At 44.6% G+C, this 129,758-nt stretch overlaps 2 protein-coding genes across 4 annotated transcripts; one reads left to right on the plus strand and one right to left on the minus strand.

The window, feature by feature from the left end:
- Positions 1–5,700: 5,700 nt before the first annotated feature.
- On the minus strand, positions 5,701–92,850 carry SCPEP1 (serine carboxypeptidase 1). Of its 3 annotated transcripts, none has more exons than XM_033960035.1 (13): positions 92,302–92,406; positions 80,204–80,364; positions 78,191–78,280; positions 76,436–76,591; positions 72,323–72,397; positions 55,793–55,865; positions 50,421–50,458; positions 40,797–40,925; positions 39,508–39,592; positions 35,080–35,193; positions 16,701–16,838; positions 7,566–7,729; positions 5,701–6,339 (listed from the first exon to the last, which is right to left on the minus strand). In XM_033960035.1, exons 1-13 carry the CDS (start codon positions 92,360–92,362, stop codon positions 6,274–6,276), a joined length of 1,350 nt encoding a protein of 449 aa, XP_033815926.1. In that variant the 5' UTR covers positions 92,363–92,406; the 3' UTR covers positions 5,701–6,273. The 3 variants fall into 3 exon arrangements, with proteins under 3 accessions (XP_033815926.1, XP_033815928.1, XP_033815927.1); XM_033960037.1 differs by lacking the exon at positions 92,302–92,406 and adding an exon at positions 92,718–92,850 and having other exon boundaries at positions 5,702–6,339; XM_033960036.1 differs by lacking the exon at positions 92,302–92,406 and adding an exon at positions 92,651–92,795 and having other exon boundaries at positions 5,702–6,339.
- COIL (coilin) lies at positions 92,597–112,770 on the plus strand. Its single transcript, XM_033960034.1, has 7 exons — positions 92,597–92,903; positions 98,667–99,792; positions 101,044–101,130; positions 101,855–101,902; positions 102,980–103,049; positions 104,527–104,615; positions 112,532–112,770. The coding sequence occupies exons 1-7, from the start codon at positions 92,653–92,655 to the stop codon at positions 112,622–112,624; spliced, it is 1,764 nt and encodes a 587-aa protein (XP_033815925.1). The 5' UTR covers positions 92,597–92,652; the 3' UTR covers positions 112,625–112,770.
- Positions 112,771–129,758: the final 16,988 nt, after the last annotated feature.

Below are 129,758 nucleotides of genomic sequence, written 5' to 3' on the forward strand. Positions count from 1 at the left end.
TCTGAGCTTTCTGGGGAGGATGGAATATAAAACAAATGAAATAAATTTAGGCCATTTGCGCCAGCTGAAACCTGGTGTAAATTTTCACACCTAAATTTGGCACAGATCCCCCTTAATAACTGTTTGCCCTCTCATGGCCCTGATGACCCTCCCATGGCCATGCTCTCTTTTGGGAACTGCATGTAAAATTTACATGCCGCTCCCATGCCTAAATCTAGATGCTTAAATTTTAATTAATTCCAATTAGCACCATGAATTGCTTAAGATCCCAGTTATCAGTGTTAATTAGCTCATTATTCTATTAAATTGCACACACACAAATTTGTATGTGCAATTTTTAGTGTCTTTTATAGACTTAGGCTGTGTTTATGCCCTGGCACAGATGGTAAGTGAGCCAAATACATACTGCTTTCTACAACCAAGAGTCTTGCCCTGTCTAGAACTTTGTCGTCTTTAAAGATTTTACCTCCATAAAATTTCAGTTGTCACATTAAGGGCTAGAATCACTAACTTGCCTCTCCGTGTCCAATCCATGGCAGGCTGACCAATTCACCAATGCTCAGCATGCAACTGGAGGCGATTGGAGGAACGCCCCCCACCGACCACACGGATCGCCAGTGAGTGATCCTGAAGCATACACAGATCTTCTGTAGTTGGTCCAAGCATGCTTACGGAGCTGCAAGCTGCTTTTTTTGTTTTTTTATTAGTACTACTTTTCGAGCCTGTTTTAAACCTGCAGATTAAAACCACGGGTTCGCAGTGCAGGGGAAGGGCAGGAGAGTTGGGGCGGCGAGCTGGGGCGCAGGGCGGCAAGAGGAGAGTCGGGGCTGAAGTCTGGCTGAAAAGGGCAGGAGAGTCGGGGCTGAAAAGGGCAGGCGAAGTCGGCAGAGAACAGGAAAGGTCGTGAGCGACTGGTCCCACCAGTCGGTGTTCCCTGAAAAGTTTAGTGAATCACGTCCATACCTACCTTACATGCAGTTTCCCCTCATTTGCATGCACGGATCGGAATCGGATTGGAGGAGAGGTTGGTGAATTGGGTCAGAGGGAAATCGGGTGGCAAAGGGCTCACAAACCGATCGATTTGCTTAGTGAATCTAGCCCTAAGACTACTACTTGCCATTGGTTTTCTTGTACCTTATAAAACATTAACAGAGCCATGAGTCTGATTAATAGTGTGGAAGTAATTTACCACCCTGTGGCGGATTGTATTTCTGTTTAAATCTTATTATTTTTCAAAGTTAACAAAAATGCAGTACAGTATCTACACAAACAGCATTATTCATATATGCATTTATAATCAATCAAAATCCCCATATCGTGATAAAGCCCGACACCCAACCAATACCTTGCAAGAGGATAAAACCACGACACAAATCTCTCTCCCACCCTCCCTCCCCCTGGGTGTGTGTGTGCAATATACCAACAGGATCAAAGGGAAAAAAACCCCAACCCAATTACAACGCATCCATAAAAGATATCAAAGGGCCCAGATTAACTTAAATCTCTTAGTATGACCCATTATATCTGCATTCATTTTTTCAAATCTATAAGTTAAGCATAAACTTGCCCACCAAAAATTAAAGTTAAGGCGATCCCAGTTCTTCCAGTTACGCGTAATCATTTGTATGGCTACCCCGGTCACGATAAGGAAAAGCCGTCCTCTATATATGTCCAATGAGGGCTTCAGATGTAACATCGTCCCACATGTGACTGCCTCATATGTCAAAGGAATCCATGCCTCAAGTACAGCATTAATCTGTCCCCATATCGACTTCCAGAACTTGAGTATTAAAAGACAATAGAACAATAGATGATCCAGTATTGTATTTCTGTTCTAAATGTTTTAATACGAACACACATAGTGTCTCTGCCTACACTACCTGCTTATGGGAAAAGGAATATAAATATAATACATGGTCCATTGCTCTAACCATACTTATAGGGTCCTTTTACTAAGGTGCGTTAGCCGTTTTAGCGCCCGCTAAACGCTAGTCCATAGACTATAATGGACATTAGTGTTTAGCGCACACTAAAACGGCTTGGCCCCTATAGTATGGTTAGAGCAATGGACCATGAAAGCCTGAGCAGCTTGAATTCTTAGATGGCCACTTCCCTGTCTCTATTTCAAAGCATCCACATTCATTGTTAAACAAGACTTCAGAGAATTATTAAAACCACCAGACTTGAACAGCAGCTCACGTGTTAAATTTATATTCCTTTTCCCATAGGCAGGTAGTTTAGACAGAGACTGTATGAGTGTTCGTATTAAAACATTTAGAGCAGAAATACAATCCACTACAGGGTGGTAAATTACTTCCACACTATTTGTTTGTCATCACTTTGGTTACATACACTTTATTATGTATATAAACTTGTAATCCATTCTGAGCTCTTTATAGTTACTCTCGGCGTGACACATTAGCTGTTTGGCTTTATTATATATTTTTCAACATTTGTTGTGACACATGTTATTTCCTTTTTCTATCATGGACCCCTGATGAAGGTTGTCCGAAACACGGACCGTGTTGGGTCCCCTGTTTGGTAAAAAGGTTTTAATATATAGTTTAGTTGTCACAATAAATTTTGCCTACATCGTTGTACATATCTGCAGTTTTGGCTTGTTTGTTCCTGGTTGTTTTTTTCACTGCAGACAAGGTTGGACTCCCCTCTTTTTGGTTCTGAGGACAGGATATAACCATATAAATAATATTATTCACACAAATTTGGATAAGGAACACATGAAGAACAAGCACTGAGATCATCAAACACGGAGCCCAACATTCTATCTCTGCTAGTGGCCAGTTTAAGTTACTTGGAAAGTTCCTGGTGAATTCTAGTAGGAAAATCCTTCCATTGTTCATTTCCAGCAGTGAGAAAGATACAGACATCAAAGTCTCTCTTCCTAATAAATAATTATGGATCCTCCATCAAAAACTTGTCCGCACTTTAAGCCAGGGCTTCTCAACCAAGTCCTCAGGGCACACTAAGTCCCATCAGGTTTTTGAGGTATCCACTATGAATATGCATGAGATAACTTGGCATGCAAATATATCGCATTATGGATATTCAGAAAAACCAATGGGACTTGGTGTGCACCGAGGTCTGGGTTGACGCAGCCTACAATACTCTCCTTGATCCAGCGCGCAATAGAAGCCTTAGAAGTGCCATCCCCCTGCTAGAAGGACAAAGAGATGATCTGATTTCCTGATCTCATGGGTCCTCTGCACATAAGAGCGAAGAACCCAACCGACATCTAACTTGCGCAACTGCTTCTGCTCAGAAGAGCCCTCCAACTACCCAACACCGGGAGGATCACTGCCTTATTAACACGAAAAGGAGAAACTACCTTTGGCAGAAAGGAAGGAACAGGCCGCAAGACAACCTGCTCCCTAGAACACTCCAAGAAGGGAGCCCTAAAAGAGAAAGCCTCAGCTCAGAAAACACGTCTAGCAGAAGAAATGGCCACCAAGAAGACTGCTATAAGAGTTAGGTCCTTCAAAGAGCAGGCACCCAACGGTTCACAGGGAGGGCGCACTAGCACTGAAAGAACCAGTTTCAGATCCCAAGATGGAACAGAGGGTTGATCGGGAGGCTGGAGTAATTTGGCCACCTGCAAGAAGCGAATCATAGCAGGAATGGCAGTCAAATGCTGACCTTACAACAACTCACGAAAGGCTGACAAGACCGCAAGCTGAACCCGGAGAGAAGACCAAGCCAGTCCCCTGTCCAGGCCATCCTGCAAGAACTCTAGGATGGAAGGCAGGGAAGCGTGAAAAGAGACCACTCCACGCGCATGACACCACTCCTCAAATAGACGCCAAACCATCACATAAGCCCAAGAGATAGACAGCCTCGGGTACCCCAAGAGAGTAGAGACTACTTTATCGGAATACCACTTCTTACCTAAGCGACCTCATTCATGAGCCAAGCCACAAAACAGAAGGGACCTGGATCGAAAATTGGAATGGGATCTTGCGTCAGAAGGTCATCCAAGAGAGGTACAGGAAGAGGATCCTCCACCAGATCAGTGTACCACAGTCATCGAGGCCAATCCAGAGCCACCAGAACAACTTGACCCGGATGGCGAATGATGCAGAGAAGAACTCTGCCAACTAATGGCCACAGAGGGAACACAGACAACCCCTCCGTTGGCCATGGTTGAATCAGAGCATCCAGACCCTCAGCTTGACTGTCTGTGCGACGACTGAAGAAGTAGGGCATTTTGGCGTTGTCACTTGTGGCCATCAGGTCAATTAGGGGCAGGCCCCAAGACTGCATTATCAACTTAAAGGCCATGGGGCTGAGACACCACTCTCCGGGATCTAATGTGCGACGACTGAGGAAGTCCGCTTGAACATTCTCCACTTCAGTTATATGGGAGGCCTCCCTAGATGTCCTGAAGATGGACTCCACCCAGAGCATGAGCAGAGCCGCCTCCTGCGCTACCCGAGTGCTCTTGGTGCCTCCCTGACGATTGACGTAAGCCACCATCGTGGCATTGTCTGACAGCACTCTAACTTGCCCGACAAGGAGTGGAAGGTTAACATTGATCCATCAGGACTGATTTTTGAATATTTAAAATTGGGATGGGATGAGTGTGAAGATATCATTATTCAGAATAGATAGGATATTTATGATAATATATGTTTGTGTTATATGTAATGATAATTGTTTGGTGGTGGTGGTGGGGGGAAGGATGATTATGAACATGAGAAAGATGAATGTGCTTTTATTGTATTACTATGAGTTGCACTGGTTGTATTGCACTGTTGTAGTTTTGAAAATTAATAAAGAATTAAACCCCCCCCCCCACAAAAAACCAAAACTGACTCTGGAGTCGTCAAATAAATTTCTAAAAATGGGACCCATGATGTGTTTGCGTGTTTAAGAACTATTCCAAGACTGACAAGATGCAACTGAGGAGGGGGGGGGGGGGAAATGTCTGTATCCATGAGCACTTAGGTGCGAATTCTCTAAACGGTGCCGGTATTTTAGATGCCAGTAGGCATCCTATCTTAGTGAAAAATAACATTCAAACAATGTTTTGAACTGATTTTCAAGGTGCCTACTGACGCCTAAAAAACTGGTGCTGGAATCATATCTCAGTAGGTGCTATACGGTGCCCAATGCCACTGTAGGCGTGGCTAATGCTGGAAGTGGTGTTAGCGCCTACGGAGGCACGTTTCACAACAAAGGTAGGTGGCGGAAATGTAGGCCTGGAAAACCTGAGGTGGAACTAACCCCCCCTCCCCCGCAGGACACCTGCTCAGTCCAAGAAAATGGGGGCAGATAAAAAAAAAGGCCACGTCCTAATCTTTTCAACAGACCCTGCCATGGCCTAAAAGAAGACTGCACAAGCTTACCACCTCCACCTGCTGGAGACTGAGAACAGACTGATTCTATGAGGGTCTGAACAGCCCACTTGTATTGTTAGAATTCTGCATGTTCTCAGTCTCCACCTGCTGGCAGAGGAGAGTAAACTCATCGTCTGTGCCGATCTGGAGGGATGATAAAGAATAATCAAATTTCTCTTACATTACTGTACATTGTAGGAGTCAATCGAAGGTTTGGTGTACCGACTGCATGGACCTGCACAGAGGCAGCTACTTGTATGCACAACTTGATTTATAGTGACTATAGAAACTGAATTAGCACAATCAGAATACTTTCATAAATTCTAGCAAGTTTTTAAAGGTTTTATTGAACCCCTGAATATGAAAGAAAAAAAAAAAAGGCAGGCAGAAGTATGCATGTTTTGTTCTTTGTACAAAGTACAAATTCAAGAAGTCCAGACAATTAAGTGGAAGAGTGACTGTGCTTCAGTTATAGTAACAGTTCTTCCAAACTATATGAAAATTAAAATTCAAAAGCTTCAGTGCAAATGTACCGGCAGCATGGAAAGGACAGAGGAAAGCCATGGAAAAACAGTGGTACAGTTATGTTAAAGGCCACGCCAAGTCCTTCTAGCTTAATCATTCCCAAACGCAGTCCTCGGGACACATCTTGTCCCATTGGTTTTTCAGGATACCCACAATGAAAATTCAGGGGTTAGAACTGCATGCAAATCTAACTCCTGAATATTCATTGTGGATATCCTGAAAACCTGATGGGATTAGATGTGCCCCAAAGATTGGGTGGGAATGGCTTTCTAGCTTATCTTTATGCAGCTGCAGGGGATCGAATCAGACCCTTCCCTTCTTAAATAGGATTAATGCCGTCAGCCAAATGAAAGCCAGGATCTGTCTTCCAGTCATGTCTGCTCATTTTGAGGCACTAGGTTTCTTGATTGGTCACCATCCTCAGGAGCTTCAGTGCCATTTCTCCTTGATCAAGTGGCACCTGGGTATAACAGAGCAAGCATTAAACAGAGACAAACATGGCACAGGTCAGGGATGCAGTTCAGGCCTCAAATACTACAGACAAGCCAGGTTTCCTGGATAGCCTTAAATACAAGATACAGTGGAACCTTGATTTACGAGCATAATTCGTTCCAGAAACATGCTCGTAAACCAAAATACTCATATATCAAAGCGAGTTTCCCCATAGGAAATAATGGAAACTCGGTTTGATACCATTTCCTCCCCCCCCCCCCCGAGGCCAGCGGCGCTGCTCCCCCTGTTCGCACCAGCACATCCCTCCAGGCACGCCGCCAAAACAACTTGAACTTGTTCCCCCCCCCCCCCCGTCTGGCATCAGCACGCAGCCACAGGACGTACCGGTGCTGCTTTAAGATCTTCCTGCCTCTGTCGGGCCTTGAGCATGCATCTGTGCATGCTCAAGGCCTTCTAATTCTCCCTCTCACTGAGATTCTCGGAGATCTCCGAGAATCTCGGCGAGAGGGAGAATTAGAATTAGAAGCCTTGAGCATGCGCAGATGCATGCTCAAGGCCCGGCAGAGGCAGGAAGATCTTCAAGCGGCACTGGCACGTCCTGTGGGCTGTGTACCGGTGCCAGAACGCGGGAGGGGGGTAGTTCAAGTTCGGGTGGGGGTGCTCGCAAATCGAGTCAACACTAGGTTTGCGAGACAAGTTTTGTGAGAATGTTTTGCTTGTCTTGCAAAACACTCGCAAACCGGGTTACTCGCAAATCGAGGTTTGACTGTATCTGAAAGAGACTACCTCTCGTGCACATTCATTAAGGCTATCCGGGAAACCTAGCCTGTCTGCAGTATTTGAGGCCTGAACATCTGCATCCCTGTCATAAGCAGTAAAATCAAAATCGTTACAAGAACAGTTCCGACAGCGGCCCATCGGTTTTTACCGCAAAGCTTTGAGAAACTTGCCCTAAATGATCTGCATGAGCTATTTCTAGATTAGTGCTCCGCACACATGGAACTCTTATCCATGTAAATGCTAGGATTCCATAACAAATACACAAATGGGGCTTAAATGTAGGTATTACGTTCAAGGCGGCTGATGTTCTGATGGCAGCAACTACCCACCCACCCCAAGCTCTTTCCAAAGTTTTGTAAATTGTGCAGAAAGCTGTTCAAGGCAAGTCATATACTGTGTGTTAAAATTACTTATACCTGCACATTTGTTAAGTATAAAAGACAGTTAACGCACCATGTGCCCAGCCTTCAGAATCCAGTAGAAAGCAAAGTTTTCGTGGGCCTTATAGAAAGCTGCTGTCTCGATGGATGTTGGAGAGATGTGCAATGCTTTCCATTTCTGTTTGAGAAACTGATCCAGCTGAGACCATTTCAGCTTCTTCACCCAGTTCTCCTGGCCTGTGCACAGAGAGAAGAGATGTCATCCGAGGTCTCTGCCCCTTCTAGCAGGAACAAAAATGAAAACAGCATCTGGCAAGCACCACGCCGCACATACAGTATGTTAAACTGATGGGTTTGGGGAGCTGCATTGATTACCTGACTGGGACGCAGGAGGAGATCCTTAACGCTGCCCCGTGTTCCCGCAGCAGCGGCAGGGCCCGGAGGTGGAATCGGGCAGGCACTGAGGAAGACGGACCCCTTGACTGTCACTGGGTCCGTCTTTCCTGGCTGTGAATTTCTTTAAATTTGAAACTGCTGCCGCGGTGTTTTGGGAGCTGCATTGATTACCTGACTGGGACACAGGAGGAGATCCTTAACGCTGCCCCGTGTTCCTGCAGCAGCGGCAGGGCCCGGAGGTGGAATTGGGCAGGCACCGAGGAAGACAGACCCTTGACGTCACCGGGTCCGTCTTTCCTGGCTGTGAATTTCTTTAAATTTGAAACCGCTCCCGCGGTTGCGGCTGCAGCCGTGCAGCCACAGGGCATGCCCTAAGGGGAAAGTCTTGCCCCTTGGAGCAACGAGAAGCCGGGGAGCAGGAGCTCAGGTTGTACAACTTTCATCTATTATTATGGGCAAAAGGAAAATTAAGCCTAAGAGCTCAACACCTGCTGTTTCTGGTCCTATGGACAGACATTTGACATTTTCTACAGAAATTTCATCACGACCTTTACCTGATATGAACTCTCCCATATCAGGAGCATCGTTGAGCCCCATTGAAAGGACACCCCCCCTTCATCCAGTACCTTGTGGTAGCGGGAATATTACTCCCGCTATATCTACTGAATTAGTGGTATCATTTACTCAGGTAAGTAAACTAGACTTTCTGAAATACCTAAACCACTTGAATTTTCAGGTATAGTAATGGATCAACCACTAGCAGTGGAAAAACAAGATATTACCCTTAAAGATTTATGGTTAGGTATTTCTAGAGTTGAAGGGTTTCTCAGAGAATCAGTGAAACAAACAGTAAACTATTCACATTCTGTGTCTCAAAAGTTTGAGAATGTGGATTCTAACTTAAATTCTTTGGATAAAAGATTAAGTGTGGTTGAAAGTCAAAGTAATATATTGCAAGCTGTCTCAGTATCTGCTGTAAAGGATTCTATGGTGTTACATTCTAAAATAGAAATGTTGGAAAATATGCATAGAGCGAGGAATCTACGCTTGGTTAATTTCCCAGTGGCTCACTTATTATCTCCTGAAATTTTGTTAAGGAAGTTTTTTAAAGAAATACTGGGATTACCCAATCCGGAGAATTTCCCAATAAACAATTGTTATTATATTCCACAAAAGAAAATACAATCCGACCAGGAGGTGGACCACCTGGTAACAAGTGAAATAAATCTGACAGAGTTTTTGGAAGATACTCAGGATGTGATTCAGAGTAGGTCCACCATGGTAATAACATGCATGAGTGAGATAGATAAAATGTTAATTATGAAACTTTACTTTAAAAATAGGTTGACAAAATTTTGTGGAGATTTGGTTAGAATTTTTCCTGATGTCTCAAGAGCTACGTAGCTAAGAAGGAAAGAATTTTTGAAATTAAGAACAAGAGTCTTAGCTCTTGAGGCATCATTTTACCTAAAATTTCCATGTAAATGTCTTGTTAAATTACAATATAACTGGGTGAAATTCAAACAGAAAAAGTTCCCAAAAGACTATGAACAAACAAAACAAAAAAGGGAACAAAAAACAAAATGAAAATGCCTTTAAACTACGAAGGTGCTCAGAACCATTGCATGGTAAGAAAGTGACCAAACCAGGGCAGCAACCCTTGTAAGGACTTTCAAAGAATCTATCATAGCACCATCCTCAAGCGGTAGAAAGGTATTTAAATTTTGGTGAGTGTCTTTTTATACTATTTTTCTTTTTTCTATTAAATGTTCATTTGAAGTGTCCAATACTTAAGTGAAAACTATAATCCTCAAAATAGGCAAAACTTAGCTGTGAGAGTTTAGGAAGCCAACTTGCTACAGCAGGTACAGGTGGGTTCTAATGCGTTTCGCCGACAGGCTTCTTCAGAGAACCCCCATGCTGGATGGAACATCAAGTACAACAACTTCCTAACCTTTCAACAATTCACGAAAGGCTGACAAGGCCGTAAGCTGAACCCGGAGAGAAGACCAAGCCAGTCCCCTGTCCAGGCCATCCTGCAAGAACTCTATGATGGTAGGCATGGAAGCACGAAAAGAGACTACTCCCTGTGCATGGCACCACCCCTCAAAGAGGCACAAAACCCTCACATAAGCCCGAAACGTAGAAAGCCTCCAGGACCCCAAGAGAGTAGAGATCACCTTATCAGAATACTCCTTCTTACCTAGGTGGCTGCTTTCAAGAGCCAAGCCGTAAGACAGAAGGGAGTCGGATCGAACAGAAGATCGTCCAAGAAAGGCATAAGAAGAGGATCTGCTACCAGATGTCTCATTAGATCTGCGTAGCACAGATGTCGAGGCCAATCCAGAGCCACCAGAACTGGATGGCGAACGATGTGGAGAACTCTGTCCAATAACGACCACGGAGGGAACACAGACAACAACCTCTCCATTGGCCATGGTTGAACCAGAGCATCCAGACCCTCGGCCTGACTGTCCCTGCGATGATTGAAGAAGGGCAGTTTAGTGTTGCCACCTGTGGCCATCAGGTCCATCAGGGGATGACCCCAAGCCTGTACTATCAACTGAAAGGCCACGGGGCTGAGACACCACTCTCCGGGATCTAATGTGTGATGACTGAGGAAGTCCGTCTGAACATTCTCCACCCCGGCTATGTAAGAGCCCGATATGTCCTGAAGATGCGACTCCGCCCAGAGCATGAGCCGAACCGCCTCCTGCGCCACCTGAGTGCTTCTGGTGCCTTCCTGACGATTGATGTAAGCTACTGCCGTGTCCGACAGAACTCTGACCAACTTGCCCATCAAAAGGGAGCTGAAGGCTAACAGCGCCAGATGGACGGCTCTGGTCTCCAACACATTGATCGACCAGGTGCCCTGAGCCGAGTGATTTAGACACTGAGCTCCCCAACCGAGGAGACTGGCATCCTTGAGAAGCACCGTAACACTGTAGTAGATCCAGACTCACCCCCTGAACAAGATGAGAGGTCTGGAGCTACCAACGAAGACTGCAGCACGCCATGCCCCGCAGAGGAACATGGAAATCCAAACTGTGCTTCTGGGGCGACCACCTCCGGAGCAGAGCATACTGAAGAGGATGCATGTGGGCCCCACGCCCACCTCACTACGTCAAGGGACACCACCATCAACCCCAAGACTTGGAGGAAATCCTGCGCCCGAGGACACTGGGACGCCAAAATCAGGCGAATCTAAGATTGCAATGTGTTTACCCGGGCCTCTGGAAGGAAGACCTTCTCCAAGGAAGTGTCGAACAGAACCCCAAGGTACTCCATATGCTGAGATGGGACCAACTGACTCTTGGCAAGGTTGACCACCCATCTCAGTGACTGGAGAAACTCCACCACTCGAGCCGTAACCCGGGTGCTCTCTTGCAATGACTCGAGCCATAAACCCGGGTGCTCTCCTGCAACGACCTCGCCCTAATCAACCAGTCGTCCAGGTAGGGGACAACCAGAATGCCCTCCGACTGCAAAGCCGCCGCGACGACCATCATCACTTTGGTGAATGTCTGGGGAGCCAAGGCCAAGTCCAAAGGAAGCGCACAGAACTGATAGTTCTGACTCAAGATCGCAAAGTGAAGGAAGCGCTGATGAGAGGCTCAAATGGGAACATGCAAGCAGGCCTCCGTCAGATTGAGAGAAGTCAGGAACTCCCCCGGCTGAACCGCCAGAATGACAGACCGCAATGTTTCCATGCGAAAAGAGGGAATTCTGAGAGCCCTGTTGACCCCTTTCAAATCCAGGATGGGCCGAAAGGCCCCCTCCATCTTGGGCACCACAAAGTAAATGGAGCACTTGCTGGTGCCACATTCCTGAGGGGGCACTGGAACAACTGCTTTGAGATCTAGCAAGCGCTGAAGGGTCTGGCGAAAGGCCTGGGTCTTCCATGCCGCCCGACCTGGAGAGGCTAGATATGATCTGGCAGAGAGCGGGCAAACTCTAGAGCATAACCATCCCGCACCACCTCCAGGACCCACTGATCGGACGAGATCTCAGCCCACTTGGGAAAAAAGGTCGCACAGCCGGGCACCCACCAGAACCAAAGGGGGCGCCGGCAACGAGTCATTCTGCAGGACGGGCAGCGGGGGAACTTTGGCCCCCGAAAGGACTGCATGCGCTAATAAAACCAAACCCGGGAAAACCCGGAAGCCTGGAAAGTAGCAGCCCCACGCCCAGGGAAATATTTGCAGAACTCCTGCAGATGCCCACGGGCACTGCCATTCCAAGATGCTGGGCGAGCATGGTCGTCAGGCAGGCGAGGTACCTTAGAGTCCGTTTAGAGTCTGAACCAACTTATCTAAGTCCTCTCCAAACAAAAACCCCCAAAATGGAAATATGGTAAGCTGAATTTTGGATGCGGCATCCACCGACTAAGTGTGAAGCCACAAGGCACGTTGCCTGGCCACTCCAAAAGCCAGAGTCGTAGCCGACATCCGCACCAAGTCATAAAGAACATCCGAGAGGAACGAGGCAGCCATCTCAATCTTTGCCACCTCCTGATCCACCAAGGACCAGTTATCAGACTCACGATCCAGGACATGCTCAGCCCACTGAAACAAGGCACGAGCCACCAGCCCCCCGAAGGCAGACATATCAAAATTCTGCTTAAGAATGGTCTACAACTTAGTCCCATAAGGCAAAACCGTCCTCAACAGGCATGGTATGCTACTTAGAAATCGCTGCGACCACCGCGTCCACCACTGGCGACTTTAAAGTAGCCCTATCCTCCTCCGGGATGGGATACCAACAAGCCATGGTGCGCGCTAACCAAAACGGTGCATTCCACTGCCCCAGTACACTATCCCGAACATCCTGATGCATTGGAAAAGAGCAGGAAACAGATCCCCCTTAGAAGAGCAGGAAACAGATCCCCCTTAGAAGAGGGTCCCCCACAAGCGGGGTCTCTGGTGGCACTTCCTCAAAACGCAGCACTGAGAAGACCTGCTTAAACAGGTCTGGGAGCTCATCCCTCTGAAAAAGGCGCACCATGGACGCCTCGTCGCCGGAAGGTGGGAAACCCAACACTCCACCGCCAGCGGCCGTCCTCTCGGGAGGATCCTGGAATTCCTAAAAGGGTCCAGGGCCTCATCCAGGTCAACACGCTCCTCTGTCCACCAATCCACAACCCAAGGCACCCACGGGCGCTTGGACGAGGGAGGAGGTAGAGGGGATGCCAAAGGAGAAGAGGGAGACAAAGCCACAGGGGGTGTGTGGAGGGAACCCCCCCAGAAACCCCTTGGGCACTCGTGGGACCCCCAGCTGCCTGAAAATAGGCTCTGCACAAAGAAAAAAATCAAATCAGAGGAAACCCCCCCGGGGGTCCCAAGGGAATCCCTGCCACAGCAGGGGACCCAGTAGAAACCTGCCCCTACTTTTCCAATATAGGGGGAAGGTCACCTGAGGTTGCAGACAAAATGGAGGGGCCAGACTGAGAAAATGGCGAAGTTCCCACCAAAAACAACCCCTCCTGGGCCTGTAGCGGCTGGGAAGCCTGAACAGTCCCAGTCGTTAAAGCAGGCAAGCCAGCATCAGCTGTTAAAAAATCAGCTGAGAGGGAATGCTTTGTACCCTGACCGTTGGCGGTCAAGGGAATCCTCCGTGGGCAGTGAAAGAAGACCGGGCCTCCCCACTACTTCCTGCTGACTCGCAAGGCACTATCGGCAGGGAACTCTGGGCACCTGCAGCCGCTGCCGACGGAGCTCTTCCACCGCGTCGGCCTGAACACCACTTGCACAGGCCGGCCGCGAGTGCCTTGCGTCTGAAGCACAATGAGCACTTTTTCCCTTGAGAAGTGCTCACTGCCCCATACACGACCTAGCTATATTTAAAGTGCCGGTTAGTGCAAAAATACAGTAAATTTAAAGGGAAACAATCCTCCAGACCGGTACTACCTCAGGATTTTTTTTTTTTTTTAACAGAACAGACTCCACAGGCTCTCAAAGGAGTATACCTTGCTTAATTTAGGGGGCAAGGCTTACTGCTGAGGCTCCTCTAAAAAAATGTGGGAAATGGGGGGAGGGACCCCACTCAAAACCCACCAGGTTTGACAACCCTGAGGTCAGATGGACCCCCAAACAGGGCCCACCCAAGCTCAATCCGACCAAAAACAGGGACTAGAAACCCCTAAACAAATTCCAACAGCCCTACCAAGGGAGATGGGTACAGCTCACGCAACACCTGCTGAAGACTGAAAAAAGACTGATAGGAATAGGGGAAGGTATCTCTTATGTACTATTCCACAATTTTGTTTCAGTCTTCACCTGCTGGCCATGATCCGCTATAATAATTCCCTTAGCGCGCATGTGCACTTCAAACCTGGTGGCTCCGTACGTCCGTAGCTCCGTGGCCGGCAGAGAAATTATATTGTAAGAGGAAGAGAAGTTGGTAAAGCGTGCGGCGCGTGCGTTCGATTTGCTTCGAGTGGCAGTTTATTTTACTCAGCAGTTATTCTGTGCCAGTTGCCGTTTGATTAAAAAAAAAAAAAAAAAGGTAGGTGGGAGAAGGGGCACAATAATTGACATCCCTCCTATTATCACCAATATTTCCCCGACATCCCGGACCTCCCCCGACATCTCCACACACACACAGAGAAGGACAGGGGGGCCAAACAGACGGACATTGACAGACTGATAGAAAAGGTGGCAGTGAAAGACATACACACAGCGGGACAGGAGGTCAAAGAGAGAGATTGAAAAAAAAAAAAAAAAAGACATACAGTGGCCAAGGAGAGAGACAGCAAAATAAGACAGACATACAGCGGCCAAGGAGAGAGAGAAAGAAAGAAAGACAGACACATCTATTCTAGCATCCGTTAATGTAACGGGCTTAAAGACTAGTTGAGATATATATCCACTCGTAAAGATTAACCTCTACCGGTCTGGAGAGTGCTAAAGAAGATTAGATTAGATCATGGCCTTGCATTCTAAAGTAGAGGTTTAGAGCCTATGATAAATGGGCTACACAGAGAATCCCCAGCTACTAAGAACTAAACCAGTGGCCATGTTAACCATTTTTCTGTAAGTGGGGCAGACTACAGTTTATTTCTTGATTCTACCACAAATCTTAAAACAAGAAATCTAAGTGGTTTACAATATTTTAAAAAGAAAGAAAGATTTTGGAATTCAATTTGGACGCAGGTTAACCGTTTACTTGAAAATCATGTTGCTTTGTCTTATGATACTATTCTGTTTGGCATGGCTATGAGGAAAAAAAGTCAAATTTCATCTTATAATAACAAGCTTCTATTGATAATGACAGGGGTGGCAATTCAGCACATTACCAGTAATTGGAAAAATTATACTAATCTTAATTATTCATTTTGGTGGAATTCACTTTGTCATATTTTTAAAATGGAAAGAGCAATTGCTGTACAGAAAGGTAACTATAATAATTTCATAAAGATCTGGGGGCCATTAGAAAATTATTGTAATGAATGAACACTGTTTTCCTTTATGATTGTTACTTGTAATTTGTTGGGGGGAGGGGGAAATTTGGATGGTTAATATTTTCAACTAATGATTTGATTTGGGTTTATTATGGTTATATTCTTTAAAGGATTGGTGGGTGGGTGGGAAGGGTTATAATTTTTACATGAATGGATGATATGTATAAGAATGTCAAGTGTATATCTTATTAGTATTGTACTGTTATAATATTAATCACTTGTTTGGTGAGTTTTAAAATGAATAAAGAATTAAAAAAAACAACCAAAAAACCAGGGAAGAAAAAAAGTCTGATTTACAATAGGGGGGAAGGGGAAGTACAAGACGATGGGTCTGTATTTACTGATGCGCATCTTATTTAGAATTTTAAAAGTAGTTTCATCTGCGTCAGACAGAAGATGATGAGTAGGCCTTCATGAAGAGGCATGTTTTTATTACCTTCTTAGGATAAATTTTAAAAATGAAGATTTTGAGAATGAGAGGGAGGCTGTTCCAGATTAAAAAGGACCTTAAGGTGGATCCAAAAGAGCAATTTTATAAATATCTGCTATTTATATGGCTAAAAACTCATAAGATATAGTACACATTTTGATTAAATCTCATTGTTATGAGAAAAATCTTGATTACAAGTTTTGCTCAGATAAATTGCTATGTCTCAAAATTATTAAACACCCATACCAAACCTGTATACTAGAAGCTGCCAATTTTGGTTTCAGAGTTGGCAACAAAATCATCCCAAAATCTGGATTCAAGTTTAGGCTAAACACCCCCACTTCAACGATGACTCTTGCTGCTTCCCTTTTCATCTGACCATCTCTAGGCCCTCCCCGGGCTTATCTTAAGCAGCTTTTGTGTTCTAGAGGCCTCTTCAAGGGCAGGAATTAATCCCAATCTTTCCTGCCTGGTGATGCTGCTATCAAAATGGCTGCTAAGATTGCCACAGAGGGTCCTGGCAGCCATTTTGAGACTGGAACCAGCAGAGACAGAAATGAGTGCGGACACTCCTATGCCCACTACCCGTCAATGACAAGGTAGCAGTTTTGGTTTCTCCTGAAACTGAGAAGTCAATTTTGGTCACATTCAGTTTCAGCTGAAATCAAAGATCTGTGTACCTGCTCTGCTCATTAACCGCACTGAGCTGAACATCTGGACATAGGGTCTTTGTGCTTAAGTTTTCTGTCATCTTCTTTATAGGAAGGTAAGTCACTGCCTACACCACATGGCTAAGAGTAAGACAGCAGATGGCTTGGCTTCCCAAAATCTCTAGTCAGAAATGCTTTGTAATCCTCTGGGGATGGAAGGCAGGCCACACACGGTTGACAGAATAATAATAATAATAAGAGGCAAATCCTTACCAACAGTGTCCACAATGAGGTCCAGCTGGCCATTGTAGACTGTAACATTGATTCCAGTCATCAAGAGTTGGTCCACAGTGTCTATCACTGGCTTCATAAAGTCATCCTCCATGTTTGAAAAGACATCTGAAGCCTGGCCTGTTTATTTTAACCAAATTAAAAAAAAGAAAAGAAAATATCTATCCACCTAAGAATGTATTCGCCAGACAGAACACACATGAAACCCAGCTGTTTTAGACCCTATTGGTACACCAGGCTGAGGAACCTGCTGCTTGGGCTGATGAAACTCAGATGTGTCTGAAAGAGACATAAGCATCCAGTCTTTAAGGTGAAACACATACTAAGATCTCACACACACTGTACTTTTTAAGGTATAATTATATTTCAGACTGCTTGTGCAACAAATATGTACATAAGTTTCACCAGTCTGAAGAGGGGAAAAAGCAGCACTCTTCCCCTTTAAAAATTACCTCTAAGAAAGTACATGCACCCTTTACATCTCCTATTCAGCATTGTCTAGCTTATTTCACATTCATTCATTTAAGTACTCGCACCTCCTCAATTCACCCCCCCCCCCCCCTTTCCAGCCATACCTCCCCCAAGTTTGGTAATTGTACACATACGAGTCATACATTGCACTGACATGCATATACTGTATTTCAGACAATTTCAGAAGCTATTTCTGCATTAAAAAAACATTTTATGCATGTTTGGGAAATTTAAAAGCTTAAGCTGGTTACTAACATATATATTATTAGGCTTAAGAACGGCATCACGCTGCACTATGTTGTAGTTGCTGATTTTTAAAAGCCACAATGATTGTAAACAAGGCATTTAGACAGGATCAATTTTTATAAGATAGGCAGATATGTTGGGCCTATGGTACCTTTATGAACAGTACAAAAGCTTTCACCAGCTCCAAGAGACTCCTTTGGGAACCCTGCAATTGCAGTCCTTGAGCCCAACTACTACTGTACAATGGCTGGGCATCCCTCCCCCAGATGCTGTTGCCCCCTACAGCATTCCAGGTCCCAAGCAAAGCCCAGACCTGGATTGCAAATCCAGATACTAGATCCACTGAGCTAGGCCTATAACAACATCTCTCCAGCAGCCAGATACAAGGCATTTTGATAGAAGAATCCATTGCACCTCATTCTCAAACACTGCTTGTTAGCAGAAGGGAGGTATTACCACCATTGCCATGCTGATATTCATTTGCGACATAGGCTTTAACACATGTGGTGATTGACTGTCCACTTACTCAGTGCCTGGACTAGCTTGCTGCACCACTTTGAACTCAAGGCAAGTTATATAGTGTTAAGTTATGAGGACCTGGTCTAAGGTTCTGCCACCTATCTATTTATCCCTCTTACCTCGGCTCTTGTCCCTGCCTATACAGTGGTACCTCGGTTTACGAGTACACCAGTTTGCGAGTGTTTTGCAAGACAAGCAAAACATTCGCAAACTTGGTGCCTCGTAAACCGAGCTTGCCTCGCTGTACGAGTGCCCCCCCCCCCGCGATCCGGCATCACCCCCAGCGATCCGGCATCCCCCCGCTCGCGTTTCACCCCCTCCACCGCGATCCTACTTCCCCCCCCACCCCGAGCAGTCAATGACACCCTTTACTCGACTTGGCACCAGTGCCCGAAGATTCTCCCTCTTCTGGCACGGCCTGGGCTGGGCGGTGCGTTGGAGATCCTCCTTCTTCTGGTCTGGGCTGGGCTGGCTTTGAGCATTTGCGCATGCTCAAAGCCTTCTGGTCTCGCTCTCAATCTCAGAGAGAGCGAGACTAGAAGGCTTTGGGCATGCGCAAATGCTCAAAGCCAGCCCAGCCCAGACCAGAAGAAGGAGGATCTCTGACGCACCGCCCAGCCGCGCCAGAAGAGGGAGGATCTTCGGGCACCGGCACTTGTGCCAAGTCGGGTAAAGGGTGTCATTGACTGCTCGGGAGGGGGGAAGTAGGATCGCGGTGGAGGGGGGGCAACGCGAGCGGGAGGGGGATGCCGGTTCGCAGGGGGGGAAAGCTGGATCGCAGGGAGGGGTTTGGAACAGCGTCGGATTCCTCAAGGAGGGGGGGGGAGAATGGAGCAGCGCCGGTAGCCTCGTGGGGGGGGGGGGGGAGGAGGTGGAACCAATCAAAGCAGTTTCCCTTACTTCCTATGGGGAAACTTGCTTTGATATACGAGCAATTTGGTTTACAAGCATGCTTCTGGAACGAATTATGCTCGTAAACCAAGGTTCCACTGTATATCTGTATTCAGTCCCTTGGCTATGTAGTATGTTGTTTCATTAGTATTACATCTGTTATTTGAATGTTCTAATGCATGCTTATTAGGTGTTTGATTGGTATCATGCAGACACAGCAACGTTACTTATCGTAACAGTTGTTATCCAGGGACAGCAGGCAGCTATTCTCACTAGTGGGTGATGTCATCCGACAAAGCCCCGATACGGACATCTTGCAAGCATGTCTTGCTTGAAGAAACTCAGAAGTTTCGAGATGCCCACACCGCGCATGCGCCAGTGCCTTCCCGCCCGATGCTCCGGGCGTGTCTCCTCAGTTCAGGTAGCTAGCAGAGAAGCCAAACCCAGGGGAGGTGGGGTGGGACGTGAGAATAGCTGCCTGCTGTCCTGGATAACAACTGTTACGGTAAGTAACATTGCTTTATCCCAGGACAAGCAGGCAGGTATTCTCACTAGTGGGTGACCTCCAAGCTAACCTCAATGGGATGGAGGGAGAGTTGGCAACTTAGGAGAACAAATTTTGTAACACAGTTTGGCCAAACTGCCCTCCCGTCTGGAGAAAGTATCCAGACAATAATGAGAGGTGAACGTATGAACCGAGGACCAAGTGGCAGCCCTACCAAATCTCCTCAATCGGTGTCGATCTGAGGAAGGCTACAGAGGCTGCCATTGCTCTGACCCTTATGGGCTGTGACCTTACAGGGAAGGGGTAATCCAGCCTGGGCATAGCAGAAAGAGATACAAGCCGCCATCCAGTTGGAGATGGTGCGCTTCGATACAGGTCGTTCCCAACTTGTTTGGATCAAAGGAGACGAAAAGTTGAGGAGCAGTTCTGTGTGGTTTGGTGGCGATCCAAGTAGAAAGCCAAAGCACGTTTACAGTCCAGAGTGTGAAGAGCTGATTCTCCAGGATGAGAATGAGGCTTTGGAAAGAACACTGGAAGCACAATGGATTGGTTGAGGTGAAATTCAGAGACCACTTTAGGCAGGAATTTCGGTTAGTGCGGAGGACCACCTTGTCATGATGGAATACTGTGAAAGGTGGGTCCGCCACCAAGGCCTGAAGCTCACTGACCCTGCGAGCAGATGTGAGGGCCACCAGAAAAACCACTTTCCAAGTGAGAAACTTTAGTGGAGCCTTTGCTCAGAGGCTCAAAAGGAGGTTTCATAAGCTGAGAAGGACAACATTTAGATCCCAAACCACTGGAGGCGGTTTTGAGAGGAGGATTGACATGAAAAAGTCCTTTCATAAATCCTGGGAAACCACAGGATGAGAAGAGAGAGGTTTCCCTTGTAGAGGCTGATGGAAAGCCGCAATAGCACTCAGGATGGACTCGTATAGATGTTCGACTTGAGACCAGACTGAGACAGATGTAAAAGATAGTCCAAAACAGAGGATAGGGAGGCTCGCTGAGGCTCCTTAGAATTGAAAATACACCAATGAAGAAAATCTAGTCCATTTTTGGGAGTAGCATTGACGAGTAGCAGGCTTCCTGGAAGCCTCCAAGACATCCCTCACCGCCTGGGAAAAACTGGTGCGGAGTTACGTTGAGAGGAACCAAGCTGTCAGGTGGAGAGACTGCAGGTTGGGATGAAGCAGAGACCTCTGATGCTGAGTAAGCAGTGAAGGAAACACTGGAAGTAGGTACGGTTCCCTGCTGCTGAGTTGAAGTAGAAGGGGAGAACCAAGGTTGCCTGGGCCACCGAGGAGCTATCAGAATCATGGTGGCATGGTCGGACTTCAGCTTGACTAAGAGTCTTTTGAATGAGAGGGAATGGCGGGAAACGCATACAGAAAGCGATTCCCCCATCCAGCAGAAAAGCATCTGCCTCAGGCATGAGGAGCGTAATGATCTGGAGCAAAACTGAGGCAGCTTGAAATTGTGGGGAGCCGCAAAAGAGGTCTATCTGAGGCGTTCCCCACTGAGCAAAGATCTGATGAAGGGGCTTGGAGTGGAGTGTCCATTCGTGAGGCTGGAGAAGACGACTCAGTTTGTCCGCCAAGACATTGTCCCTCCCCTGAATGTAGACAGCTTTGAGGAAGGTGTTGTGGCGATACCGCCCAATCCCAGACTCTGAGAGCTTCCTGGCAGAGGGAGGGCCGAGCCCGTGCCCCCTCTGCTTGTTGACATAATACATGGCGACCTGATTGTCGGTGCGAATGAGGACCACCATGTCGTGAAGCAGATGTTGAAAAGCTTGAAGAGCAATGAAGATGGCTCTGAGCTCCAGAAGATTGATTTGATGAGTTGGTCCGCACAGGTCCAGAATCCCTGAGTGCAAAGCCCATCCAGATGAGCCCCCCAGGCATAGGTCGAGGAATCGGTTAGTGAGAACCTTCTGTTGAGGGAGGAGTGTGAAACAGCAAACCTCTGGATAGATTCGAAAAGGGTCATCCACCAAAGTAGAGACTGCCGAAGAGCAGGAGTGACTATGATGTGTCGAGGTCAACGGGTCTGACACCGAGTCCATTGAGAAGGCTCAGGGTCCACTGAGGAATTCTGAGATGGAGCCTGGCAAAGGGCGTCACATGAAATGTAGAGGCCATGTGGCCTCCAGGAGGACCATCATGTGTCTCGCTGAGATGGATCTGGCGAGAAGATACAGACTGGCAGAGACGAAGAAGAGCATCCATGCGCTGAGGAGGAAGGAATGCTCGAAGCTGGATGGTGTCCAGTACCACCCCGATGAAGGGAAGGGACTGGGTAGGCTGCAGATGAGATTTGGGAAAATTGATCTCGAAGCCTAGGCTCTGCAGGAAGCAGATCGTGGTCAAGGTCGCCGAAATGACCTTTGGAGCTGACGGGGCCTTGATGAGCCAGTCGTCGAGGTATGGAAATACCTGAAGACCCCTGTTCCGGAGTGCAGCGGCCACCACTACCAGACACTTCATGAAGACTCTGGGAGACGAGGACAGGCCGAATGGAAGCACTCGATACTGCAGATGTAGATGTCCCACCCGAAATCTGAGGAACTTGCGGGAGGCCGGATGAATGGGAATGTGAGTGTAGGCCTCCTTGAGATCCAGAGAGCATAACCAGTCGTTCTGCTCGAGGAGAGGGTAGAGAGAAGCAAGTGTCAGCATGCGAAACCTCTCCTTGACTAGGAATTTGTTGAGGGCCCTGAGGTCCAAAATGGGTCGCAGGTCGCCCGTCTTCTTCGGATACAAGGAAGTACCGGGAGTAAAACCCCTGGTTCAGTTGGTCCGATCGGGACCGGCTCCACGGCACGAAGCCGGAGCAAAGCCTGAGCTTCCTGGAGAGAAGGGCGGTCTGAGTCAAGTTGGAAGGATACTCTCTTGGAGGGTGGTCCAGGAGGGACCCGATGGAAATGAAGAGAGTATCCTTCCTTGATGATAGTAAGGACCAGAGGTCGGTTGTTATGGCCTCCCAGCGATTGATAAAAAATGATGGAGGCGCCCCCCTCCGATGGGAAAAACAGGGGGAGGCAGAACGAGGTTGGTTATGCCCTCGACGAGACAGTCAAAAAGGATGAGTGGTCTTAGGACAGCAGGCGACTTGAGACTTAGGCTGACCCTTCTGGGGAGGCTGACGCTTCGCCGGTTGCCTCGCAGGTAGGAGTTCTGCCTCGGCTGATAACGCCTCTGATAAATCAACGGCGGACGAGAAGGTCTGAGACTGCTGAGGCTTAGGCTTCGGCCGAGGATAGATTGGAAGGACTTTTCAGTGGTCAGACAACTTCTTCGTGACAGTCTCGATGGATTCGTCAAAAAGATCACCCCCAGCACACGGGACGTTTCGCCAGGCGGGTCCTGAAGATTCGGGTCCATATCAATGGTCCGCAACCAGGCCAACCGGCGCATCCCACACGAGCAGGCCGCCGCTCGGGCGGAGAGCTCGAACGCATCATAGGCAGATTGCATTAACTGAAGCCGAAGTTGGGACAGCGAAAGCAACCACTTCCTCAAACTCAAACCTAGCCTGGGACTTCGATGTATGGTGTGAACTTCCGAAGCACAGGTAGAAAAAATTCCAAGTAGGCTGCAAAGTGGAAATTGTAATTCAGGACTCGAGACTGCCATCATCGAATTCTGATAGATGCGTCGACAAACTTATCCATGGTTCTGCCCTCGCGGCCCGCCTAGAGGCACTGAAGCATAGACCTGGCCAGGATGAGGACGCTTGAAGCGAGGATTCGACCAGGGAGGGACTAGTGAGAAAGCTGAGGACCCTCAAAGCCTTTATGATGCACCATGCGGTACCGCGCATCCAATTTGCCAGGGACCGCAGGGATAGAGTAAGGAGACTCGAAGCATCGCATGAAGGTCTGGTCGAGGAGCTTGTGCAGGGGAAGCCGCAAGGACTCTGCCGGAGGATGAGGCAAGTGCATGGTATCGAGGTACTCTTTGGAATATCGAGACCCAGCATCGAGAGTAATGTCCATGTCATCCGCCATCTGCCTGAGGAACGATGAAAAGGACAGTTGGTCTGCCGTCGCCGGTCTGCGAGACGGACTAGAAGAAGAAGAGGCTTCCGGCTCCAGAGAGGCCTGCGAGCAACAAGACGAGTAGAAAAACCTCGGGGTCCATCGAACTCCGGGCCCCGGAGGAGGAGACCCCAGTCGAAGCAGCATACCCCAACCGAGGCAATTTCTTCTGAGGCGAGACGGTCGAGTGTCGAGAGGAATGCTTCGAAGAATGTCTGGATCGATGCCCCTCCCGATGCCTAGAAGGGGATCGAGCCTGTCTGTGAGAAACTGGCTCAGACGCCTCCAAGGAGCAGATTGGACTCGATGCCGTCGATCGCAGAGGCGGCAGAGTCGGAGGCTCCCCCGACGACGCCCCGGTTTGATAGGGGGTTCGGAAGAACTCGTCCTGCTTCCTGCTATGCCCAGGACTGGGTGGCCCCGAAGGAGGACGCCACACCGAGTCATGGGGCGGAGTAATCGGTTCCAAGGGAGGCAGGTCACTAAACGAGGCTTTCCTCGAGGGGATGGGCTCCAAGGGAGGCATATCACTAAGGGAGGCCCTCCTCGAGGAAATCGGTTCCAAAGGAGGTACAGCGCTAACGGAGGACCTCCTCGAGGACCCGGACACCGCTCGCCGCTCCTCCTCGCCGAGTAACGAGGTAGTGCGGCGAGGAGGAGGAGGAGGGGGCAGTCCGCCCCTCGAAGCCGAAGCTGGAAGGTCACCCTGGATGGTGGCAATCAGCCGAGGCCCCATGGTCTGCATGAGCTCCACGAACTGAGCCTCCAGGATGGACCGCAATGAAGCCGATATGGAGGTATCCGCACCAAAAGGGGGCCCTTCCGCACGGTCTCCGCGTTCCTTGGGTGCTACGTGCTTCTGCTTGCCAGTCTTCGGCACCTTGAGCACCACCGGAGGAACTGTCGGGGTCGATACCTGCTCCGAGGAGACGGATGAAGGCACCGGCGCCGACGCCGGTTTCAGGAGGCCCGAAGCAGCCGGGGAGGCAGAGGGCTTCGCAGAAGGAGTCGAAGCACCTGTCGATGTCGATGCTGCAGGATCCGATGAAGCTTCCATCTTGAACATGGACTCCCACGATTTCGGGAAGTGATCCGGTCCCAGACACTGTAAGCAGCATCGATGAGGGTCCGTGAGCGAAATCGCGCGTTGGCACTTGCTACACTTTTTAAAACCGGTGATCGGCCGGGACATAGGCCGGAAAAGCTCCGCCGCAAGGTCGAAGGCGCGGGGCCCCAGCCACGCGGCCGACCCGGTATCGGAAGGAAAATTTTTTTTTTTTTTTGAAAAAGAAATCAAAGAAAGAAATAAATGCACAGGAGAGCCAAAAGAACTCAACCCGCGGCAAAAAAAGAGATTCAATGGGCGCAAATTGAAGATAGACTTCTCAGCTCCGCGGAAGAAAAAGAACTGAGGAGACATGCCCGGAGCATCGGGCGGGAAGGCACTGGCGCATGCGCGGTGCGGGCATCTCGAAACTTCTGAGTTTCTTCAAGCAAGACATGCTTGCAAGATGTCCGTATCGGGGCTCTGTCGGATGACATCACCCACTAGTGAGAATACCTGCCTGCTTGTCCTGGGATAATGTATTATATCTTTGTTATTTGAACGTTCTTCCATGCTATCTCTATAGATATTGTTTGTACATAACATAAGAATTGTCATACTGGGACAGAATTAGGGAGGAGGAGGTTTTTGAGCCGATGAGGTAGTTTCCCTATCCAGTATTGCCTGCAAGATTTATGCTGGGGGCGTACGGGGATCTGAGGCTTTTCTTCATAAAGAGAAATATAAATTGACTTTTACATGAGGTAACAGTGACAGATAAGGAGGGGGGGGGGTGTTCTCCCTTCACAACATGAGAAGTGGTCATAAGAAAGGATATAATAAAATTATTTTTGGGGAGGTATTTGTTTAGATGTTTAAGATGTTCTCTCAACACCTATTTATATATTTCTACTTGGCTTGAACCCCACTATTTACCCTTTTCCATTGAGAATATTGACCATTTAAACCTACTCTCTCTGTTTTCTGTCTTCCAACCAGTTCTTAATCCATACTAGGCCATTACCTCCTATCCCGTGACTTGCTAATTTCCTCAGAAGTCTTTCTTGTGGTATCTTGTCAAACACCTTTTGAAAATCCAAATACATAATATCAACAAGCTCACTTTTATCTACATGTTCATTCACCCCTTCAAAGAAATGCAAGATTTCCTTTGACTAAATCCACGTTGGCTGTCTCCCATGAATCCATGCTTAGGTATATATTCTATCATTTTGTTCTTTATAATAGTCTCTACCATTTTACCCAGCACTGACATCAGACTCACTGGTGTATAAATTTCCCAGATCCATCTTTGGAACCCTTTTTTAAAAACTGGCTTCACGTTGGCCACTCTCCAGTACTATGCTGGATTTTCGAGAAAAATCACACATTATTAACAACTCTGCAAGTTCATTTTTCAATTGTATCAGCAATCTGGGATGTATACCATCTGGTTCAGGCGACTTGCTACTGTTCAGTTTGTCAAATTGACTCATTACATCTTCCAGTGTTAGAGATTTATTTGAGTTTCTGTGATTCATCAGAATTGAATACTATTTCTGGCACCAGTAACTCCCCCACACCTTCCTCAATGAAGACCAAAGCAAAGAATTCATTTAATCTCTCTGCTATGGCCTTGTCTTCCTTGAGAGCTCTTTTTATCCCTCGAGCTGTCTAGTGGTCCATCCAAATTCTTTTCCCGTCTTCTTGCTTTTAATATACCTAAAAAAAAAAAAATTTAAAAAAAAATGGGCGTGGCTTAGAACACGCAAGGAATGGAGGCTTAACCGCAGAGCTCCTCAAAGCCAGGCAACGAATTGAAAGATAACAGTGATTTTGCTTCGCTCACCAGACTTAAAAATAACAAAAAACAGCATCGGAAATGGCTGCTACAAGGCAGGGGAAATCGGAGAAGCCCTGCACATCCGGTGTATCAGCAAAAAGATCAAAAGTCACTCCGGTATCACCGTCGAGTGTGCCAATCCCACTGGAAACTGAGGAATTTTCTGACAAAGCGGATATTATGGCAGAACTGTTTAAAATTAAACTAATGCTGACTGACAATGCAAGTAAAATATCTGAAGTCAAAGAGGAAGTACTCAGTCTAAAGCAAGAGATCCAGACTGACAGGCAAAGGATGTCAGTGATTGAAGAGAGAGTTAAGCAGCTGGAAGCTATCACACAAAACTGTGAAGAGGAAAGGAAAGATGTAGTGAGTTTAAAAAATCAACTGGTGGACTTGGAAAATCGGGGAAAGAGAAAGAACATAAGAGTGCTTGGTTTAGCTGAAAATCTTGAAGGGGGAGACGCTATACAGTTTCTAGAGAACCTTTTACCTAAGCTGTTACAGTTAAATTCTAAGTGGCCGTTAGAAATAGAACGTGCACACAGAATCCCTTCAAAAAGACCAGTAAACCAGGCTGGCCCTAGACCCTTGATTTTTAAAGTTTTAAGGTATCAGCAAGCTTTGGAAATCTTAAAGGTGGCAAAAGCAAATAAAAACTTGAATTATAAGGGGTCTAAATTGATGTTGGTCCCAGACTTTGCTAAATACACTGCAAATATAAGGAAACAGTTTCTCATGTTCAGGCAGCAATTAAAAGAAAAAGGCTACATGTATGGCTTATACTATCCATCGACAATGAGAGTGTCTAATGGGAATAAGTCCATGTATTTTCAAGATCCTGCAAAACTTAAAGAATTTCTAGCACAAGTGGAACCAATGTCTACATGAAAAGAAACAGAGAAAATAGGAAAGATTCATCTGAAGAAAGAAGAAATAAAAATGGGATATAAAATGAACAAGAAGAAGATGGATAAGAAGAAAGAAGAGTACAATGACTAATGATTGAACAGAATATTTTTATTGCATTTGAAAGTTTTTGTTTATTATATTATTATAATATATTGAATGCTATGAAATAATTTTAATCTACTAAGAAATCAATTTATTTATGGCAGTTATTACATTCATATTTATTTATGCTAATATTAATTGAGAAGAATGATAAGAATTTAAAGGATATAAAGATAGGGGAATGGATATTTAAGTGGGGGATAATTAAAGAAGAAATTAATTTTAGACTATTTATTAATTGATATGGAAATTTCTACTCTATTCAAATGCTTAATCATATTGAATTTATTATGAATGATGATATGTGAGAATGTTTAAATTGATTGTATTAATACTATTATTAACTTAGATAAATTGTATGAATGGGTATATATAATTTAAACAATGAATATTTATATACATGGAATTATAGCTAAAATTGATTTGTTAAAAGTATATTGAAGGGGATAATATATTATTTTAAATTGAGGATATGTTTATAATTTTATGACTTAATTACATATTGATCTTATTATAATTATAAATTCACGTAGATATTAATTGAAATGAATTACAAAAATTATTAAATAAAGGGCTAAATATTTAGAATTGGTACCTTTAAAGATGGGATAATTAATTAATGAGCAGGTAAGGAAATATGGTAATCTAATTAAAATATATGACTATTATTACTATATTTAATAGATAATTATATTGAATTTCATATAGATACTTTTATATAAGAATATGGAAATGAATATTAAATGAATGAGTATATATAGATAAGTAATTAAAGATTTATATATAAGGGGGGAAAATATTGTTGAATTTTTGGGATATATTAAGTAATATGGAAAGATATTAGTTGCCTGGGGGAGGGGATTTAGGTTTTGCTTACCAATGTGTATTCCAGGTCAGACAATGATTATGGGAGGGAGGGGAGGGAAAATAGAGGGAGGGAGAGGGGATCAGAGGACTAATATATTTATGAGAAATGAAAATGGAAGTACAGTAAAATTTGAATTGTCTTTATATAATTTTATCTTTTGGGGGGAAGGGTTGGGGGAATTGGGAAAAGGAGATATATATAATAAATGTGCTGAGATCTGGTCATGTATATTATCATAGAATATTGGTTAAAATTTGATTATAAAATAGATGGATATAAAAATTTATTCTATTAATGTCAATGGTTTAAATCATCCTATCAAGAAGAAGAAAGTATTATCGTTCCTTAAGAATCAAAATGCGGACATTTATTTCATTCAAGAGACGCATCTCTCTGAAATTGAATCTAAAAAGTTCTCTGGGGGTTGGATTTCTAAATGTTTATTTGCACCGGCTATAGGGAAAAAAAGCTGGGGTGGCTGTTCTGATAAATAAGAAATGTAATGCGGATTTTAAATTAATAAATTATGACCCTTTAGGTAGATGGGTGCATATCAAAATGGTTCTGAGAAATACAACCCTGGATTTATTCAATTTATATGCTCCTAATTCGAATCAAATGGAGTTTTTCAAACAAGTTCAACAATTACTGTTACCACTGGCTGCTTCTAATTAAAATAGTAGCAGGGGATTTCAATGCTGTAATGGATCCGATTTTGGATAAGAGACCAAGAAGAATTATGAAATCGTTAGGTTTAGATAATTTGATTCAATCTTGTGATTTAGTTGATATATGGCGTATTCTTCATTTTAATGATCAGGAATTTTCTTTTTGTTCTCAGATCCACAAATCCTTTTCACAAATTGATTATATATTTTTTTCCAATAACATAGCGAAGCGTGTATTAAAAGCAGTTATTGATCCCATTATAATTTCAGATCATGCTGGTGTGTGGATTGACCTTCAGAATTATGATATTGAACACTTTAATTCAATTTGGAGATTTAATAATGCTTTACTAGCGGATTCGAACTTCCTGGAAGATCTTAAATTAAAAATGCAAGAATTTTTTCAAATTAATAATTCAGATAATATTAATGCTGAGATCTTGTGGGACGCTTTTAAAGCAACAATGAGAGGAAATATTATTTCATATTCAGCATTTATTAAAAAACAACTTAAAAAACAATTTGTTGATATGGAAAAACAAATTAAATTATTAGAAAATAAATTAATTGAGAAATGGGAAAATAATACACTACAAGAGTTATTAAAAGTAAAAGTTAAATATAATGAGATTTCTTCTCAATTGGTGAGGAAAGATATATTCTATAGACAAGTTCAATTCTATGGTAATTCAAATAAAGCTGGAAGATTATTAGCAAATTTTCTTAAAGCAAAGAAAAGAAAATCTAAGATTATTGCAATTAAAGATATACAAGGTAATACACAAACTAACACTAAAGACATTTTAACACATTTTCTTGATTTTTACAAAGATTTATATTCTTCTGAATCTTATGAAAATAAAGAACAAGATGGATTAAATTTCTTAAATTCATTTATTGGGCCAAATGTTCCGGATCATACAAAAAGAAGTTTAGAAGAGCCTATATCTTTAAAAGAAATAGAATCAGCATTGAAGTCTCTTAGAGTTGGATCCGCTCCGGGTGGTGATGGTTATACTGTTGAATTTTATAAATCATTTCAAAACATTATTTTACCATATCTATTAAATTTGTATCAGTATCAAATGAATAATGGAAATATATCGGGTACTATGGCTGATTCAGTAATTATTGTCTTACCAAAACCAAACAGGGATCCTACTTTGGTTTCAAATTACAGGCCTATCTCTTTATTAAATGTGGATGGTAAAGTGATTGCTAAAGTATTAGCAATAAGATTGGCAAAAGCTCTTCCTTTTATTATTGATGTACACCAAACAGGATTTATTGCTAAAAGACATTCATCAAATAATACTAGACTAGCATTTCACTCATTAAATTTAGCAAAAAATATTAATGATCCAGCTTTTCTAGTATCTTTAGATGCAGAAAAAGCTTTTGATAGAGTGGAATGGAGTTTTATGTATCAAGCTTTAGAATGGTTTGGTATAGGCCCCGGTTTTATTAAAATGATTCAGACATTGTATAACTCTCCTGGTGCAAGATTATATATTAATAATAATAATTTTTCAGATAGATTTAACTTGCGTAGGGGAGTTAGACAAGGATGTCCTTTGTCCCCCTTACTTTTTGATGTTGTTCTGGAACCCTTATTAATTGCAATTAATCAAACTAAGGAGATAAAAGGAATCCCAATCTCCAACTGGGAATTTAAACTTTCTGCTTATGCAGATGATATTTTATTATATTTAAGAGAACCGGGGAATACTATTCCATGTTTGCTTAATCTGTTAGAGAAATTTGGTAAATTTTCTGGATATAAAATTAATTGGAGTAAATCTGAAGTTCTTCCAATTAATGTTCATTGTACCAAAGGATTATTTGATTCATATTCATTTATCTGGAAAGATGATGGTTTAAAATACTTAGGAATTATTATCAAAAATACTATTGAAGATACAGTCAAAGAAAATGAAAAACTTTTATTAAGAAAAATAACAGAAATGTGTGAGCAATGGAATCCTTTACATCTTTCTTGGTGGGGAAGAGTTCAAACAATTAAAATGATGATATTGCCTGTGGTTTGCTACCAAATGAGTATGATACCAATATTTTTTCAGGGGTCATTTTATAAAAAATTAAACAATCTTCTTACAAAATTTGTTTGGTTTGGGAAAAGACCCAGAATTGCTTTAGTATCATTACAAAGACCAATTGTGGAGGGAGGGGTAAATTTTCCAAATTTTTATAGGTACCATCAAGCCTATATTCTAAGACAGGGTATGTATTGGATCCTCCCAGATCTCATGGAGAATGTACCAGATTGGTTATATTTAGAATGGCGGCTCCTGTTCCCATTACATTTAGAACATTTAATTAGTATAACAATGCCTAGAAGATACAAAGATAACAGAATTTTATTAGATACTTGGAAAACATTAAGATATATCAGTAATCTATCACCAGAACCAATAGCTAAATCACTAGATCAATCTATTTGGGTAAACTCCAGGATCAAGATTGGCGGATTTAAGATCATCTGGAAACAATGGATAATTGCAGGTATACGGACATTGAATGATGTCATTTCAGAAGGATCAATGCTTAGTTTTTCACAATTGCAAAATAAATTCGGTTTAAATAAAACACAATATTTTAAATGGATGCAATTGAAGCAGGCCATTCAGGCAGGGTTCCCTGATTGGAAAGATCTTAATACTCAATATAGTCTGCAGGTTTTATGTTTCCAGGCGGATTTTTGGGGTCACCAAGCCGCAAAATGGTATAAATTGTTATATGGATTTTTAAATAAAAAAAAGAAAACTGGACTTAGGGATATTTGGAGTATTGAGATTGGACAGACAATTTCTGCTTCTCAATGGCCACGATTTTGGTCGTGGAGATTAAGGTCTACAAGGTCAGCATCTATGAATCAAACATGGATGTTCTTGTTACATAGAGTGTTATGGACCCCTACGCGCCTGCAAAAGATAGATAGTACTAGATCCAATAGATGCTGGCATTGTAGAATAGAAGTAGGGACGTTAGATCATTTAATTTTTTTCTGTCCCTGTGTAAATGCCTTTTGGAATTTAATTTGGCCCCAAATTAATAAGTTATTAGAAAATCATGTAGGACTCTCATATGACACCATACTATTTGGCACTGCAATGAGAACTCAGAGTCCGATCTCAGCAAATAATAATAAGCTGCTATTAATATTGACAGGAGTCGCCATGCAACAAATAACTCAAAATTGGAATGACTATACCAAATTAAATTATACATTCTGGTGGAACTCTGTCTGTCATATATACAAAATGGAAAAAGTAATAGCGTTACAACAAGGGAATCTTCATAATTTTAAGAAAATATGGCAACCATTGACTAATTATTCTACTGATCAGATTTCTTAGCACATTGGTAGTAGATATATAGGATTGGGGAGGGATTTGTATAATTTTTGGAAATAAGAATTGAAAAAAGGGAAGGGATTTATTATTTATGATATGATGTATTGATTGTAATTACAAATGTTATGTAATAATTAATTATATTATATGTGAATTAATTGCTGTAAGAATGGAAAATTAATAAATAAAAAAAAAATAAAATATATACCTAAAAAATGTTTTCACCGTATGTTTTTGATTCCAGCGTAATCTTTTTTTTTCAATGTCTCTCTTTGCCTTCCTTATTAGCACCTTGCATTTGACATGCCATTCCTTGTGCTGTTTACAATTATTTTCAGTTGGATCCTTCTTCCACTTTCTGAATGATTTTCTTTTGGCTCCAATAGCTTCTTTCGCCTCACTTGTTAACCACGCCATACTAGCAATTAATCACTTGTTAAATGATGATTATTCTGTAATGCTGTTAAATGTGTGTATTTCTGATACAGTCTCATATTAGTCCTATTACTAAGGGCTAGATTCACTAAGGACACTAATTGTGTCCTGACCACTTTGCGACCCCGACCCGATTCACTAACCTTCTGGCCTATCCTGTCCACCCCGATCTGTGCATGCAAATCAGGGAAATGGCATGCAAATGTAGAAAGGCAGCGATTCACTAAACATTTTCAGGCACACCAACTGGGCTGGCCGATCCAAAAACAAGTGACTGCTGGGGACTAGTCGCTCACATCCTTTCCAAACGTCCTACTCTCTGCCTGAAATCCCAGCTCTGCAGCCCTGAAACCATCCAAAAGCGCCCTGCTCTATTCCGCCATGCTTCCCTGCTCGTCTCTTAAGATCACTTCAAACCCTGGCCCTAGTTATTTCCCTTTGCAGATCTAGGCTTCATTTGCCAGCTAGAACGTGAAAGCCCATTGAAGAGCATTAAGGATCCCAGGCCATGAATAGAAAATGCAAAGAATAACAAACTCTCCTGCTCTCTGCCACCCTTCCCTGCAGAGCGAGCCCGTGGTTTTAAAAAGGGACTGCACTGCGGGGAAGGGCAGCAGAGAGCAAGAGTGTAGGGGCGGCACGGACCTCAAGTGTAGGTTTTTGTTTTGACTTGTTTTCCCCTTCATTTGGCAGCAGATGGATATCTGTGCCAGCCACTGTTACCTAGCTGTGCCGCTTTCGGCCCCAATCCGTGACTGTTATGCCTCAGGGGTTACCACAAAGTGGAAGAAACTACACAAGGAAAACCGAAGTCATGGGGATTTTAAACGGCACCAGGGTTGGGAGGGTTGTATTTTGTTTGTTTTCAGAGGAGTAAGCTGGTGGTTGCTTGTTTAATTTCGCCACCACCGCCACATCCTTCATCTGGGCTCCCCTTATCCTTCATCTGGGCAACTGTGCCAGACACTATGAGGCAGGACCTACTTTTACTGGAACAATGGTCTAATACTTGGTAACTGAGTTTTAATGCCAAAAAGTGTAAGGTGATGCACCTTGGTAGCAATAACCTCTGCAGAACATACACCCTGAATGGTGAAAACTTAACAAGAACCATCGCAGAACGAGACCTGGTTGTAATCATTAGTGAAGATATGAAAACTGCCAATCAGGTGGAGAAAGCTTCAGCTAAGGCTAGACAAATGCTAGGATGCATCCGGAGTTTTATCAGCCGTAAGCCTGAAGTCATAATGCCGTTATGTACAGGTCGATGGTGAGACCTCATCTGGAGTACTGTGTTCAGTTTTGGAGGCCACATTATCAAAAGGATGTGAAGAGAATGGAGTCAGTTCAGCGTATAGCCACTAAGATGGTCTCAGGACTTAAGGATCTCCCATATGAAGAAGGTCTAAGCAGGCTGCAGTTATATTCTCTCGAAGAACACAGAGAAAGGGGTGACATGATAGAGACATTCAAGTATCTTACGGGCCGTATTGAGGTGGAGGAAGATATCTTATTCCTTACGGGTCCCACGGCAACCAGAGGGCATCCGCTCAAACTCAAGGGTGGGAGATTTTGTGGTGACATCAGGAAATACTTCTTCACCGAAAGAGTGGTTGATCGATGGAATGGTCTTCTACGTCAGGTAGTTGAGGCCAGTAACGCACTCGACTTCAAGGGACGATGGAATAGACATGTAGATTCGCTCCAGGAAAATGCTTAAAAAAGAGGGTTCTTGTTGAGGAAGGGTTCTTCGGATGGGCAGACTTGTTGGGTCGACGGCCCTTTTCTGCCGTCATACTCTATGTTTCTATGTTACTAATATATTTTGATGCCGAACACTGCAGACTTCACGGAGAGCAAGCGCATGAGCAGACCATCTACAGGCCAAGAAGATGGTCTGCGCATGTGTCAGGATTGCTCTCCAGCGATCCGTGCAGTCGGTTTGGGATGTGCCTCCGATTGCCCCCATTTGTATGAGAACGCTTCGTGAATCAGTCCCCTGGCCATAGATCGGATCAGGTCCATGGGCTTAGTGAATCTAGCCCTAAGTTTCCATTTGCTATGTCCAAGTTTACCTCACTGATTGAATTTTATTCGTATATTCAGTCATTTTATTAGTATTAAAAACTTAAAATCTTGTTAACAATATAAGTTAACTGTACCTGCTGCACACTGCCTTGGGTAAATCTCTTAATAAACGCAGTTAATAAATCCCAATAAATAAATGGAGAAACCTTTACTTCAGCCCTGGTATTGCCTAATGAGATACCTGGGACTTTAGCCATTTGTCTAAACATTTCCACTATACATATTAGTTTTGTGACTAGTCATACTATGAATGCCCATTAACACAAAGCACAGGGTTATCCAGTCTTATTAAAGGTTTGGTACAATTCTTAAGTGGAACTGGTCTCTCTCTCTCAGTACTAGGTAGAGCAATTACCTCCCCATACGACTTTGTCAGGAATTATGCTCAGATGCGCTCGGATGGGTCCATTCATCAGTTCATCCAGGTTGATGTTTTGCAAAGGATTCACATGATGCAGGTAAAGTATCGCTAAACATAAAAGTCAACCAGGAAATTTAAAACCGAGAGGTACAATCCATTGGTGAGATTTCAGAAATACAGCTACTACCCATCTGTACACTATGGGGGTAATAATAATTAAAAAAAATGTCTAAAAAGTGTCCTAAATGGCTATTTGGACGATCAAAAAGCCTGATCGTCCAAGTACCCATAACCAAAGCTGGTTTTTAGATGTATATAAAACCAACTTAGGCCTTTTCCCTGCCTCTAAATGCACAGAGAGAAAAGAGGTGTGTTTAGAGGAGGGGAAAGGGCGGGCAGTGGGTGGGAGGTGGGCCGACCTACACCTAGCCGTACAACAGGTATAATTAATAGTTTAGTCGGCACTTAGACCTTTTTCACTTAGACGAAATAAAAACAGATCTAAGTGCCGAAAAACGGGCCGCTGAACTGATGGCCGCTGGCGCCATCAGTTCAGCGGCCCGGCAACCTAACCATCGCGGCAGGAGAGATGCCTCATATCTCCTACCGCGATGCCATCACTCTTCTACCCGAACTGCCGTGACCAGTAGGCGGGGCTTTGGGACGGAAGGGCCAATCCGGCCTCATTCCGTCGTTGGCTGCCTGCCGGACAGGTGGGTTTGGCTCCCGTCTGTCCGGCCAACTAAACCAAAGGTACGGGGAAGGGGGGTGGGGGTGTCGTGGGGGTCAGCCAGGGGGGTCGCGGGTCGGCTGGGGGGGCGGTCGTTGGGGGGAGGGGGGTTTACAGTCGAGGGCAGAAGGGCCTGGGATCCCTCCTGCCCGTAATGTAGTGAGGGGTGGGGATCGCCGTGGCCAGGAGGGTTTGGGCTCCCTCCTGGCCCGATGTTGTCGGGGGGGGGGGGGGGGGGGCAGGATCGGCTGGGCCAGGAGGGTTTGGGCTCCCTTCTGGCCCAAACAACTAGCGGGGGGGGGGGGGGGGTCGCCAGGGCCAGGAGGGCTTGGGCTCCCTCCTGGCCCGATATTGTCGGGGAGTTGGTGGGGCAAGAGGGCTTGGGCTCCCTCTTGCCCCGATCGTGTCGGGGGTGCTGCGGTTGGTTGGGGCAAGAGGGTTTGAGCTCCCTCTTGCCTCGATCGTGTCGGGGAGGGTAAGAGGGCTTGAGCTCCCTCTTGCCCCGATGTTGTCGGGAGGGGGGGGGGTCGCGGTTTGACATGGCAGGAGGGCTTGGGCACCCTCCTGCCTAGATCGTTGGGGGGGGATTCTGTAACTGGTGTTGTTTTTGACAGGCACCGGTTACAGAATCCAGCTTTTAGGTGAAGGACTGGCTCCTCCTTCGCCTAAAAGCCCTTCTGTTGGACGTTTTGTGGTCTAGGCGTGTTTTTGTTTCATTATGGCTAAAAAGTGTAGACGTGCTGTGGGGGTACTTGTAGACGTAGTGGAGATTAGGCGTTTAGGCAGAGGAAGGCCATAATCAAAACATGGATGTTTGTTTTGGTTATGGACACTTTCCCTGCTTCTGTGTTGAACGTTTAGGGACTTAGGCCAAAAGGGGACTTAAGACGCTTTTTTTGATTATGCCCCTCCACTCATTTAGATTCATAATGTAATTATCTTTAAAAGTGAGAATCTGACAGAATAATGTGTCAGGTATGATATAGATCTCAACTTTTGTTTCAACAGTTTTAAGATCAAGCAGGGCCCAGTATCATTTCCAAGCCCTCTTGTGGGTAACTACAGAGTAAGCCAAGCCAGCAAGGTATCTTAGCAAAAAAATAAAGATTAATACTAGGCTACTCACTCCCATTATTTAGGGACCACTTTCAGCCCTATTCAATGGTTTCTCTAGCATATAATCCAGTCCTATGCAACTCTACTGCACGGAGGAAGGAACCATACCCTATTTGACCACTAACAATAACTCCTCCCCTTCAGCCTCCCTCCTAGCTGAACACTTCAAGAATAAAATTACAAACACCAGAGCTACTCTCATTAGTAACCTAACCCACCTACTCGAAGTCACAATACTCCCCACAGAAAATGAATCTTGTGCTGCAGACAGATCTTGGTCCCAATTCCCTAAGATACATTGGACCGAATTCAACAAACTCTACAATAAGTACAGCCACGCATCATGTGAACTCAACCACTGCCCGCCATATCTCCTATCATCAGCGAGCACTAAGTTCCGCACTTTACTCCTACACTGGATACAAACCATGCTCACAGATGGCATTTTCCCGAATGACCTCAGCGAAATCATCATCACCCCAATCTTAAAAGACCCAAAAGGACCAACAGACCTCTCATCCAACTACAGACCAATAGCCTCAATACCTCTATATATCAAACTAACAGAAGGATTAGTAGCCAAATTCCTCACCAACTATCTCGAGGACCATAACTTACTCCATCCCATGCAATCTGGCTTCAGAACTAACTTCAGCACAAAGACACTACTAGGCTCCCTTATCGACACAGCAAGACAACACCTCAGCATTGGAAAAAAAATGCTGCTCATACAGTTGGACCTGACGGCGGCATTTGACCTAGTAGACCATAACATCCTACAGCAAATCTTGGACTCAATAGGCATCTCAGATAAAGTATACTCATGGTTTGAAGGTTTCTTAAAATCCAGAACATACAAAGTAAAATCAGACAAAGAAAAATCCAAACCTTGGTCCAACCCCTGCGGCGTTCCACAAGGGTCCCCACTGTCCCCTACTCTCTTCAACCTATATATGGCCTCTCTTGGCGTTTACCTGAACAAACAAGGCCTATCCTCTTATAGCTATGCTGATGACATCCCCATCCTCATTCCTTTCAACCAACCAATGCTCTTAATGTCAGACACACTACACAGAACTCTAGCTACAGTTACGACTTGGATGGAAGACCACAAACTGAAACTCAACCCAGACAAAACTAAATTCATCCTCCTAGAAAATAACAAAATTCCAACCATAACCAACTTAGAAATCAACTCTATCAACTACCCTTTGCAAACCACCCTAAAACTTCTAGGTATGACTATTGACAGAGGCTGCACCATGCAACCACAAATTAACAAAACAATACAGAAATCTTTCGCAGTTATGAGAAACCTTAGACAAGTCCGAAAATTCTTCGAAAAAACACAATTTCAGCTCCTAGTACAATCTCTAATCCTAAGTATCCTAGACTATTGCAACATCCTCTACCTCCCCTGCCCTGCAATAATGATTAAACAACCACAGACAATTCAGAATACAGCTCTGAGACTCGTCTATTCATTGAAAAAACATGATCACATTACTGAGGCATTCATCAATTCTCATTGGCTTCCAATCCAGTAAAGAATACAATTTAAATTCTACTGTATACTATTTAAAACTATAAATGGAGACAGCCCAACCTACCTAAACGACCGCCTCATCCAAACCACCTCTACCAGGCATAGAAAAACACACACCCCATTCACTTACCCCCCAATCAAAGAAGTAAAACAGAAAAAACTATACAACAGACTACTGGCCACTCAGGCAGCTAAGATAGACAACCAAGTCTCCAACCTATTGACAACAACCCCAGGCTACAAGATGTTCAGAAAGGAAATAAAAACTATACTCTTCAAGAAATCCCTTAATAAAGCTTAATACCATGATAAAGCTTAACCCCCCTCTTACCATCCCCTCCCTAACCCCAGATTCTACTTTTCCCTCTCTTGGAAACCTTCTCTGATCTAATGTTGTAACCCTTCTTCCATAACTCTTTTTGTAATCCGCTTTGAACCGAAAGGTAATGGCGGAATAGAAATCTGTAATGTAATGTAATCTAACACAAAGGACAGCAGGACCAAAAATCCACACAAGCAGTGGTGGTGTGGTGAGAGGAGGTTTAAAATCCAGGACTGATCAGCCCATCCTGAAGAAAATGGAGCCAGCAGGTTTCCCCACTGAGTTTGGGCATTGCTGATAGCTCTTGAAGGCAAATTCCTCCATGGGAGAATTAGAACCATGAATCATTTCTACTTAAAACCCACAAGCAAGTTTCTCTTGATATAAAAAGTTCAAGGTCTGATATACTATGTTTTCACCTGACAACTGGAAAATAAATCTTTGCTTATCTGGCTTTCACTTATATTTTTGATTTTCACACATAAATCTAATTAAAGTCTTTGGGTTCCTTTTACAAAGCTGTGGTATTCGCTCCAACATCCAATAGCAATAGAGCAGTTGCCGCATGGCAGCTACCAGAGCTTTGTAAAAAAAAAAAAAAAAAAAAAGGAGGGGGGAGGGGTAATTCAGGATTAAATTGGTTCATTCCATTTCTCCATCTATATCCTGTCTACATACCCCCATGCTCCCTCTAACCACACATCTTACCCAGCATGAGATTGTCAAATTTTAATTCCTTAGTTTCTGGTGAATCCTTGGTTAGTATGTTATAAAAATTGACTCCATCTGTGTTCTGAAATTTGAAGAGAAGTTTTAATGTTAGCTTGATATTCACAAATTGATGCCAAGATTTCAGAGAGAATTTAGCATAGATTTCTAGTGACAATGGCAGGGCTTTTGATTTAAATTTGACAAGTGAAACCACATAAACCTTTTGGAAATGAAGTTTTGTACGATACGCTGGTATTTTGAGCTTAATGCCCGAAGGCTTCTAGCAGACACATTAGGAGTACTGAATGTTACTAACCAAAATCAGATAGCAGAGAATCAGCCTTCCAGAGTCACCAATTCTTTCTACAGTACTGCCTTTCCCAGCACCAACTAAAACAAACCACATGTTTCCAGGCCATATCCCCATTTCCCTTCAGAATACCTTCTTCTATAAAACAAGACAATGACTTATGCCTCCTGGAGTGAATTTCTTTTTCAAAAAGGTGGTATATAAATCCTAACAAATTAAAAAATACACACACATACGCCCCTCCTCCAATTGCCAGTAAGCATATGCCCCCCCAATTCTATATAGGTTGTGAAAATTTGGGTATGGAACCCAGATCCGTGTGCAAATTAGATAACAAGCTACTGACAATTATTGACATTAATTAGCACTAATTAGGACTTATGGTCTGCCTATATGCTATCCTATAACATGGTGGGTCTAAATTGCCTCATACACCACTTGAAAGGGGGCATGACCATGGGTGGGTCAGGGGCATTCCCAAATCTGGGCACAGTATTATAGAATTTATACCAGGTTTCAGAAGTCCTCATGCCCAAAGTTGGCGTGGAAATCCGCATTTAGCGCCATTCTACAAAGAACACTCAGTCCAGAGCACCCTTCAAAGAATAGCACTTAGGGCTCCTTTTACAAACGCGCGCTAAAATGCCGTGCGCGCTATCCGCTACCACCTCCTTTAGAGCAGGCGGTAATTTTTTGGCTAGCGCGTGCTAATCTTGTGCGTGCGCTAAAAACGCTAGCGCACCTTAGTAAAAGGAGCCCTTAGTGTAGTTTTTCCTGGTACCTAAATTTGAGCCCAATTTACTGAATCTGGTCCACTCTAAGGATTAAGATGGCAAGGTTGTTGTTGAAATTGTCACAGTGTCTTGCCGTCTCCTGCCAAGCATGCCAAGTGTCCACAGTGCCAGACATGTGCTGTTTTTGACCCCGTAAACTTTTTTCCCCATAGCATATTGGAATGAATGGAAACCCAGCTCACGTTCGTGATAATATCTTCCATTTGACTCCAGAGTGTCGTGGCTTCTTTGTACTTCCCGCTGCTCACAGCATCCAAGATCTGCTTCGCAGCATCAGTCACTTCCGTCAAACCCTTATCGTCCAGAAGAGACTTAAAATGCAGACAGAGAAACATTACAACTCAGTAAGTACAGAAAATGAGCATGCCCACCCATACAAAAGGTTCTAGGATTGCATATCCTGCTATTCAAAGGAAATCCGAGCCCAGAAACAGTACACTACCTTTGTATTAAAGTTCTTGGTCATCTGAGAAAGCAAAGTGGCTTATCTGTTAACAGGAGTTCTCTGTAGACAACAGGGATATGCAGGCACACCATCCTCTCAGCACTACATGTCTCCCTTCATTTAGCTTTGTAATGAACTGAGGGGGAGGAGGGAGAGACCAAGGCAGCAAGGGAATTCCTACGCATGTGCACAGATGTCAAACTTTTTATTTTATTTATTTGCTTTATCAATAAATTTACAAGCATCCATTTGTGCAGGAAATACAGAGAATAAGGTATTTAACCAAAAGAAAAGAATATTATAATATCCCAAAAAGAAGAAAACTGTAATCTCTTCCTCAGACCACAATTTACTCTGAGGAAAGAAAAGAAAGATAAGGAGATCTTCAACAAATATATACTAATTAGGTAATAAGCTTAGCGGGTTATAACATTATCTAAATTTAAACTACCCCTGCACTTTCTGGATCAACTTCTTAGAATCCAGAAAGGCTCGAAGCTGCTCAGGAGCAAAAAAAGTGTATTTTATATGACAAGACATTTACATGGATAGCTTAACAGGAATGTAGCCCCCAAAGTTTTAACTTCTTGTCTCATATTCAAAAATAGTTTCCTGCGTTCTTGGGTTGTCTTAGTCACATCAGGAAAGACCTAAATTCTTTGTCCAAGAAATAAAGCTTGAGAAAAATGAAAAAAAAAACCCCCCAAACATACGCATTACAGCATTTAAATCTTGTTCAAATAATAACAATTTATATACCGCAGGACCGTGAAGTTCTATGCGGTTTACAATGATTAAAAATGCTACAAATTGAGTAGAACTAACAAAGTTGAAAACTAGTGACTAACAGCTCTAGAGATCAGTTATTGTGGGAAAGATTGTGCAAATCAGCTACCTAAGTACTTCAGGAACAGATATGTTTTAGGTGTCTCCTAAATTCCCCATAAGTATGAGACAAAAAGAGTAGAACGAGATTCAATTTCTACTAAGGATCTTTCCAGAAATTCAGATAATTATTCATATCAATAGGTTGTAAATTCTCAACTTCAGGGGAGTTTTCTGGCTTCTTTTCTTCAGGAAGATAATACATTTGGTTTATAGGAGAAATTGTTTCTGTTGGAAATGTTAGAAAATTTCTGTCACATATTTTTTGAACATATTGCCAGGTGTTACCCCTGCTGCTTTAGGAAAATTGAATAACCTGAGATTTAACCTTCTGTTAAAATTTTTGATTTGTTCAATTTTCCTTTGAATATATAGTTTATCCTTGACTAAAACTTCCGTTAAATTTTGGAATGAAGATATTTCTTTATTCATCAGGTCAAGCCTGTTGGTAGTCTCCTTTCTAATAGACTCTACTGATAGCATTAAGTCATCAGTTTTATTCAAGACCGTTGAAAACTCTAGTTGATTTAGTTACAGCGGCTTCCAGCCTTTGCAGCATACTTCAGATTCTGTCCAGTGTCACCACCGCGGGGGAGCTGCTTTCTCGTGCTCCCTGATTGATCCAAGTGTCGGCGTCTGGTTCCAGCACAGCTCCCTCACTGCGCATCTGCAACAATCCTCTCTGGATTGGAGCCGCAGTACTGTTGCTGAATTCTGGGCATGGTGAGGGCAGGGTAAACGGAGGAGACAGAGATGTCTCTAGCTCAGAAACTCCTTCCTCCGAAGTAAAAGCAGGCAGCTCAGCTCCAAAGATCGATGGTGTACTGACCATGAAATGGTCATCTTCATTAGCCCAGATGCTGAGAGATTCAGCCGGACAAAGCCCTTTCACTTTATATGTGGCATTATGAGAAACAGTGGTAATGAACTCTGATCACAGTCAGGCAGTCCAAAGAAGAAATAGGTAATCAGGAAGATGGAGCGCTAATGCTGGCTGCTAATCTGCCGCCATCTTGCTTCCCCTTGTATCCAGAGATATCAAACTCAAGACATTGCTAAGCTGAAAAACTACTCCGGCACCTGATGCTCTGTCAGAAGACATCACCTATGAGTGTGGCTGCATTTCCCTGGTAGATCTATGGAGAACAGACTTTACAAGAACCTAAAGGTAAAAACAGGGGCCTTCAATGTTGGGGCATTAGAACAGGAAAGCAGATTAAAAGGCAGGAGCAGCATAATCTTTCTGGCTGGAGGAGCCAAATAAAACCAAATCTATAGTCTCACCCCCAAGAACTAACTGATGAAACTGTGTTGGACAAAACAGTGGGGCCACCGCAGCCTATCAGTAATAAGACTATGGGGCTCATTTTCAAAAAAGATAAGACGTCCAAAAGATGGCATAAATCGGCACTTGAACGACTTACTAGTGAAAACGTCCAAGTAGGCATTTTTGAAATGGACTTTAAGACGTCTTTCTGGTCATTTTGTCTCCAGTGCATCTAAATCTTAAGGAATCGTGTTTTCGGCAGGATTAGCACCTGGATGTTTTACAGCAATAATCAAACATTTTACAAAACGTCCAGGGCACAATTTGGATGTTTTAAGCTAGACCTGTTTTTAAAACGAATTAGGGCAAAAAAGGCACCCAATTGGTCAGATGACCACTGAAAGAATGAAATGATGGCCTCCACACACTCCCACATATCTGCAAGAAACAGTACCTGTCTGTCTCTATAACAGCTTCAGATGCTATGGCCAGTCCTAGTAGAGCTTCAAGCAGGTCTCTGGATTGGCCTGGTGGGCAGTGCAGTGGACTGCAGAGAAGGGGACTAGTTTGGCTAGCATACTTGTACACTTGTGATGGAAAGTGTGAGCCCACCAAAAACCTACTGTACTGCCATATAAGTGACTCTTGCAGGCATAAGGGCTATTGGAGTGGTAGACAGGTGGGTACAATAGGGTTTGGGGGAGTTTTGGAGGGCTCACCATATAACGTACTGGGATTGTAGTGAGATGTAAATCTGGCATCCTCAATGTGAATTTTACAGCAGTGTCCTCTAGAGTGCCCCACTGCTCTGCTGGCATGTCTATGTGCCAGGCTATTAAAAATGATGCCCTCCTCCCCATCCCCCCACACACATGCAAACGGCTTGTTTTGGACATTGTTTAATTTAGGTATCTTTTTTTCGATAATAGCAAAAAAAATAAATAAAAGATATTAGACATCCAGTAGACAAAACATCTAGCTGCGCCATTTTGAGGAAAAAAAAACACACATCTTGTGGTTAAAAAAAAAAAGTGCATTTTTTCCACCTTATTTTTGGACTTTTTCTCAAAATATCCAAAGTTTGACTTAGATGTCCTATTGAAATGCCTCTCTATGTGCCTAACATGTTAAGTGCAAATCACAGGTTAAAAACAAGCATAAGTCAAGTGTCTATTAGATGCTTAAATATTCATTAGCATGAGAACCCTCCCCCCCATACACACAACAAAGTGGTGGTACTAAATTTCATTGCATCATTTGTAAAATTATGTACAGAAACCTTGAAAATATTTGCTAGGAATATGCTACCTCAAACTTAATACTGAATTAGCCCAGTCAAAGTGAGTTTACAAACAGATTTGAAAGAGTCTAACCCAGAAAGCACAGTTACTTACCGTAACAGGTGTTATCCAGGGACAGCAGGCAGATATTCTTGACTGATGGGTGACGGCACCGACGGAGCCCCGGTACGGACAATTTTAGAGTGATTGCACTCTAAGAACTTGGAAAGTTCTGGTAGGCCGCACCGCGCACGTGCCTTCCCGCCCGACAGAGGCGAGCGGTCCCCAGTTAGGATAAACCAGCTAAGAAGCCAACCCGGGGAGGTGGGAGGGACGCAAGAATATCTGCCTGCTGTCCCTGGATAACACCTGTTACGGTAAGTAACTGTGCTTTATCCCAGGACAAGCAGGCAGCATATTCTTGACTGATGGGTGACCTCCAAGCTAACAAAAAGAGGGATGGAGGGAAGGTTGGCCATTAGGAAAACAAATTTTGCAAAACAGATTGGCCGAAGTGTCCATCCCGTCTGGAGAAAGCATCCAGACAATAATGAGAGGTAAAAGTATGAACTGAGGACCAAGTAGCAGCCTTGCAGATTTCCTCAATAGGAGTGGAACGGAGGAAAGCTACAGATGCTGCCATCGCTCGGACTCTATGGGCCGTGACAGAACCTTCCAGTGTCAGTCCGGTCTGAGCATAACAGAAGGAAATGCACGCTGCAAACCAATTAGACAACGTACGTTTAGAAACAGGACGTCCCAAGTTATTCGGATCAAAGGACAGAAAGAGTTGGGGAACTGATCTGTGGGGTTTAGTACGCTCTAGATAGTAAGCTAGAGCCCTCTTACAATCCAAAGTATGTAGAGCCTGTTCCCCAAAATGAGATTGAGGTTTCGGAAAGAAGACAGGCAGAACAATGGATTGGTTGAGATGGAATTCAGAGACAACCTTAGGGAGAAACTTTGGATGTGTACGCAGAACCACCTTGTCATGATGAAAGACCGTAAAAGGTGGATCTGCAACTAGTGCATGTAGCTCACTGACCCTCCTGGCAGAGGTAAGGGCAATAAGGAAAAGTACCTTCCAAGTGAGAAACTTGAAAGGAGAGGTAGCCAAAGGTTCAAAAGGAGGCTTCATTAAGGCGGAAAGAACCACATTGAGATCCCAGATAACAGGAGGGGCTTTAAGAGGTGGTTTCACATTGAAAAGACCCCGCATGAACCTGGATACCAGGGGATGAGCTGAGAGGAGTTTTCCATGGACTGGCTCATGAAAAGCCGCAATAGCACTGAGGTGGACTCTGATTGAAGTGGACTTGAGGCCAGAGTCGGACAAAGAAAGAAGATAATCCAACAAGGTCTCCACTGCAAGAGAAGTGGGATTATGATGATGGAGAAGACACCAGGAAGAAAAACGTGTCCACTTCTGACGGTAACATTGCAGAGTGGCCGGTTTCCTGGAGGCATCCAGAATTGAACGAACAGGCTGAGACAAAAACGTATCATGAGAAGTCAGCCCGAGAGATACCAAGCTGTCAGGTGCAGAGACTGGAGGTTGGGATGTAGAAGGGTCTCCTGATGCTGTGTAAGCAGAGAAGGATACAGTGGAAGAAGAAAAGGTTCCCTGGAACTGAGTTGAAGTAGAAGGGAGAACCAATGCTGCCTGGGCCACCTCGGAGCAATCAGAATCATGGTGGCTCGTTCCCTCTTGAGCTTGAACAAGGTTCTCAACATGAGAGGCAGAGGAGGGAAAGCATACAGGAACATATTTGACCAGTCGAGGAGAAACGCATCCGCTGCCAGACGGTGAGGAGAGTAGAGTCTGGAGCAGAATAGGGGCAGCTGGTGATTGTGAGGAGCTGCAAAGAGGTCTATCTGAGGAGTGCCCCATTGAGCGAAGATGGATTGTAGAGTGAAAGGATCGATTGTCCACTCGTGAGGCTGGAGAATTCTGCTGAGCTTGTCCGCTAAGGAATTCTTTTCTCCCTGAATGTAAATAGCTTTCAGGAATAGATGGTGATTTATGGCCCAAGTCCAGATCTTCTGGGCTTCCTGGCACAAGAGGCGAGAGCCCGTTCCACCCTGCTTGTTGATGTAGTACATCGCAACTTGATTGTCTGTGCACAGCAGAAGAACTTGAGGGAAGAGAAGATGTTGGAAAGCCTTGAGGGCATAAAACATTGCTCTGAGTTCCAGGAAATTGATGTGATGCTTCTTTTCCTGGGCTGTCCAAAGGCCTTGAGTTTGGAACTCGTTCAAATGAGCTCCCCATGCATAAGGGGAGGCATCGGTGGTGATGACTAGTTGATGAGGAGGTAGATGGAACAGAAGACCTCTGGATAGATTTGAGGATACCAACCAACCATTGTAGAGACTGACGAAGAGATGATGTCACAGATATGTGTCGTGAGCAAGGATCCGTCGCTTGGGACCACTGAGTAGCAAGGGTCCATTGAGGAGTGCGCAGGTGAAGACGTGCGAGGGGTGTGACATGGACTGTGGATGCCATGTGACCCAAGAGAATCATCATTTGCTTGGCAGAGATGGAACGTTGTGGAAGCACCTGCTGACATAGAGATTGAAGAGTCTGAAGACGGTTGGATGGCAGGAATGCTCTCATGAGGATTGTGTCCAGTATCGCTCCAATGAATTGAAGTCTCTGAGTGGGGATGAGATGAGATTTGGGTAGATTGATCTCGAACCCCAGTATTTGCAGAAACAGGATGGTTTGGTTGGTGGCCAGGAGTACTGCTTGAGCGGAAGTGGCCTTGATTAACCAGTCGTCCAGGTAAGGAAATACCTGAAGGTGGTGAGAGCGTAGAAATGCAGCCACCACAATGAGACATTTGGTGAACACCCTTGGAGAGGAAGCAAGACCGAAGGGTAGCACCTTGTATTGGTAATGACATTGATTGATCATGAAGCGGAGATACCGTCTGGAGGTCATATTGACCGGTATGTGAGTGTATGCCTCTTTGAGATCGAGGGAGCACAGCCAGTCGTCTTAATTGAGAAGAGGATAAAGAGTGGCTAGAGAAAGCATCTTGAATTTTTCCTTTACCAAACATTTGTTGAGATCGCGAAGATCCAGGATTGGTCTGAGATCTCCCGTTTTTTTGGGGACTAGAAAATAACGGGAGTAGAATCCCTGCCCCTGTTGATCTAGAGGAACTTCCTCTATAGCGTTCAGAAGGAGGAGGGATTGAACTTCTTGAATAAGGAGGGCAGATTGAGGACTGTGCAAAGCAGACTCTTTTGGCAGGTTTTGGGTCGGAAGGGTCTGAAAGTTGAGAGAGTAGCCGTGGCGGATGATGTTGAGGACCCACTGGTCCGAAGTAATAACTTCCCACCGGCTGAGGAACAGAGAAAGACGACCTCCTATAGGTTGAGGCAGGTGAGCAGATATGGGAATACTGGCTATACTTTGGAGAATTAAGTCAAAAGGGCTGTGTCTTCTGCTGTGGAGGTGGCTTCACAGGTTGTTGCTGTTGTTGTCTGGGAGGCTGACGTTGCTGTTGACGCCTGGGTTGCTGAGAAGCTGTTGGTAATGGGCGAGCTGTGAAGCGGCGTTGATAGGCCGATTGCTGCCTGAAAGGTCTTGTTGGAGGAGGCTTTTTCTTATTTTTAAGCAGGGTATCCCAGCGTGTCTCATGGGCAGAGAGCTTTTGAGTGGTCGAGTCCATGGATTCCCCAAAGAGCTCATCCCCTAGGCACGGGGCATTGACTAACCGATCTTGATGGTTAACATCAAGTTCGGATACCCGAAGCCAGGCCAGGCGACGCATTGCCACAGACATTGCTGTCGCTCTGGAGGTAAGTTCGAAAGTGTCGTAAATGGACCTTACCATGAACTTACGAAGTTGAAACAGAGAAGACAAGCAATGATGAAAAGATTGTTGTTTACGCTGAGGAAGGTACTTCTTAAATGAAGCCATGGTGGTAAGGAGATGTTTAAGATAGAATGAAAAATGAAAAGCATAATTACCAGCTCTGTTAGCCAACATTGCATTTTGGTAGAGCCTCTTACCAAATTTATCCATGGCTTTACCCTCTCTGCCAGGAGGTACAGAAGCATATACACTAGCTCCTGAAGATTTTTTAAGCGTAGATTCCACAAGTAGAGACTCGTGTGGAAGCTGAGGCTTGTCGAATCCAGGAATGGGAATTACTTTGTATAAAGAATCTAATTTACGTGGAGCACCTGGAATCGTTAAGGGAGTCTCTAGATTCTTGTAGAAAGTCTCCCTCAAGATGTCATGAAGAGGGAGCTTCAAAAATTCCTTTGGGGGCTGGTCAAAGTCAAGGGCTTCTAAAAAGGCTTTAGACCTTTTAGACTCAGCCTCCAAAGGAATAGACAGAGAGTCACACATGTCTTTCAAAAAAGAAGAGAAAGATGTAGTGTCATGCCTAGAGGATGGGTCAGGTACAGCAGAGTCATCCTCATCTGAGGAACACTCACCCTCAGAGAGAAAGGGTTCCTCTGAATCTCCCCACAGATCAGGGTCCCTGACATGGGAAGTACAGTCCCGAGACTCAGGGGTAGATGGTTCTAAGTGTCGGGATTTGCGCACCGACTTACCCGACCTCATCGATATGGAACCAGGGGATGTAATCGGTGGTACCGGTGCCGAAGTCTGTACCGACTGATGTTGAGCTCTCGGCTCCGGTGCGAGGACTGGCATCGATACCGATGAGGCCGAGTGAAGCGGTACCGAAACAGTGGATGTAGACAGTACAGGCTGTTCCACTGTCGGTACCGGCGGCTCAGTGCGGACCGGCACCGGAAGGTTCGGTGCCAAGATAGCTGGAAGGAGATGTTGTAATTGCTCCTTGAGCTGCACCTGGAGGATGGCCGCAATGCGATCATCCAGGGATGGCACCGGTACCACCTTTTTCTTTTGCGGTACCTGCGGTGCCGCTCGACGTCCCGGAGATGAGGAGCCCGATGTCGAGGGACTCACCTCAATAGGGGCGGAGCGCTTCCGCTGGCACCTCACAGTCGGCAGGATTGAGCTCGCTGCACTCGAGACCGGAGGACGCTCCAGCAGGGAAGGCTTCTTAGCCGGCTTACCTGAGTGCTGGGACGCCGGTGCGGTGTCGAAGAGGAAGGTGCCGACTGAGCAGGTGCCGAAGCCGGTGTCGATGGAATAGGGTCGGACATCTCGGCACCGAACAGTAATCGCTGTTGTATCTGGCGATTTTTTAGAGTACATTTTTTTAACGTGGCACAGCGGGTGCAGGTGGAAGCCTGATGCTCAGGACCCAAACACTGTAGGCACCAGTTGTGTGGGTCCGTGAGAGATATAGGCCGAGCACACCGCTGGCACTTTTTAAACCCTGGCTGAGGGGGCATGAAAGTAAAAACGGCTTCAGCCAATTCGAAGGCCGAGGCCTCGATGGTGGCAGAAGGCCCCGCCGGGGAAAAACCAAAAATGAAGAAAAAAATACAAGTTTTTTTTTTTTTACAAAAATGAAATAAAAGAAAAAAGGCAATAGAGCCAAAAAGGTTTACGCGAGCGGGAAGGCAAGTAGAAAAAATTTCAACAGCCGTTGAAAAACGCATCTTCTTAGCTCCGCGGAAACTAAGAAACTGGGGACCGCGCGCCTCTGTCGGGCGGGAAGGCACTCGCGCGTGCGTGGTGCGGCCTACCAGAACTTTCCAAGTTCTTAGAGTGCAATCACTCTAAAATTGTCCGTACCGGGGCTCCGTCGGTGCCGTCACCCATCAGTCAAGAATATGCTGCCTGCTTGTCCTGGGATAATTTATTTTATGGTTTGAATAACTTATAGCCTACCAGTTCTAGAAACTGGGCAGATTACAGGCAGTCAACATTAGCACTAATTAGCTAGACCATATACAACACACACATACACACCTCATGTCCCTAGACTACCACCACCATCATACACGTGGGCCTAACGTACTCACAGTGCTGTAGAGATAAGGCCCCCAGGTAAGAACAGAATCTGTAAGAGAAGTGGAATTTGCAGATAGATGAGTGGAGAAAATGGCTTTCAAGCACCTGTGAAACTGCCTTTCATTTCAGAAATACTGCTCTGCTAAGACAAATGTGCACAGGAACCCAGCAAATAGTGGCATTCTTATGGGGGGGAAGGAGTCAGGGAACACATCTGGACTCTGAAGAGAACCAATCTACTGTAGATATAGATGCAATTCTGTTTCCACACCGGAGCTCTGTGCATTATATGTCCAGTAGATATATTCTTACCCTAGAGGGCTAGCAAGTGCCTCTTTTAACATGGCACGCAGTAATCACATTAATGTTCATATGTGTTAATGCATGATAGTAACTAACTCCCACTGAGAATAACAGGGCTTGCATTTATCACTTAATGCAAATCAACATGAGTAACTGAGGACTTAAGTTTTGTACCCGAGGCTATGGGGTAAATGATGAATCCAATGTCAGAGGGCAGCAGGATTTGAACCCTGGTAAAAAGCCAACTACTCTAGCCATTAAGCTACTTCCCCACCCCATTCCTCTGTCAGAAGAACATCATAGCAGGCCTCGGTTTGAAACAGAAGTAGAACATGAGATAATCTACACATTCTGATAAGCTGTATGTAGAAATTGGCTGTTCCAGATGACATGTACACGTGATGGGCAGACTGTATTGTGGGGCATAGTGCATTCTAATCTTACAACAGTCCACAATTCTTTGACACAAAATAGTCCTATGACAGAAGTCCAAAATCCCAAGTTTGCAACGCTTAGTACTAGGACAAAGGTAAACCAGGTCATTTTTCCTTCAAGCCAGTTAAAACCACCTGTTCACAACCACTGGGGAAGTAAAGTACCTGTGATCACTAGGGGCTTTTTTGGATAGGCCCCTGCATTGTGCCCCAGAATGCAGTCTGCATTTCATGTGGGCCTGCCTTCTGGACCAGCCGACTCCTATATACAGCTTCATTGAATGTGCAGCAGTTCCTACTCCTTTTTCCATACCATATCATATTGTTTCTTATACCCCACAAAAGTCAACTGGGAATCACTGTGGTTTACATAAGATTAATAAGGTTAGCAACATAGACATTATGAATCATAACAACACTATAATGAAAACAGATGCATTTTTAGCACCTTCCTAAATTGAAAATAGGAGGTCCGATGTAAGCAGGTCAGGAGGTAGTTCCAAATTTTGGAGCCTTGAAACTGGAAGGTAGATTCAAAGTGATTTCCTCCAGTGCACTGGTCCTCAATTAAACAGTTTTGTGGACTGTTACTTATGGGTGAAGTTGGGCAAAGGTTTTAGCTTGGTCCTACTTGGTTCGCACGAAGAGGCACACAAAGGGCCCTTCGGCAGCCCGCCTGACACACAGCCCTTTGTATCCTAATTGTTTCCTTTGCCCTATCGCTTTACTCCATCTGATTTTTACCATATTCTCTCATTTCCACTCTGCTCTTGGCCTACTGGAATTGATGTCTGTCCAGTGCCCCACTCTCACTGATTGATTGCAGCAGGCTCCTGCTCTTTTTCCTGTATCCGCTTCATGTACTTTAATACCTTCTTTGTACCTTATCTTCGGTGATTGTCCAGCTCCTCTTATTGTGAACCGCCTCGAACTACTATGGCTTTGGCGGTATATAAGAATAAAATTATTATTTTTATTAATCAGGCCCAGTAGGTGGTAGTAGGTGGTGCCTCAGTTCAGCTGAGAATAATCAGGTGGAGAGAGGAGGGACAATCAGCTGACTCTCTTCCTCTTCTCTCTGCTGGAATCAGAATGACTAATGAGGTTTTTTTTCCAGAGTTTAAAGGGCTGCTTAATCGGCTCAGGAGGCAGTAGATAGGGCCTTTTGCAAACACATTGGAAGTTAGTATAGCTGGATTTAAAAAATAAAGCTTTAGATATGTTCTTGGAGGTAAAGCCAAAAAATTAAGGCAGATACGGGGGAAAACCATTGCGTTTCTCTGGGGTCCATACTACGAAATCTCACCACTTGTTGGGGATCCTATCAGATACTTGTGACCCACTGGTGCAGTCAGGTGGCTAATTTAGGGGTGGGCCTGAGCTCAAAGTGGGAGAACATGACTTTTCATCTCCGTTACCACCCTCCTCCCAAAACAAATACCTGAGCTAATGGAAATCCTATAGCACCACCAGCCAGTCTTCCTCCTGGTCAGAGCTGTTCCAACCTGGTTAGCCAGGGGGAGTGCCTGGGCCACTGCTGTTGCCTAGTGCAGGGGCAAGCACTACTAGCTGCAGCTCCTAGGTTTGAAGAGTTAAGGATGGAAGGAGGGCTTTGACTGGTGGGGCTTGGGGATCCCTGCCAGCTACATAAAGGGAAAGCCAATTTTGGGTGGACCTGAGCCCATGTCACTATTCTGACCTGGTTTAGCCACTGTTGAGAGCTAGATGGACCTTTGGTCTGTTTCAAAAGGGCAACTTTTCTTATGGTCAGTGTTTGGGCCAAGGCAATTTATATACTAAAACAAAATCACCAGAAAAAAAATGCCAGCAAAACTGATAGGAAAGACGGAGCATTCTTACAGTCAAAAGCAGGGGTGTCAAATCACATAAGGGGCTGAAATCTGAAAAAAAAGGCAAAGTTACGGGCTGAATTTTAAATTAAGATACTTAAGAGGTCTTTTTATTAAGGTATGCTAACCAATTTAGCACACGCTAAATGCACACTTTAATAAAAGGACCCTAAGTGACTAAGGCTTAGTCTTAGTAGAAGTAAAGGGTTACGTCGTCTGGTGTAAATAAAATAAATTAAAAAAAAAGACTTTCTCCCTCTGTTAGGTCCTAGTTCATGGTCGCTGTTTAACACCTGCTCTGGCAGGATACACATTTCAAATCTGACATATTGTAATCACAAAACAGAAAATAAAATTATTTCTACCTTTTGTTGGTCCCAGGATCTGGTTGTCTTCTGATAACTTGCTTGCCAAGGTCTTCTGCCCATTTGTCATTTTCTTCTTTCTCTGTGCTAACCATCCATCTTCCATCTCTGTCCTCCCCTTCCATTTCCCTTCCCTGGAGGTCTGGCATATTTCCTTTTTTCATCTTCATCCCCGCATCTGCAGCGATGGACCTCACCATCCCCAGATCCACCATCTCTCCCTTTCTCTTCCCAACTACCCTCCTACCCAGTATGTCTATCCCCCACTCCACACCATCCCTTGTGTCCAACTTCTCTCCCTTTCTGTTCCTTCCCTTCCTCCAGCCCATTGCCCACCAACTCTCTCCCTCTCCTCTGTTTTTATTTCTTCTCCATCCTCTCCTCAGTCCGGCATATGCACGTCTAGACCCCTCCTTGTCTCCCTCCGGGTACTTCTACACCAGAGCCCAACCCCCGTCCCGAAGGCCTGTATGTTTTCCCCCTTCTTCCCGGTCTCACCTTCAAATTTGGCCCGCCGTTCCTACCCTCCCTCCATCCCAGCTTCCTGGTCTCCTCTTCAAAGCAACCTGAGGATCGCCGGCGGGCTGTAGCGAACCTCACAGGCTGACGTTGACCTCGGTAGCACATTCCCTCTGCCACGGTCCTGCCCTCCTCTGACGTATGAGATTGCATCAGAAGAACGTGTTACTGAGGTCGACAGCAGCCTGCGAGGTTCACTACAGCTGGCCGATGATCCTCAGCAGGTTGCTTTGAAGAAGAGACTAGGAAGCCAGTTTGGAGGGAGGACCAGGCGAAGGCAGACGCTCATGAAGAGCAGTAGTGGTTCATGCCGGCAGGCCAGATTTAAGTATAAAATGGTAAATGTCTGGTGGGCCAACTTTTAATACACGGTGGGCCAGATTTTGACATGTCTGGTCAAAAGGTATACATGCTCCAGGAGGGTTTCAGAGCACACATTTTATCTGCAGCACTACGAGGGAGTGCTGAAAAGTTTTCAGCCCAACCAACTTCCTAAATTCTGAGTGTTATTTTGCAGCTGTAGCTGAAAAGTTATCTTATTTTGTTAAGTATCAATTTGCAAAATCATGTTTTGACATTATTTCAGATCACTGATTGAACCATGTCAACAAAAAGTGAGGAATTTTCAAGTGTGGAACTCTGAGCCATCATGAAGTTTCTAATCCTGCTGAAGAAAACTTCAAAGGAAATCCATGAATGTATGATGCAAACACCGAGTGACAAATGTCCATCATACAGTGAAGAAATGGTATGAAAACTTTCAGCGTGGAGATTTTGAGACTGAAATACATACGGCAAGATCTGGGAGGCCTCAAACAATGTCTGCTATTGAAATAGTTCACCATGTCCATGACCTGATTTTGGCAGATCAGCAAATATCAGCTAAAACAATTGCTTAGACATTACCAATATCCAAGAAATGTGTTGGGTATATAATCCTTGAGCAGCTGGGTATGCAGGAGCCGTCAGCCAAGTGGGTGCTCAAATGTCTGAATATTGATGAAAAACGATGTTGCGTGGACACTTTCCAAGTTGATTTTGCAGCATTTTCATCGAGCTGGTGCCAACTACTATGATCCTGAGACAAAACAACAGTCCATGCAATGGTGGCACTCAGGTTCGCCAAGGAAATTCAAGACCCAAATGTCAGCAGCAAAGGCCATGGCCACAGTGTTTTGGGATTAAGAAGGTGTAATGATATGACTATCTTCTAAGGGGCCAAACAGTTAATGCAGAATACTACTGTAACTTCCTATGCTGATTAAAGGAGGCATTGAAAGAAAAAAAAAGGAGCGAGAAGCTGCGGAAAGGAGTTCTTTTTTCGCAAGACAATAAACCTGCTCACAAGGCTGGCAATACGATGGATGTTTTGATGCAATTGGAGTTTTAGTGCATAGACCATCCACCCTACTCACCAGATCTTGCTCCATTTGATTATTTTCTGTTTCCAAACCTTAAAAAGAGTTTGAAAAGGTGACAATTTTGAGTGATTCGGAGGTGATTGCAGCAGTATTTCAATGACCAGACATCAGAGTATTTATGAAAGGGTTACAGAAACTTCAGAGATAATGTGCCAAGTGTGTTGAACTTAGGGGGTGAATATATTGGATAACTTGTAAGTTTCATGGCTTCATGTCATTCTCTTCTTGGTTGGGCTGTTAACTTTTCAGCATTCCCTTGTATATCACCAAAGGCCACTCTAAGAAAGTGGAGTTTTAGTGCAGATTTATATTTAGGGAAAGACTTCTTAGTTAATTGGGTGACAGTGCCCCCCCTATTACCTACTTAAAAGCTTGTTTAAGCTTCCACCACATCAGTCTAATCAATCCACTGTTTTATATGCATTAATGCTGGTTGCCTGCAAGCTTCTAACCACAAATCCGATGTACCAACAACCACAAATCTGACGTACCAATAGGTGAAATCCAGGCATCCCCTAGAGCAACTCCTTCAAATTTGCAATTGATGGTTTCTTCCTGGATAGCCTGAAACCAGAAACAGAATAATTAGAAGAGACAGACCTCAACTGGGCAGCCTAAGGGATTATCTCCAAAAACTTCATTAGGAGAAGAATTCCAGAGCCGAGCTCAGGGACACAAATTGCTTTCCTGCAATGCGATATGATAATCAAAGTTTTCATGTATGAAATCCAGTTGAAAACCAAATTCCATGTATAGTTCTTACATGTAACTTCAAACTGAAGAGAGTACTGTTTATCAATCCAGACAGTGGCTAAATTATTCTAAATTATAAATACATGAAAATAATATAATTAAAAATCATGGGGGAGGTTTCAATATTTTTTTTTTCAAATTATTTATTCATTTTTTCATCTTACAACAACTTTTACACATCACTTGAATTTCTTTCTATTGTCATCGTAAATACATAAATTTATTCCCTCCCCACCCACCCCTCAAATATTTCATTCAAAAATATCATGTAAATATTGTATTCTTATCTATTTATTAACCTTTTAATAGAACTTTATACCATTCCCCCTCCCCCTATATATAAATATACTGTCAGTGGAAAATGATATCTAATCATTACAATAATTTGCCAATGGCCCCCAGATCTTTTTAAAATGATTATAATTCCCTTTCTGTAAAGCAATTATTCTTTCCATTTTGTAAATGTGGCACAACGAATTCCATGTATAGCTAAGATTATTGTAATTTTTCCAATTACTGGTGATATGTTGCATGGCGACTCCTGTCATAATCAACTGAGTGCTGATCTCTGGCACTTAACCACATGATACCAACGAAAAGGAGAAATTAGGTTCTTACCTGCTAATTTTATTTTGTTAGCCTGTAGACCAGTATAGTTCCTTTACAGATGGTTATTATACCTCACTGCTACCAACAGGTGGAGACTGAGATCAAACTTGTATATCAGTATAGCTTCCCCTCTACTAATCCAGTCTGCGAATAGCCAAGCAGAACCTAGGAAAATTCTTAACTGAAAACAGTTAAAGATACAACAAAACATCTTAATTCTCCCTGGCCCAAGAAAAATACTAGAATCCGCAGAAAAATGCAAAATCTGCACGCAAGCAAAAACCCGCAATCACAGCACAAAGACAGATAGGGTGGGGAGCTACACCGGTCTACAGGCTATCAGAAAGAAAATTAGCAGGTAAGAAAATAATTTATCCTTCTGTATCACCTGGTAGACCAGTATAGCTCCTTTATGGATGGGACATACCAAAGCAGTACCCATCAAGGGTAGGAGCCCCGAAGAGCCAACACCAGAACATGCTTACCAAATACCGTGTCCCGACGCGCTTGAACATCCACACGTTAGTGTCTGACAAAGGGATGCAAAGAAGACCAATCTACAGCTTTGCAAATATCCACTGGAAGCACTAGAGAAGACTCAGCCCAAGAAGCTGCCTGACCCCTAGTGGAATGAGCCTTGAGAAATTCTGGAACAGGCTTCTTCTTCAGATGATAAGTGGAAGCAATAGTCTCCTTGATCCAGCACGCAATAGTAGCCTTAAAAGCACCATCCCCCTTACGAGGACCCACTAGAAGGAAAAAAGAGATGATCTGATTTCCTGATCTCTTGGGTCCTCTGCACATAACAGCGAAGGACCCGACTGACATCCAACTTGCGCAGCTGTCTTTGCTAAGAGCCCTCCCTACCCAACACCAGGAGGACTACAGATTCATTGACATGAAAAGGAGAAACTACTTTTGGCAGAAAGGAAGGAATAGGCCTCAAGACAACCTGCTCCCTAGAAAACTCCAAGAAGGGAGCCCTACAAAAGAAAACCTGCAACTCAGAAACATGTCTAGCAGAAGTAATGGCCACCAAGAAGACTGCTTTAAGAGTAAGGTCCTTCAAAGGGCAGTCACCCAATGGTTCAAAAGAAGGGCACACTAGAACTGACAGAAAAAAATTCAGATCCCAAGAAGAAACAGAGGACCGCATGGGAGGCCTGAGCAACTTGGCCACCCGCAAGAAGCAAATCACATCAGGAATGGCAGTCAGAAACTGACCTTTAACTAACCCCTGAAAGGCTGACAAGGCCGCAAGCTGAACCCAGAGAGAAGACCAAGCCAGTCCCCTATCCAGGCCATCCTGTAAGAACTCCAAGATGTTATGCAGAGAAGCGCAAAAAGAAACCACTCCACATGCTTCACGCCACTTCTCAAATAGATGCCAAACCCTCACATAAGATCAAGAGGTGGAAAGCCTCTCGGCCCCAAGAGAGTTGAGATCACTTTGAATACCCCTTCTTACCTAGGCGACCCCTTTCAAGAGCCAAGTCGTAAGACAAAAGGGACCCGGATCAAACATTGGAATGGGACCCTGAGACATAAGGTCGTCCAAGAGAGGCAGAGAAAGAGGATCCGCCACCAGATCTGTGTACCACAGTCATCGAGGCCAATCCGGAGCCACCAGAACCACAAGGCCCGGATGGCGAATTATGCGAAGAACTCTGCCCACTAATGGCCCCTCCGTTGGCCATGGATGAATCAGAGCATTCAGGCCCTCGGCCTGACCGTCTCTGCGACAACTGAAGACGCGGGGTATTTTGGCGTTGACACTTGTAGCCATCAGGTCCATGAGGGGCTGACCCCAAGACTGCACTATCAACTGAAAGGCCACCGGGCTTAGACACCACTCTCCGGGATCTAGCACATGACAACTTAGGAAGTCCACTTGAACATTCTCCACTACGGCGATGAGGGATGCTGATATTTCTTGAAAGTGCGACTCTGCTCAGACCATGAGCAGAGCCACTCCTGTGCCACCAAAGTGCACCTGGTGCGCCCCTGATGACTGACATAGGCCACTGCTGTGGCATTGTCCGACAGAACGCTGACTGATTTGCCCATCAGAAAGGACTGGAAGGCTAGAAATGCCAGACAGATGGCTCTGGTCTCCAAGACATCTATCAAGAAGCCTTCTCTGTGGACCAGGTGCCCCGAGCTGAGTGACCTAGACACTGAGCTCCCCAACTGAGAAGACTGGCATCTGTGAGCAGCACCATCCACTGTGGCTGGTCCAGACTCGCCCCTTGCACAAAATGGGAGGTCTGGAGCCACCAACGAAGACTGCCCCGAGCTAAGCCCAGAAGCGGAACAGGGTGATCCAGACTGTGCCTCCGAGGTGACCATCTCTGAAGAAGAGTGTAACAGGAACCAAGACTTCTCAATATATGAAAGTCAAATATGGATCTTAAATATAGGTATTAAGAAGTGAGGTAATACAATTTTAATATACACTCAGAATTGTGTAATCCAACCAAGAGCCTTGGTTCCTATAGTCGTCCCATCACTGTGTACGACTTTAATGCAAAATAATAGTAAATAAGGCAACGTGCTCTTTGAATGCTAGATTTGTTCTCAATGGCAATAAGAGGAAAAACCACTCCACTTAGCTTTAAGGTGTGTTAGCAGGTCCCGACATGGGCCATGTTTCGAGGGTCTGTTTCAAGGAATCCAAAGAAGATGTGCAAAACTTCAAATGCCAGAGAAATAGTTGCTGAGTAATTCGGACAAAACACTTCCATTAATGGAAAATCAGAAGAGATCTTTCATCCTATGAACACAAGTGTTTTGTCCGAATCACTCAGCAACTATTTCTCTGGCATTTGAAGTTTTGCACATCTCCTTTGGGTTCCTTGAAACAGACCCTCAAAACATGGCCCATGTCGGGACCTGCTAACACACCTTAAAGCTAAGTGGAGTGGTTTTTCCTCTTATTGCCATTGAGAACAAATCTAGCATTCCATAGCAAAGCAGCAGATGAATCCAGACTAGTGGGTATAGCTCACATCGACCAGCAGGTGGAGATAGAGAACTGATTAACAGTTGGCCTTAAAGCCTGGTGTTCCTTCTGTTGATTCAGTTTTACTCTATCTCCCAGCAGGGACTGAGCTAGCCCTCTAGCTCTTGGATTCTGGATGCTGCCGGAGATATTGGTGTTCGGTGGACTTCCTCTGTTGAGACTATGTCTCTTCAGTAGGATAGGGGTGCCTGGCTGAGTGGTGCCGGCTTTAGGAGTTACACCTGGGCCCCCCCAGGTCCCTACTCCACCCTCCCCTCCGGGTGATTGAGGGTTTGTTGGTCCTGCAGGAGTCTTCTTTCTTCATTCCAGTAAAAAAAAAAAAAAAAAAGAATCGACTTCCTGTTCGTGCTGAGCTTGGCAATTTGTGCTTTTGCTTGCAGTACACTTACCAGCTGTGTCCTGGCGTCTGGGATCGCGGGAGCAGAGGGGTGAGTGTTTTCCCTGCCTCGGGGCTTGGGTGTCGCGTTCCCGACTGTAGGGGCGGTTGGGGGCGGAGTCGGGAGTCGGCGGCGTTTGCCGCGTGTGTACAAAAAAAAAAAAAAAAGCAGCAGCCGTGCTGAAACGCGGCATGGCAACGGAGGCCGGTCAGAGGTGTTCGCGCTGTGGAGCGCGCAGAACACCGACGGGCCTTTGCTCGGCCGAGTGTGAGCTTGCCCTGGCTGAAGGTGCCTTGTTGCAGGCCTGTGAGCTGGCGATTGCCCGGGTAACAGAGGCACGGGACATGTCCTCGGCACGCAAGGGTGAGTCAGAGCTGCGAGGCTCTTCCTTAGCAGGGGGGAGTTCAGCGGCGGTGGGGGAGGCGGGAGCAATTGCGGAAGTCGCGGCCCCGCTCCCCGGCCCGGAGCAGGGCGGTTCAGCGGCCCTTCAGTGGGGTTCTTTTTCGCCGGAATTTGTGATGCTGCTGCACAGGGCATTTTTGTTACAGGGTGCGCAGCCCGCCCCGCCGGTGCCAGTGGTCGAGGTGTCCCTTCTGGTGCCCTCGACGTCGGCGGTGGTGCCTGGGGAGACAGGCAAACCGGCTGAGGGCACGGTGGGGTCGCCAGCGAGGGCGCTGGGTGCAAAGAGGCGCAGGCTCGCGACCGTCGAAGCAGAGGATATTCTGGCTAGATCCCCTTTTTCTCTTCCAGAATCGTTGGAGGAGGGGGAGGTCCTGGATTGGGATGCAGGGGATCCCCCGGGTCAGGAAGTGGATGACCCGTCCGCTCTACGGTTATTTCATAGGGAAGAACTGTCTTCCTTAATTTCAAAGGCTTTACAGGGGCTGAATATTTCTCAGGCTGATACTGCGGTATCAGGTAATCCCCTGATGGCTGGCACACGGAGACCACCTAAGTCTTTTCCGGTGCATGAAGCCATGCAGGAGCTGATCTCGGCGCAATGGGATACGCCGGAAGCCAGTTTAAGGGTGGCAAAAGCCATGCGGCTCTTGTATCCGGTGGACCTGGCTGAACTGGATAAGTTTAGATTACCTAGGGTGGATGCTTTGGTGGCCGCGGTAACCAAACGGACTACCTTACCGGTGGAGGGGGGAGTGACGTTGAAGGATGCGCAGGATAGGAAGATTGAATCTTCCTTAAAAATGTCCTTTGAGGTCGCGGCACTGACCTTGCAGGCCGCCATCTGCAGTTCTTATGCGGCACGCGCATGTCTGCAGTGGTCGCAAGTGATGTCAGATAATTTAATGGAGTCTGGAGGTTCTGTCCATTCGGAGCTGGCTGATTTGGAGTCCGGCTTGGCTTATTTGGCAGACTCCTTATATGATATTATTAGGGCGTCTGCGAAGCAGATGTCTCTTTCTGTGGTATCTCGCAGATCCCTATGGCTACGGCATTGGGCGGCCGATGCAGCTTCTAAGCTTCGGCTGGTAAGGCTCCCTTTTAAAGGGGGTTTCTTGTTTGGAGAAGATTTAGATAAACTGGTAAAGGATTTTGGGGATACCAAAACTCAGCGTTTACCGGAGGATAGGGCTAGGCCCCCGGGGAGGCCCTCATCGTCGAGACCGCGCTTCAGGGATGTTCGGAGATCCAGGGCTGGTAAGCCTTTCTTCAGATCGGCTGCTGGTTCGTCCTCTGCTTCGAGACCAAGGTTTCAGCAGAGGGGTTCCTTTCGTACGACGAGACCCTCGTCGGGGCAGTCCACACGTACCCCAGCCACTCGCACTCCACAATGACGGGGGCGTGGCTCCCTCCGCCTTCCCCTTAGGGGGCCGGCTTTCGGAGTTCCGGGCGGAGTGGGCCACGATCACGTCAGATCAGTGGGTGTTGGACATTGTTCAAGAAGGGTACAAGTTAGAGTTCGCCTCTCCCGTCGTAGATTCTTTCTTGGTGTCCCCGTGCAATGGGGCGGCCAAGGGAGACGCGGTCCGGATGACTCTTCAGGGGCTGCTCGAGTTAGGGGCAGTAGTGCCGGTGCCCCCGGAAGAGGTAGGCACCGGTATATATTCCCTTTACTTCATTGTGCCAAAGAAGGGGGGGTCCTTCAGGCCGGTGCTGGATCTCAAAAGAGTCAACAGATTTCTCAGTGTTCGCCATTTCTGGATGGAGACGGTGCGCTCGGTTATTGCGGCTGTACGACCGGGAGAGTTCCTCACGTCCCTCGATCTCAAGGAGGCATACCTCCATATTCCGATCTGGCCTCCGCATCAGAGGTATCTGCGGTTTGCGATTCTAGGCCAGCATTATCAGTTTCGGGCAATGCCCTTTGGCTTGGCAACGGCCCCCCGCACCTTTTCCAAGGTCATGGTGGTGGTAGCCGCCTTCCTCCGCAAGGAAGGGATTCGGGTACACCCTTACCTAGACGACTGGTTAATCCGCGCCTCGTCCAGACAGGAGAGTGTGGCGGTTACTCAGCGAGTGATTTCTCTCCTACAGTCGTTGGGTTGGATTGTCAACTTTCCCAAGAGTTTTCTGTCCCCGTCGCAGTCGTTGGTGCATCTGGGGGTGCGGTTCGACACGGCTCTGGGGAAGGTGTTTCTACCCCGAGACCGGGGGGAGAAATTACAGGCTCAAATTCGCCTACTTCTCGGGACGGCCAGACCGCGAGTTTGGGATTATGTACAGGTGCTGGGTTCCATGGTGGCGACTCTGGAGGTGGTCCCCTGGGCGCGGAGCCACATGAGGCCCTTACAACAGTCTCTGCTCTCTCGCTGGTCCCCAGCTTCTCTGAACTACAATGTGCGTCTCCCTTGGAGGCGTCGAGCGGCTCACAGCATGCAGTGGTGGCTCCACGAGGTGCATCTGTGGATGGGCATGCCGTTGGCCATGCCAGACTGGGTAGTGGTCACCACGGATGCCAGTCTGCGGGGTTGGGGGGCCCATTGCCTGCAGGCGTCTGTGCAAGGGAGGTGGTCCTTCCAGGAGGCCCAGTGGCCCATCAATTTGTTGGAATTAAAGGCGGTCAGGCTGGCGCTGATGGCTTTTCAGTCACTGGTTCAGGACAAGCCGACCAGAGTCTTTTCGGACAGTGTCACGGCGGTCGCCTATGTCAATTGGCAGGGGGGCACCCAGAGTCCGCAGTTAGCAGAAGAGGCAAGAAATTTGTTTCGATGGGCGGAGAGGCATGTGCCGCTTCTGTCGGCGGCATACATTGCAGGTCACGAAAACGTGCAAGCGGACTTTCTCAGCAGAAATCTTCTGGATCCGGGAGAGTGGGAGTTGTCTCCTCGAGCGTTCAGCCGGCTAGTCAGTCGGTGGGGCTTGCCGGAGATGGATCTCATGGCCTCATCCCGCAATGCGAAGGTGCCTCGGTTCTTCAGCAGACGCAAGGAAGAGGGGTCGGAGGGGGTGGACGCGTTAGCTCTCCCATGGCCTCCGAATACCCTTCTGTATGTGTTCCCGCCGTGGCCCATGATAGGGCGAGTGTTACAGCGCATCTCTCGCTTTCGCGGCAGGGTCATCCTGGTGGCTCCGGATTGGCCGCGTCGACCGTGGTACGCAGATCTGATTCAGCTGGCAGTAGGCGAGCGGGTGGCGTTCCAGGTAACGCCGGACTTACTGACTCAGGGTCTAATATGGATAGAAGATCCGGCCCGCTTTGGTCTTACGGCCTGGCTATTGAGCGGTCAAGGCTAAAAAAGAAGGGCTATTCAGAGAGGGTGATCGCCACTCTGCTGAAGGCCAAGAAACTTTCGACGTCAGCCTCCTATGCGAGAGTCTGGAAGATTTTTGAGGCATGGTGCGGTCGCCAGGGACTGGCGCCCTTCAAGGCTTCTCTACCGGCTATTCTGGCTTTCCTGCAGGAGGGCGTAGAGAAAGGGTTAGCCTATAGCTCTTTAAAGGTTCAGGTGGCGGCCATTGCATGTTACAGGGGCCGGGTGAATCGCTCGGCTCTCGCGTCGCAGCCGGACGTGGTCCGTTTCCTCAAGGGGGTGAACCATATCCGCCCGCCGGTGAAGTGTATTTGTCCAACGTGGGATCTTAAACTCGTCCTTGGAAAGTTGCAGGGGGCACATTTTGAGCCCTGTCAGCGGCCACGTTGAAAGATGTCACACTGAAAACTGTCTTTTTGGTGGCAATGGCTTCAGCGAGGCGAGTATCGGAGCTGCAGGCGCTTTCTTGCAGAGAACCCTTTTTGCGTTTTTCGGAGACTGGGGTATCGGTGCGTACAGTGCCGTCCTTCCTGCCGAAGGTTATTTCTTCCTTTCATGTAAACCAGAGTTTGTTCCTTCCATCCTTTCGGAGGGAGGATTGGGGGAAACGATTTTTGTCGTTACGGCTGCTTGATGCACGCCGTATGCTTCTCCATTATTTGGAAGTGACGAATGATTTTCGTCGGTCGGACCATCTCTTTGTCGCTTTCGCGGGGAAAAACAAAGGGATGGCGGCGTCTAAAGCGTCCATTGCGCGTTGGGTCAAGGACACTATTGCTTCGGCGTATGTGTTGTCAGGGAAGAAGGTACCGGAGCACCTTAAGGCTCATTCCACTCGGGCTTTGGCGACCTCTTGGGCGGAGTCCGGGGGGATGTCTTTAGAGGAGATTTGCCGAGCGGCCACTTGGTCGTCGACAAATACTTTTTCACAGCATTATCGTTTAGATGTGGCGGCCCGGTCAGAGGCGAGTTTTGGCGCGGCAGTGCTGGCAGAGGCGGCATTGGCGTCCCACCCAGTTTGAGTTTGCTTTGCTACATCCCACTAGTCTGGATTCATCTGCTGCTTTGCTATGGAAGGTAAAATTATGGTCTTACCTGTTAATTTTCTTTCCTTTAGAAGCAGCAGATGAATCCAGAGCCCTTCCCCAAAAGGCACTGGTTGTGTGTAGTGTGTTTAGTTGATTGGGTTAGTTGGGGCTATGGTTGGTAAGTGTATTATTTCATTGCTGAAAAAAAAAAAAAAAAAATGGTACAAAAGAGAAACATGTGATAATATTAAGAGGAGAAACACACATTTTCTACTGGAATGGAGTTTTGTTGCGGCTCATTCTCCTTTCGGGATGCTTGGGCAGAGTGCATAACTGAATCAACAGAAGGAACACCAGGCTTTAAGGCCAACTGTTAATCAGTTCTCTATCTCCACCTGCTGGTCGATGTGAGCTATACCCACTAGTCTGGATTCATCTGCTGCTTCTAAAGGAAAGAAAATTAACAGGTAAGACCATAATTTTACCTTCAAAGAGCATGTTGCCTTATTTACTATTATTTTGCATTAAAGTCTTACACAGTGATGGGACGGTGGGTTCGGCTATAGGAGTCAAGGCTCTTGGTCGGATTACACAATTCTGAGTGTATGTGAAAATTGTATTACCTCACTTCTTAATACCTATATTTAAGATCCATATTTGACTTTCATATATTGAGAAGTCTTGGTTCCTGTTACACTTTTGTTATCGATTTTGACCTCTCTATTTTGTATATTTTGAGAGCATTCACCTCACTACCAATTATCTCCGACTCCATCTCTGAAGAAGAGCATACTGAAGAGGACGCATGTGGGCTCACAACCACCTCATTACATCGAGGGAGGCCGCCATCGACCCCAAGACTTGGAGGAAATCCTGCGCCTGAGGACACCAGGACGCCATAAGCAGGTGAATCTGAGATTGTAATTTGTTTAGCCGGGCCTCCAGAAGGAAGACCTTCCCCAAGGAGATGTTGAACAGGACCCCTAGATATTCCAGGTGCTGAGATGGAGACAACCAGCTCTTGCAAGGTTGACTACCCATCCCAGCAACTGCAGAAACTACATCACCCGAGCCGTGACCCAAGTGCCCTCCTAGAACGACTTGGCTTGAAACAACCAGTCATCCAGGTAGGGATGAAAAAGAATGCCCTCTTTTCGCAACACCGCCACGATGACCATCATCACCTTGGTGAATGTCCGCGGAGCCGTGGCCAGACCAAAAGGAAGAGCACAGAACTGATAATGTTGCCCTAAGATCGCAAAGAGCAGGAAGCAATGATAGGAGGCCCAAATAAGAATGTGCAAGTAGGCCTCAGTCAGAGCTAGAGGTCAGAAACTCCCCCGGCTGAACCGCCATAATCACGAACTGCAAAGTTTCCATGCGGAAGGAAGGCACAAGAAGAGCTCTGTTGACCCCCCTCCAAATCCAGGATGGGTCGAAAGGTCCCTTCTTTCTTTGGCACCACAAAGTAAATTGAGCACCAACCTGTGCTTCACTCCTGTAGAGGAACTGGAACTACTGCAAGGAGATCCAACAGTCTTTAAAGGGTCTGATGAAAGGCCTGCTGCTTCCACGCCACCTGCAAAGGAGAAACGAGAAAACGGTCTGGCAAAGACCTAGCGAACTCCAGGGCATAGCCGTACCGGGTCACTTCCAGAACCCACTGATCAGACGTGATGTCTTCCCACTTTGGATAAAATACTCTCAGCTGTGCGCCCACTGGAACCAAGACGGGCGCCGACAAGAAGTCATTGGGCAGGACGGGTGGCAGGGGACCCGGCGGGGGCACTACCTGCACCCCGGCAGGCCCCATGAAAGGACTGCATGCGCTGGAAGAATCTGTGTCTAGAGAGCCCAGTAGATGGAAAAGAGGCAGCCTCTCTACCAGAGCGGAAGCAGCGGAAATCACACTCACACCCACAAGCAGCACCACCTCAAGCTAGCAGCCTAGGCCTATCCTCAGGCAAACGAGGCACTTTGGAATTAGTGAGAGTCTGAACCAACCTGTCCAGGTCCTCACCAAACAAGAAAGATCCTTTAAAAGGGAACTTCGTCAACTTAGCTTTGGATGCCGAATACGCCAACCAAGCGCGAAGCCACAAATACTGTGTGCTGCCACTCCAAAGGCCAAAGATTTGGCAGAAGCTCGCAAGAGGTCATACATGGCATCCGAGAGATAAGAAGCACCCAACTCAATTTTGGCAACTTCTTGCTTTAGCAAGTTTCCAATTCTCAGATTTATTGTCAAGTACATGATGGGCCCAACGAAAACACGTCCAACCCACTATCCCACCACACATCGCCACCTGGACCAACAGAGCTGTCACATCAAAACTCTGTTTAAGGAGGGACTCCAATTGGGGGAGGGGGGAGATGATCAAGGGTCCTCTGGGTCCTTCAAGGCTGCACTGCCCTCAACAGGCACGGTATGCCTCTTAGAAATGGCCAAAATCCATGCAAGACTTACACCCTTAATGGCGAGATCCTAACAAGAACTGAAGCAGAACGAGACTTAGGGGTGATTGTCAGTGAGAACATGAAGACTGCCAATCAAGTGGAGCAAGCTTCATCCAAGGCAAGCAAATCATAGATTGCATACGCAGGAGTTTCGTCAGCCGTAAGCCTGAAGTCATTATGCCATTGTATAGATCCATGATGAGGTCCCACCTGGAATACTGTGTGCAATTCTGGAGGCCGCATTACCATAAGGATGTGCTGAGACTGGAGTCGGTCCAGAGAATGGCCACCCAGATGGTCTCGGGACTCAAGGATCTCCCGTACGAGGAACGGCTGGATAGGTTGCAGCTGTACTCACTCGAGGAACGCAGAGAGAGGGGTGACATGATCGAGACATTCAAGTATCTCACGGGCCGCATCGAGGTGGAAGAAGATATCTTCTTTTTCAAGGGTCCCGCAGCAACAAGGGGCATCCGTGGAAAATCAGGGGCGGGAAACTGCACGGGGACACCAGGAAATTCTTTTTCACTGAAAGGGTGGTTGATCGCTGGAATAGTCTTCCACTTCAGGTTATTGAGGCCAGCAGCGTGCCTGATTTTAAGGCCAAATGGGATAGACACGTGGGATCTATTCACAGAGAAAGGTAGGGGAGGGTCATTGGGGTGGGAAGATTAGATGGGCCATGGCCCTTATCTGCCGTCTGTTTCTATGTTTAAAGTGTCCCTATCCCCTTCAGGAATGGGATATATATGGGCCATGAAGCGCGCAAAACAAAAAGGGGCTTCCGGCACTGCTACTGTGCGAACAAAATATCCCGAATATCCTGATGCATAGGAAAAGAGCGGGAAGCAGAGTGAATCCCCTTAAGCAAGGTGTCCATCGTATGCGGGGGCTCCGACACGATGTCCTCAAAGTGCAAAACCGAGGAGACCTGCAGAATTAACTCATGAAACTCTTCCCGCTGAAAAATGTGCACCACCGGTGCATCTTCGCCAGCTGGGGTGTGCTTGAACCCCTCGCAGGTGGAATCCAACCCTCCCAAGAGAATCCTGGAATTCTCCCCAAGGGTCCAGGTCCTCACCAATCACATCTTGCTCCTCTGGGTAAAAATCTTCATCCCAAGAGACCCTCGGGCATTTGGATGAGAGAGGCAAAACTGCCGCTGTGTTGGGCCACACCAGGGAATATGTCAAGGGTAACCCCCCCCCCCTGAGACCCCCGGAATGGACACGGGACCTCTTGCCACCATCACATAAGCTTTACAATGTGCTAACAAAGTCAGGGGGCAAGACCCCGGCAACCCCAAGGGACTCCCTGCCCCAGCAGGGGACTCTGCCATACCTTGCCCCTGTATTTCCAGAACAAGGGGAAGGTCACCTGAGGTAACTGAAATGAAGGAGGAGGTTCCTGCCGAAAATGGACCTGAAACATAGAAGATGACGGCAGAAAAGGGCCATAGCCCATCAAGTCTGCCCACTCTAACAACCCCACCCCCTTGAATTTACCCCCCTAGAGATACCACATGTGTATCCCATCTACATTTTTACCCCCCTAGAGATCCCACATGTGTATCCCATTTCCTTTTAAAATCCGGCACGCTGCTGGCCTGAATCACCTGAAGTGGGAGCGGACTGCTGGGCGGGATGGACCTGTGGTCTGACCCGGCAGAGGCACTGCTTATGTTCTTATGTTCATTCCAACGATCGACCACCCTTTCGGTGAAGAAGAACTCCCTGGTGTCGCCATGAAATTTCCCACCCCTGATTTTCAGCGGATGTCCTCTTGTGGCCGAAGGACCTTTAAAAAAGAAAATATCATCCTCCACCTCAATACGGCCGGTGATATATTTAAACGTCTCTATCATGTCTCCTCTCTCTCTACGTTCTGAGAGAGGAGACATGAAACCGCCAAAATCAGAGCTCTTGCGGCCTGCTGTGTCTGAAAAGCCTGGGACTTTCCTGACACTGAGGCTGAGGAACCGAACAATGTGAAAAGGGAATCCCCAGCCGTTCCGGCGGCAAGGGAATCCTTTTCTCCCCAGCTGGGAACCCTCTGCGTGGGCGTTGGGTGTAGCCCAAGCTTTCCCGCGATCCGAAGCTGACTCGCGAGGTACATGCAATGGGGTGCCCTGTCCGCTGCCGACGAGGCTTCCCCAACGCTCCAGCCTGCACAACGCTTGCACAGGCCAACCACGAGTATCTCGCGTCTGGTGCAAAATGAGCACTTTTTCCCTTTAAAGTGCTCATTGTGCTGAAAACCGCCCTAACTGGAAGAAAAAGTGCCGGTTAGTTGAGAAAATACAGTGAAAAAGCAGTTTTAAAGGGAATTTAGCCCTTTAGACCGGCACACCTCAGGATTTGTTTTTTTACAGCAGACTCCATGGCTCTCAAAGCTGAAGGGCTGACCAACCAGGGGGCTGAGGCACCTCTACAAAAATATGGGGAGATGGAGGAAGGTGGGGGGAGGGACCCAGCACGAGACCCGCCGGGTTTAACACCCCCGAGGTCAGACAGTTCCCCAAACAGAACCCATCCAAGCTCTATCCGGCACTAAAGGGGAACCAGGAGTCCAAAAACAAAGTTCCAATGGTGCTAAGAGGGGAGCCAAAATTAGCCTTACCACCTGCTACTGGAAACTGAGGAAGACTGGATTAGTAGAGGGGAAGCTATACTGATATACAAGTTTGATCTCAGTCTCCACCTGCTGGTAGCACTGAGGTATAATACCCATCCGTAAAGAAACCATACTGATCTAACAGGTGATACAGAAACACAGTCTTAATCTTTTGGGTTCATCTTATGTGATTAAGTGCTTAATAGCGACTTAACCACATACATGGTAGCTAGATGTATACAACTGGGATCATCAATGCCAGTGCCCAGTCATGGACTGCCACTAAATATCCAGTGTTAATGCCAGTGGCAGCCCCATTACCACCAAAAAAAAAAAAAAAAAAAGACACTGACCACTGCCAGAATATTTATCCTGTGGCTAATAGGATGGCAACAATCACATAACCACTTGTAGCCACATAGAGGCGCTACAGATTGTTCAAAATGCCACTAAATGCCTGCTTACATAACCCCGGTGCTTCGTCAACTCCACTGGCTACTGGTTTTCTACAGGATACAACATAAGTCTATAGTTCACCAAGCCCTATATGCACCTGCTCCTTTGTACTTTAAAGAGTCTTTGACAGAATTGTCCAGGTAGATCATTACACTCTGAGCATGCCATGCTGATACCAGAGCTTCTACTGTTGTTATTGTGGGAGTGAAGTTGTAGAATGGTCTTTCTGTGCTCAGAAAGCTAGGATTCACAGCACACCCCCTCCCCCCCAAACACCTGGATCCAAAGTACGAGTGGTTTGTCAGTGCCTTAACCTGGCCTTACTTGTGGCAAAAGATTAGTTGGCAATACAAATAGCAACTAAAACCTAGTTTCACATTTTACAGTAAAATAAAAAAAAGACAAAATGCAGCCCATCAAGTTTATTATTTACAATCCCTATGTATTGTATTTGTGAGAGGTTGGGCGGAAGGGGAGTAGAGAATTGGGGTGGGGAGGGGGAAGGGGGCAGTTTGAACAGAGGAATTCTTTACTATTTGTTAAGTTTCTGGCAAAGAAGTTGAAGCTGCTTCTCTCACATGAATACTGAGATTTTTTTTTTTTTGGGGGGGGGAGTATCTTATTTCTCTGCAACTCACACCAATCTTGCCAATTTTTGAACTCTATTTTCTCCCATGCCAAGTTCCTTTCCATTCTGTTACATTTTCAGTTACCGTATATACTTGAATATAGGATGAGATTTTGGGGCAAAAAAAATGGCCCTATATTCGGGCCATCCCCCAGTGACTAACCAAAACCCTCCTGGACTTCCTGCAGGCCTGCCTTAGTCTGGGACAGGAGGAATACCACCCGTCTCCTGCCCTGGCCAAAACTAATAATTACCACCCTCCTTCGCATACCTTTTCCCTCGTGGTCCAGCGGTGTATCCCTCCTGCCGATTGCGAACCTAGTAGCCAGTGGCACTTGGGCTGGCATGCAGGAGCGAGTTTTTCGTGCTCCCAGCTGGCCCTGTACCACTCTGATAGGCTGCTGCCAGTTCTCGTGGGATTCGCAGCAGCCTATCAAGGAGCGGTGAAGGGCCGGCCAGGAGCACGAAAAGCTCGCTCCTGCGTGAGGGCCCAGGTGCGCCGATGGCTACTAGCTTCGCAATCGGCAGGAGGGATACACCGCTGGACCACCAGGGAAAAGGTACGCAAAGGAGGGAAGGAGGGAGGGTGGTAATTATTAGTGTCGGCTGGGGAAGGAGACAGGAGGAATCCCTCCTGTCCCGGCCTACCATTAGGTGGTTTCAGTTAAGGGTAAGGGTTAATCTACTGGCTGGTTTGGAGGGCAGTACGGGACAATCAAGCCATTGTGACATCACTGATGAGGTTCGCTCTTTTTAGTGGGAAGAGGCTACAGGAAAGGAAGGTGGGACAGGATATAGAGCCTGGCAGGGAAGGGGACTGAGTGCAGAGCCTTGCAGGGCAGAGAGGGAAGGGGACTGGGTGCAGAACTTGGAAAGGGGGGGCATGTGCAGAACCTGGCAGGAGAGGGCGTGAGGGAGGGGACACTGGGTGCAGATCCTGAATATTAAGCCCCCGTCCTATATTTGAGTCAATCATATTTTTTTCCCTCCTTTTGGGGGAAAATGGGGGTCTCGACTTATATTCGAGTATATATGGTACTTTGCCTCAAAACAGAAACATTTTGTACAATTCTCCAACTTTAAATAAAGCAGATGTGGCTCTGGATCATAAATGGTTCTTTAACCAGAAACTAGTTTTATTAATTTGTGCTATTGTATATCTGAATGGCATCACATGATTGACATGTGACATGAGGCATCACGCAATTGAAAAAACCCAAACGAAATAAACAACACTGTCTAGGCTTCCAATTGCTCCCCAGTTAATATTTTAATACACATGCAGGGCATAATATGCTCCATAATAAGGACTTGGTAAATCCACAGAACTCTTCCTCAGATAGTCCAAGGGTAAGACTGGATTCTTACCTTAGAAAGCTCTAAAGCAATAGCAGCTGCCATTTTGCCTCCATAGGACTCCGAGAAGATGTAAAATGAAACGTTCTGGAAGAGCCAAAATGAAGTTACTGAACCAGTGGTCCTAAAGCAGCAACAGGAAAGCCTATTCCTCAAAATACCAACTTATCCATTTATTTTCCCCTTCTCTGGGTTGGACCTTCCTCTACTACACATCTCCAGCATCACAACCAAGACTACAGTGATCAAATCTGGATGAAGGGGAAGTGGAAATTCTGCTCTTCAGAGAATGGATCATTTATTACATGTTAAACATACAGCGCTGCGTACACCTTTCAGCGCTACAGAAATTATAAATAATAGTAGTAGTAGTAATTGAGTGGAACTGCTTCAGGAAGGCAGAAAGTCAAACAGCAGGGAAAACATCCATCAAGAACCTTAAGAGACCCCACTACTTAATGGAAAAATGAAAACTAATCACTTATAACACTGCACAACTGCAACAGATTAAGCAAAACCAAACTTAATAACAATCTGGAAAATTTAAAAATCTCAGAATATAGAGTAGTATATAGAAAAAGAACAAAAACATAAAGGTAATACAGTGGTGCCTCGCATAACGGACGCCTCGCACAGCGAACGCTGCGCACAACGAACTTTATGTCTTGATCCATACAACGAACTTCGTTTCACACAACGAAGTCGCCCGAGCTGCATCCTTCCGCGCAGGCACTGCGCTTAACTGCCCTCTCTCCGCCTGGTTCCCTCTTGCCCCCCCCGACTCCCCGACACGATCGGGGCAAGAGGGAGCTCAAGCCCTCTTGCCCCCCCCGACTCCCCGACACCCCCCCGACTCCCCGACACGATCGGGGCAAGAGGGAGCTCAAGCCCTCTTGCCCCCCCCGACTCCCCGACACGATCGGGGCAAGAGGGAGCTCAAGCCCTCTTGCCCCCCCGACTCCCCGACACGATCGGGGCAAGAGGGAGCTCAAGCCCTCTTGCCCCCCCGACTCCCCGACACGATCGGGGCAAGAGGGAGCTCAAGCCCTCTTGCCCCCCCCGACTCCCCGACACGATCGGGGCAAAAGGGAGCCCAAGCCCTCTTGCCCCGCCGATTCCCCAACTCCCCGACAATATCGGGCCAGGAGGGAGCCCAAGTCCTCCTGGCCACGGCGACCCCCTAACCCCACCCTGCACTACATTACGGGCAGGAGGGATCCCAGGCCCTCCTGCCCTCGACGCAAACCCCCCCTCCCCCCAACGACCGCCTCCCCCAAGAACCTCCGACCGCCCCCCCAGCCGACCCGCGACCCCCCTGGCCGACCCCCACAACACCCCCAACCCCCTTCCCCGTACCTTTCTGTAGTTGGCCGGACAGACGGGAGCCAAACCCGCCTGTCCGGCAGGCAGCCATCGACGGAATGAGGCCGGATTGGCCCATCCGTCCCAAAGCTCCGCCTACTGGTGGGGCCTAAGGCGCCTGGGCCAATCAGAATAGGCCCGGGAGCCTTAGGTCCCTCCTGGGGGCGGGGCCTGAGGCACATGGGCCCAACCCGACCATGTGCCTCAGGCCCTGCCCCCAGGAGGGACCTAAGGCTCCCGGGCCTATTCTGATTGGCCCAGGCGCCTTAGGCCCCACCAGTAGGCGGAGCTTTGGGACGGATGGGCCAATCCGGCCTCATTCCGTCGATGGCTGCCTGCCGGACAGGCGGGTTTGGCTCCCGTCTGTCCGGCCAACTACAGAAAGGTACGGGGAAGGGGGTTGGGGGTGTCGTGGGGGTCGGCCAGGGGGGTCGCGGGTCGGCTGGGGGGGCGGTCGGAGGTTCTTGGGGGGGGCGGTCGTTGGGGGGAGGGGGGGTTTGCGTCGAGGGCAGGAGGGCCTGGGATCCCTCCTGCCCGTAATGTAGTGCAGGGTGGGGTTAGGGGGTCGCCGTGGCCAGGAGGACTTGGGCTCCCTCCTGGCCCGATATTGTCGGGGAGTTGGGGAATCGGCGGGGCAAGAGGGCTTGGGCTCCCTTTTGCCCCGATCGTGTCGGGGAGGCGGGGGGGCAAGAGGGCTTGAGCTCCCTCTTGCCCCGATCGTGTCGGGGAGTCGGGGGGGGCAAGAGGGCTTGAGCTCCCTCTTGCCCCGATCGTGTCGGGGAGTCGGGGGGGGGGCAAGAGGGCTTGAGCTCCCTCTTGCCCCGATCGTGTCGTGGAGTCGGGGGGGGGGCAAGAGGGCTTGAGCTCCCTCTTGCCCCGATCGTGTCGGGGAGTCGGGGGGGGGGGGCAAGAGGGCTTGAGCTCCCTTTTGCCCCGATCGTGTCGGGGAGTCGGGGGGGCAAGAGGGCTTGAGCTCCCTTTTGCCCCGATCGTGTCGGGGGGTCGGGGGGGCAAGAGGGCTTGAGCTCCCTCTTGCCCCGATCGTGTCGGGGGTGCCAGGGACCACACGGAGTCACCCACCGTACCACCCGATTCGGGTAAGCGCAGGTATCGGTGGGTGGCTTATTTGCGGGGGGGTGCCTTATTTTACATTTTTTTCTAAAAAGGGGGGGCTGTCTTATTTGATGGCCCTGCCTTATCATCGGGGAAACACGGTAGAAAAAAAAAAAAAAATGAACAGTTAAGTCCCAGTTTTTGCCGCTGAGACTCTGCCCTCTCACTGTAAAATTAGACTCTACTTAGTCTGTCTTTAAATTTAAAAAATGTGTGTTGTTTTAAAAAACAATTATGTTTTTAGATGTATCTAAATAAAAATAATAACCAAAAATTTATCTTTTTTTATGTCATCTTAGCATATTTTATGCTACAGAACGAATTATTTTTTTTAACATGTATTGTTATGGGAAAACGCGTTTCACACAACGAACGTTTCACATAACAAACTTGCTCCTGGAACGGATTAAGTTCGTTGTGTGAGGCACCACTGTACCTTTATAGGACTAACTCAATTGGCCCAGATACATAAGGCCCCTCCCATAGGATGGCCTTTTGTATCTGGGACTTAGGCCTCCTTCCTAATGCATCCTGAGATGCACTGGCCCAGATACCAAAGGCATCCTATAGAAGGGGCCTTAGGTATCTGGGCCAATCAGGACCTTAGGCCTCATCCAAATGCATTCCAGGATGCACCAGGAAGGGGCAGACCTGCCATTTTGGAAGAACGGGCCTGCCAGCAGGAGGGACTCTGCATCCATCTTGCAGGTCTTCTTCTACAGGTATTGGGGGGGGAGATGATCAAGGGGACTCAACAGAAGGAGGGAGTAGGCGTGTGTGTGTGTGGTTTTTTTTGGGGGGGGATCTCTGCCGCATCAGCTGATCGCAGCAGGGGTATTTCTCCCCAATCAGCTAAGCTGATAGGACTCCTTGAAGCCATGGTTTTGAGAAGTCCTACTTGCTTAGTTGATCAGAGATTCTCATGCCAATCAGCTGATAGCAAGGGATCCCTTGGTAAAATTAGGCAGCCGAGACCCTCTCTCTGTGATCAGGCAGACGCCATTCTCTAACCATCACCATTTGACATGGACGCCAGTTAGAGAATCAAAGGAGGGGAGGAGCTAGTGTTGCTTAAGCTGTTGTAGTTTTGAAGTGATAAATTGTCTTGAAAAATGACAAACACAATCAACAGTATGTTCTGACTGAAAGCTGTACAAGGAAAAACAAAGAAGAACTGCAGATAAATGTACAAGATGCAGGATATGTTTATTATATCAATTAATGACTGCGGTTAATGTTACCACCTTTACACAAACTTAGGGACCCGACAAGGTCCGTGTTTCAGTTAACATGCCTTCATCAGGGATCCTAGGTTGGCACGGTATCTAATTAAACCGCAAACAGAAAAAAAAATAATAGACTGTATGGATTGAAAGTAAACACTGATCCCAAATCTCTATGTGAGCTACGAAGCTGTCTCATATCCTCACCTTCTAAATTCTAATACTGAATTTGACAATTTTAAAAATTAAATCTCCCTTTGTTACTTGCTAGTTAAAAGATATGTTTTACCACATGTCAAATTTGTATTAATTGTGAGATTCAGGACGCATCCAGAAGTCTCGTAAACTATATGGCAATCCATTGTTAAGCACAGCTAGGAAAAAGGTTCCGACTAGTAAAGACAAATACACAAGCAGCTCTACTCACCTGGAATTCTGTCTTGTTCTTAAAGAACGCTTTCAGAAAAACCAACATATCAGCACTCACAGTTGCAAGATCCTTGGCAAAAGCGTTGGTATCGTTGGTGTAGCTGAATCCACTGCCAACAGGGTTATCCACAAAGAGCAAATTAACTGCCTGAAGCTAGGAAATCAAGGAACAGAAGAGCTTTATATTAGCTTCACCTGCAATTAAGAATCAAATCCCATAACTCAAAGCACCAGTCAGTCAATCTGTTCCCATTCCCTTGCAACAGATCCTTTTCATGATTTAGTCACCCAACAGAGCAGGGGTGGGCAACCTCATTCCTCAAGAGCCGCAACCCAATGAGGGTTTCAGGATTTCCTCAATGAATATGCATCAAATCTATCTGTGTAGAAGCAGTGCATACTAATAGATCTCATAGAAACATAGAAAAAGCGGCAGAAAAGGGCTATAGCCCACCAAGTCTGCCCCCCCTGAATTTACTCCCTTAAAGATCCCACGTGAGTATCCCATTTTTTCTTAAAATCCGTTACGCTACTGGCCTTTATCACCTGGGGTGGGAGTCTGTTCCAATGATCCACCACTCTTTCGGTGAAGAAGTACTTCCTGGGATCGCCATGAAACTTCCCTCCCCTGATTTTCAGCGGATGCCCTCTGGTGGTTGAGGGTCCCATGAGCCAGAAGATATCATCTTCTGACTCGATGCATCCCGTGATGTATTTATACGTTTCAATCATATCTCCCCATTCTCTTCTTTCCTCAAGTGAGTACAGCCGCAACTTCTTTAGTCTTTCTTCATACGTGAGATCCTTGAGCCCCATGACCATCCTGGTGGCCGTTCGCTGAACCGACTCGATCCTCAGCACGTCCTTTCGGTAGTGTGGGCTCCAAAACTGAACACAGTACTCTAAGTGAGGCCTCACCATGGCTCTGTACAACGGCATCATAACCTCAGGTCTCCTGCTGACGAAACCTCTACGGATACACCCCATCATTTGTCTTGCCCTGGAGGAAGCCTTTTCCACTTGATTGGCAACCTTCATATCCTCGCTAATGATCACTCCTAGATCGCGTTCCGCCGTAGTTCTAACCAAGGTCTCACCATTTAGTACATAAGTTCTACGGGGGTTTCTCCTGCCCAAGTGCATTATCTTGCATTTTTTAGCATTGAAGCCTAGCTGCCAAGTTTTTGACCATTGTTCCAGCAGCAGTAGGTCGTGTGTCATATTATCAGGTAATAAGCATCTGCCTACTATGTTACAAAGTTTGGCATCGTCGGCGAACAGTGATACCCTTCCTCTAAGTCCTTTCGTCATATCTCTTATGAATAAATTGAATAGGATCGGACCCAGGACCGATCCCTGCGGCACTCCACTGATCACGTCCGATGCTTTGGATGGGGTACCGTTTACCACCACCTTCTGAAGTCTACCGCTCAGCCAATCCCCAACCCATGTAGTTAGAATGTCTCCTAATCCCATCGATTTCAGCTTGTTCATTAGGTAAATCCTGGTTGCAGCCCTCGAAGACAAAAATTGCCCAACCCTGCAGCAGAGAGTACATGTACATATGTAAAGTCCTATATCTATGACTGAAATACATAACCCTTCTTGGTCTTTTTGGCTGGTATCTAAACAAAGCGAGATGTGAACTGAGATGTGGCTTTATGGTAGACACCAAGACATTATAGTAAGATTAAAGAACAGGGGAGAATTGAAAGCTCTACCAACTGATCCATCATGAGAAAAATAAATGTACCCAGGTTGTGTTTCTTGGATTTAATTCTGTATCATAAGGACCAATTTCTTCAAAGTTTCCATAGCCACAGCTTGAAGCTCCAGGACCTCCCTGCAAAAGATGGAACTGTAGATTTACATCCCTGTGTGTTAATATTTGTACAACTTTATATTGCATTCACCCTATAAAGATAAGCAGAACATTATGCTGATCTCAGCAAGGCAGATCTAAAGAAAAGCTTTATCTTAAAAGGAGATGATATGCAGGAGTGATGGCACCATATTTACTCCTGGGCTGTGCCATGCTAACTGACCAGTAACTCCTGGATTCTATAAAGGATGCCTAGTGTGGGTATCCAAAATAATTTAGGCTCCAATGATTTAATTATTGGAGTTAACATTTAATTGGCAATAATTAAGATTTGGGTACCGATCTGGCTGCACACTATTCCTTAATAATGAGTACCTAAATTAGATCAGACAACTCGAAAGAGGATAAGGCTATAGGAGGGCAAGGGTGGCTCAAAGCATTCACAAAAGATGCACACAATGGCTCTGCGCTCAATTTGCATGCCAGAATTTATACCAGGTTTCAGCTGGCATAAGTCTTAGGGCAGTCTCTAAATCCCAGAACCATATTATTGATACAAATCATTTAATCAAACACATTTCTTTATACTATCCATACAACCTCTTTTCGTCCCTATTATGATATAGTGCTCAGAAAATGGCTACACCGTAGCTCTTTGTGCTAATTTCTTAATCAAAGACAGCACCATTTTCAACAATCGCACTGTGTCCATAGCAATATTGCAAGAGAAGGGAATAAAGTGCACTTATCTATTGAACTACATAAGATAAGTGAACTCTTGCAATACTGCTATGGACACAGTGCGATAAATGAAAATGGTGCCGTCTTGTCTTTGATTAAACATGCAAAGAGAAGAGCCCCTTGTTTTAGGATACAAACAAAACAAGGAAAGACAAGGGGGATCTGTTTACAACCAAGACTTTATTAGAAACAGTAGGTCCCAACAAGGATCCCAGTTTCAGCGTGTAGAAGACACATTTTTGAGGAGACACTTTGTTGAAATGATACAGATTCAAAATAACTGCTTGAGCAGTGAAATCTGCGCAGATTTCACTGCTCAAGCAGTTATTTTGAATCTGCATAATTTCAGCAAAGTGTCTCCTCAAAAAGGCGTCTTCTACATGCCTAAACTGGGATCCTTGTTGGGACCTACTGTTTCTAATAAAGACTTCTTTTGGTTGTAAAGACATCCCCCCCCCCTTGTCTTTCCTTGTCATTTTGTCTTTGATTAAGACATGAGCACAAACAGCGATGGTGTAGCCATTTTCTGAGTACTATATCATAATAGGAATGAAAAGAGATTGCATGGATAATATAAAAGAAATATTTTTGATTAAATGATTTTTGTATCAATAATATGGTTCTGGGATTTAGAGACTGTGTAGTAAATTGACCTAGGACTATATGATAAATATTACTCCCTTATTATAAATACGTCTTAATGCCCAACTCTATTCTAAGAAAAGCACTCAATTCTAGAGCGCCCCTTATAGAAAAATGTTTAGCATAAATTATATATATATATTTTAAATTGGCACCTAATTTTTGGCTCCATTTATAAAATGCCCCCCTTAAGCGTTCGCAAACAGTCTTCTTCCCTTCATAAGATCATTTGGTTTTTGTAGATGCTTCATACAAGTTGTTAGGTAATTGTATAAAAGGCATTCAGACAATAGTTGCTTTCATTTCGTTAACCCCATTCCCCTGGGTCCCCTTAAAAGTACCTCTGAGGAACACCTGCCAGCAGGAAGTACCAGAACTCAGTCACAGTAGCTAGACATGGAGTCTTTGCCTCCCCAGGGAGTTTGGAGAAGGGACTGAAAAGCACAATATTTCTTCCAGGATAGAAGATAAGTATAGTATTGACTGATCTCAGACTTTGGGATGGTTGGGAGCCCCAATGACTACAGTCACATTTAATCAAAGATACATCTCTGATTTTACCTGGAGCCACATAACCAGAGGCAAGTCTGTAAAATTCTTTGTGGTGTTGTCTGTGTAGTAAAGCCACCAAAACATGTAGGCATTGCTTCTGACTTCAACATAACCCCAGGCTTCATTCGACTTCTCTTCTTCATCCCATACAACAGCACTTATATCAAAAGCTGTTGGTTCACATTGAAAAGAATGAAAAAATTAGGTTTCTTACCTCTGCTAATCTTCCTTCTTGTAGATCTTCTCTGGAAGCTGAACAGATGGGATCTTGTATCTCTGTTAGCTTCAGCTGCAGGCAACCAAAAGATGATCCCTCCCCTCAGGGCAGGATTAACCAATAGTCCAAGTAGGCACGTGCCTAGGGCCCAAAATGGTCAGGGGGGGCCCGATGGAAGGCATCAACATTGTTTTTCCCAAATGGTGATGGGCCCCTCCAGCATCGATTGGCAACGCGGCCCCCCCCCCGATCGGCAATGCAGGCACCCTCCCAATTGGCAACGCAGCCCCCCCCCCCATTGACGGAAAGTAAGACAAGCAAGCAACGCAGGTAAGAAAGGCAATGGGAACTGTAATTGTGCAAGCGGTGCTGCTTTCCCAAAGCTTCCCTCTGATGCAGCTTTCTGTTTCTACCTGGGCGCATGGTGGAGTGGGGCGGGGCAGGGGGCCCAGTGTACTTGTGTGCCTAGGGGCCCTCGACAAATTAATCCTGCCCTGCCTCCCCTTTGGCCTACCTGCCCGGGAGCTTCCTGATCTGCCCAGTTAGTAGAAAAGCCAGTGAGACCTACGACAACAGGAAACAGAAGAAAAGAAGGAGAGGGCACGGAATCTCCCACTACTAGTCAATTCTGTTCAATATCTTATCATACTAAAAACTTCAGCCAAAAATGGCCAACTGTAACCAAACAGATAATATAAACATTATAAACTGCAAAACCCAGGAAAAGCCTGGAACATGGACACAGCCTGAAGATCCACCTTCAACGACCACCTCAACTCCTTGGTAAAAAAATGCTTTTTCAGCTTTCACATGCTGGGGAAAGTGAGATCCTGCTTCCGTCAACAACACTTTGCTGTCCTTGTACAATCCATCATCCTTTCCAGACTGGACTATTGCAACTCTATCTACTTAAGCCTAACTAAGAAAAACCTTCAAAGACTTCAGCAGATTCAGAATACCGCGGCTAAGCTAATCTTCGCAAAAAGCACAGTTACTTACCGTAACAGTTGTTATCCAGGGACAGCAGGCAGATATTCCCACACATGGGTGACGTCACCGACGGAGCCCCACAGCGGACAGCCTCGAAAGCAAACTTGCTTGAAGATCTCGATCTTTCGAGCACTGCACCGCGCATGCGCGCGTGCCTTCCCACCCGAACTAGGGGACGCATCTCCTGAGAGGATCCTCAGTTCAGATACCTAGCCAAGAAGCCAACCAGGGGAGGTGGGAGGGTTGTGGGAATATCTGCCTGCTGTCCCTGGATAACAACTGTTACGGTAAGTAACTGTGCTTTATCCCAGGACAAGCAGGCAGCATATTCCCACACATGGGTGACCTCCAAGCTAATCAAAAGGGACGGAGGGAAGTTGGCAATTTACGAAAAAAGATTTTGCAAAACAGATTGGCCAAAGCAGCCATCCCTCCTGGATAAGGTATCCAGACAATAATGAGAGGTGAAAGTATGAACCGAGGACCAAGTGGCAGCCTTGCAGATTTCCTCAATAGGAGTTGATCGGAAGAAAGCTACAGATGCCGCCATAGCTCGAACTTTATGGCCCGTCACTCGACCTTGCAAAGGAAGACCAGCCTGAGCGTAGCAGAAAGAAATGCAAGCAGCCATCCAGTTGGAGATTGTGCGTTTCGATATAGGACTTCCCAACCTGTTCGGATCAAAAGAGATGAAAAGCTGAGGAGATGTTCTGTGAATTTGAGTGCGTTGGAGGTAGAAAGCCAAAGCACGTTTACAGTCCAAAGTATGAAGAGTCGCTTCTCCTGGGTGAGAATGAGGTTTTGGAAAAAATACAGGCAGAACAATAGACTGATTGATGTGAAATTCTGAAACCACTTTAGGCAAGAATTTAGGATGAGTACGTAGGACCACCTTGTCATGGTGAAAAACTGTGAAAGGTGGATCTGCAACCAAAGCTTGTAACTCACTGACTCGTCGAGCAGATGTGAGGGCGATCAGGAAAACAGCTTTCCAAGTGAGATACTTGAGGTGAGCTTTGTCAAGCGGTTCAAAAGGAGGTTTCATAAGTTGAGCTAAAACCACATTGAGATCCCAAATCACTGGAGGTGGTTTAAGTGGTGGATGGAGGTTAAGAAGTCCTTTCATAAAGCGAGAAATCATCGGATGCGCAGAAAGGGGTTTTCCATCCAAAGGCTGATGAAAAGCAGCTATAGCACTAAGATGTACTCGAATAGATGTAGTCTGAAGTCCAGATTGTGACAAATGAAATAAATAGTCCAGAACGGATGTCAAAGAAGCAGATCTGGGTGGTAAATGACGTGTAGAACACCAAGCAGAGAATCTAGTCCACTTCTGACCATAACATTGTCTCGTAGATGGTTTCCTGGAGGCAACCAATACATCTTGAACAGACGGAGAGAATTGAGAGAAGTCTGTTATGCAGAAAGGAACCAAGCTGTCAAATGTAGAGACTGCAGATTGGGATGAAGCAAAGATCCGTGACTCTGCGTGAGTAGAGAGGGAAATACTGGTAGAAGAAGAGGCTCCCTGGTGCTGAGTTGAAGTAGAAGGGAGAACCAAGGTTGCCTGGGCCACCGAGGAGCTATCAGAATCATGGTGGCATGATCTGACTTCAGCTTGACTAGAGTTTTGAGAATCAGAGGAAACGGAGGAAAAGCATAAAGGAACTGGTTCCTCCAGTCCAGTAGAAACGCATCCGCTTCGAGACGTTGAGGAGCATAGATGCGGGAGCAAAATTGAGGCAGTTTGCAGTTGAGAGGTGACGCAAACAGATCTATCTGCGGAGTTCCCCAACGAGCAAAAATTTGGCGAAGAGTAGGAGAATTGAGTGTCCATTTGTGAGGCTGTAGAAGACGACTCAATTTGTCCGCCAAATAATTTTGTTGACCCTGAATATAAACAGCTCTGAGGAAGATATTGTGAAGAATTGCCCAACGCCATAATTTCAGAGCTTCTTGACAGAGGGAGTGAGATCCCGTCCCTCCCTGTTTGTTGACATAATACATGGCTACCTGGTTGTCTGTACGTACAAGAATCACCATGTCATGAAGGAGATGTTGAAAAGCTTTGAGAGCATAGAAAATCGCTCTGAGTGCCAACAGATTGATATGACACCGACGGTCTGCTGGAGTCCAGAGACCCTGAGTGCGAAGGCCGTCCACATGAGCTCCCCATGCGTACATTGATGAGTCGGTTGTGAGGACTTTCTGATGAGGAAGAGGGTGGAACAGCAAGCCTCTTGAAAGATTCAAAGAGAGCATTCACCAACGGAGAGACTTCCGAAAAGAAGGAGTTATGGAAATCAGTCGAGTTGGTAGATCCACTGATTGCTGCCATTGGGATGCCAGTGTCCATTGAGGAATGCGAAGGTGAAGTCTGGCAAAAGGAATCACATGAACTGTAGAAGCCATGTGACCTAGCAGAACCATCATCGTTCGTGCTGGAACAGTTGAAAGGTGGAAGAGTTGTCGAGAAAGCTGAAGCAGAGCGGCCTGACGTGGTTGTGGAAGGTATGCTCTCAGAATGATAGTGTCCAGAATTGCTCCTATGAACTGGAGAGACTGAGAAGGAGTCAACTGAGATTTGGGAAAATTGATGTGAAATCCCAAACTTTGGAGAAAAAGAAAAGTCTGTTGGGTCGCTGCAATAACCCCTGAAAAAGAGGGAGCCTTGATGAGCCAGTCGTCTAGGTATGGAAATACTTGGAGACCCTGGTTGCGAAGAGCTGCAGCCACGACCACGAGACATTTTGTGAACACCCTGGGAGAAGAAGCCAATCCGAAGGGGAGAACTCTGTACTGTAGATGAAGGTTTCCTACTTGGAATCTGAGGTACTTGCGAAATGCTGGATGAATAGGGATACGAGTATAGGCCTCTTTGAGATCGAGGGAACACATCCAATCTCCTTGATCCATTAACGAATATAAAGTTGGCAGAGTGAGCATTCGAAATTTCTCTTTGACTAGATATTTGTTGAGAGCTCTGAGATCCAGGATTGGTCGCAAATCTCCCGTCTTTTTGGGAACTAGAAAATAACGGGAGTAGAATCCCAAGTTCCTTTGGAGAAGAGGAACTTCCTCCACTGCTCGTAGGAGAAGAAGAGCTCGAGCTTCTTGAAGAAGAAGGGGGAGATGCGACTGATTGGAAGGACACTCTCTTGGATGGCGATCTGGAGGTACCTGAAGGAGTCGAAGAGAGTATCCCTCTCTTATGATGGTAAGCACCCAGAGATCTGATGTAATGAGCTCCCATTGGTGATAAAATGTGGACAGGCGACCCCCTATGGGGAGGAGAGAATTTGGGAACAGAGAAATTTGAATGCTCAGGTCGAGATTGTCAAAAAGACTGAGCAGGCTTGGTGGCAGCAGGAGTCTGAGACTTTTGTTGTCGCTGTTGTTGAGGAGGACGACGAGGAGGAGGTCTGGAAAAAGCAGGAGTCGTTTTCTGAGGATAACGACGTGGAGTCTGCTTGAAACCTCTAGTTGGTGCAGGTTTTGATTTTGGACGAATGAGGGAAGCAAAAGAGCGTTCATGTTCTGAAAGACGCTTGGTAGCCGCCTCAATGGAGTCATCAAATAACTCATTTCCCTGACAAGGAAGATTAGCCAATCTATCTTGAAGGTTAGGATCCATGTCCACAATACGCAACCATGCTAAACGACGCATGGCTACAGCAAAGGCAGATACTCGAGATGAGAGTTCGAATGCATCATATGAAGCTTGTAACATGAATAGTTGTAACTGAGAAAGAGTCTTAAGGATGAGTTTAAATTCTGAGAGACGAGTAGTAGAGATAAAAGATGGTAAAATCTTCAGAAAATGATTGAAGTAGGATGTAAATATATAGCTATAATTAAGAACTCTATTTGCCATCATAGAGTTCTGATATAAGCGACGTCCAAACTTATCCATGGTACGACCTTCTCTCCCTGGAGGAACTGAAGCATAAATTTTTGAAGGATGTGCTTTTTTCAAAGATGATTCTACTACCAGGGATTGATGAAAAAGTTGAGACTTTTCATAACCTTTGCATGGAACAGTTCTATAACGGGACTCCAATTTAGATGGAATGGCAGTGATTGAATAAGGAGTCTCCATATTACGAGTAAATGTCTGTTTCAGAACAGGTGTCATAGGCAATCTGAGGGACTCTTTTGGCGGATGAGGCAGCTCCATATCTGCTAAGTATTCAGGAGTATACTTAGAGTCTGAATGAAGGTCCAATTTGAGAGCTTGACCCATATCAAAAATAAATTTTGCAAAAGAAATGGATTTAGGATCAAATGTTTCTTCAGGCGAGACACTGCGAGATTTAGGAACAGCTGAGTAGGATGGAGAAGCCTCTCTAGAGTATGGAGAAAGTAGTTCTGAGTCCAGACGTAAAGTCATAGAAGAAGCCGCACTGTGAGGCGGAGTAAGAGAATGTTTCCTCTTTAGGCTTCTGGAAGGAGAAGTACCAGGTGTACGTGGCACAGAATGGGTCGAGGTGTGAGGTGAACTGTCTCGACGTGAGTGCTTCGACGGTGATGTCTTCGGTCGAGAAGGGCTTCGAGTCGATGCTCGATGGTGTCGAGATCCATATTTCTGCTTCGAAGAATGAGGCAGAGAAGTCTCAGTATCCAATGTCGAAGACTCCTTCCGAAGCTTGGAAGCAATAGGTCTCGAATGCTTCGACCGGTGCTTCGGAGGAGGTGAGTCTGGAGAAGAATCCGATGAAGAAACGTTCTTCGGTGTCCTTGATCGGCCTTGAGACACTGGAAGCTTCGGTTGAGTGACAGGCTGATCAGTCCGAGGCAAGGTCAAGGACGGGACCAATTGAGCCACTAAGGAGGAAATCTGAGTGGTGAGTATAGATTTCAGCATGTCCTCCAGCATCGGCACCGAGACAGAAGAATCTGACCTCGTAGGTGCAGCAGTACGCTCCGAAGAGGGCAACCTCGAAGGTGAGTATTCCCTTATCTTGGAGGTACGCTTAGACGAGGACTCTGGTGGCTTCTTGGGTATGGTACCTGAAAGAGAACCCGGAGACTTACCCCCCGCAGAAGACTTCGTGGATGGTATTGTCTTCAAGGGAACCGAAGCAGGTAAGGTCGAGGCCTTCGAGACCGAGGCTCCAGCCGAAGTCTGGGTCGAGGCCTTCGAGACCACAGGTGTCGATGTCGTCGGAGTCGAAGCCTTCGAGACCGGGGCAGCCGTCGAGGTCGAGGTCGAATCCGAAGGTTGCTCCATGCCAAAAAGTTGAAAAAACTGAGCACACCGGCGCCTAAATGCCCGTGGAGTAAGGGTGAAGCAACGATGACAGTCTTCTGGGGAATGAGTGGAACCCAGACACTGTAAACAACGGCAGTGGGGATCGGTGACCGAAATCACACGATTACACTGGCGACAACGTTTAAACCCGGTAAGAGGCCGGGACATGGAAAAAATAAAGTCCGTGTCGAACGAAAGAGCGAATGGGCCTAGGCCCAAAGCTCACCGGCCGGACAAAATAGAAAATGTTGTTTTTTTAAAGAAAAACCGAAAAAGAAGAGCACAGCGACCAAACTTAACTAAAGAAAAGAAAAGAAACAGCCGCGGTGAAGAGAAGGCAATGCTGCAGAGATAGAAAAACGTGTCTTCTTGTCTCCGCGGAATTAAACGAACTGAGGATCCTCTCAGGAGATGCGCCCCCTAGTTCGGGCGGGAAGGCACGCGCGCATGCGCGGTGCAGTGCTCGAAAGATCGAGATCTTCAAGCAAGTTTGCTTTTGAGGCTGTCCGCTGCGGGGCTCCGTCGGTGACGTCACCCATGTGTGGGAATATGCTGCCTGCTTGTCCTGGGATAAAAGTAAATTTGACCATGTCTCCCCACTCCTGTCCAAGCTTCACTGGCTGCCAGTAATCTCCAGGGTTCACTTTAAATGCGCCTGCCTAACTTTCAAGATCCTACATGGCATCCTTCCTCCCCTTATTCCACTATCTTGGAATTCCTCAAATCCTAATACCACCAGATCCACCCAAAAATTGAAACCATCCTTCCCCTCATTAAAAGGCATATCCCATGCAGGAAAATTAGGGACATCCCATTCCTTCAGAATCACAGAACTCTGGAATAATCTTAACACCCCACTTCGGAATCTGGGCTCCCTCCAACTTTTCCGTAAACGTCTGAAAACTTGGCTATTCTCCGGCGGAAAGCAGGTCCTCTCCAGAGGAGGAAACATAAATGGGCCACGGCCCAACAAGTCTGCCCACTCCACTAACCCACCCCCTAATTTCTTCCTTGAAGTGATCCCACATGCCAATCCCATTTTCTCTTAAAATCCAGCACGCTGCTGGCCTCAATTACCTGAATTGGAAGACTATTCCAATTGTCAACCACCCTTTCGGTGAAGAAATACTTCCTGGTGTCACTATGAAATCTCTCACCTCTGAGTTTCAACGGATGTCCTCTTGTCGCCAAAGGTCCTTTAAGAAAGAAGATATTCTCTTCTACCTCAATACGGCCCGTGACATTTTTGAATGTCTTGATCATGTCACCTCTCCCTCTACGTTCCTCGAGTGAGTACAGCTGCAACTTGCCCAGCCATTCCTCATACGGGAGGTCCTTGAGTCCCGAGACAATCCTGGTAGCCATTCGCTGAACCGACTCAATTCTCCGCACATCTTTTTGATAATGTGGTCTCCAGAATCCACACACCGGTCTTGTCCCTTACGGGCCACGGCGCACAGAATACGCAGCTGCGAAACCACAAGCAATCTGCCGGATTTACGGCATGAATCCATACCATCGTGTCCTGAGGTGGCCATCTGTGAAGTTTGGAGCAAAAACGATGCTTCTAAGTCCAAAAAATATAGTTTTAAAAACTTTAGAAAATCCAAGATGGCCACTGCGGGTACCGATTTTGACAGAAAAACGGCCGTTAAAAATGCAGGAAAAATGCTAAAAACGGTGATTTTAGGATTTTACAGGTGGGGGGAGGCGGGGACCAGGGCATGCAGGGAACCCCCCCAAAATTGGCAAACTCTGTGACTTAGACACCACAGACATGTGCAGCAATGCATTTCAATGGCAGCCAGCATAATACAGTGCAAGCATAGGGAGATCATTACCTCAGGAGCTGATTAAATGGGATATTTCAGGTCTTCTGGCCGCCTCAACTTCCCTGTCACCTCAGATCACACCACCAGGACCCCTCAGGGAAAACATGCGGCGTGGTTCCGATCCCAGTGCACCTCCTTGGAACCTCAGTAGCCTGCACTCTACCCCTTTGCGGACGAACCAGGGGAGAGATGGCTCCTGAACCTGGAGACCCGATTCAATATGCATGTTGTCCAGAGGGCTTACTGCAGTTTCAGGCTTACAGAGCACTCTCCAGAAGCAGACAACTTTAAAATGTCTGCGAACTCCTGCCGAAGGATCACTTGCACAGAGTTGATCCGCAGCACGTGGGCAAACCCGCGGAAAAAAAATAAAATAAAATGGAACTAGGAATTTAAAACAAATCACGAGCAGAATTAACTGAGATGATACCATGCAGTGAAGCTGCAGGAACAAACTGGGCCGATCAGGAAGTTCCCGGGCAGGTAGCCCAAAAGGGAGGGATCATCTTTTGGTTGCTTGCAGCTGAAGCTAAGAGAGATAAAAGATCCTATCCGTTCAGCTTCCAGAGAGATTGTACAAGAATGATCACTTACTAAAGAAAAAGGATTCTGCCAAGTACCAAAATAACAGTACAGTAGAACCTCGGTTTGCGAGTGTTTTGCAAGACGAGCAAAACACTCCCACAAACCTTAACTTGCAAATCGAGCACTGTCCCGCTAAACGAGCACCCCCCTCCCCGCATGAACCGGCATCGCCCCCCCCCGCTCGAACCGGCATCTGCCCGCCCACCCAAATAAGCCTCCTTACCCTATCTGTTGCGTGCCGGTGCCATTTAAGGAAAGATTTCGCCTCTTGCCTGGGCTGGGCCTTGAGCATCTCCAAGAGAACAAGAGCATACTCAAGGCTCTTGTTCTCTTGGAGATCTTGGAGAGAATGAGAGCCAGAAGGCCTTGAGCATGCGCAGATGCTAAAGGCCCAGCCCAGGCAAGAGGCGGGATCTTTCCTTAAATGGCACCGGTATGCAGCAGATAGGGTAAGGAGCTTGTTTGGGTGGGCGGGCGAATGCCGCTTCCAGCACGGGAGTGCAATGCGGTTCTTGCGGGGGGGGGGGGGGAAGGGGGTGTTCGCAGGCGGTGGGTGTGATGCCAGTTTGAGCGGGGGGGGGGATAGAACGAATCAAAGCGAGTTTCCCTTACTTCCTATGGGGAAACTTGCTATGATATACGAGCAATTTGGTTTACGAGCATGCTTCTGGAACGAATTATGCTCGTAAACCAAGGTTCCACTGTATTTTGTTCATTCTGTGTCCTGACACAGGATGGCATTCTCCTTTTTCTTACTCAATTAGATTGTACACTGCTTCGATGTACTCATCCACAAAATATGAAATAAATTAAGTCTCTCACCATACATTCAATTTACTCCCAACATAGCAGGTAAACAATGTTACTGGAACAAAAACACGACCTATTTCTACAATCCTTTTGGAGTCTGATACTCTTCCCACCTAACCCTAACTCTTCCTCTCTAGCTTACTCTGGTTGAAATTTTTTACCTACAGTATACTGTAAGTTCAAAAATCCAGATGCCAAAAATATGGACCACTTGAGAATCAAGACCCTTTTACAGTACATGTTGCAAACATTAAAAATGAACACACAAGTTTTACAGTTTACTTACTTTCCTAATATGGTCTAATTCATTTAAGTTTCTTTGTATGCTTTCCTATAAATATACCCTTTTTGACAAATTAAGCATTCTGTATTTGTTAGTGAATAGATTAATAAAATTGGAATGTTCACGTCTTCTTTATTCCTTAAATTTTAGAAGTACTGCCTGAAAGTCTGAAAATCCAGACTGACCCCAATACCCGGGCAGTGCAGTTTTTGGATTTGTACCTTAGCTTTTAACTTTTTGAAGATCCACTGAATCACAAACTCATGAAAAATAATAATCTACAAGTAGTAATGTACCAGGAGTGGCCTGATGGTTTTACTTAGGGTTACGCATTCCACCCCAGCCCTGTTACATCCCATTATGCCCCAGTCCTGCCCCTCCCAAACCTTTTCTTCTCTTTCTTCTTTCTCAGGGCTGTGAGGGCCTCTGAACATGTAGATGGATGACCTATAGAACTTTAGGAAGGCCATGAAAACCTTCCTCTTCACAAATCCAGCTCCATGAAAAGACCAAGCCTATATGATCTCAGATAAAATCATCATAAAAAGACGAAGCCCAAACTAATCTCACCAACTAGGCCATAGCGCTGAGTTCCTCACCAAAGCATGTATGGTGAATTAGAAATATCTCAAAGGTTATATTTACTTTAGCTGATAGTGTATCTCAGATGTTTATATCTACTATAGTATGTATAGTTAAATAATTGTATCTTGGCTATTTAGCATGTATAAATTACCTAGTATATCTCATATATTCTCTATTTACCATAACAGTCATTGTACCAGTAGCTTTCCAAACGTGTCTTTGTCTTGACTATGCTGTGTATGTACTTCTGTAACTTGGGCTAAATAAATGAATAAATAAATAATAAAATGTGATGCATCGATCGCGTCACACCTGTGTGTGCATGGAGGCCCTCCAGACGCAGCTGAGCTTGAAAACCAGGACAAATTGCTGATTTTCAAGAACCTGTCCGGATACCCACACAGTCCTCTGAAAAGAGGACACGCCTGGGTAAATCCGAAAGTCTGGTAACTCTAGTTTTATAGTACCCCGAGGTTGTGAGTTCCCACTGCAGCTCCTTGTGACTCTGGGCAAGTCACTTAATACTTCATTGCTCCAGATACATCCCCTTTTATCAGTCAACTTGCCATCATCTTAAGTATAACTAAGCAAACGTCTTCAGTCAAATACCTGGCTTAAAGGAACTAGGCAGACAAGGCTATCCAGATGTCGTTCAGAAATATGGGCCATCTCAACCTGTGGACCAGGGCGCCGGTGATAAGAGATGCCAAAATATATCCCAGCCCAGTTTTCCTTCAAACTCTGAGGGATTTTGGCACCCTTTTATCATCAGTGCCCTGAGCCGGGAAGGGGGGAGGGAGGCACACCAGTAACATCAGACACCTACTTCATCTTACACACCTCTTCCTTCCTACCCTATTATACCACCTCATCACATAACTGTCTTTCTACCCCTCCCCAATTCTAATTGATGTTACTTCACTGTCCTTACAGCACCTCTTGTACACCGTCTTGAACTGAAAAGGTATGACGGGATATAAATAAAGCTACTATTATTACTTTTTGCACACTGTAGATCAGGAGTGTCAAAGTCCCTCCTCGAGAGCTGCAATCCAGTCGGATTTTCAGGATTTCCCCAGTGAATACGCATGAGATCTATTAGCATACCATGAAAGCAGTGCATGCAAATAGATCTCATGCATATTCATTGGGGGAAATGCTGAAAACCCGACTGGATTGCGGCCCTCGAGGAGGGACTTTGACACCCCTGCTGTAGTTGGATAATTAAAGTGACTATCACCCCCCCCCCAAAAAAAAAAAAAAAAAAAACCCAAACAACAACCAATCCAAAACACACAGCCTTATTATGTCTCCAAGTTATCCTCATGTTGAAGGGAAAAGTTGAACTCGAGTTCAAGCCAAAACTGCTAAGGCTGGTGAGAGAAAAAAAAACACAAGGCAAAGCCAAACGGGTCAGCGCACTCGACAGTCCACCTTGTGGAGGCGAGAAAGGGGAACCCGGTTCCCTTTCGGGGCTTCAGCCGTCGCTGAAGGTCCAACGTTCGGACAGCGAACGCTCCCCACCCTCGGCTTCCTCCTTTTCACATACTGCACCTGAAAACAGCGCTCCGACCGCCGGCAGCCAGAGGAGCGGCGCCCACCCGCGAACCGCCATAGCAACACTGCCCCGCCCCCCAGGCACAAATCACACGACTGCGCTCCCCCCCCCCCCTCCACGCGACTGGCCGCGCGCCGGCCTATCGCAAGAGTCTGGAGGAGGCCAGACCGAGGCTCGCAACGCAACGCACGCTGGCGTAGACCACGTGACCCGGCCTCGCCGTAGTAACGGAGCTGGGCCCGCGCTTTTTTCCCTTCCGCTCTGTCGCTTTAAGTCCTTCCCCTTCCCCCCTCCCGCGGCCTCTTGTGGTTTGTTTTGTTTTTTTTTTTCTCTCTCTCTCCTTACAGATGGCGGTGCTGGGCGGCGGCTGCGTCCGCGTCCGCCTCGTCTTTGACTACCCGCCGCCGGGCACCTCGGAGTGCTGCATGTGCTGGCTCCTGGTCGACGCGAAGCGGTGCAGGGTGGTCGCCGACCTCAGCACCATCATCCGCCAGAAGTTCGGCTTCAGCGGCCGCAGCGTGCTCAGCCTCTTCGTGGACGACTACTTGCTGCCCCCCAGTGAGAGTATAATGCTAGTGAGGGATAATGACTGTATCAGGTACAGCTGGGGTTATGGCTGCACACGAGAAAGCGGGCGCAGGGTTATGGCTCCAGAAAAGGGAGGACGGATTGCGACATCCGGGTTTCAATGGGAGTAAAACCTGGATGTCTCGATCTGTCCTGCTGCCATTGATTTCAGTGGAAGTAAAACCCGGATGTCTCAATTTGTCCTCCTTCCATTGATGTCAATGTGAATAAAACCCAGATGTCTTGATCTGCCCTCCTTTCATTGATTTCAATGGGAGTAAAATGATTTCAATGGGAGTAAAACCCGGATGTCTCAATCTGTCTTCCTTCCATTGATATCGATGGGAATAAAACCCGGATGTCTCGATCTGTTCTCCTGCCATTGATTTCAGTGGAAGTAAAACCCGAATGTCTCAATTTGTCCTCCTTCCATTGAGTTCAATGGGAGTAAAAACCAGCTGTCTTAATCTGTCCTCCTTCCATTGATGTCAATGGGAATAAAACCCAGATGTCTCAATCTGCCCTCCTTCCATTGATTTCAGTGGAAGTAAAACCTGGATGTCTCAATCTGCCTTCCTTTCATTGATTTCAATGGAAGTAAAACCCGGATGTCTCAATCTGTCCTTTGGTTTCAAACAGCGCTCCTCTCTCCACATATCAGTTTTTCTACGTATCTACCACTATAGGACTTTCAGAGACCCCTGAAGAAGACTATCTTGTCGAAACACAGACCGTGTTGGGTCCTACTCTACCAGCGGACTAGGTCCTTTAAGTATTTATGTGGATTTTTTTATTTTCATGTGGATTGTTTTATTGGATATTTGGAACTTTGATTTTTTTATTAAAGTCCATCTCAGGATCATCGTCACTCCACAGTGTTTTCTTGGTTTCTTTTGGACTTTCTTCTCTGGATTCCCTGGGGTCAATTCACTCTGGTTTGTCTCAATCTGTCCTTCCATTGATTTCAATGCGAATAAACCCCGGATGCCTCAATCTGGCCTCCTTCCATTGATTTCAGTGGCAGTAAAACCCAAATGTCTCAATCTGTCTACCTTCCATTGATTTCAGTGGGAGTAAAACCCGGATGTCTCAACCTGTCCTCCTTTTTCTAGAGCCATATATTAATCCTAGCTTTAAGCAGAGTCTAACGCAGTATTTACCAAGTTTTGTTGTGACTGTGACCATGTGATTGTGGCCAAATAAAATTGTATTCCACCTCCACCCCGCCAGATGTGCAGAATAATGATACACCTAAGGAGAGGCCACCCAGGTTGTGACACTATTTAGTGTCCCAACCCACAGTTTGCAAAGCTCTAATGCAGCCTTGTCCAACCTCTGGCCCTGGGGTCAGAACCCAGTCTTCCATGTGCTTTTTTTCTGGCCTTTGGAAGCTTGGTAATTCATGTGATGCTTATAGCCAGATTCCTGCAAGTTTGAGCCAAGCAGTGCCGGAAGTTTGGATTGGTTTCAAGTCTTATGAGACTTGAAACCATGAGACCAACCTATGTATATTGCTTTGTGTCTTAGTAAGATAAAAGTGTGTATTGTAACTATGAAAATTGTAATCTGTTAACTGTATATTATCCTGTAACCCATTCTGAGCTTGTTCGGGAGAATGGGATAGAAAATAAATAAATAAACCTGAACCTCTGGCACCATGCAACTCAGACTTACAGAGAGCCGAGTCATGGTGGGGAAGCATAAAGCCCATTTTCTGCAACTAAAGCCAGGTGAGGAGAAAGAGACCGGGGAAAGCCTAAGGGGAGTGGGACATGAGAGACAGCAAGTAGTTTTGCGTCGCACCGCACATTTTAAGTGGAGAAGGATACCATACAGGCGGTTGTTTTATACCTTTCATTGCGGTTTATTTTATACCTTAGCAACCATGGACCTTTGAGGATAGGTCCCTTGGTTTGTTATAAGGTGGTATTTTCGACTGCATAAAATATTTGGTATAATAAACATTGCCTGCATCTTGTACATAGGAGTCTGCAGTTTGTTTTTTGTTCTTGCTAAACCTAAAGCTTCAGCATCCTGAGGTTGTGAGTTCAAACCCATGCTGCGCCTTGTGACCCTAGGAAAGTCACTTAATCCTCCCATTGCCCCAGGTACATTAGAGAGATTGTGAGCCCACCAGGACAGACAAGGTAAACTGTTCTGAGCTCCCCTGGGAGAACAGTATAGAAAATTGAATAAATATACTTCTCCCTCCGGATTTGCGGGGGATAGGGGCAGAGCCAGACTGCGAATGGCGTAAAAACCGCGAATATCCGACTCTGACCCACCCCCGCTGCTGTGAGTTCCCTTAGTCTCTTGAGACTACGAAGGGAACTCCCTATAGCTATTTCCTAATGGCGATCTGCACGGGGCAGGAGCGTAGGAAGATCGCTCCTGCCCCGAAAACCCGCTAGACCACCAGGTAAGGCCGGGATGCCGGGGGGAAGACTTAACGATGTTGTTGTTTTTTTTCCCCTCCCCAAAAAATCTCGAATATGTGAAACCGCGATTAATGAAACCGTGAATGGGGAGGGGGAAGTGTAAATAAACAAAGATAGAGAAACTGACTGGGAAAGGATGACCCACTTGCATTGTGCCACTATTTGACAAAGCATAGTGCATGATTTGGCCCTCTGAATATTACAGAATGTAAAATGTAGCCCCTGAAAGGGTGGACAAGCATGCTCTAATGTCTTGTGAGGCTGAAGTGTAGAACTGTGTGCAGATGGCTGAGCGTGTGCATTCTATCGCAAACTTAATTCCATTCATGCAGGAGCCTAATGATTGGCAAGTTTAAAATGCACAAGACTTGTGCACTAATAAGGGGAAGCTGGCCAGATCCACACGCACAAAATTTTTATGGCAAGTGTGGCTTCTAGCGCACATGTCAAAACAAAAGTGAAGATATGCATTGACACTTATTCTTCTGCTCTTATATATTAGCCTCACAAAAATTTCTTGCATATACATTTTTTGCAAGGCTGATATGCACAAAAGAATAGGCACTGTTGTATGCTCACACTTTTTCTTTTGGACATGTGTGCTTTATGGTCTCCTTTCAGTTTTTTAAATTTAAAGAAGGCAAAATTATCACAGTTTCTCTGCTAACCCTTATACGCTGTCCTGGACCTGGCAAAAATTTTTTCACGTGCACATAGAAGCCACTATTTCTTTCTCCGCATTTGTGTGGAACTTTTAATGTACCCTTCACTACATATTTTTAATAGAGTTTATGGTCATATCGTTAACGGGGTTTAACACCCACAATCAACCCCTTCCTATATTGTGCAAGTCATTAATGTTCTTGTAAAACCTACAATAACTTCTGTTAGACTTGCGGTAACTTTCTGCATCAACCCCTGGTGTACACTGTATTAAAATCAATGGGGGTGCCCACGCTGCCAGTGGGTTAAGGTTGGGATGGGGGGGTTGGTGGAGGGGGAGATTTTACTGTACGGCGAGACTTGGCTGAGTCTGGGTATAAGAACCTAACCCGGACTATGTCTCCGCCTGTTCTGGTGGTTTGTTGTTTTGTTTTCTATATTCTGAAAATGTTGTATCAGCTGCTTTGTTGATTTGTTTTTTGTCGTTCAATAACCTGCTTTGGAAAAAAAAAAAAAAAATCTATGGTAATGAGGCCGCTATTAGCTATTCCACCCTGATGCAGAAAAGTGCTCAGGCTACTCAAAGAGGATGCCCAGAGCCTGGACTTTAAGGCCAAGTCTGAAGAGGCATAAAATGGTTTCTGCAGGAGCATCTGTGAAAATTATGGGCCAGATTCTACAAATGGCTCTGTAATTGAGGGCCGCCTAAAAAATTGCCGCCGATCATGTGTCAATCACGTTATGGGCGGCGTTTATAGAATTACAGCTAATGTCAAAGGCAGGGACCAGAAATCTAGGCCGGGGTTTTGTAGGCCTACCTTTGACAAGAAGCACATCTATAGGGACTCCTAATGATGCCTAAGGTCATTTCCAGTGTAAACCATGCCTACTTTGCCCTTAGGTCAGGGGTGTCAAAGTCACTCCTCGAGGGATGCAATCCAGTCGGGTTTTCAGGATTTCCCCAATGAATATGCATGAGATCTGTTAGCATACAATGAAAGCAGTGCAAGCAAATAGATCTCATGCATATTTATTGGGGGAAATCCTGAAAACCCGACTGGATTGCAGCCCTCGAGGAGGGACTTTGACACCCCTGACTTAGGGGGAGGAGGAGATAGCGGATGTGGTGGATTGGCAGACTGGAAGGGCCATTTGGCCTTTATCTGCTGTCATGTTTCTATGAAAAGCGACCATTATTTTACCTAGTGCGACAATAGTTGCATTGATATATACCAGGGGTAGGCAATTCCAGTCCTTGAGATCTGGAGCCAGGTCAGGTTTTCGGGATTTCCCCAATGAATATGCATGAGATTTATTAGCATACAATGAAAGCAGTGCATGCAAATAGATCTCATGCATATTCATTGGGGGAAATCCTGAAAACCCGACTGGATTGCGGCCCTTGAGGAGGGACTTTGACACCCCTGCCTTAGGTGCTGTTAGGTGTCTCTATAGATGTACAGTGGTACCTCGGTTTACGAGTGCACCGGTTTGCGAGTGTTTTGCAAGACGAGCAAAACATTCGCAAAATCGGCGCCTCGGAAACCGAGCGCGCTTCGATTTGCGAGCGCTCCCCCTGCAAACCGGCACCCTCCCCCCCGCGATCTGGCACCTCCCCCCCCGCCGCCATCGGGCACACCCCCCCCCCCCCGCTGCCATCAGGCACCCCCCCGCCGCAACCTGAGGTTCCCCCAACCCACCCGAACCCTCTTCTTACTTTTCTGTAGCCTCCGCAGCGGCACTGGCACTAGCATGTCCTGTGCATGGTGCCGGTGCCTGAAGATCTGCTTCCTGTGCTGGGCCTGAGAGTTCACGTCGAACGTGAACTCTCAGGCCCAGCACAGGAAGCAGATCTTCAGGCACCGGCACGCACAGGACATGCTGATGCCGGTGCCGCTGCGGAGGCTACAGAAAAGTAAGAAGAGGGTTCGGGTGGGTTGGGGGGACCTCAGGTCGCGGCGGGGGGGGTGCCTGATGGCAGCGGGAGGGGGGTGCCCGATGGCGGCAGGGGTGGGGGTGGTGCTGGATTGCGGGGGGGAGGGTGCCGGTTCGCGGGGGGGGGGGGCTTTCGGGGGGAGCAATGCTGGTTCTCGTGGGGGGGGGGGGGGAGCAGCGCTGCTGGCCTCGGGGGGGGATGGGAACATATCAAAGCAAGTTTCCCTTACTTCCTATGGGGAAACTTGCTTTGATATACGAGCAGTTTGGATTACGAGCATGCTCCTGGAACGGATTATGCTTGTAATCCAAGGTACCACTGTAATTACAGAGTCCTTTTTGGCAAGTGCCTCCGGGTGCCTATTTTTTTAATCACTTTTTAATTGGTTTTAAATGACATTGTCAGTTACCGTGCCAATTAACACCAATTAAAAGAGTTAGGTGTTGGTAGGGCACCGACTGCATCCTAGCTTACAGGCAGTTCAGAGAATTTGGGCCTTAATGCCTGTTCTTTTTCCTGAGAGCATATACGACCTGAAAACTTCTTCATAGCCTCCATTAAGAGCTTGGGTTAAAAAAAGACAAAAATGGGGGATGTATCGGCATCTGTGCATGTGATAAAATGCTCTTCTCCACTTAAATCAGCATCTCAAAAATGTTAAGCACACGCACAGATACATTTTTATTTCTGCTCAGACAAAACAAAGGTATATAGGCAATCAGAAGTTAAATTCTGTCCTGTTTCTCTTTTTTAACAGAGTTAAATTGGAAGAAATAAAAGTAGAAGATAGTGTTGTGGAGAACTATAATGACTTTGGGCCATCAAAGAAATCCAGAAAAAGACAGAGACCAAAATCTGAAGATGAATCGGAGCATGCAGAGGAACAACATAGAAAGAAAAAGAAGATAAAGCAGAAATCGGAAGCTGCATCCGCTCTGCACCTGAACTCTGTACATGGCCAGAAAAAAAGGATGAAAAGAAAAACCAAAGAGCGAAATGCAAAAACCAGCACCACAGAAGAGGAGGATTCCGGCAGCCACGAGCAAACCAAAAATGTGAAGCGGAAGTCGGCGAAGGAAATGGACTCGGTTTCCAAAATCAAAAGGGTGAAAGGAGCTGATGAAGGACAGATGCTTGTACAGCCCTCCAGTAAGAATGCTCCTTTGAACCCCACTAAAGGAAATGCTGTCAAAAAAAGTTTTTCTGAAAATGGGAAACAAAAAGCAAAGAGCGACTCCTCCATATGGTCACCAGACATTGACTTAAAGAAATCCTCAAAGAGATGTAAAGTGGCAACAGCAAAGAAAGACCAATTCTGTCCTAATTCCAGCCCTGCTAATAAAATAACTGTAACTCCTAATACTGGAAAGGCAGCCAGTTCAGTGACCAGAAGAAAGACTGAAAACACCTCATCGGATTCTGATTCTAGCACAGAGGATGATGGCAGCAGAGCAAAAAAAAATTGTGTCTCGGTTAATAATCACTCACCAGTAAGAAACAGTGTGGCACAGCCACAAAGAGAAAAAAGTCTGTCGAGTTCGGTGGACTATGACAGCTCTCATTCCAATACATCAGTTACTAAAAGTCAGAAACCAGGCCCGCCTAGTCCTTCAAGTGAAGGGAATCAAGGCTTGGTAGGAAATGGTGATGCACAGTTTACAAATAACACGCCAGCCCCCAAACCCCAAGGATATGGATGGGGTAAGGGCCGTGGAAGAGGAGATCTATTCCCTTGCAGAGGATCCAGAGGCTATGGAGACCGAAGGGGGATGAGGGGACGAGGGAGGGGGCAAACAAATCACTTCTTTTATGATTACAATGGTGAAAGCCTGAAGTTCCAGCAGATTAATGAAGTAGTGGCCAACAGCTCTGTTGTCATTCAGGTGGGCAATTGTTCTGTGATGGGTTGTATATACATAATCACCTTAATTCTATGATGCTCAAAATTGAATGTGCAATTTAATTGATAAAGGAGCCAATTAGTGCTGATAATTGGGCGCTAATAATCAATGTTAATTAGCGTTAATTTAAATTTGTGTGTATATCTTTGGATTCTGCGATCCATACATAAATTAGATGTGCGAGAACTGACGGCAAGCCAATCACGGAGCAGAGCGGGACCAGGCAGGAAGCACAAAAAGGCGCTCCTGCCTTATGTGCCGCTCTGCAGGGAGAAAGGCAGCCGTTCAGCACTGACCAAGCCATTTTTAAAAAAAAGGGTCCGGCGGGCTTCCCAGCATCAGATGCACCTATGTGTAGAGGAGGAAAAACCAAGAAAAAAATAATTCTGAACCAAATTTTTTTTTCTTGGTCTTTCCTCCTATACAGGTGGTTGCATCTTATGGTCCAGTGCGTCTTATAGAGCGAAAAAAACAGTAAATAGTAAAAATAAATAAAACTGTCAACCAATTCTAAAGTAGTATAAGGAGGTGATGGTATCCTTACCCCTCTACTTTTAAAAGTCTTTCCTAAAATGTAGATGATGGGAATTGATAAAGAATCTCCAAATAATTGCATCTTATGTTTCTACTTCTGTTTTATGTTATCTCAGATTGTGATCTATCTGATGGAAACAGCACTGGCACTTCTGAATGAAATTATGTTTTCTGGCCCATTTCTAAAGTTCCCTGGGAATACACATGGGGAAAATATTTGTAGAATTTCTAATGCCTGTCCCAGTATTTTTCATACAAAGGAAACTAGCACCATCTTGGAAACATTTGGAATAGTCTCAATTTTACATTATAGGTGGCAGGTGAAAGGTGACAGCTGTTTTTACCACGTCATGATATATCATATTTGTGGGGATCCTATCTAGATGACATACATGAAACCACAATTATTTTGTTGCCATCACTGAGTGGAGGTTTTGTATCAAGTGCAAGGGTTGACTAAAAAAAGTAAGGCCTCCACCTCCATAATTCTTCAGCAGATGGCAGCGATAGGAAAACCAGCCTCTTCACGCAGTCGGTTCTCACCAGTTGAGGCGAAGGAAGAGATTTCAAAGAACAAGTGAATACACATGGTGTAGCTGCTGCCATCTGTTGACGAGGCATTACTTTTCATTCAACCCTCATATCAGTGCAAGGTGACCTAAGTCAGTGGCTTTGATAAATGAAGTGATTGTTTTGCAGAATCCACCAGACATCCCAAAGAAGGACTACAGTGTTCTGCCCCTGCTAGCTGCACCCCCTCAAGCAGGAGAAAAAATTGCATTCAAGGTACTAAAAACATGTTTTGCTGTGGATAGTGTATTGTACATAATAGTATTAATGTAACTATTTAATGGTACTTTATAAGTATATTCTAATTTTTCTTTTCTTCAATAACTGTGCATGGTTACAGTGATTTTAGGAGTACTTTATTCTAAGTGTGAAAACATGGAGGAACATTGGGCTAATTAAATGGCCGGTGAGCCTAAATATTCCTTAGCTTATAGTACATTTTGCCTTGCTAACATTCAACATGCATGATCCCTCTTTCTGCATCATAGGATATACAGTAGCCCTTGCCCAAATAGTCACAATGAATGGGTAATTAGCCATTGCCACATGACTCATCTCTTCATGATATAGGTTCCTGATATGCTGGACTGGGTGGGATAGCTGTGGAGCGCAGATTTTAGGCAAGTACTGTCATGATGCATTATGAGACCCACAGCATCGATTTCACTTTAGCTTGCATTGAAATGTAAGTTCAAAACCAGGACTGTCCAAAAGTCTCCCTCCTGGGACTGGGAAACTTGGAAGCTCTGGGAATACATGTGAAGAAGACAATTGCACTTAAAGAGCGGGAGAGGCCAGCATTTTCATATCAGCAATTCAAGAGTGCACTAAGAATGAAAAGCTTCCCATCCTGAGAATAATGTTAGCAATGTCATCCTTTACTGCAGAATATCGTTTTCCTGTATAAGGCTTTTTAACTTCATGTCTTATGTTTTTCCAGCTTTTGGAATTAACTGAAAATTACACACCTGAAGTATCTGACTACAAGGTACTGCTGTCACTTTAAGTATATAATGACAAAGTTTGATGGGCAACAGGATTTCTTTGTAATGTTGGAAACACTGAAAGAGAACTACAGAGATGACTTTGGTCCCTTCTTGGGAAAATAATTCCTTCCCGTTCATTGTGCTTGAAATGGACACAGTGGCTATATCCTTGTGCTCTCTTTTGTCGTGTCTCTGACCACCAGTTAAGAACTATTTCAGAGAACTTAGGGCTAGATCAGACCTGGGCAACTCCAGTCCTCGAGGGCCGGAATCCAGTCAGGATTTCCCCAATGAATATGTATGAGATCTATTTGCATGCACTGCTTTCAATGCATATTCATTGGGGAAATCCTGAAAACCCGATTGGATTCCAGCCCTCGAGGACTGGAGTTGCCTACCCCTGGACTAGTTGCACTAAAGATAGCGACTTGATCGCTGTTGGCTGATTCTCCGGCAGTGATCGATGCACTATCACGTTTGCATGCAAATGGTTTGAATAGAGGGAGGTGCCTAAGACCTGACTGCTGAAAAGCTTAAAGCCCCACCCCTTGGGAGGGGCCTTGGCGACTGAACCAATCAGGGCCTTTCACCCCTCCCTATGCATCACATGATGCGGAGGGGAAGGTGCGTCATTTGGGACTGGCAGTGGTGGCTGAAACAGGAGCCTCTCTTCGGGCTTCCTACTTCCAATGTTTTAAAGAGGTATGTCGGGGGGGGGAGGTGGGGTAGGGAGTGAGCATCCCTCCCATTTTTTTTGAGTGGCAGGGGATGGTGGGGGACCTCCGGTGGCAGGAGGGAGTGGGCATCCCTCCTACCATGTTTTTTGGGTGGTGGGGGACGGCGGGGGATCTCCAGTGGCAGGAGGGAATGGGTATCTCTCTTGCCATATCGCTGCTATGGGGTAGGAGGGGACAGCAATTATTGCTAAAGCTGTGAAAACAGGTTTAACGACGATTGCTGACTTTAGCGCATCCCCCAGTTAGAGGGGCGAGAGGGTTGAGCTCATTTAAGCCAACCATTTATATTTAGATGCAGCAAACATCTAAAACTTCTTGAATCAGCCAGCTCTGCCTTTACAGGAGGGGAAAATTCTCAGCTATAGTCCGGTAACTCATCAAGTGGACCTTGAAATCATTTCTTCATCGCCAGGTAAGACAACATTAAGAAATGCTAGATCTAAAGTGGCACCAAGATGGTTATGCCGTGAAAATTTGCTTAACTTCAGCAGATTTTTAACAATCTCTCCTCTAAGATTTGACAGTGTTTTGCTACTATGACAATTTTATTGATAAAATAGCAGTGTGTCTAAGGGCCATCATTATCAACACCGGCCATCGTTAAACTGGGTTAACAGTAAACCCATCTATTAGTGACTTGGAGCTCCTTTTACGAAGGTGCGTTAGGGTCTCAATGTGCGGAATAGCACGCACTAAATTGCAGTGCGTGCTAGCCGCTACCGCCTCCTTTTGAGCAGGCGATAGATTTTCGGCTAGCTTACGCTAATCCGGTACGTGCCCTAAAACGCTTAGCGCACCTTCGTAAAAGGAGCCCTAGGTCTCATTATATGAAATGGGACCTGTGCTAAAATAATCTGTCTTAAGGGTTCATAGTCAAAAGCGCACGCCGACAAAGTTATCAGTGTGGGCTACACTTAAGATGGTGACAGGACAAAGGTGCGCCGAGACAACTGAGCGCAAGGCGGAAGCCCGTGCCAAAGAAAAACTGTTTTAAGGGGCTCCGATGGGGGGTGTTGGTGGGGGAAAACCCCCCCCCCCCATTTTACTGAATACAGATCACGCCGGCGTTGTGCGGCATTTGGGGGTTGTAACCCCCCTCATTATACTGGAAATTTAACTTTTTCCCTGTTTTTTAGGGAAAAAGTGAAGTTTTCAGTATAATGTGGGGAGTTACAACCCCCCACAACGCCGGCGCAATCTGTATTCAGTAATATAGGGGGGTTCCCCCCCACACCCACCATCGGAGCCCTTTAAAACACTGTTTTTCTTTGGTGCGGGCTTCCGCCTTGCGCTCAGTTGTCTCGGCACGCCTTTGTCCTGTCACCATCTTAAGTGTAGCCCACACTGATGACTATGTCTTTAAGTAAGGACTCTAAACGGTTAGGTGATTTTCAAAGGACCTGCTCATTATTAGTTTGCTTTACTAGAGGGGTTCTCATTCCAGTTCCCTAGTCAGGTTTTAAGGATATCCACTATGAATATACTGTACATGGGCTAAATTTATATGCCCTATCTCTAGCATATGCAAATTTATCTGATGCATATTCATTGTGGGTAGCCTGAAACTGATTGCCTAGTTTTAACTGAGTTGAGAACCCCTGATCTACACAAAAAATGGTTTATATTTCTTACATTTTACTGTTTATACTGTATCTTGCAAAAGCTGTGGCTTGAAAAGTAATTACTATGTGTCCCACTGAATTGTTTTTGTGGTGGCCTTCATTGGACTTGGGCCTTTTGACTTATAGCCTCTTCATACGATGCATTAAATACTTATCACATCAGTGTTTTTACATTAACGAGTGTGTCATCATGCTTTTTAATATCTAATATACCTGAGACTTCTGATGGCATTGCTAATAATTTTGTCTCCTGTGCAAACTATTTAGTGGTGAAAGAACCAGGGAAATTTGACCTTGTGTATCAGACTGAAGATGGGACAGACATGATTGAGTTTGCCGTATCTCAGGACACAAAGGTATGTTTTATTTATATAACCATTTATTGTTTTAATAGGGAACAGATAACCTTATATATTTTCAATAGCATGTTGTAAAGCAGACCTAGATGATGATGAGTGGAGAACAACCAAAGAGAGAAAAAAATTACAAATGGACAGGAGACCATTGGAAAGAGAATTAAAAGAAGACAGGAAAGCAATAACCAGAGACTGGGGCTAAAACAGAAGAATTAAATGACTAGAAAGCAAAGGAAGAAAAAGGAATTAAAATTCTAGTGTAATGTGTCTAGTGGTCATGAACACCAGGGTTTTGCATCTGAACCCGCTAGTAGCTTGCAGAATGCTGTCTATCATCTTTTGAATGCCACCTCCTTCCCAGGGAGCTGCTCCTTCAGTTTTTTTTCTGCAAACAAGTTGCTTAGAGGTTTCTGCTGTGCTCTGTGGTTTTATTATTTTTTTCTAAGTATTGAGTCGGAGGCTCGTTGCCCCCCCCCCCCAACTTGTTGAGATCTCTGCCTTGGAGAAAACGCAGACTCGCGATGCAGAAGTCTACTACTAGCAGGATTGGCTCTCAGTGACACCTAGCTTGCCAGCCTGCTTTTTTATTTTTTGAGCTCAGGTGACGTCCCCTGTGTAGCTGCTCACATTCCTAATTTATAGTAGATGATGGCGGCAGATAAAGACCCGAATGGTCCATCCAGTCTGCCCAACCTGATTCAATTAAAAATTTTTTTTTTTTTTCTTCTTAGCTATTTCTGGGCAAGAATCCAAAGCTTTACCCGGTACTGTGCTTGGGTTCCAACTGCCGAAATCTCTGTTAAGACTTACTCCAGCCCATCTACACCCTCCCAGCCATTGAAGCCCTCCCCAGCCCATCCTCCACCAAACGGCCATACACAGACGCAGACCGTGCAAGTCTGCCCAGTACTGGCGTAGTTCAATATTTAATATTATTTTCTGATTCTAAATCTTCTGTGTTCATCCCACGCTTCTTTGAACTCAGTCACAGTTTTACTCTCCACCACCTCTCTTGGGAGCGCATTCCAGGCATCCACTACCCTCTCTGTAAAGTAGAATTTCCTAACATTGCTCCTGAATCTACCACCCCTCAACCTCAAATTATGTCCTCTGGTTTTACCATTTTCCTTTCTCTGGAAAAGATTTTGTTCTACGTTAATACCCTTCAAGTATTTGAACGTCTGAATCATATCTCCCCTGTCTCTCCTTTCCTCTATATTCATATTCAGGACTTCCAGTCTCTCCTCATACGTCTTCTGGCGCAAGCCTCCTATCATTTTCGTCACCCTCTTCTGGAGCTTGAGTGCAGTCTGTGTGGCTCTTTCCTGGCTTGACTGGGATTAATAGTGGGTCGGTTGCATGGTCCTCCCCCTCTTCATGGCGTGAGGTTTTTTTGGGGTTGAGGCTCAGTCCAACCTTAGCCTGACTGGCAGCCAGAAGACCAAGTTCACTTGGCGAACCTATGAGCAGAGTTCTTCTCCATTTATCCCAGCTGCATTCCTGAGCTGGAGCAGGCAGGCATATGGCATAGTGAGTAAGCCTATTATAGCCTATGCGAAAAATCGAGGGGGGGTTCAGAAGTGAATTTTGAAGGTTTCTGCAAGAAACCGTCAATGGTAGCAGCCTATGCTAAGGCCTGGAAGTCCTTTCAGTACTGGTGTGCTGTGGATGATGTAGAGCCCTTACGAGCTCTGATTTTGGTAGTCCTGGACTTTTTGCAAGAAGAACTTCAGAAGGGTTTGTCGGTCAGGTTGCTGAACGTGCACATAGCAGGCCTTTCCTGTTTCCAAGCTCAGGGTGAAAGAGGCTCTCTGACTTCTCACCTGGATATCACCTGGTTCATTAAAGGGGCTCTTCGTTTGCACCCTCTGGTGTGTCTCCCTTTCTGTTCCTGTAATCTTAACACCATATTACAAGGTCTCTTAGAGCTCCTTATGAGCCCTTACGGGAGACTTCCTTTCTGGATCTTAAAGTCAAGCCGGTGGTTCTAGTGGCGATTACATTGGCAAGATGAGTTTCTGAGTTACAAGCTCTGTCCTGCAGTGGACCGTTCCTTAAGTTTACGGAGACAGGGCTTTCCTTGTGCATGGTTCTGTCCTTACTGAAAGTAGCCTCAGCATTCCACATCAATCAGGAAGTCTGTGTGCCCGCTTTTTACCCTATGGGGTCTAAGGAAAAGGATAAAGCGTTGAATTTGCTGGATACCAAGCGAGTGCTTCTCCAGTACTTCGAAGTTACCAATGAGCTTCGCGAATCGGATCACCTTTTGTTCTGACCAGTCATGCCAAGAAAGGGAGGTGGTGTCTTAAAGTCTCACTTTTCTGATGGATTAAAATGGCCATTTCTCCGCATATGTGGGCTGCAATAAGCAGCCACCGATCATATTGAAAGCGCATTCTACTAGAGGAGTTGCCATCTCATGGGCCGAGACTCGGATGGGGGGGTTGTCCAAAGAAATCTGTAGAGCAGCTACTTGGTCTACCCCTCATACCTTTACCAGGTTCCATAGAGTGGATGTAGCAGCTGCTTTTGGGTCTTCTGTTTTGAAAGCAAGCTTAGCGGACCCACTGTAGACTCCGGGGACTGCTTTGGTACACCCCTATTGTTCAGGACCAGTAGAAACATTGCACTATAATAAAAAGATTAGGTTCGTACCTCGATAATCTTCTTTCTTATAGATTTGTCTAGTGTTCCTGAAGCCCCGCCCTATCAGTGGGCTTTGCCTACCTTCTACCTTAAGATCAGTCTGAATTCGGAGAATTTTCTGTTTCTCAGATGAACTGAGACGATATAAATTAAAAAAGGAAAACACTCAAGAATGTAAAGACTGGGTTAAGTCTTTGCTTAATAGTAGGACATGCGAGTAGCTAAGAGCATTATATAAGATTAGTGCTGGTTAAACACAGTTTTTATACCTGTTTTGATTAGTTACTTGAATGTTATAATGTTAATAGATATGTTTCTTACAGAGCAGAATAGAATTGTAGTGTTGGGGATTTTTCACCATTTCCCTCCTTCCAGTTATGTCTGTCATTACAGTACTACTTGATTGCTTTTGTACAAACTGAAGGGGAAGGAGCAGCTCTTTGTGAAGGAGGCAGAGTTCAGAAGATGATTGACAGCATTCTGCAAGCAATTTGCGGGTTCAGATGCAAAACCCTGGTGTTCAGGACCACTAGACACATCTACAAGAAAGATTATCGCGTTACCTAATCTTTCTTTTTTAATATAGGATGGTGAAATGTGGAGCCATGTTAGTCCTCTTTAAAAGAATAGTAATAAAAGTAAAACAGAAAATAAGGTGACACCTTTTTATTGAATTAAATACATTTTTTTGATTAGCTTTTGGAGGCCAAAACCACCACCTTCAGGTCTGGACAGTATGCAGTGGAAAAATGGATGGTAGACCACAAACTGAAACTAAACTTAGATAAAACAAAATTCCTTCTGCTCGAAAAGGCCAAAACTCCCACCATTACAGAACTGGAAATTAAAAACACCAATACAGCCCGAACTCAAACTCCTAGGAGTAACGATAGACAGATGCTGCACAATGCAGTCCCAAATCAATAAAACATCCCAGAAAGCTTTTTTAATTATGAGAAATCTATGTAAAATAAGAAAATTCTTCAACCCAGCACAATTCAGGCTAATTGTCCAATCCCTAGTCTTAGGTCTACTGGACTATTGCAATTCCCTCTATCTACCTTGTCCTGCCAACATGATAAAACAACTTCAGACTATGCAAAACACTGCCCTCAGACTGATCCACTCCCTGAAAAAATATGATCATATTACAACTGCCTTCCTAGACTCTCACTGGCTACCTATGCAAGCACAAATTCAATTCAAATTCTACTGTCTATTATTCAAAGCATTAAACGGCTCCGCCCCCCCCCCCCCATCTAAACAACCGCCTAAACCAGATCCTCACCTCAAGACAAAGAAGAACCCTTTTGCATTCCCTCCACTCAAGGGCACTCAGCACAAAAAGATGTTTGATAACCTTCTGGCGACGCAAGCAGCAAAACTTAACCACTCCATCTCCAACCTGTTGACGGCAACGGGTGACTTCAAAATTTTTCGAAAAGAAATCAAAACCCTACTTTTCAAAAAATTTATCCAGATATCTTAACCCAACCCTTCCCCCTCCTCCTAGATAAATTCTCCCCCAAAACCTCCACTTAAATAATCTCTTCCTCCCCAAAACACCAACCAAGTATTCAGATCCCTGAAATTAACGTAATCTTATTTGTACTCTAACTGTATTTGTTATATCACACAGTAACGTACAGTCAATTTAATATCCAATTTGCAAGTTCTTCCGGAATTAATCCAGCTACCTCTCCTCCCTTGTAACAAAAAAAAAACAACAAAACTGTTGTAACTTCACTAGAAATGTCCAGTTAGCTCTTTTGTAATCTGCCTTGAACTGCAAGGTATAGGCGGAATAGAAGTCCCTAATGTAATGTATACTACTGTTAAGGTATGCTTCTCCTGACTTAAGGAAGGAGATTTTGGTCTCTGAAAGTTAATCACAAATGTGTTTAGTCCAATGAAGTTATCATTTATTTTCCATTTCATTTTATTTGTTAATTATTAATGTAGTAATTGGAATATTTTGATTTTTGAAATGTGCATCTGCTTTCTTTATATTTTGCACAGTACAAATGATCATGCATCACTGTTTTTATTTCCATGGTGTGGCTCCTTGGGGGTTCAGTTTAATTTTTTTTCTACATATTTTTTAGTTTGTGGTTACTTATTTTGTATTTGATTAGGGTCTGTGTTTGTTTGCGTAAGAGGCCAGGTATTTTGTCAGCATCGAGGCCCATATTCTATAAACAGCACCATTTAAAAATGAATAAGAGCGTTAAAAAAAAAATGCGGATGCCTACCGGTGCCTAAAAAAATGGCGCCTGCATAGTAGCTACGGAAGCACTTTACGACGCCAACGCCGGAAGTGGCATTGGGCGTCATAAGGTACACCTCTGCTGGAAATGTAGGCTTTGAAAACCCTGGCCTACATTTCTGGCACCTACCTTTCATGAAGCCATGATTGTATAAATGGCACCTTTGTGTGATTGACACGCAGTCAGTGGCTTTTATAAAATCTGGGCCCCCCCCCTCCTCCTTTTATGAAGCCGCATTAAGGTTTTTATCCCTGGTTGCGGCAGTAAAAATGCCGATGCTCATAGAATTCCTGAGTGTCGGAGCTTTTACCGCCATAGCCGGCAATAAAAAAAAATCCCAAAACAACCCTAACGTGGCTTCATTAAAAAAGAGGGGGGGGGGGTCAGTGTTATACTGCCTACTACAATGTTTATGGTGATGCCTTTTCCAGGAAGGCCTTATTGTGTGAACTCTGGAAAATATTACTGTTATGATATAGTAGAATTGCTTTATAGTTCTTGAGTCTCTGGAGGGTTTACAATCTGTACCTGAGACCATGGAAGATTAACTAGTCTGGGATCTTCAAGAGTGACAGTGGGATTTGAACCCTGGCTTTCCTGGTTCTAAGACTGCTGTTCTGAGCATTAGGTATAGCATGAGGTTGGAACAATATCGGTCCTCTATTTTTTTGCATTACTGGTCCAAAGTTTGGGAATGTATTACCTTATCAGCTCAGAATATGAAGGAATTCAAGAGGGGTCTAAAAATGTTGTAGTTTCAGCAGGCATATGGAGTAATATAGATATGAAAATTAGTTGATTTTATTGTGGTAAAGCACTTTTATGTTTTATTATTGTGTATTTTGTTTGTGCTGATTTTACAAATGCTATTTTATGCTCTTCTAGACGATTTGAAAGGCAGATTATAAATATTTTAAAGAAATAAATAATACAGATAAAACATATTCAAAATATGTATGGTAACGCAACAGTAAACTAAAGGCTAATCTTGAAGCCTGGTGGCCAATTGGCAAGCTGCAAATCATTTTATGGTTGCCATTAACCAAAAGATTTCTGTTTCAGTGTTGCTGAACATGGTGGGGTCTGGGAGCCAAGTGTCAAAGTTCTTGCATATATTTCCAGAATATTCCAAATATTGTTCTGTTTGATATGTTGTATTATTTTGGTTTTGGTTTTTTTGCATAATTCCTGGAGTGTATTCAGTGTATATTCAGCAGTTGGAACATTGGACAATGCCAGGTGGACTTTAGTCTATGGCCTAGAAATATCAAAGATGAGACAAGTTAATTTAATCATGCATTTTTAATGAGAATAACTAATGGACAGATTGGATGGACCGTTCAGGTCTTTATCTGCCATCATTTACTATGTTACTACCGTGTTTCCCCGATGGTAAGACACTGTCTTATTTTTTTTGGAAGGCCAAAATATGCTCTAGGGCTTATTTTCGGGGGGATGCCTTATTTACCCTTTCATGTCCCCTCTGTATCTCTATCCTTATTCAGTAGGTCCTGCTTACCCTTTCTCTTCTTTGTGTCACTATCTCCATTTTCAGCTTTCCCCCCCTTTTCCTTTGTTACTGCACCCTGTAGCTAGAATCTTTCCACCCTCCCTCCACTCCGGCCCAGCCCAGTATGAAATATTTCCTTTTGTTTCCCTCCCCTCTCTCTTTCTCTCTCTCTTCTGCTCCCTCACCCACGAGTCCTGCATCTGGCCCTCTCCCTTCTACCTGCACCTGGCAACACCCCCCTGCTCCGCGGCTCTCTTCAGCAACTTGTCAGCAGCGGTGATCAAGACAAGCTACTGACATCGAGGCCTTCCCTCTACGAGTCCCGCCTTTGTGGAAAAAGGAAGTTGAAACAAGCGGGACTCGCAGAGGGTAGGCCCCGACGTCAGAAGCTTGTGTCGATCGCTGCTGCTGAGTTGCCGAAGAGAGCCGCGGAGCAGGGGATGTGGCCGGAAGCAGGTAGAAGGGAGAGGGAGATAGGAAGGCTGTAGATCTCCGGAGCATGACACCGACCCCGGCCAGGATGATTTCTTTTTCAGGCGTGCATCTTACAAGTCCGGCGTCGCGGCGGGAAATAGCCATGCTGAGCAGTGAGCTCCGGCCACCGGACCAATCAGCAAGCAAGGCTTTCATCTGTGTATGTGCTGAGCTCACTGCTCAGCATGGCTATTTCCCGCCGCGACGCCGAACTTGTAAGTTGCATGCCTGTGTGACACACTACCGGAGCCACGGCAAAGGTGGAAAAGAGCCGCATGCGGCTCTGGAGCCGCGGGTTGCCGACCCCCACGGTAGACGGAGGGACCACACGGAGTCACCCACCGTACCACCCGATTCGGGTAAGCGCAGGTATCGGTGGGTGGCTTATTTGCGGGGGGGGGGGGTGCCTTAATTTACAATTTTTTCTAAAAAGGGGGGGCTGTCTTATTTGATGGCCCTGCCTTATCATCGGGGAAACACGGTATGTGTAAATGACCATCAATAGCTAAGGTACTGGGGAGACAGCTGATAACTGTTGCACCAGATCCACACAGTGAAGGACTCCTCCTTTGCAGTTTTCAAAAGTGCTTCCCTCTCTTTTACTGATGACATAAATGTTGCCCTCACTCCAAGAATTTCAACTTGGCTCCATTCTGTTCCACTCTGCTGCCATAACTCACCTTAGCCTCGCCCCATAACCTTATCTAGCCCTGCCCCACTTCAGCCTCCCCAAACAGCTGAGTCGCCCACTGTCTATGCAGCTATTGATTTATAACAGTGTTTCCCAAGTCCGTCTTGGAATACCCCCTTGCCAGTCAGGTTTTCAGGATAGCCACAATGAATACTCATGAAAGAGGTGGTGTGTGCAAATCAATCTGAGGCATATTCATTGTGGATATCCTGTAAATGTGACTGACAAAGGGGGAACTCCAGGACTGACCTGGGAAACACTAAGATTGCCGTTATCTTTACATTCTTTTATCTTAGCCTGTTTTGTCTAAATGTGTGTTTTTATTCAGATCTCCAAGAGATGGGATGCACTGATTGAGCCAAGACTGATTGTGGAAACTTCCTCTGATCAGGCAGAGAGTACAGAGCCCATGAAGACATAAATCATACACAAGAGTTGAAAGTGATGTGTTATGAAATGGATTGCTCCTACTTACATGTGTAAATTGTTGTACAGAAGTACTGACTTATACCTGCTCTAGTATAATATGCATATTTTACCATTTTAAATAAAAGATGAGCGAAAGTGTGTTGAACAGTGTTGTTCAAAGTACTAGGTCAAAGTGCTTAAGTAAAAGTAAAAAATAAATGTATATTTTAATGCTAAGGTAAAAGTACAGGTACAAGATCCTTTATTCCAAATCCTTAGGACCAGGTATATTTCAGTTTTTGGAATTTTTTGGATTTTGGAATGGTAATGTTAAGTCACAAAAAGACAGACTGTTCTGCCACGTGTTTATCTAACAAGGGTATGCAGAAGTCACCTCCAACAAAGCTTCAGAGTAATATGATTCTTTATTGCACAGGTGTCGAAGTCGGTCCTCGAGGGCCGCAATCCAGTCGGGTTTTCAGAATTTCCCCAATGAATATGCATTGAAAGCAGTGCATACACATAGATCTCATGCATATTCATTGGGGAAATCTTGAAAACCCGACTGGATTGCGGCCCTCGAGGACCGACTTCGACACCCCTGCTTTATTGCATAAACATCAGATAATATACAAGATATAAGCAGAGAATATCTATATACACCAAATAGAATACTTAACCATGCCTGCCATGCCCCTTTCCAATATTGATCGGGAATCTAGACGATCAAGGGAAAGGTACAGTCCACGGCCCTTCCACGGCTGTAGCAAGATTCAAAGTCCAGTCAGTGATTCTCAGTCTTTTATAGCACAGAAAGTGCTGAATTTCTCACACACACAGACACTGCTGTTTCTGCAGTAACAACAGGTGTCTCCCTTATCGCCTAACTCTCACAGATGGAATGAGCTCAGGTCCTTCCTAATTACCATGAGAAACTTTCCTCAGCCCTTCCTGGTAAAAGACATGAAATAGTATAAGAGATATGATACAAGTTGATAAACAACTTGCTCTCACAAAAGTAAGTTGTAAGGTTGCCTAATTGTCTGAATAACTAAGTTGTAAGGCCAGGATTGCAGCTAAAAAGCAAGCAGACATGAAGATTCACTCCTAATAGCCAAAGTGACTACTTGCCATGCCCTGGCCAGCCATGGGCATAACACAGACCATAAAATTGCCACTAAACTTTTTTTAAATTTCAAAATAAGGCAAACACTTCAAGCACCATGATCAAGCTTCTTCGCTACCTCGGCTTTCTGTGTTATGGGCAAAGATAAATGCTCCTTTACTGCTTTTCACTGCCACTTTGAATGGAATCTGCAGCTCTCTTTACAATTGTCCCAGCCTTCCGACTTGAATTGTGCAGAGAACAGGAGAAACACATGCACCTGCATTGATTTCAGCTTGTCATATCTGGGAAATTGAGTATTTCGGTTCGTGTCAAATTTCAGTTTTCAGAGCTTTTCGGTTTTCAGAATTTTAGGAAAGGATCTTGCACCTGTGCAGTGAGAAACACATTAAAAAATGTACTTAAGTGAAAGAAAAGGTTATTGCCTAAAATAATACTTCCTAAGTAATGATGATACCAAAATTTGCAACAATGTAGACACCCCTGAAGGTGTGGATAACATGAGGAAGGACCTAACAAAGCTTGAAGAATGGTCCAGAATTTTGACAGCTAGAATTGAATACTAAGAAATGCAGGGTGATGTGTTTCGGCTGCAAAAACCCGATAGAACTGTACAGCTTAGGGGGTAAAGAACTTTTGTGCATGAAAGAGGAGCAGGATTTGGTTGTGAATCGTATATGATGATTTTAGGGTAGCGATAAAGGTAGAAAAAGTGACAGCTAGATGGATACTTGGGTGCATAGGGAGAAGAATGGCCATAGGGAAAAAAGAGGTAATGATGCCCCTGTAGAATATTGTATACAATTCTGGAGACCACACCTTCAAAAAGATAAAACCAAGATGGAGTTGGTCCAGAGGAAGGCTACTAAAATGGTCGGTGGTCTTCATCATAAAACATATGAGGACAGACTTAAAGATCTCAATATGTTTAATTTGGAGGAAAGGCAGGAGAGGGGAGATATCATAGAGATGTTTAAATATGTACATGGCATAAATGCCCATGAGGCGAGTCTCCTTCAGTTGAAAGGAAGCTCTGGAATAAGGGGGCAGAAGATGAAGGTGAAAGGGGACAGACTGAGAAATAACCTCAGAAAATACTTTTTGACTGAAAGGGTCATAAATGCGTAGAACGGCCTCCCAGTAAAGGTGGTGGAGACAAAAAGTATCTGGATTTAAGAAAGTTTGGGATAAGTAGATGGAGGGGCATTTTACATTGTTCATCTAAGTCTGATTTGGACATCCTGAGAAGTGCATCCAAAATTCAGATGCCATAAACATCCATTTTTGAAACCGCTAGAGGTCCTTTTTTGTTTTTTACAAAAATGCCTATTTAGACGTCTTGGCCATCAGGACATCCAACCTCAGGATGCCTTACTTTTTTGGCCATTTTCAAACACCAAAGTATCCAAGTTCTAAACGTCCAAACCCAAGCCATTTGGACATAGGTGGCATTTATGCTACACTGGCCACGCAGACATGCCAGCAGTGCCAGAGGGCACTGCTATGAACTTCACATAAAGGGTGCCAAGTGTACATCTTACCATAACCCCCTTATAATGTATGGTGAGCACTTCAAAATTCCCCCCAAACCTGCTATACTCACCCGTCCCCAGTAGACCTTATGGCTCCAGGTGGCAGTTGGTTTTTGGTAGGCTCAACTTTTCACCATAAATGTAATGGTTAGAGTGGGTTATGGGCCTGGGTCCCCCTCTCTATGGTTTACTACACTGCCCACTGTGTTACTCTAGACACCTGCTTGCTGCTCTATTAGGCTTTCCCATGCCAGATGCTGTTGTTTTAGAGACAGGTCTGTACTGTTTCATTCAGATCTTTCAGGGGTGGGAGGGGGTCAGTTGACCACTGCAGTAGTGTAGGGGAGATCATTACTTAATCCCTCCAGTAGTCATCTGGTCAGTTTGTGTACCTTTTTGGCACTTAGATGCTTTTAAAACAGGTCTAGCTCTGGCCATCTAAGTTGCGTCTTGGACATCTTGGGACAGGTTTGATTATTACCGCAAAATGTCCACGTGCACGCCCAAAACCCACCCATAACATGCGTCCAACATGCCCCCTTGAATTTTGGATGTTCACCAGACAAGTAGCCCAGCAAGACATCCATAAAGTCAGTTTCAAAAATCAGCACTTGGACGTTTTGGTGAGAAAAACAGCCAAGTTCTGGTTTATGCCATTTTTTAGACATCTTTATGTTTTGAAACACGATCACCAAGATGACATGGATAGGCAGACTAGATAGAGCATGTAGACGTTATCTGCCTTCATTTATCTGTTTCTATGTTAACTACAATTATTGGTTTTATTTTAAAAAAAGATACAAGCTAGGTTAGTCTTGATAATTTGCTGTGGTTTCTTCTTCCTGTATGCTACGGAAAGACGAGAAGCCCTGCATGGTGCCTGCATTATAGAAAGGCACCAGCCCTAAGCCTTTCATCCTAAATAAGAGAGTCAGAGCATCATGAACTGTGCAACCATCAGCAACTATATATGAGCCAGTCTTCCCATTTTATGCACCTGTATCAGCTGTGTGTCTTATAAGAATATAAGATTTGCCACTGCTGGGTCAGACCAGTGGTCCATTGTGCCCAGCAGTCCACTCACACGGCGGCCCTTAGGTCAAAGACCAGTGCCCTGTTTGAGTCTAGCCTTACTTGCGTATGTTCTATTCCAGTAGGAACTTATCTAACCTTGTCTTGAATGCCTGAAGGGTGCTTTCCCCTATAACAGCCTCCGGGAGAGCGTTCCAGACCTCCACCACTCTCTGGGTGACGAAGAACTTCCTTACGTTTGTACAGAATCTTTTCCCTTCTAACTTTAGCGAGTGCCCTCTCGTTATCTTCTCTCTGTCTCTACTAAGTCAATTCCCTTCAATATCTTGAATGTTTCGATCATGTCCCCTCTCAGTCCTCTCTTTTCAAGGGAGAAAAGGCCCAGTTTCTCTAGCCTCTCGTACGGCAACTCCCCCAGTCCCTTAACCGTTTTTGTCGCTCTTCTCTGGACCCTTTTGAGTAGTACTATGTCCTTTTTCATGTACGACAACCAGCTTGGCTACAAAGAGTTGAAATCAACTTGTTAAATTGCATTAAGGCACTGAATTGTACTAATGCTTAAGTCCTTTCAGCCTTTGACGAAGTACTAACCACCAGAGCAGTGAAAATAAATTGCCACCTCTCCAAGCTACTGACCAAGACGACCAACTAAAACATTCAGGAAAGAACTGAAAACTATACTTTTCAAAAAATTTGTCAAATGAGCTAACTAAAAACCTTATAAACCCTCCCCCAGATCCCATTGCTCATGCTAGTCTTCAATTCGTGTAAGCTAACTCTATGTATCAACTCTATATGCTCCCTGAGAATGCCCAGGTCAACTGTTTTTGTAAACCGCCTAGAACAGAAAGGTATTGGCGGGACAGAAAACACTAATGTAATGTAATGTATTTTGATGTAGGCAACTGTCCAGGCCTACCTCGGTAATGAGACCTGGACCGCTATATACTGGTTTCAATAAGTATATATTTATTTAGTCAATCAGTAACAGCTTACAGGAATAAATTATTCAGCATATAGCGTAACAGAAGGTGATCTCCAGGCCTGTAGATCCTCTGATGTCTGTTCTGCTCTCTCCCTTCTAAAGGCCTGGTTTTTATACATTTCTTAGTGGCCAACACCACGTTGGTCTACATCACATGATACATCCTTATTGGCTACTTTCCTATGCTTTACTGCCTAGTTACATTCCTTTATTGGCTGGTTGACCTGCGTCATGTTATATGTTCACCCTGTTTCCCGTAAGACCTAACCTATTCCCCGAAATGTCTGTTCCCGAACCATATTAGTATTTCCGAGCACAAGACCCCCTCCCAACTGCAAATATCTCCGACACTTGCTATTAGATGATATTTCTTGTGAATTCTATCTTCTGAGAATTCTGTCTTCTGACCATGGTCTGTTTATCTCTTCATGGTATCTGGCTGGGTGGGCCTTGGTGTAAAACCACAGCATACCCACAGCCTCAGGACCTGTTGCTTTTTCTCTAGTTTTACAGGGTCCTATTTAAGTTCTCTTGCATCTGCTACAAAACTGTATCTGGTATGTCACCAGACTACCTTTACCCCCACTTCAACCTAAACTATAATAATAAGAGCTCCCGCAGAATAACTATGTTCGCTTTTCCCTCACTGAAATTGTGTCATCTTAAAAGATTCCTCGAACGAACTTTCTCTTTTCAAGCGGCCAAACTAAATTCATGGCTCGCCCAAATTATACTTGACGCCTCTTCATACCTCCACTTTAGAAAAAAGCTCAAAACTCTACTTTTCAATGGACCAAATCCTTAATGCCCCCCTCTTCCGCATTAATCGTTCCCCCTCGCCACACTAGAAAAATAGAAAAACAGATCAAAATCCCTTCTTTGCAACTGAGCAAATCCTTAACCCTCCCCTCCCCCTCCTCAACGCTTCCCACCTTCTTCTTGTTGCCCCCCTCTCATCTAATATGCTCTGTTCCCCCTTCTCTTAAATCCAGTTGTATTCTCTTACAGTACTTACTGTATATGCTCTGTATTAGCCCTTAACCCCACCCAAATTGTCAATGTAAACAAGTTTTGACCTTTCGATTGCCTTGCTATGTTCCTCCTTGTTCAATCGCACTGTATGTAATTCATCTATTTGTTGTGAACCGCCTAGAACTCCCTGGGTATGGCGGTATACAAAAAAAATAAATTAATTATTAAAAATTATTGCTACAGTAGCTAATTGAACTTTTTTTTTTTTTTTTGTATTCTTTATTCATTTTCAAGATTACATAAAGTGTTATAATATATTCATTCACATAAATAATAAATACATCACTTAGAATTATTCATTGATACATCTCATAAATTCTTAACCCCATCCCTATCCCATTCCACCCACCCATATATTTTATTATCATATAAAACATGTGATATTAAAATACCCCCCCCTGCATCTTAAAATAATAATTAATATAAGGGAATCAGTTTTACTTTAATCCTTACAATATTTCATTAATGGTTTCCATATATCCTGAAACCTTTTAAGATAGCCCCGTTGTACTGCAATAAACCTTTCCATTTTATAAATATGGCATAAAGAGTTCCACCAGAAATTGTAGTTTAATCTCTTCCAATCTTTCCAGTTAAATGTGATTTGTTGAATGGCAACTCCAGTCATTATTAGTAATAATTTGTTGTTATTTGCCGAAATCTGACTTTTGGTTCTCATTTCCATACCAAATATTACAGTATCATAAGTTAATGCCACTGGGTTTTCTAATAAATTGTTAATTTGGTCCCAAATTGATTTCCAAAAATTATTAATGTATGGGCAATGAAACAATAAATGATCTAAAGTTCCTGCTTCTAGATGACAATGCCAGCATTTATTAGACAAAGAACTATCTAATTTTTGCAATCTAACAGGGGTCCATAACGTTCTATGCAATAGAAAAAACCATGTTTGTCTCATAGATGCTGATACCGTACATTTCATCCTCCAAGACCAAATTCGTGGCCATTGAGATGCAGTAATTTCATGCTTAATCTCAATACTCCAAATATCTCTTAAACCAGTTTTTAATTTCTTCTTAGTATATCCATTTAATAATTTATACCACTGGGAGGCCTGGTGACCCAGGAAGTCTGTCTGAAAACAAAGGAATTCCATACTATAATGATTATTAAGATTTTTCCAGTCAGGGAACCCCGCCTGAATGGCATGCTTCAGTTGCATCCATCTAAAATTTTCTGATTTATTAAGTCCAAATTTATGTTGCAACTGTGAAAATTCAAGCATAGTACCATTAGAAATGACATCATCTAATATACGTATTCCTGCTATCATCCAATGCTTCCAGAGTAGTCTTTCTCCTCCAATTTGAATCCTGGAGTTTACCCATATAGATTGATTTGTAGATTTGTAAATTGGAATAGTTGTTAAATTGCTTATATATCTTAGAGTTTTCCATGTATCTGCTAGTATTTTATTATCTTTACTATAACTAGGCATTTTGATACTGAGAACATGTGACAATCGAATTGGAGACATGAGTTGCCATTCTATATATAACCAATCTGGGAGTTTTTCCATGAGTTCTGGGAGGATCCAATACATACCATGACGCAAAATATAGGCTTGATGGTACCTATAAAAGTTTGGAAAATTTACCCCTCCCTCTGAAATTGATCTTTGTAAAGATACCAAAGCTATTCTAGGAGTTTTCCCCAGCCAAATAAATTTTAATAGAATGCTATTTAACTTTTTATAAAAGGACCCTTGAAAAAATACAGTTAGCATGCCCAACTGATAACAAACTACAGGCAAAATCATCATCTTAATAGTTTGAACTCTCCCCCACCATGAAAGGTGTAAAGGATTCCATTGCTCACACATTTCCGTGACCTTTTGCAATAATAATTTTTCATTTATTTTTATTGTTTCTTCCAATGTGTTTTTAATAAAAATGCCTAAATATTTTATTCCATCTTCCTTCCAGAGAAAAGGAAATGAATCGAATAAGCCTTTTGTACAATGTACATTGAGTGGAAGAACTTCTGATTTGGACCAATTTATCTTATATCCTGAATATTTCCCAAAATTCTCAATTAACTTAAGTAAGCAAGGAATGGTTGTCTCAGGATTTCTCAAATAGAGCAATATATCATCCGCATAAGCTGAAATCTTATATTCCCGATCTTTATGCGGAATACCTTCTATCTCCTCTGTCTGTTGAATAGCTAATAATAAGGGTTCCAATACAATATCAAAAAGCAGAGGAGATAGAGGACAGCCTTGTCTAACTCCCCTTTGCAATTTGAAAACTTCTGAAAAATTATTATTAATATATAATTTAGCAACAGGAGAACTATACAAAATTTGAACCATTTGAATGAATCCTGATCCAATTCCAAACCATTCCATCACTTGATACATAAAGGTCCTTTCAACACGATCAAAAGCTTTCTCTGCATCAAGAGATACAGAGAAAACTGGATCTTTTAAGGTTTTGGACAAAGTCAACATATGTAATGCCATTCTAGTGTTGTTAGAAGAATGTCTTTGAGCAATGAATCCTGTTTGGTGTATTCCAATAATAAAAGGGAGAGCTTTAGCTAAACGAATAGCCAAAATCTTAGCCAATATTTTTCCATCAATATTAATTAAAGAAATAGGCCTGTAATTGGAAACCAGTGTGGGATCTTTATTTGGCTTTGGTAAAACAATAGTTAACGATTCAGCCATGGTACCCATAATATATCCTTTAGTAAGTTGAGTCTGATATAAATTTAATAAATATGGTAATATGGTAATTTGAAATGATTTATAAAACTCTATAGTAAAACCATCTCCACCTGGAGCGGATCCAACTCTAAGGGACTTCAATGCTGTTTGCAATTCGTTTATTAATATTGGCTTTTCTAAATTTTCTTTTATATGCTCAGGAATTTTCGGTCCCTTAATTGATTTTAAAAATTTTTTACCATCTTTTTCTTTATCCAAGTAAGATTCAGAAGAATACAGGTTTTTGTAAAAATTTAAAAATTGTTTTATAATCGGTCCATTTTGAGAATAAATATTTCCTTTTTCATCTTTTATCATTGCTATTTTTGTTTTCCTTTTTTTAGCTTTTAGATAATTTGCCAATATTCTTCCTGCCTTATTTGAATTTCCATAATACAATGCTTGTTGAGAAAATAAATCTTTCCTAATTAACTTAGAAGAATATTCATTATATTTCCCTTTAGCTTTCAAGAGGTCTTGTAATGTAGAATATTCCCATTTTTTAATTAATTTAGATTCCAGTAATTTTATATCTTTTTCCAAATTATTAAATTGTTCTTTAATTTTTTTTTTTTATATATGCCGAAAAGGAAATAATTTGACCTCTAATGGTTGCTTTAAAAGCATCCCATAATATTTCTATTGAAATATCCTTTGTATTGTTAGTTTGAAAATAATCTTTGATTTTCACTTGTAATTCCTCAATAAAATTTGGTTCAACAAGCAAGGCATTATCAAATCTCCATATAGGTCTATTGTCTTCTTTATCAACTATCTTAATTTTAATCCACACTCCACCATGATCAGATAAAATAATTGGATCTATGGAGGCTTGTGTTACTAGTTGAACTAATGAATTTGAAACCAATATATAATCTATCCTTGAAAAAGATTTATGAACATGGGAAAAAAATGAAAATTCCCGGTCATTAAAATGAAATATTCGCCATATATCTTTCAAATCACAATTTGTTACTAAATTATCTAATCCTAATGATTTCATATTTTTACTAGGTTTTTTGTCCATAATTGGATCTATAACAGCATTAAAATCCCCAGCCACCACTAAGTTTGAAGTAGCCAGTGGTAATAATATTTGTTGCAGAGTTTTAAAAAATTCAATTTGGTTCGTGTTAGGTGCGTATATATTGAACAGTGTCATGGTAGTATTTCCCATTTTCATGTCTATATGTAACCATCTTCCTAAGGGATCAGCTGAAATAAATTTGAAATTTGCAGTACATCTCTTGCTTACCAAAATTGCAACTCCTGCTTTTTTATTTACAGCTGGTGCATAAAAACAATGTTTTATCCATGTATTTTTTAATTTTTTAGATTCTATAGCTGATAAGTGTGTCTCTTGAATATAGCAGATATCTATATTTTGTTGTTTCAGATATAAAAGGGTTTTCTTTCTTTTGATAGGATGGTTCAATCCATTAACATTAAGCGATAATATTTTAAGCTCCATTGTTAGAATTATTAATAACAAAAATGAACTTCAATAAATTATGCAATGTATATTTTCTTTGTAAAAATTTAATTTCCCTTAATTTATTATAAGATATATTTCTTTTCTCCCTTAATTTCTTACAGATTATATTAATAAAATCCCCGAAACCCATCCCTACACCCTCCCTTATCCCACCCCTTCTTAGAATGCGATAACTTGAAGTCAAACTATCAGACTAGCCCTCTTCCCCCTCCCAAGCAATTCATTTCATTATTTCCCCTATATTCTATAAGTTGAAACATTTTAAATACTTAAATTCCTGTTTTTCCTCTTTACATATCTCCCAATTCAGTGTTGTAAACCTCATATCCATTTTAATATATATATACTTATTTTTTTTTTTTTTGTATTTATTTATATATTTTTATTTTTATTTTATTTTATTATTTCCCACTATATTAAATATTCTGACGAAATTCTCTATTTCATACATCTTATCCATATGAAGAAATTTAATATACATTTTTCATTTATATTATGAATATATTACCGAAACAATTTAATCTGAATATACGATTTTACTTTTTGTTTCATAAGGGAAACATCAATCTTTCCAATTTAAACAACCATTCATATTCTCAAGTGTACATATTCCATTCATTCCATTCAAACCTTGTACTCATTCTTTCCTTTCATCTTTACTAAATAAATATCACTATTTTTCCCATTTGCATCCACATACCATTTTTTTAAAATAAGTGACGGATGTATAAGATCTGTCCTGTATCTAGTCTAATCAGGCAGCACATAGAAAAGAAACAATGGATTCTGATATTTTAGACACTTTAGCTATTTTAAGTTGTGTTAGGTGTGCATGAGCTGCCTAGCAGCTTAGTAAAAAGGGCCCAAGATTAGCTAAAAAGAAACACTTTTATCTTCTAGACTGGATTTATGTGTAGGTAACCCAGGCAACTTCTTGGGTGTTAACATTTAAAGCCACCAAATCCATGGGTTACACAGGAGCCCGAGTCCATTTGCTCTAGGACTGTGCTCTGTAATTTCTGAGAGAGAAGGTCTGTGGCTCACTGGTAGTGCTGCTGCCTTTGCACCCAGAGGTTTGGAGATCAAATCCCAGTGCTGCTCCTTGTGTCCCTCAGCAAGTTACTTAATCCTTTATTATCCACTGCTTGAATGCCAGAGCCATAAAAAGACCCTATACAAGTAGCTATTCCCTTCTTGCAGGCTTTAGTTCCACCTCCAAGGGTTTCAGTTCTTACATTCTTGTCTGTTCTTCTTAGATTATTGTCTTTACACCGTGTTTCATGTCTAGAATCATCAGTTCTTCCTGTATCCGGCTGTACTTTGTTATTCTTTGCTGTGTTGTTCAACAAATTCTTAGTCCATATTATAAATGAAGCTGTCTCTTTCATTTTCACAGCCAGCTGTTCTCTCCTATCACCTCTGTTCTTCTTCTTTAGAATCACTTCAGAAAAATGTCCAGCCTTCCTTAAGGTTCTTGAGAATTCCCTTTCAAAATTCCATCACTCTTCATTCTGTTTCCTTGACGTCAGGTAAATGTGAATATTTGTTTACTTACTGCTATCACTATTTTTAAGTGGAATCTTTCTCTTATTTTAAAACTATTCCAAAACAGTTGGTAGATCATTTTCAGGTGCCATTTTACATCCTTTTAAAGCATATAAAAATTATATTTTTCCTATATTTTCTAGATATAAATATTTTATCTATTTAAAAGACTTTAAATAAATATTATTAAAAATATATTTCATTCATCTTTCAGATACCAATATATTTTAACTCATAGGTAATTCAAGAGATGATATAAATTCTTTAAGTTTTGCTGGATCTTCAAATTGAAAAGATTTTTCTTTATATGTAATTCTCATAGATGCTGGGTAATATAATCCATATTTAGCACCTATTTCTTTCAATGGTTGTCTTAGGAGTAAAAATTGTTTCCTAACTTGTACAGTTTCTTTAGCAAAATCCTGAATAAAAGACAGTTTAGAATCTTTATATGTGAGATTTTTCATCTCCTTTGCAGCTTGTAGGATATCTAAAACATGCTGAAATTTTCTTACCCTGAATATAACAGTTCTTGGTTTCTCTTTTTCTTGATGTTTCTTCTTGCCAATCCTGTGTGCCTTTTCTATTTCTATTATTCCTTTTGTTTTTATTGGGAGAATTTTTGGAATAACCTCTTCTAGGAAAGAGATCATATTTTTTCCTTCAACATCTTCTCTTAATCCAATAATTCTTAAATTTTGGTTTCTCGATCTGTTTTCCATATCAATTAATTTTTTTTTCATGTCCATTAATATGGTATGATCTTCTTTGTAATTTTGCTGTAAATTTTCAATCTTTTCCATTTTATTTTCTATCTTGTCCATTCTGTTGTTTAATATGTCAAATTTATTATTTATAATATTAATCTCCTGTTTCACTTCCGTTATATTAATGTTTATTTTCCTTAGTTCTTCTAGCACTTCAATAAAGTCCAAAGCATCCATTGGCAGAGGAACCTCACTTGACTGAGAGTCTTCTTTCATTCTTTTTGTCTTCCCAGTTGACTTAGAAGGAACTTCATGGATCTTTTGCTTAGTTGAAATCATTTTCAGGAATTTATTTTTAAATCAGAAGAAAAATTATTATTCAAATTCAACTGAAAAATGCTCTTAGAGAGGAGCTCAGCCGTTAGCCAGCCATCTGCTTGTCCTCCAAGTTCCGGAATCCGCTAATTGAACTTAAAAACAGCGCATTTCCCCATCTTTGCATGCTCTTTAGTCAATGATGTGAAATATCTTTTCACAGCTAATTTACTGTTTCCATCAGCTGCAGAGATAAGATACTAGTTGCAGGGGGAGAGAAAGGTTTTTGTAGAGAGAACAGTGTTTGTGAGCTTATGGTTGTTCCTTGTCCCACTTCACCTGGTTTAATAATGTCAGGACTTACAGGGATTCTTCCAGAGGGATTCTTCCAGAGCTTCCATGCTTTACCTTCTTGCCATCTCCCTCCTTCTCTCAATTTTTTTTAACATAAAGGTTAAACATAGAAATATGATGACAGATAAAGGCCAATGGCCCATCTAGTCAGCTGATCTGCAGTAACCGTTATCTCTTTCTCATCTCTGAGAGAGCCCATGTGCCTATCCCACGCCTTCTTGAATTCAGACACAGTCTGTCTCCACCACTTCTTCCATGAGACTGTTCAACGCATTTACCACCCTTTCTGTAAAAATGTATTTCCTTAGATTACTCCTGAGCCTATCACCTCTTAAACCGCATCGAACTTCACGGTCCTGCGGTATATAAACTCTTATTATTATTATTAACTTCATCCTATGCCCTCTCATTCCGGAGCTTCTTATGTTCCTTTCAAGAGACTCCACTCATGCGTATTTACGCCACCTAGATATTTAAACATCTCTATCATATCTCCCCTCTCCCGCCTTTCCTCTAAAGTATACATATTGAGATCTTCAAGTCTGACCCTATATGCCTTATGAAGACCATGCACCATTTTAGTAGCCTTTCTCTGGACCAACTCCATCCTTTTTATATCTTTTTGAAGGTGCGGCCTCCATAATTGTATACAATATTCTAAATGAGGTCTCACCAGAGTCTTATGCAGGGGCATCAATACCTCCTTTTTCCTACTGGTCATACCTCTCCCTATGCACCCTAGCATCCTTCTAGCTTTCACCGTTACCTTTCCAATCTGTTTGACCACCTTAAGATCATCACACCCAAGCATATATCCCATGTCGTGCATATATCCCATATTTTTAGAAGTCTTCAAGTGTTCCCTCATTCAGGCTGTCTTTGCCAGCTCTAGGGGCTGATGCTCAAAACTGGTGCTAAAATTCACAATGTAAGAACAGTGCAAAAAATATTGCAGCTATGCTCAAAGGAAAACATATGCAAATGATATGTGTGGTAAATTTGCACTAGTAGAATGAAAGGGGGAGGAATGTGCCTGGCACACAGCACTAGCAGTAAGTGTGGTTCTTGTGTGAATGTCTGTACAAAAAACTGGAAGAGTGAACACACATCAGTGTGGTGGTCTCTGGTTTTAATATGAGCCTTTCAAAAATTGTTTGCACTACATTTTTGAAAGACTCATATTTGTGTTTTAACATTTTATTGAAGGAAATATACAGTTATATAATACAAATAAATATTCATTACAAGTAATTACATAACTCTGAGACTTTCATTCCAAATATTCATATGAAAAACCCTATCCCCCCCCCCCGTTCACCCCCTCCCCCCTCCCTCCCTAGGATGGAAGGTGACATAATTACCAGGTATTGGGATACCCTGAAGGCCTCAAAAACTTCAATGTAAATCATTAAGAATCAAACTTCGTTCTCTAGGTGAAAGTTTTTGAATATAAGGAACCCAAATATGCATAAAGAGACGAGTTCATATAGGACAGGGGTAGGCAATTCCAGTCCTCGAGAGCTTGAGCCAGGTCAGGTTTTCAGGATATCCACAATAAATATGCATGAGATAGATTTGCATCTTGAGGCAGTGCATGCAAATCCATCTCAAAAATGACAAACCATTGCAGTACTTTATCTCCAACACCACCTGTCTGCAATTTCTGTAACAAGATCAAGGGGTTTACTATATATATATTGCAGTATGCTAACTAATTAGTGTATAATTAGCATACGAGTCCATAATGAGTGGTGGTAAGAGTTCGCATACTAATCTGTTTTAATGGTTATGTGTTAATGGCAAAATTCACAAGGCAAAAAAACTCCAAAAATACTGCCACAAACCTATACTAGAAACTACAAAAAAGGCAGGAATAGTCAAGGTTCAAAGAGTGGTCGCTCAGAGTAGAAAACCTGCACACCTAACAAATATCAATTAAGAGAAGATAGAGTATAGGGTGCCCTCAGTGTGAGGAAGCAGCGACGGGAGACAAGGCTCCAACGCTTAACGGCACCAGGTGAAGGTAAAATACCCACATCCGCACACCATCATCGGGCACCCAGAAGTGTGCAATAAATCAAAAGTGCTAAATCACAATTTAGTAAATAACAAAGTCAATTAAAGTGTGTGTAAGGTAATAAATCACTGAGCTAAGTCCGCGTTTTTGATTTTTATTTTTGTTGGGGAGTTGGCTGGGGGGTTCAGTGAGTGGTCGCTCAGTGGTTTATTACCTTACACACACTTTAATTGACTTTGTTATTTACTAAGTTGTGATTTAGCACTTTTGATTTATTGCACACTTCTGAGTGCCCGATGATGGTGTGCGGATGTGGGTATTTTACCTTCACCTGGTGCCGTTAAGCGTTGGAGCCTTGTCTCCCGTCGCTGCTTCCTCACACTGAGGGCACCCTATACTCTATATTCTATCTTCTCTTAATTGATATTTGTTAGGTGTGCAGGTTTTCTACTCTGAGCGACCACTCTCTGAATCTTGACTATTCTTGCCTTTTTTGTAGTTTCTAGTTAATGGCAAAATTAGCACATGGCCATTAATACAAAAAAGTAGGAATTTTGCCCATTTTACTCCATGGTAAAAATGGCCTTAGCACATGGGGAAAGTCCCACGAAAAAGCATGCTAAGGCCACTTTTTAAACGCTGGTAAAAGGGTCCCCCCAAATAGGACTGACTTTTAAGGGGTCCTATGTATGTGTTTAACCTGGCTGGGTAAGTGCTGAATATTGGCTGAGATATTTTCAGCAGCACTAACCAATTAAATGCCACTGAAAATTAGGGGTCAGCCCCGAATAGGCAAAGTATCTGGCCTGGGTTGTTTCTGGCCAGTTGAATTGCTTTGAATATCAATCCCATTATGTTTTAGATTTGATACCCCCCACATCCCAACAAATTGCATCGGCAGCGAAAAGGGCGAACAGAATGCTAGGAATGATAAAGAAGGGGATCACGAACAGATCGGAGAAGGTTATCATGCCGCTGTACCGGGCCATGGTGCGCCTTCACCTGGAATACTGCGTCCAGCACTGGTCGCCGTACATGAAGAAGGACACGGTACTACTCGAAAGGGTCCAGAGAAGAGCGACTAAGATGGTTAAGGGGCTGAAGGAGTTGCCGTATAGTGAGAGATTAGAGAAACTGGGCCTTTTCTCCCTCGAACAGAGGAGATTGAGAGGAGACATGATCGAAACATTCAAGGTACTGAAGGGAATAGATTTAGTAGATAAGAACAGGTTGTTCACCCTCTCCAAGGTAGGGAGAACGAGAGGGCACTCTCCAAAATTGAAAGGGGATAGATTCCGTACGAACATAAGGAAGTTCTTCACCCAGAGAGTAGTAGAAAACTGGAACGCTCTTCCAGAGTCTGTCATAGGGGAAAACACCCTCCAGGGATTCAAGACTAAGTTAGACAAGTTCCTGCTGAACCAGAACATACGCAGGTAAGGCTAGTCTCAGTTAGGTCACTGGTCTTTGACCTAAGGGCCGCCGCGTGAGCAGACTGCTGGGCACGATGGTCTGATCCAGCAGTGGCCATTCTTATGTTCACAGTTAAGATCAGCGAGGTCCATGGGGTCAGTGTTTTATCCAGTCCCACAAACTTACTTATTTAGAGTCATCATGATAGACACAATGCCACACGATAAAGGGGGGGGGGGGGGGAGACAGAGAACATGTAGGAAGAGAAAAATCGTATTGAATTCAGTCAAGGAAAAGAAGAGGGACACGTAGAGCAAATGACACCAGCACAGAAGGAAAAGAGAACTGATGGAAGTCCTGCAAATGAGTGATCGGAGTAGAATAGACCCAAAAAGGCAACATGAAGTAGTAGCTCAGTGGTGTCAAACACGCAGCCCGGGGGCCACATGGGGCCCGCCAGGTACTATTTTGAGGCCCTCAGTATGTTTATCAATTACAAAAGTAAAATAAAACATTTATTAAGGAAGAAAAATCACTAAATAAATTTAAAGGATTGTTAAAATGCTGGTTCTACAAGGATGCTTTTGAAACCTAATCATCCCATTCGTTGCTTAAACTCACATGTCCTCTGTCTTTAGGCTCCCAGAAATGTTTTTACCTTTGTTTTTTGAATTTAACATAGAATGTAACCATTAATGAATTTTCCCATTGTTTCGATATAATAAGTAACAACTTAATTTTTTTTCTTTTTAAATTGTGTTTGTTTTTTGTAATTTTGTCCATTTATATAATATTTTACCTATGTTTATAATTATTAGTATTATCTTGTACATCGCCTTGAATGTAGAGTAGGCGATTAA

This window comes from Geotrypetes seraphini, chromosome 10, assembly GCF_902459505.1.
Source record: "Geotrypetes seraphini chromosome 10, aGeoSer1.1, whole genome shotgun sequence".
NCBI lineage: Eukaryota > Metazoa > Chordata > Amphibia > Gymnophiona > Dermophiidae > Geotrypetes > Geotrypetes seraphini.

Coding starts and splice junctions, on each gene's coding strand:
- SCPEP1 (XM_033960035.1), bottom strand. CDS start 92,362: ATGGCGGTTCGCGGGTGGGCGCCGCTCCTCTGGCTGCCGGCGGTCGGA. Junction 35,194..39,507: donor ATTTGACAATCTCATGCTGG/GTAAGATGTGTG, acceptor TTTTATGTTTAG/CGATACTTTACCTGCATCAT. Junction 16,839..35,079: donor TGACAAAGTCGTATGGGGAG/GTAATTGCTCTA, acceptor TAAAATAAACAG/GCCAGGCTTCAGATGTCTTT.
- COIL (XM_033960034.1), top strand. CDS start 92,653: ATGGCGGTGCTGGGCGGCGGCTGCGTCCGCGTCCGCCTCGTCTTTGAC. Junction 101,131..101,854: donor GAGAAAAAATTGCATTCAAG/GTACTAAAAACA, acceptor ATGTTTTTCCAG/CTTTTGGAATTAACTGAAAA. Junction 104,616..112,531: donor CCGTATCTCAGGACACAAAG/GTATGTTTTATT, acceptor GTTTTTATTCAG/ATCTCCAAGAGATGGGATGC.